The 144,179-nt window shown below is 36.5% G+C and overlaps 1 protein-coding gene across 1 annotated transcript; it reads right to left on the bottom strand.

Annotated features, from left to right (window-relative positions):
* Window positions 1-109,256: 109,256 nt before the first annotated feature.
* LOC131036599 (uncharacterized) lies at window positions 109,257-111,848 on the bottom strand. Its single transcript, XM_057968508.2, has 3 exons — window positions 111,050-111,848; window positions 110,582-110,923; window positions 109,257-110,202 (listed from the first exon to the last, which is right to left on the bottom strand). Exons 1-3 carry the CDS (start codon window positions 111,392-111,394, stop codon window positions 109,672-109,674), a joined length of 1,218 nt encoding a protein of 405 aa, XP_057824491.2. The 5' UTR covers window positions 111,395-111,848; the 3' UTR covers window positions 109,257-109,671.
* Window positions 111,849-144,179: the final 32,331 nt, after the last annotated feature.

Below are 144,179 nucleotides of genomic sequence, written 5' to 3'. Positions count from 1 at the left end.
AATATTTATTCAAATATGCAATTAACAATCTCCATGCACATCAATCCTCTTCACATTTAATGTCTCTCCCTAGCGTTTCAATTTTTTAGATAGTTATTGATTTGATCAAACACATGGAAATTGTATTTATGGTATATTTTCAAAAGCCTTTACGCTTTGATGGATATCATACCCTACTCTATGGCTCAACCTTGCATCTTTTCTATTCTTGTTTCTTGCATAACCTGTCTCTATATTGTGCCACACACCATCTCTGCAGCCTTTCAAAGTAGTGTTATGTTTGTTCATTGCCCCTTTTACTAAACTCTATAAATTGCAATCTTGTATTTATTTTTTATCGATGCTTTGCTACATTGTTTGATCTGCCATCTTGTTAGAAATCTCCTCTCTATTATGCTTTGATGGATGTCGCATCCTGTTACAAACCTCACATTTTGGCACTGGCATAAAGGATATTAGCAAAGGTTGTGGAATATGGCTTTTACATCTACCAATTGTCATTCCATCTTGTGCATATGGATTTTACATGTAGAAGAAATAAATTTGATAAATAGGCCATATGGTAGATGATAAGTGGAGGATGTAAGTACTAAAGGTGTGACACTAGTGGCTTTGGTACATGAAGGTGACTAGAGGTTGTGGAAGGAGAAATGGTGGAAGTTGGATCTATGGTAGAGGTGGGAGTAGATGTTATTTATGCATGAAAATGTTAAGCTAATACTCATAAAATAGCTAGGAATCCAACTTAAGGCCTTCTATTTGTTAATAAATTTCTCTACCATTGAGCTACTACCCCCTTTCTTACCATTCCATTGTTGGCTTGAGTGTAGATTATTTTCAACACCCATTATAAGACACATTATAAGTTCTTGGGGCTCCTAACCTAACCTAGCTTTAATAACATTTTGAGCTACTACTCATGGACTAGTTAGGTTACCAAGCTATGACCTTCTATTTGTTGTTAGAATGCGATCTATGACTAAGTAGTAGAGGATCTTACTAATTTGGGTATCATGCTTTTATGTGTCTCTGACATGACTCCTAGTAACTATATAAGGATCTTACTAGGCCTATATCTATGCCTTGTCTTTTTGATATGGTTCCTAGTGAGAATATAGAATCTTACTAGTTCTAAATGTCATAACTTTGTGTTTTGCATGCTCCATGTGTGTTACCAATGTTACTCATATTACTCACTTTGTACTTCCCTTTTATCTCAATATTGTAGATTGACAATATCATAAGTCTTGGGAGTTACCACCTTTCCAAACTTGTAGTCATCTTGACTCTTCAATATCTTGGTGAAATAATATTTGGTTTCTCCATATTTTCCCAAGAGTACATGAGCATAATTTCATACTCTTGCTAAGAGGGGGCTAAATATTGCATCATAAGTTGTATATCTTTATAAATATACACTAGGTTTGGACTCACTTTAGTGGTTGTGCCTTATTTATGTCTAATTATACTTAGGTTTGAGAATGTTTCCATAAATTTGGTTCATTCCCTTATTCATGATGTTCCTCATGGCTCAATTTTCTAGGACTAGGGTCTTGGGAACCCTTATTCATGGAAATTGGACCTAAAATGTGAAAGATGAATGTTGGATTCACAAATAGTAGGAATTTCCTCTCCAAATTTGGACTTCTCCAAAAGTTCAATTTGAAAAGGTGCAAGTTGCATATAGATACAAGTCTATTTCTCATTTCAAACCCCTATCTACTCCAACCCACATCTACCAATTTTTCAATCAAGCAATTCAAATCAATTGAGCATAGATCTATAATCAAGGAACAAGGCATTCAAAGATACAACTTTGTTACATCAGCTATGATCAACTACATTATGTTTTTCCATGATGAAAGCATACACTAACATGTTCTAGAAACATTAAGGCTTGTGTGGAACTTCATGTCAAGCATTTCAAAATTGAGGTATATTTGTCAATTTTTTATTTACATTTATGTTTAGCCTCTTTCCTACTAAGGTCATGCACTCTTTTTACTCATCATAGCCCCTTTCTTGCTAGTCCACACTATCAATCTATCAAATGAGATAAATACTAGTTTGGAAGAAGGGGGAGTCCTTCAAGGTAAGACACAATAGGGAACAAAGAAGCTAGACCCAAATGATAATGTGACAAGGTCCAAAGAAGGAAACATTAGGAAACACAAACAAAAGAACAAGTTAATACAAAAGTGACTCCTGAAGTGTGGATCGTGCCTCAAAAGACAAAAATAAAGTTGCATCTCACACTATTGTGGAGACAATCCCTAAGGCTCACACTAGAGATAAAAAAGTTTGGAACATATTAACACAAACTCTAATGTTATGAAGCTTCCTTTGCTAGCTACCTCCCTAGAACTGGTTCAAGATGACTCTCACACACATTTGTAAATGTGCAAGGAAACACAATAGACAAAAAAAATAGTAGAAAAGGAAGATGGTTTTCCAGCTGAAGTCCCCTCATGAAGAAAAAGGTACTGTTGAAGTCTTGCTTGACTTTAACAAACCTCCTAAATTTCCCCATACCTTTAGCTAAGAGATCAACTGGACAATGGTCAGAAGTAAAAATAGAAAGAAGATCAAAGGAAAGAAAGCTAACATAAGAAGAAATTTGAGGAAATGAAGACCTAATCATATTATAGATACTCAACAAAGGGAAGTGGAAAAGGATATAGCAATGGGAAACAAGGGACCTTAGATAACTTTCTAGGTGACAAGAGAACTATAAAATGAAGATCCTATCATAGAACAACAAAGGGATAAATAGCACTAACAAACAACATACATTGAGGTGTACTATTATTGACAGTAAAATCTATATACTTTTGTTGTAGGAATGCAAGATGATTGAATATGTTTTTGCTAAAGTTCCTGATAAAATTTGGCCTAATGCAAGTTACTATGTTAGGTAAGAAAATGGAGCCTCGAGAGGGAAAGTAACTATCTGGAACTACCTCACTGTTAGAGGGGGTGTGGTTGATAACTACAAAAATAGTTTGACAATGGCCTCTCCTACTCTATCTTCTAATGAGAACTAGAAAATCATAAATGCTACCTGCGAAAGGTTGATCCTTTAGCTGGTTAGCTCGTTCTTTGCTGTGTATATGTCCCAGTGCCATGGTAGGGGCAGGGTGGGAGAGAGAGAAAAGAGAAAGAGAGGTCGATTGCCCTCTGGGCCATATAGAATTCATGGTGGCAAAAGGGGAAGACTGAACATCGACAACCAAGGCATGGGGGCAACATTAAAAGACTTCCGATGATATTGAGCTAGGAACGACAAAGCACGGGTAGTTGTGAAATGCAGTGGATAGCTCAAGCCATTCCAACTCCTCAGCAATGGGTGGGATGCACTAGACCACCTATACGAGAGAGAAACTTTAAGTTACTCGACCCAAGCAATTCCTTATATATGCAAATCCGAGCAATGACATGCTACTACCATCAACAGGCAGGGGCCAGATAGCACAACCGATGAAAATTCATCAATGACATCAGTTCATTAAAAGGCAATTTCATCAGCTTGCTATTTTATTCAGGAGTGGAGGTATTGAAACTCGACCATAAGCCATTATAGTATTTGTAGATTCAAAGAAAGTTTTAGCAGGCAATATGCCATTACAAGTGGGTTGCAAAATAAGGTGAAGATTCTACTTCGAATGGTGAGTGTGCGAAAGTATCTCGATGGTGAGTGTCGTTTGATCTTGCCAGGGGTTGCTAGAGGTCCACGCGGAAGCCTGCGTGGGATTGATTGCGCAAATGACTTGCCCTCTTTTTTTTTTTAAGTAATGGTCATTGTTGTCGAAATTTCGACGAATGCGGGTACTTTAAAAAAACAAAAACAAATTTCATTGCTAATGCCTTCTCCATCGAAACCAAATGTAAAATTATCATCGGAATTCCGATGAATTCGAGCATTTTTTCAAAAAAAAATCAAATTTGGTCACAATATACCTTCTCTATCGGAAACCTCGATCGGAATTCTAGACCAAATGTATTAGTGTTAGTCATAAAAGTGCACTAGCTTTGCGAGGAGCAACTTAAGTCATTTGAGCACCATTTTTTGTTGGCTCAACCAACATGAAACTCTGCCCAACTATTGATAAAGTGGCAAAGAATCTACAAAACTCCATTCAAGAGAAAGAGTTTGAAGACCTAAAGTGACTGGCTCATAATATGAGATGTCAAGGTAGTTTAAAACCTCGCCAAAGATGCCAAACTCAATAAGAAATCATGCTAAGTTTTGATTATGTAGTTTTGGTGATCTTTCGAGGTGGTGAAATCAAAGGAAAATTGTGCCAAATATGGCAATGACTAGTGCAACGTTACAACTTAAAACAAATTGTGCCAAATATGGCAATGACTAGTGCAACGTTACAACTTAAAACAAGAAGAAAATTGTACTTTTTTAGTGGTGAAGGCAACCCAAAACCATGACTTAACCTTGGCATGAACATCAGTGAATGGTGAAAGTCAGAAATAGTGCAAAGACATGGAGGGTGTTGCACTTTTTGAGTGATGGTGCCACCTTAAAACTTTGAAAGCAACTAGCATTTTTCCAATGCCAATGTTAAAGAATTAAATAGAAAAAATGGTCTGAAAGCATGTAATTCAACTCCTATAAAGGAAAGTTGTTTGGTCTTTGTTCGTTACATCTAAAGCAAGGTTTTCTTTCCGCTATTGGAGCAAATTTTGGAGGGGTTTTTAGTGCCTTTGTGATAACAACTGAGTGATATACTGTCTGAACTGGACAATTGGCAACATTAAAGTGCTGATTTGGTACTAATTTCTACTAGGTTTTTTATATTGATAGGGATTCAAGTCTCCTATAGCAGCAAACATAAGTTTTACAATAAATTATATTAAATAACATGTGAGCAATAAAAGATAACATATGCAACTTCGTAATATCCCTCTTGGGTCAACCAAAAGCTAGAGTTTTTCATCTTTGAAACATTGAATTCTTCAATCAACAAAAGGAGATAAACAAAGTGAGCATTCAAAATAGTTCGGGTTTGCTGATATGCAAGTTTCTAAGCCTTTGAAGTTGTCATTCAAATAGTGATGTTGGTTGTATGTCAGCAAGTATAGTTTAGAAGAAACCAAAAGGTATCATTGTGGTTTCACAAGTTCCATTCATCTGCTAGGATTTCATGTGTGAAACAGATCTATGGGTGAAATACTATGGTTTCATGATAACTTGCTGAAGTTATTTGAGAATCTTTCATTGCTGATTTTTGTGAAAGCTTCCAAATCCTTGTTTCTAGCCTTGAGGCTTTCCAAAACCCTCGTTTCAACTAGATGGTGTAGTGAAACTTTTAGCTAATTGATCTATTCAATTTCAAAGCATCTAGATTGGCACAAGAGTGTTCATCAAGTTAGAAGTTTTTGATAAGCTTCAGTGGTTTGAGGGAAAGGTTTGCCAAGTTTAGAGGATTTAGTTGAGTTTGCAAGGCAAAATCATTTTTATTTTGAAAATGTGGCCAAAGTTGCTTCTTTTTAGAGAGATAGAGATGAGCCATTTTTTAAGCTTTTGTATTTAATTAATTGTTTTAGGTATAGATTTATTTAAATATTGTTTTATTTCCTTTTCTCTACTAGACAGGTATAGGGTTTCTTTAAATATTGTGCACCTGAGTTGGACTATGTTGGAGAAATTGCACTCTTGAAAGAGAGGTCACAAGTTCAAATCCTATAGAGGGTAAAGCATGTACACCTTGTATATAGCACAGTTAGGTGCTTTCTGCATGGAGTATGGGATAGTCCCATTACTATAAGCCATTTGTGGACCTAAAAATAGACTGCTTGGTTTCATGGACTATAAAAGTATCCATTTCTATCTATTTCCATTTCAATTAAAGGGAGTATTATATTATTATTTTGAAGTTACCTTTTGAGAGCTTATAAATAAGTGATTTGAGCATATAATTTGTAATATTAGTTGATGCTATGCTTATGCTGTATCACCACTGTAGCGTCCTAAAATTGCGATACTTGCAATTTTGACTGCATTTGGGTCTTCACGATGGCAGCGCAACACGGAACCTGAATGGAGACCCCGAAACCTATTTATGACACCAAAAATTGCATTTTTCAAGCACCCTGGCCTGATCCTCCTTGCACCCCGCTGTCCCTGGAGGTGGGACCATGGTGCCCAGCGCCCTGGTCCTTCAGGACTAGGGCGCCCAGTGCCCTGGTCCCCCAGGACCATGGCGCCCAGCGCCTTGGTCCTTCAGGACTAGGGCGCCCAGCGCCCTGGTCCCTGGCCCTATTTTGGGCTCGGTCTCCTATGGGGCTTCGGGTCTTTATGTTTGCAATTTGGAAAATAGTACTTCCTGGTCGGCCCAAGGTCGAAAAAATCAGTCTTTTAACCCTAATTGACAAGTATATAAACTACATTTCCTCTCCCATTTTGGGGAGGAAGGACAAATGTGTACAAGACGCAGAAACGATATTCAAGCATTCAAGCATTTCCTTCAAGCAATTGAGCATTCTAAGTCTCCATTCAAGGCTAAGTGTTGCATTCAAGACAAGGATTCAACCATTGAAGAGGAGATCACATACAATATACAACATACTACATACATTACACCTTCGCATGTAAGAATACAAACATTCTTACAACAAGGTATCAGTACTTGTTTACATTACAAACATTTACATTTACAACATTCTCATTTCTTGGTTAATTCCAAAACCGGGGTTTGACCTAAAGGCAAACCCCTCATCCCTAACCCCCCAATCCTCCTCTCTTTTCTGTGTGTAGGTTGCAGGTACGCTGCTGTAATTGAAGATCTGGAATCCTTGTGCAGAGACGAACAGATCCCCCTTCATTTCGCGGATTTTTCGGAGGACCGTGTGCACGCCGGGCGCCATCGTCCCGTCAACTTTCACTCAAATTTGCAGAACAACACCGTCTCGACATTTTATTGCTAATTCCAGGTCCGCAGCTTCATCCCATATCCCTATCTCTGTTTATAAGTGAATCTTTCTTGCTTCTACATGCATTCCTAGTTCAATCTTTCTATCTACATTCTTTACAAAAGAGGGTATCCTTGATGTCACAACCCTTGAAACTCATATAGAATCCAATCTTGCATTGCGTGGGATTGGATCTTGTGGGTTTCAACCCCTATTTTGAATGTAAAGTCTCTCCTAAGTGAAAACCATCAACCCTAGTGACTCTCCCTTCTCTCTCCTTGGAGTTGGGGAGGGGAGAACAACTAGGGTTTGATTTTTCCGCTTTACATTTTGGTGAACCCAACGTGAACATCCTCATTCTGATTATTCATGGTTAGATCTGAAAATTTTGCTTTCCTAAATTTCCATGTTTGATCTTTTGCAAATTTTAGAGGTTGATTGCATAAAAACCCTAAAATTTTCTTTTTAGTAATTAAACTTGTGGAATGTTTAATTGTTAATGCTTGTTTCAGATCTACCCTTCTATTGCAAATTGTCTATTCATATTTGTGCTTTAATTCTGAAAATTAAGTGGTTAAGCGTCAAAACCCTAATTTTTAAGACCTTCTTGATTCAACCTTTGACTGATAAATTCACTAATCAAAACACCTCCAAATCGGCTGTAACTTTGGATTCCGCAAAAAAATCACAATATCTTTCATCCTTGAAAATTTGGAAAAAAGTTGCGAGGACCGTGTGCACCCCGAGCGCCATCGTCCCTGACATTTTTTCCGAAATTTCGGGAGCTAGATCTTACTGTATTTTTCTGCTAAAATCCAGAATTTTGGCTGATTTTATCAATTTTAACACCTTCAAAATTAAAGTCGAAGTTGGTCTAGCGATTGCTTGGATTGAGGCTTCTAATCATTCAAAAATTGTTGAAATTGAAATTTGTATCAAAATTGTGTTCCTTACTATCCTAAATCTGAAAAGTGTGTTAGCATTCATTCGAAATTTCAGTGTTTTATTCAAATTTTTACAATTTATGACTTTTGAAATTAAGTGTTTAATTGCAACAACCTTGATTTCCACTTTCAAATTTAAATTTTGCATGAAATCGAGTCAACTTTTAAATTTCGAATCTTGCATTGCTTTCAACATTCCCTCTAAAATCATAAAATTCAAAATTTCAGTTTCCCTCTCTTTTTCAAAATTCAAATTTTACATTTTTCAACAATCTTGGTAGGGTTCAACTTTGAGATTGCAACTTTAATTTGGCCTATCTACAGATCGTAAAATCACTCAATTTTTTCAGATTAGCTTTAAAATCATCATAACTTTCATCCTTGAAAATTTTGAAAAAAGTTGCGAGGACCGTGTGCACTCCGTTCGCCACGGTCCCGGACATTTTTTCCGAAATTTCGGGAGATTGTCCTGATTGCATTTAACAACTTAAATCTAGGAGATTGGCTGATTTTATTGAAATTTGCTACCTCTAAAATTCAAAATCTTCTCTCTTTCTTTAGTGCATGAGTTTTACAACAATAAGCCCTACTTATACTATTCTCGTTAGACGAAGCCTTAGAATTAAGTCTTTCCAAGGTGTAATTACCGAGGAGATGGAACCTAATTTGAATGGCCTTTTTAATGAGGACATGGGTAATTCCTCTAATCCTCTTAATGATGAAGAAGCTCTCCATGAGGTTTCTGTAGAACAACTTTCAAAATTGGATAACCAATTTGATGATTTTCGACAATGGATGTCTCAAGAATACCCCGATAGTCAAGCTCTTTCATTAATTGAGGGTCTAAAACGTATGGTTCAAAGTGATAAGAATGGAATTGATATTTTGCGTGGTATTGCACACATTGTGGATTCGAATGTGATGCCTATGGAAAGTTGTGCCGAAACCTTAGGTTATACACAACCTCCTACTCAAGTTAATCATTCTATTCCTTTGACGACTTCTATTGCTAGTATACCTACTTTTACATCAAACATGATGACTACTTCAACACAAGACATTCCTCCTATGATCACCAATCATGGGGGCAATCCCTCTTCTCCAATCAACCCTCTTCCTTCATTCAATCTGACTTCTTCATTCATTCCTTCAATGAGTGTTCCTCTTATATCTCCACAAATGAACATGACGCAAGGGGGCAATTCATTTAACCATTCCATTCCTCCTTGTAGTGTTCCTCCTTTCCAATCATCTCGTATGACTAACTATCATAGTGTCCCACCACCTTACTCTCTACCTTCTTTCAATAACATAACACATCCATCACAATCTAACACGTCTAATATGAACTCTTCAACTGAAGCGACCATTAACAATCTTGCACAAACTGTCTCTTCTTTACAACAACAAATTGCCTCTATGAATCAATCTAAGTTTAGTGTGCCCACATTTGATGTTGCGAGCCCACTTTCTCTTGACATTGTTCGAGCTATTCCCCCTAAACATGTTGAAATTCCACATTTGGAGCTTTATAATGGTAAGGGTGATCCTCTAACACATGTTAAGACCTTTCAAACAATATGTACTGATTTTGCTTATGACCAAAGGTTGCTTGCAAAACTGTTTACTAGAACATTAAGAGATAAAGCCCTACAATGGTATTGCTCGTTGCCTTCTTATTCTATTTCTTCTTTCGAACAACTTGCAAATGCTTTCATTCAACAATTTCAAAACAATATAAGTCCTAAAGTTACTTTGATTGATTTAATGCATTGTAAACAAGGTGTTAGAGAAAAAGTGACTGATTTCATTGGTAGATATAAGCATTTGTATGCTCAAATTTCTTTTCCAGTGCCTGACAATGATATTCAAAGAATCTTTATTTCTAATTTACAAAAAGATATTAGAGAAAAACTCCTGTTTTCTGAGTTTACTTCTTTCCAATAGTTGTGCACAACTCTTCACCATTATCAACTGACTGTGAGTCAAATGGAACAAGCAAATCCTATGGCTCCGAGTGATAAGGGTGATAGTAGTCAACAACCATTTGGGAAGTTTAAACCGAACAGAGAGTCTATTAAATTCAATGAAAACATTATCAACAACAATGTGAATGCAGCATCAGGTGTGCCTCCTATTTCTAAGTTTTTCAAGAAAGAAAGAAAGTTTACTCCTTTGAATGAATCATTGCATAGTATTATGAATAAGTTATTGGAACAAAATGTGCTTACTCTTCCTCCTATAAGGCAAATAGATCCTGCAAAGATTAATTCACCCTATTTTGATAACAAATCTTTTTGTCAATTTCATCGTCATCCTGGGCATGATACTGAAAAATGTTTTTCTTTAAAGGGTAAAATTCAAGATTTGATTGATAATAATACTATCTCTGTTTCTGGTGTGAATGATAAAGGCAACACATCTGTAGCTCCTCCTAACCAAAATCTTCAGATTTTTACTGATCCATTACCTTCTCATACCTCTAATGCGATTGATACTACTGATTCCTCTGTCTCACCTGATGATCTTGTGTCTATGACTCCAAATGTGATTAACTTTGTGGAGCAGCAGAAAATCCCTAAAGAACCTTCCATCACCTTTGATTCCAGTGAAACTATCAAGGCACCTGATGGTCCTTTATATATAGTTGCAAAAGTCAAGAATACACCTTGCCGTGGAGTGCTTATTGATCCTTCTTGTATGGTTAATATCATTACTGAAGAATTTCTTTTTACTTTGCAATTGAATCAAGTGATCTATGATGAAACAAATGTGGTTGTGAAACTATTTGATGCATTTTCTTCTCCTGCAATTGGTTCTATTACATTACGTATTGAGGTCCATAACAAATCTCTTGATGTGGACTTTGCTATTATTCCATCATCCGAACAATTTCGTGTGAAGCTAGGCTATCCTTGGCTATCTTCCATGAAAGCTATTGCTTCTCCTATTCACAAGTGTTTGAAATTTCCCCATAATGGTGAAGTTGTTACTGTCAATCATAGTCTCTTTAAACCAGCTGAAAGAACCTCTAGCATTCCTATTGATTACTTTTGGCCTAAACAATTCCAATCCCTTCCTCCGCGAAGTGATCATCTTTTCAAATCTTATCAAAAGTGGAAAAAAGACATGATCCTATCTCTAAGTGAACCTAGAACACCCAAACTTGACATCCCTATCATTCTTGAGAAGGAAGTTCTTCCTTTGAAAGATAAAACTAATGTCTTTCCTCAAGAAGATTCCCAACCCATTCCTATGGATGTGACTATGCCTATATCTAATAAACTTCCTAAAAGTAGACCTATCCCTCCTCGTCATGATGGACTTGGTCTCCTTCCTAAACCAAATATTCCTCCCTTATATGGAGCAGTTCCTCCTCCTTCCTCTTATGGAGAGAAGAGACCTTCCTCCTCCTATTTTTCAACCTAAGAGACCACAACCTAAACACCCAAGTGATAAGGATGAGAACATTCCTCCTCCTCAATCTTCTCAACTTCCTACTAAGACTAGACGAAATCGTTCTGCACGTGAACGCCGACGAAAGTGTCGTCTTAGAGCTCAAACTTTGCAATCCCCAAAAACACCTTCAGCCAATATTATTCCATTTTCTCCTCAGCTGACGATTGAGCCGAAATCTCCTAAACATAAGATGCATGATGGTCTTGATCCTGTGCGAGTTAAAGATCCTATTTTTATAAATCTTGATGATGATATAGATGAAAATGTTATTCATGATGAAAATGTTACTTCTCTTTCTTCTGATAGTGAATATGAATATGTTGATGTTGATAACCATTTATCTAACGAATTTTCTAAAGCACTTATCCTAGCTCCTAGACAAGAACAACGTGGCTCGGAACATGAACATAGCCCTTGTTTGGATCTTGTGATAGCTCCATCTGCTGTGTTGGATGTTCCTCCTCTAGCGTGTTCCCTGCCTTCCCGAAATATTTATCAACAAGATCGGGGGGTGGATGACGTGCTAGACTAGTTTCATTAGCATAGCAGACTCTCTCCTCCTCTCTTTTGTTACTTCTTCTATGTGTTATTCTCATTCTTCTATTTGTTGTCCTTAGTGTTGTCTACTTGGGGACGATGCAAAAGCATTGAGATCTCTTGGTTTCTCTCATGTTGACTCAAAAGACACATGTGTTCCCTTCTTCTAGGTGACCTTCCTTGATTGGGGAATGAAGAACAATTATGCATGCATACATATGATATACATGAATTATCATACAGCATACTGACCCCGAGGAAAGCGAAGTCACCTTGTGCTTTGTGTTTTGTGTCTATTATCCTTGGGCTTATCTCATACTTGGGGGCTAAATCCTTGTGATAACGTGCTCCTTTCTCATTTCTTATATGTATCACTACCTTAAAGCAATCACCCCCGGTGAGGCGTGTGCGATCACTTTAACGTAGGGGGGCATACATCCCGTTCATATCTTTTCAAGATACTTGAAAATTTCTTGACAAATTTAGCTTTGCCTTGAAAATTTTTGATATCTTTCTTGCATGACTCATAGTGAGGGAACCTTACTACTGACAGTCATGGTTCTCCCTCATGATCTTCCCTTTTACTTTGTCAATCGAAGTCGTAAGATCCTTAGTCCACTGGGGGCTTAGTGTATCTTGCCTCCTTGACGTGGTGAAAGTTTTTCAATGTTGATTCCTTGTACTTTACCGGAAGTATGAGCGTACGCTTATACTCCCGCTAAAGTGGGGGCTAAATGTAGCGTCCTAAAATTGCGACACTTGCAATTTTGACTGCATTTGGGTCTTCACGATGGCGGCGCAACACGGAACCTGAATGGAGACCCCAAAACCTGTTTATGACACCAAAAACTACATTTTTCAAGCACCCTGGCCTGATCCTCCTTGCACCCCGCTGTCCCTGGAGGTGGGACCATGGCGCCTAGCGCCCCTGTCCTTCAGGACTAGGGCGCCCAGCGCCCTGGTCCCCCAGGACCATGGCGCCCAGCGCCCTGGTCCCTGGCCCTATTTTGGGCCTGGTCTCCTATGGGGCTTCGGGTCTTTATGTTTGCAATTTGGAAAATAGTACTTCCTGGTTGGCCCAAGGTCGGAAAAATCAATCTTTTAACCCTAATTGACAAGTATATAAACTACATTTCCTCTCCCATTTTGGGGAGGAAGGACAGATGTGTACAAGACGCAGAAACAATATTCAAGCATTCAAGCATTTCCTTCAAGCAATTGAGCATTCTAAGTCTCCATTCAAGGCTAAGTGTTGCATTCAAGACAAGGATTCAACCATTGAAGAGGAGATCACATACAATATACAACATACTACATACATTACACCTTCGCATGTAAGAATACAAACATTCTTACAACAAGGTATCAGTACTTGTTTACATTACAAACATTTACATTTACAACATTCTCATTTCTTGGTTAATTCCAAAACTGGGGTTTGACCTAAAGGCAAACCCCTCATCCCTAACCCCCCAATCGTCCTCTCTTTTCTGTGTGTAGGTTGCAGGTACGCTGCTGTAATTGAAGATTTGAAATCCTTGTGCAGAGACGAACAGATCCCCCTTCATTTCGCGGATTTTTCGGAGGACCGTGTGCACGCCGAGTGCCATCGTCCCGTCAACTTTCGCTCAAATTTGCAGAACAACACCGTCTCGACATTTTACTGCTAATTCCAGGTCCGCAGCTTCATCCCATATCCCTATCTCTGTTTATAAGTGAATCTTTTTTGCTTCTACATGCATTCCTAGTTCAATCTTTCTATCTACATTCTTTACAAAAGAGGGTATCCTTGATGTCACAACTCTTGAAACTCATATAGAATCCAATCTTGCATTGTGTGGGATTGGATCTTGTGGGTTTCAACCCCTCTTTTGAATGTAAAGTCTCTCCTAAGTGAAAACCATCAACCCTAGTGACTCTCCCTTCTCTCTCCTTGGAGTTGGGGAGGGGAGAACAACTAGGGTTCGATTTTTCCGCTTTACAACCACCAATTGCTCAACACAAAATATTATTTTCTAAATTTCATGCTTTGACAAAGTTAATTAAATTGAGTGTTAAAATTTAAATTGATGTTTGTTATTCACTAAGTAGTGGCTTTTTTATTGTAGTTGTGTAAAATTCATATACGTAATCATTTCTTGCTAATCCTAATTTTTTGGTCTTTGGTTTAGCCAACAATCAACATTATCTATCTTAGTCAGTCAACCTTTGTTTACAACTAAATGTTGGAAATTGCTTTAGCTATCTTGAATGCCTTAATTAGTTGTCTCATTTTACCCATCTTGATCTTTTCACTAGAATACCTTATTTAGTTTTTTAACACTTTTGGGTGGTTACCCATTCTAGTATTCACATTCTTTTATTTATTTATTTGTTTTTGTTTCTTCTTATTTTGTTTTTCTACAATTACTTGTTCTTTTGCAAGTTTCCTGCACTCGACTTTTCATCAGCTAAGTGTTCAATATCAAAGTCTTTTTCTACTTTAATCTTTTTAAACTCTCACGTTTCTTCAATATGTTGTTTATCTATTTCTAGAGGATAAAGGTCAAGTGTTTTTGATTTATTTAGTCTTAATAAGATTTGGGAACTAGAATTGGAATTTGTAATACGAATTATGTTTAGTTGTTGAGTAAAAGATTCTTTAGATTTTATAGAGTAATCAAAATTGAACTACTAAAATTCCTTCTTCATTCTTTTAAAATTGGCAATAGTTTTATGGTTTGGTTTGAGTAGAGATTGTATAGTGATCTTGTGATTATCCTTTTATATGATTAGATAACTTTATGGTAAGATAATATTTGTGACATTTGATCATTTTTGAGTTGTCCTAGAAAGAGATTATTTTTCTTCCCCCAACAATGCAAATTTTCCCATCCCAATTGATTATTAATGTTAGAATATTTAATCTTTACCTGGCTTAGGTTTATTTGTATTTAGTTTGAGATATTCCTTTGGAATCCGTATATGTAATTTGTCCTCTAGTACATGTGTGAGGACAATTTATTTCTTTTATTTTCCTTTATTAAGAAATATTAGTTTATCCTCCTTAAGAGGATGTTGACACATTACTTGGCTTAGGTTTATTTGTATTAGTTTTGGTTTTGGAAGGCTTGCCGCCAAACCCATTTTGTCTAACTCGTTTTGGAAGACTTACGGCCAAGACATCCTTTGTTTTACTTATAGATTCTAACTTTCCATTTTTTGTAGGTTTTTGATAAAAAGTCATTTCATTTTTTTTAATTCATTTAACCTCCGTGTTTACATCTTTGTGTTCTAACTCCTTTTGTTTGCATTTACGTTTCATTTAAACTAATATTATTGCCGATAATACATTGTCAGCATACATTCAACTTTATATGAATGAATTAATTGTTTCAATCATCCTTATTTCTGCATATTATCACTAGCCTGTGGGGGTTTCTGGACTACGTATTCTCCTTTGTCAGTTTGTTTTTTGGTGTTAGCATAAATGACCATTATCATCTTCCGTAATGCCTCTGCATATTTCACTTGCATGTAATGTCTCTCTATTTTCTTAATTCCCTGTGCTCTCCTGCGCACTCTTCAACCTGGTTTATATCTGAAACGCCTCTACTCATTCTTTATTTAGCCTCTATAAAATTTGTTGCATGATGAAGTCTTAAGTTTTATTTCAACGTTTGAATAGGTCGAAGCTTCTCTACTTTTCAAAGTTTTATAATTTTTAAGTTCTATTTTTTAAGACCCTTCTTTATTCATTCTCATGTATAAAAGTGAAGTAATCTTCCGTTAAAGTTAAGTCTAATTTCTTTCACATAGCATAAGTTTAGTTTTTTATAATATAAAGTCTAATTTCTTTTACATTAAGTAAACTTTGTTTAAAAGTTTAGTTTAGTTTATTTGTTCCAAAAAGTTTACAATAAATAAAGTTTTTAATATAAAATTGTTTTATTTTATTATTAAGATTAAAAGTTTTTAAAATAAAGTTTGTTTAAATAGAATTAAAATTATTTATAAAAAATAGTTGAAATTTATTATTAAGGATTTAAAAATAATATTTTTTTACAAATCAAATTTGGTTAATTTTAATCAAGGAAGTAATTTCATTTTTAATCAAATAGGGTAATTTTTTTTTACTAACCATTATTTATTCACAATTATTTTTGTTATCATGTCTACTTTAATTCCGGAAATTAAATTAAATAGTTCTAATTATCATTCATGGAAAACACATATTTCTTTTATTTTTTCGTTTCAAGCACCTTTTGGATGTTGCTATTGATAAAAGTTTAGAGCCTGCTACAACTGCTCCTCAAGCTGACCAAGATAGATGGAAGGCTCAAAATGAGGAAGCACTCAAGTGGTTTAATTGGTATTTTGTTGGTTCTTGAATTGTATGTTCTTATTGGAAATTGTACAAAAGCATATGAAGCATGGGAAATTTAAAAAACAACTTATGATAGCTCAAATGAATCCCAAAAAAATCAGCTTCAAGATCAACTCGAAGACGTTAGGTATACATATTTTAAATCCATGGGTGAATTCTTATTAAAGTTTGATTCTATTAATAGTCAATTATCTGGTTTGGGAGTTACACTAGCTGATATACGTTTAATTCATTTTATTCTTAAAAAATGTCTTCCTTGACAATTTCAACAATTTATTACTAATATTCATGCTCAGCTTGCTATTCCGAGTTTAGCTACTCAATTAACTTATGATATTTTTATTAATTTATTGCGTCAAGAGGAAGCTAAATTAATTCAATTTGGTACTCTTAAAAGTAGTGAACATGCTTTATGTCTAAAAATCAAAATCATACTAATCATTTTAAATCCAATAATAATAATCATAATAATCATTATTGTAATAATAAATTTTATTCTAAATCCTATAATAATCATTTTAAATCCAATAATAATAATCATAATAATCATTATTGTAATAATAAATTTTATTCTAAATCCTATAATAACAATTTTGATAGTAATCAAAAGAATAATTATTCTAAGAGGCCCCATTGTACGTATTGTGGTAAGGAAGGTCATGTGACTAATAATTGTTTTAAGAAACAAAATGGTAAAAAGCCCATAAACCAAAATAATCAACAACCTATATCTCATTATAAGAAAGGTATTAATAATGGTAATTCATCTCATCATGCATTTACTTGTAGTTACAATGTTTCAAAGCCTCTTGAATTGATTATTGATTCTGGTGCATCTCAACATGTTACTTCTCATAAAGAAATTTTTGATTCTATGCATCTTGTTACTTCAAATATTCCTGTTCAACTTGCTAACAATTATACTTGTAAAGTAGAAGCTATTGGTGATGTCAATGTTCCTAATGGTAAATTACATGATGTTCTTTATGTTCCTGAATTAAAATCAAATTTGCTTTCTGATGCTAAGCTTTGCAAATATTATAAGATTGAATTCTATAAGGATATGTGTTATATCATTGATCCAAAGCATAACCAAGTTATTTCTAATGCTAAAATAGACAATGATAACTTATTCAAATTTTATGAGTTTGCTCGTTCAAAGTATTCTTTGCTTACTACCATTGATTTTAATGTTTGGCATGAAAGACTTGGCCACATAAATTCTAATAATACTACCTTGATGCTAAAAGAAAATATGGTAGATGGATTGCCTAACATTGTTCCTTCTAAGATTGTATGTATAGGTTGCATGAGTGGTAAGATGCATAGGGAGCCCTTTCCTCATGGTCAATCATGGAGGGCAAATCATAAATTGCACCTCGTTCATAGTGACCTTTTGGGACCCATGGAGAATACCTCCATCCAAAGATCAAGGTATGCACTTACATTTGTTGATGGTTTTTCTAGGAGAACTTGGATCTATTTCCTTCATAGCAAGGATCAAGTTCTTGATGTTTTTACTGAATTTCATATGTTTGTTGAAAGACAATTTGGTTTTAAGATTAAAATCCTTAGAACTGATAATGGTAAGGAATATGTTAATAATGCATATAATGGTTATTTGAAATCTTTTGGTATTAAACATGAGCTTACTATTCCCTATACACCTCAACAAAATGGTGTAGCGGAAAGGAAGCATGGAACCATTGTTGAAATGACTAGATGTTTATTGCATGCTAAGAATATGCATTATAAATTTTGGGCTGAAGATATGTCTTGTGCTACTTATCTCATTAATAGAACACCTACCAAAGCCTCAAAGGATATAACCCTTGAAGAAACTTGGTCTGGTAGAAAGCCCAATTTAAAGCATGTAAGGATTTTTGGTTCCATTGCTTATGTTCATAAACCTAAACAAAAAAGGCAAAAATTAGATTCTAAATATTCTCCATATATATTTGGTGGTTATGATGAACATTCTTAAGCATATAGAGTTTACAATCCCATCACTAACAAAGTTAAAGTTGCTAGAGATGTTTGTATTGCTGAAAATGGTATTCATGATTGTTCTAATGTGCATGATAATGAATTTGTTGAAAGTAAGGTTGTGGTTGTGGAGGACACACCTCCTTATCTAAACCCTACTCCTAATGCATCTATTTCTAAAAGTGATAGTGATGATGATCATGATAATTCCACTCCTAATGATTCTTCTTCTAGTGATGATTCTATTACTTCTAAAAGGAAGCCTAAACAGTTTAAGACATTGATTCAAGAAAATGATGATTATTTAGCTAGAATGGATAAACTTAAGGCTAGAAGAATAAATTATTGCAATTATGCTTTGATGTCTACTATTATGAATTTAAATGATCCTAATTCTTTTGAGCAAGCTAAAAATCAACCTCATTGGCAAAAAGCTATGCAAGAAGAATATGATACTTTGCTTGCTAATCAAACTTGGGATTTAATTCCTTTACCTCAAGGTAAAAATCTTGTTTCTTGTAAGTGGTTATATAAAACTAAATTGAATGCAAATAATGAAGTTACTAAGTTTAAAGGTAGATTAGTTGCTAGAGGTTTTTCTCAAATTGAAGGCCTAGATTATAATGAAACTTTTGCTCCTGTTGCTAAAATTCCCACTATTAAACTTGTTTTTGCTTTAGCTTCTAATATGAATTGGCCTATTCATCAAATGGATGTTAAAATTCCTTTTTCTAAATGGTGATTTACATGAGGAAATTTATATATCTCAACCTCCAGGTTTTGTTAAGGAAGGTAATGAACATTTAGTTTGTAGGTTAAAGAAATCAATTTATGGTTTAAAACAATCTCCTAGGGAATGGTATTCAAAGATTAATGCATTCTTTCTTTCTCAAGGTTTTATTAGAAGTAAAAATGATCTAAATTTATATATTAAACATAGTGAAGATGACATTGTGATTATTATTTTATATGTAGATGATTTAATTCAACTTCATGTTCCAATAATTTGATTTCTGAAATTAAGTTTCAACTCAATCAAAAATTTCAAATGACCGATTTAGGACTTTTACATTATTTTTTGGGAATGCAAATTTGGCAAACAAGCAATAGTATTTTTATATCTCAAAGTAAATATGCTCAAAATCTTTTAGACAAGTTTAAAATGAATGATGCTAATCATGTTTCCACTCCATGTGAATTAGGAACAAAGTTAAGGTTTGATATGAATACTCCTTTAGTTGATGCTACTTTATATAGACAATTAGTTGGAAATTTAAATTATTTAACCCTTACTAGACCAGATATTGCTTATAGTGTGGGTTTAGTTTATAGATTTATGTCTAAACCTCAACAAACTCACTTTAAACTTGCAAAAAGAATTTTGAGATATATGAAAGGAACTCTTAATGTTGGTTTATTTTATGCTACAAATTGTGATTTAACTTTAAAATGATTTATTGATTCAGATCTAGGGGGAGATCCCAATGATGGGAAATCTACTTGTGGATATTGTTTCTTTGTTGGTTCAGGTGCCATTTCTTGGAATAGTAAGAAACAATAGTCTACTTCACTTGGTTTCACCGAAGCTGAATATAAATGATGCACTAACGCCTCTAAAGAAGCTTTGTGGCTTAGAAGATTGCTTGAAGATATGGGGCTGCCTTAGCAAGATCCAACACCTTTGTATTGTGACAATCAAAGTGTCATTGCCTTAGCTAAGAATCCTATCTTCCATGCAAGGACCAAACATATTGCTCTCCAACATCACTTTATTAGAAAACAAATTGAAGACAAGCAAGTTTCACTTCTATATTGCAAGGGTGAAGATCAAGTTGCAGATATTCAAAATATCCACTTTGTAAAAAGAAGTTCCAATTTCATTGTAAAAATATTGGTTTGCAACCCATTGAAGGGTTTGATGTAAACTCCCCAAGTAAAGATTAAGGGGGGGTGTTAGAATATTTAATCTTTACTTGGCTTATGTTTATTTGTATTTAGTTTGGGATATTCCTTTGGATTCCCTATATGTAATTTGTCCTCTAGTACATGTCTAAGGACAAGTCATTTCTTTTATTTTTCTTTATTGAGGAATATTAGTTTACCCTCCTTAAGAGGATGTTGACACATTGCACACACATATTATAAATGGTGGCATTCATAGATTTGGGAGAACTTACTTTGTATCTCCTCTTCTCATCTATATTTAAGAGATGCTTTTCCTTTCATTCTTCACTTTGGATATCATTGTAATGAGCTTCTCTCTCTCTCTCTCTCTCTCTCTCTCTCTCTCTCTCTCTAGGCTTTGCCTTCATTCATAATACATAAGGGGTTTTTCTTTGCTTTTCCCCTTTCAAAAGCTCTCGTGTCTCCTCTTTAAGTTTTGGGTGATTGCTCTCAAGTTGCTCTCTACTTTGGTAACATTACTTCAATCATCATACTTACTTGGATTTCTTTTCATTTTCTTGCTCTTGTATTTCCTTTCAATTAATTACTTTTTCTGTGGTGCTACTTATATCCAACACACCATTTTAACCATGTATCCAATCTTAACCCTCAAACCTTGAGGCCCTCTATATTTTGGCGTTGGTCTTTGCTTTAGTCAATAAGAAGTTGAGTTATCATTTGCGCTTGATAGTTTATCCTTCTTAAAAAATTTCTAGCAATACTTTACCATTGACAATCTAGTTCTTGCATCTGGGACAAAAACATAGTCAGTTAAAGATATCTATATTTAGATAAAACTACTATAAAATATTGTATAATATGTGCACTTGTAAATTCAATTAGTTTTATGTTTAGTTAGATCTTAGGGAGCTTCTTATAATTTGGAAAATGGTCCATGAAATCTTGTACAATGTGCATGCTTGTAATTGTTGTTAGGTTTAGGTTTAGTTAGATCTTAGGGAAATTTTTCTTATAATTTGGTTAATGGTTTAATTGTATGTGTTATTTGGCAAAGAATAGATTAAAATTCTTAGTGTATGGCCACTCTATTGAAGAAGTAGATACAAGAAGTTGAGTTTTTAACATAAAATTTTATTGCATCTGATCAAAATATTTTCATCTTAGGGGAAAGGAGCCAGTAGTCGTTATAGGACCAATAACCATCATCTTTTTGTCAACCTCACCCCCATTAGTAGACATAGTAGGAGCCAACAAAAATGGTAATGGAAGGTCCATTAATAAATATCACATGCACCAATAGTGGTGCATTTTTTAGTTTTTTGACCATAATTAGCTCATTACTGGGACATTTGTGCACCACTGCTGGGGTATTTGTCCACTACTCCTAGGGCATTTGTCCACTACTACTAGCTATTTTGAGTTATCTACTATTGGCGCAAAGGTGATCATGTATTGGACCATACTTTGAAATGTGTATTTTTTGACCTTTGTGCACATAAAAAATTCCACAACATGCATCGTTACTACCCACAAGCCAAAACAATAGCTTTAAGCAACTAGGTCACATATAGAGAGAACAAAAAAAATCGTCGAAATCGGATGAGCTGTTTAAGAGCTTAAGATGCACGAATTTAGCTATGGCGACTATTGGCTCCTTTCCCCTAGTTGATAATGTACTTTGGCACTAGATTTTCATGGCTTCCCATAATGGTCAAAGAATTATTTTCCAATTCCATGGTGACGAGACCATCGCTAGATGAACAAAATCTCAACATTCACTACAACTTGCAACATTCTTGGGAATTCACATGTAGATATAGTTAGACATTTTATTGAAAGTTTGGTTGGAGCAACAACAAAATGGTTTCACCATTGCACTACAATTTGCTCCACCAATTGGGATACCATGCACTTGGAATTTCTATCATACCTCAAACTGATTGAAGATGGTAATGTCCTATTTTCCCAACTTTCAAATGCCAAAAAAACATATAATGAACCTACAAGGGAGCTTGTCATAAAATTCAACCAATTGGTGGAAGAATCAATAATTTTTAAAGGCTTTCTCCATAATTGATTTTAGACTATTTTATAAATGCTCTCCCATCATAAACTGCTTTCTTAATGAAATCCATGGGAATTGATGCACTTGAACACTTTAGGAGTAGGCAATCAAGTTAAAAGACGACATGATCAACATTAACAAAATCAAGAAAGATTCCCTTAGGCCAATGGTCTCAATTTTTTAGCTCCTCTCTAACAAGTAGTGACTAATATGACAAATATGAAGAGGAAATATCCACAAAATGGTCCAACACAACAATATGAAGAACATTTTCAATGAAATAACACAAGTGACAAACTTGGATATTTTTGTGCACCTGGAAGGCTTGCCTTGGAAATCCCTTCTAATGATAACATAAACACAATGTTGTCCAAAGATGGTTATCTTGTTGTACCTTTTGATGGTCATATTATCAAAAAGTTTTGGATAACATTCAACATCTTTGAGTTGATCCTAATAAGGACTCCATGACATGGATATAATCAATATGGACCAACTCGTGTAAAAAGGATAAATACATTCAATGAGTTTGCACCACCCAAAGAATCTAACATTTGTGAAAGAGAAGATTTGAAGAGAGGAAAGTAAATGAAACATTAGGGGAGGAAATAATCACTAGTTTCTTGCTTCCAAAAGTTTAATTTTGTTCTACATAAATATATTAGGAGTATGTGTTAAATTTTTTTGTCTACCTCTCAAATCATTCCTATTTTTTATGGGGAGAAGAACAAGATTTTGCATTGGAATGAATTGCATATTATTTGCCTGTTGAAAGCGATAAAATATTCCAATCATCTATAGAACAAAATTGTGAGAGTTGAGAAATACAACATCACAAGAGCCCAAATGATCTCTGCAAGCTGAAATAAACCTGTTACAAGGAGAAGCAAGGAAGCAACAAAGAAAAAAAATACACAGAAGAATGCTAAAAAAGATGAGAGCTCAATATTCACCAATAATGTGTAATGTGATAATCGAATAATACAATGAAAAGAATCCAACCTCTAATAGGTCAAGAAACCCTAAAAGGGAAAACCCTAGGCTTGCACATAATAATTAATAAAAGAATTAATTATTATGCACCTAATGTTAGCTTAAGTGTAAAAGAGATAAAGGGAACTTAATTGATTAAACAAATGTTTTTTAATTAATCAAGTAAAGACCCAATTACTCTAACACTCCCCCTTAACCTAGACTTAGGGAGAAGCTAAAACCTAGAACAACTACTGAAAGAAAGAAAGAAGGGTCCCAACAACAAGGCCTGATTAGGTACCCAAGTACAACCAAATCTCTATGAATCGGAGAAATAGAGAAAACCACGTGGAAAAAAAACTCTACTCCAAACAGAGATGGAAAAGAAAGAAGAACACCATTGAAGCAGGAAATAGTTGCAAACACTATCGAAGAGTAATTGTTGATCTGAAGAACATCCAATGAAATAGATCATGACCAAGTAGAGAAGATTGTAATCTGCATGAGTTCCCTCAAATGACACTACTCGAATCAGATGGCAAACAAAGGCAAACAATTGAACTCAAAGATACAGATGGCATGAGAAACCAAAGCCTTAAGAGCTGATCAATCGAACCAAGGAAGCATTAGAACACACATGACAAACCTCCCCATAATGCTGAAAAGGGAGAGGGACAGATACATTGAAAAGAACGACCAACAAGAATTGCATGACGAAGAACCAGGAACATCGAAGGTGCAGAGAAAGTACATAGTGTCGTGGTAGGAACACTCACTTGACACACATCACGAGGCTAATGTCGTGGAAGGAACACTCACTGGACAAAGGTAGATGGCAAACAAAAGGCAAACATCAACCCCCCCATGGCACTTTATAAGTAGTGCATGTACAATAAGGCACAAGATGTGGAAGATCCCAAGTAACAATGCAGAATGGCACTTTATCTCAGTGCGTTTGCATAAATAAAATGCTACAATGATAAAAATATTGGAAACTAAAAGAACAGTCAAAACCGAGACATCCTACTCAGAGAAAGAGATCCCAGGACCTGAAACAACCAAGAGATTTACCAGAGTGCTGAAAAACAAAAAACTGAATAAAATATTCCTGGAGAAGAATTTGGAAAGAAAATTCATATTACTGGAAAGTTCACAGAACAAGCTTTCCAACAATATAAAGTTTTCAAAAAACGGAGTCCGGATGCTCATTCTACGTCCCCGGAAGTGCAGAAAAGAGACCCCATTGTGACTGGAAAAAAGGATAGTCAAACATAAAAATTGGTAAAAAATTTCAACACCACGTGGTCCGTCTCGGAACCAGCTTTTCGACGCTGTTCGTTTTCAAAAAAAACGACCCCGTTTGCCCAAGTTATGAGGAAAAAACCAACCCATATGTGTAAGAGGGCACACGGAGGCTGCCTGGTGGCAGGACTGGGTGGAGGTGGCCCATGGGTGGTGCTCCGGTGGTGGAGCGGCAACTGGGCGGTGTAGAGATGGTCGGGCGGTGGTTTTCGGTCAGCGGGCGTGAGTGGCGGAATCTGGTGGGTGTGGAAGGAGCAGAGGTGGCCGGGCAGGCGGAGGCGGCCGCGGGGCAGAGCAGCGGCGACCAACGGGGAAGGGCCAGGGGACAAAGGGACCCCAGGGCAGAGCAACGATGACCAGTGGGGAAGGGCCAGGGGATAAAGGGACCCCAGGGCCTGCTATCGCAGGTACCTTGTAATAAATGCCCCCCCTTTTAAAACAAATCCGTCCACTTTTAATACAACACCACTCATGCAGATTACAAGAATGAAGGTCCATATCTTTTTGTTTAAAAGAAGGCATTGCCTATATAATTGAGGAAGAAGCATCGCATAAATTTATCTCTACTTTCGAGGGACTAATTGAAGATTACATATAATAATAAATTAAATAACTGAGATGGATCACAATATAGTAGTTAATGAGCTAATGTTGGATTTAGATATGCTTAAAAAAGGTTGATTGATGAAGATAACATTGAAATTAATGATAATGAGTAATTATTTCATCCTGTTCAAGGACATAATCTTTGGATCTAATTGTATTTAAAAAGCTAAAGAAACTCAACTTGTCAAATGCTTGCCATCATGGAATGATGGATGACGAAGCTTGTCACTTGAAGGCAATGTTCTTCTTTAACATTTACGCTTTGATAAATATCTAATACTTGAACATTTAGCCTCAGATGGCTTGTTAGGTGAATATTCAATTGAAGAAAATGTTAAAGAAGGGTTGAAAGCCCAAGATGTATAGATGAATCATGATACCATTTATGGATCCAAAAAATCAGAACTAGATTATTGTTAGCCTTTTTAATAGGATAATACTTGGACTAAATTCAAGGATGAGTATGTTGAAGTAAGGGGCAAAGAGGAACACATCAAATATGTAAAGGTGACTATTTCTACAAATGTGTTGTAGGTATAAGATCCTAATAATTACCTTGAAAATGAGACACTATCTTTACTTGCTTAAAAATGTTTTTCCTTAATGAAGAAGACCATCTAGAACCAATTCTTTAAATTAGTTTGTGCAAAATTTTCTTTTGCATAATTTATTTGTTATGAAATAACTTGCACAAAAGAGGAAGATAATATGAAATATGCTGCAAATAACATATAATATCTTAGAATAGCAAGCTACTTCGGTGGGGGACCTCAAAATATCTCCAATGATAACAAAATCGATAATTAAATGATCAAATGAGATTAGCTACCTCCTATATAGCCTACTTATGCCAATGATATTATCTAGGTCGACTTAGATAACTAAATAACAATATAATAACAACAATACAATTTTATTAAGAGTTAAGGTAGCCACAAGCTAACTAAACATAACCCTACATATACTCTAAGATTAAAGGCATACTATGCCCCCCTTCTTTAGAGTTGTATTGTCATCAATACTAATCAAGTGTGGATTCTTTTGAATAAACTCCTCATCTTCCCATGTGGCATCTTCACTAGTATTTCTTCCACTTGATGGATACTCAACGAGTGTTCTAGTCCCCAACTTCTTTATTCATGTTTGAAGAATGAAATTGGTTCCAATATGTTTTTTCCTCCTCCATCAAGCTCTAGTAGTATTGTTTGTGTAGGGATATTACGCACAATTACTTTTTTCAAATATAAAAAAGTTTGCTAAAAGCTAAAATATCTGCATTTGCGAGACAAAAAGCATAATTGATTTATAATCAATTTGTAGACCCTCAAGATCTTAAAATATTGAAAGGCGAATGAGCCCCGTGACCCATGTTTTGCAAAGCATTATGTTTAGTTGACATTAGAGTAAAAAGAAGATACACTATTCCCAAATTAACCACAGGCATATTCATACAAGACGACAAAGAGGTAAGAAGGCATCACATCAGAGATTGACCTTGAAGCAGATGCTAACTTTAGGTCCAGATGTTATAAAATTTGATTTTCTACCTTAAATAATTGAGGATGATGTGGAAGTATTGCACCCTAATTATATAAAAGGGTGAATTGAATATTACTCTATCATAGAACCATATCGAACAGTCTACCATAGGCATATTCCCTAGAGGTAGTAAATGAACCTATTCTAAGGGCCAGTTAGAGGTGGATAAGAAGACTTAAGAAAAAAGGGGCATAAGGTCACAATCTCGAAGAAAAGGAAGAGAAAAGAAAAGGAGGATGATGGCTATGATGATTTTTAATACATAAAGGAGTATAAATACGACCAAAATTATTGACACAAAATCTATGGCACATGACCTTGAAACCTTCATGGCAGGCATTGAAGTCATGGCAACTGATTAGGATATAAATCAATTGGCTAGAAGTAAAATGACGGAACCCCAAGATCAGATGAGCAGAAATGTAGAAGCCTCTAATTCTGGACAATCGAGGGACCCACCTGCAATAACCCAATCTACCTAAGTGCTTAGAACCATATCGATAGCAACATCACAAACTACAACTCATTTATTTGCTTCTCCACCCTCTGTAAGTAATGTGATGAGTGAAATAATGGGAGCGGTCCCGCAAAGTAAATATGATAGTGACCCTACTAGGATACAAATGTATTAGGAGATGCACCAGGTGTTCTCAAGATACTTAGCTCTTGAGAAAATACAGGAAATGAAGTTGAAATTAGATAAAGGAAAAGCTTCGCAACTCTTTGACCAAAGAGAAAAATCCGTGCCTCCGAAGGAGCAAGCAACAAGAATCATAATAAGTGACATCATAGATGTCAAGTAGGGAGGATTCATAGACACTGAAGACAGAGAATCCATAGGATCAAAGGAAACAAAGATATTAACCGATACAGAGATCACAAAACTATTAACTGGGACTGAAGAGCAAGTAGGATGCGCAAGACAAGTCTTTGCAGAGGAAACACAAAAATGTAAATACAAGGAAAAAGACTGATATGGTAATGGAACATTAGGAGGAAGAGCACTAGAATCCAGAAGTAAGTGAAGTTGAGATGGTGATGCATTAAGACAATGTTCTGCAGGGAATAATAAGGAATATGGAAGACGAAAAAATGAGAGAAACTTCAAATCAGGAAATGGAAATGAGAGTTGTAGCCCAGTCCCTTGCAAAAGAGAAGGAGATCGAGAAAATAGGGAATGTAAATCCTAATCCAGAAGTAAAGGCTACTGGTGAGGGAGAAATTGGACAAGAAAAGCGAGGAGAAGGAAAGGAAAATGATACTTCGCAAAAGAACAAACAAGCAATGGAGTCCAACTCGAGCCAAGTGCCTGAATGGTTGCAGCAACAAATGCAACCAAAGGATAAAATTGAGTTGATACCTTTGAATTTCCATAGTTTGCTAAAGGATACTCCCACTGTCAAGAAAGGGAAGAAACCTAAGATTAAGTATGCCACAAGACTTGATGCAGAAGGAAATCAAGAATTCCATATTGCGGAGCCCATTTGAGATAAAGATCTGTAGGACTTCATTGCAGAGAATTATAGGGTTACTACTATCAATTCCCAGGAAAACCTTCCAGATTTGATTGTGTCAGAATTACTAAAGAAGGTGTAGCATTGATGGAGGATAGGCTCCGTAGAGATCAGAAGAAGTTAAAGAAATAGAAAGGACATATTGAGTAGTTAACTCAACTTATCAAAGGAGGAGTATAACCTGGGCCAACTTTGCAAGAGATACCTCCACACCTAGTTGTAATGTCAAAGGAGGAAAAAAATGCTATGACCATTTTAAAGCGTAAGGCGGGAGTAATGGATGAATGGGTTCAAGACGTGCTAACTTAGGTGAAAGGAACACTGCAAAAGGTAGTAACTCGATACTTGAAGCTTACACAACTGCTAGATGAGATGACTAAACTATAACAGAGATGCAGGAAAATGTTAGAAAAGGTAGAAGTGGAATTGGTGAGAAAAGATGAAATGGAAAAAATAGCCACAAGTATGTTGATAGATAAGGGAATATTGGCAGAAAAGAAAATAAGTGAGATGGAATCTTGGAGGATACAAGAAGAATGGCAATGAAATAGGCTAAACAAATGCAAGAGAAAAGTAAAAGGAATGATGGAAACTATGAGTGAATCTCAAGAGCAGTACAAAGAAATTACAGAGATCAAATACTCATACAAAGCCCAGTGGGCATTAAATTGTTCCCTAGTGGAGGGATTCATTAAAGATGAAATAACAAAGGCCATAGCAACCGTTGAAGAATATATGCTGCGAGAACAAAGATATGTGGGTCTTCAATGACCAAAGTGAAAGGAAGGGCGAAGTGTTTAAAGTGGTTAAAATCTTAGGCGATATTTTGTCTTTTGCTTGCCAACTGGCATAATTTGTCTTATTCATGTTCCTTAAGAGTCATCGTTAGAACTCCTATGAGCTCATAAAAGCTACACTTTCTGAAGTTCAATCTCTTAGTTTCATTTCAAAATCAAATTTCCAATTTGTATTTCCTCTGCAAATTGTTAAATTAAGGAGGTTATAGGTCTTTTAAATAGATAAATCAAACACCGTGTTACTGTTAGCATATGAATGCATAACACTGTGTAGGCAGTATTTTTGGTGTGTTGTGCATGTTCATTTGTTTATAGTAATTTACTTTGAAAGCTCGCATGATTTTGCAAGTAATTGTGAATTTGTTCTGATTATTTGCAATTATCTCTTTGATTCGGTCTTTCAAGAACAACATAATTGTGAAACTGGAATATAGAGTTAGCTTTATTCTCTTACTTTAAGTCTTTTGAAAATTCTTGTAAGATTAAAACAAAATTGGTATATATATCTTCACTAGCATATAATGGGACTTACCCCTAAAATTTATGATGATTGCTGTGATTTACATGAATAAAACAAATCAGAGCCCCTTGTGAAAATATTAAATATAATAAACCTTGAGCAACATAGTAAGTCAAGAACTAGCATTTTTGAGCCTTAGAATTGATCAAATATTGATCTTTCAAGAAAGATAGACCTGATTTCTAGGAATTCTATCTCGTTTATGTGTGAGGAACTTCCACGTCAAGACATATTAAGTGAGGCAGTGCACCATTTCCATGATGAAGTCCATGTAGACCTCTTCCCAATGTTGGCTAGGAATAACCAAGGGCTACAAGAGAATAAATGTCTTGATTGTCCCTCTTTATTTCTTTGATAGACTAAATATTTAGCGACAAGTTTTTGTACATTACCTTTTAGCCCTTTTCGAAGAGAACTCTTGCTTGACTCAATGATATGCCTTTAAAAACCTTGAATGATCACCATCTAGAGACTCGTGAAGCTTAATGGGAATCTTTTGTTTGAGGGTGAAATTCTTGCATAGGTACAATTGCTCTTTATACCATCAGGCATTTCCATTCCAAAAAAAAAATTAAACTATTGAAATCACTTTATAACTGTTAAATGAGATTACTTGTAGCAACATCATTTTGCCACTTTCTTTTATCTTTTGCTGTCCAATTTGCTTGTAATATTGAGACAACACAAAATAAAGCTTCACCTTTCTCATCCTTCCTAGATAGTGCATCTGCCACAACATTTCTCTACCCCTTCTTATATACAATCTCACAGTCATATCCCAACATCTTAATGACCCATTTTCGTTTCTCTTCAGAAGATAATCTTTATTCCAAAAAATATTTTAGGCTATCATGATTTTTCTTAACTTTGAAGTGTCTACCCATTAGATAATGCCTCCATTCTTTTACTTCATGAAGAATAGATAACAATTATTTCTCAAAGATAACTTTGAGTTGATTCTTGTACCCTTTAGTTGATGACTCTCAAAAGTAATGATGACAATTTCTCTAATAGCATTTCTTGAGGCATCACATTCCATAATAATTTTTTTGGTGAAGTCTGGAGTGACAAGAATTGTACAACTTAACCTCCTTCAATCTCTCAAATGCTGCATTAGCTAGCTTGCTCCACTAAAAAGAATCATCCTTCAATAAAACCATGAGGGGTGATGTTATATGACCATGATTCTTTACAAATGTTCAATAATAACAGGTTTTAATCCCAGGAACCCCCTCAATTTCTTAATAGTTTTGGGAACATGACATTCCATTATAGCCTTAGTTTTGTTAGGATCTACCTTTACTCCATGTGAAACTATGTGTCTAAGTAATCCATCTCTTTGAGACTAAAAGAACACTTGGAAAGCTTAGCATAGAGTTGGTAATCTTTAAGAACTTGCAATGCTTGATCTACATGATGCAAATGTTCTTCCAATGTCTTGCTATAAATTAATATATCATCAAAGAACACTAATACAAAGTTAAAACATTTCTTAAAGATGGAGTCTACCAGCCTTTGAAATGTAGATGGTGCATTAGTAAGACCAAATGACATCACCAAAAACTCATAGTGACCCTCATGATTCCTAAATGTTGTCTTGGGAATAATTTTTTCCTTAATTTGAATTTGGTGATAACTTGATCCAATATCCAACATTGTAAAAAATATAGCTCCATTCAATTCATCTAGTAAGTCATCAATGAATAGAATAATAAACTTTTCTTTGATGGTGCCATGTTGAGCACTTTGTAGTTTGGGCACAATCCTTCTTATGCACCATCACCATGGGCAAGGAGTAAGCACTTTGACTATGCTTGATAATTACCACCTAGATAGTGTCTTGAAAAATATCTTCAACCTTACTTTTTTGTATAAATGGGTATCTATTAGGATTGATGTTGGGTGGTTGGCTCCCTAGCGCTAGTTGTGTGGCATTATCATTATCATTTTTAGGGAAAAGTCCTTTAGGCATATTGTCAAAAATCACTGAGTGACAATCTATAATTGCTTGTAAATTTGGATGAGTAGGAGCATTTGATTGATAGGCTTCTAATGAAAATAGCTGGGCCACAAATCCATTAGCTCCTTAAGAAAATTTTGCATTTGATGAGAGATTACCACATGTGGAGACTGTATTGTAGGGAAAGAGGGACTCACTAGTCTAAGCATGCAAACTAGGAATCAAACCCAATCCCATCAATTTTATTAGAAAACAACCAATTAGGTATCAACTTCAAACCTATTGGTGAGAGTTGGGCATTTGCGATTTGAATTTTCTCTTATTGATTTTATTTGAATTGAATTATGTGAGATGGATGTAAAGAACTAGGGATAGAAGTGTAAAATTGATAATGAACAATATAAACAAGCAAATGCAAAATTTATAATCACAAAACAAACCCATATCTTGAAAGGGGATGCAAAGAGGAACTTATCACATAAATTTGAGCAAAAATTGGGTGGAAACTATTGCTAGGTGTCCTTGTCCAAATTAATGAATTACTGAGCATGAATATCATATTTGGGACCTTGAGACTCTGCACTGTCAACTTGCTAAATTCTAACATTAACATGGAGGACTATGGCACTAAGTGACATAGTCCCCGTGTTTTTTGCTACTATTTTCTAGGAACCACTGTCTTTATGTCCTGAGTACTCTTGTGCCTTTAATTCAAGTTTAAAACCTATTTCTAAGGGCCTAGATCTGTAAACAAGAGGATAAAAATGGTGTTTGGGCATATATAGGCGTTTACCTTAGTCAAGCCCTGGGTTGGGACTCAACCCTACAACAATGATGAATATGAAATAGAAATCTAAATTGAATTGCATGATTGAAATGATTATACCTTCAATTGATGATGCAATGTTATTAGGATAATTCTGCCATGTGTTGATGCAATAACATGATAAATCATCATAATCTCATCATGAAAACATAATTAAAAATTTAGTGTTGTAGCTTGCTTCTTCTTGAACTTAGATCTACTCTTGGAAAACAATAATTGGTTTTGAATTCAAATGATAGTATAATGATGAAATGAGATGATGAAATCAATTAGAAGTGATGTCTTATATAGGGATCTCAAAGTAAAATCGCCTTTTGACCAACTTAACAATAATCATTTTTTGCAGTGGGGATAGTTTTGGAAATGGCAAAACCGACTCTTTATCCTTTTGAAATTTTAGCCAAAAAGCATCAGACATTGTTTGTTGATTACTAGTGTCTTGAGAAAATAGGCCCAATTTTTTAGAATCTCAAGACAATAGGGCCATAGTACCAAAAATATAATTTATACAAAATGTTATAATATTTAAGTGTAGGAAAAGGTGCTTTGAACTTTAAAATGAGATAGGACCCATACAAGCTTAAAACGATACAAAATAAAGGGCACACTTAAAATAAGGACTCAAATAGGAAAGTGTTGATGTACTAATGTGAAAGAGGACTCATAATATTGCATTAAATATCAATTTAATGAAATAGAAGGTCCTATAATGCATAGAGGAATGAGAAATACTAAAATGAGTGCTAGGAGAGTGTGGAAGTGGACTCCTTAATTAAAGGAGTACAATTTATGACACTACATTTATCCCTCATTTACAAGAGAATGACATACACTCATACTCATGATAAAATAGGACTGAAGAGATAGAGAATCTGAGAGAAACACAAGCCACATATAGGACAACACTAAGTTTGAGGGATGTACAAGCCCCTAGGCATAGGATCCTATAACTCCATGCAAATAACCTTCAAATATATAAAAAACAAAGAACGATAGTGCTAAAACAAAAGTTCCAAGTCAACTAACTAAAGAGACCTTGACGTCAAAATGTCTCAACCACTAATATCATTATCGAAATATTATTGTAGAGCACAAGTGGATTTATAGAAAGAGCAAGAATGGACACCAATTGAGGATACAAGAAGACATGATCCAACACTAGCAGAGTGTGTTATACTCTGGGTTCATGAGGGAGAGAGAGAGCAAGGAACATGGATTCCACTTGCTAGCAAGTTGTGTTATGATAGGTGATCCATGGAGGTGTTTGGTTTTAGGAATGAAGCATCTTATCTAAGACAACTGTTTGGTTTTGATAATGCAATAACTTGTATAAGAAACAATATTTGATAAAGATTGCTAATTTTGATTAGGCAATCCAAAAATTGAACAAGGATAACTAAAAATGCAACTAAGAGGCTGCATATTCCCCCCCCTTAAGATGTCAACATAGTCTTATGTTGATATCTTAACATAGATATAATTCAAGGATAAACACCTTCAAAAACAAGTAGATACCCTTTTAAGAAAAAATGCATGCATTCCAAGATAGGAAGAAAGATCCTTATATTGGATGTGTTTCTGTAAGAAAGGAAGAGATAATTGTACAGATGGATATCTACCTCCGAAAAGAGAGGATATATTTAATAAAGATGACATCTTTGAACATAAGAGAGGGGAAGGGAAATAAGAATACACACCTTCCCAATTGTTAGGAAAAGTGGATTCTTAGTGAAGGATTATTCATAAAAAGACATACTATTTCAAGCAAGTAAGAGGTCCTAACCAAGGAAGACACATCCAAGCAAAGCGATTATTCACATGATGGACAAACAATTATATGTAAGAAAGGGCATCAAGTTATAAAAGATGCAACTCAACAAAGGAAACGTGGATCCTTTGAAAGGAGAAATGATTGAAAACTATTCTTACCCCCCAATCTTAGAGACAAGAATAAATATTCTATAATGTTTCTCACCGAGTATGATTGCACCTGAAATTGTACCACCATGAATGACAATGAGCCCCCAACAGGTAGGCTAGCAATGTCACATAGTGAGGATAAACATAATAGGAGCTTAAATGTTATGTAGAAGGAATGATATGAGATAACAACTCATTGTCATCTATTATTTGAATGCTACTAGTTACAATTTGAATTTTAGTCTCTAGGTCATGACATTCACTAGTGGAATGGAATTGATGTTGATTTGATGATACTTGCAAAAATAAGGATTGTGTTGATATTTTTAACTATTCTTTCTTTTATTTTTCAAAGGGAGAGTAACCAAATTGGATTTAAGAAGCTCATACAAAATACTCTACTGTTGTCATGAAATATTGTAAGAAGAAGACACAGATGCCCTAGACAATAAGCGAGGAGATGTCAACAAAAGGTGAGGTTGGAAATTGAAACCTTCAATGGAAAAATATGATATAGATTTCTCATGAGTGTCAAAAATTTGTTGCACAAATCCTAAATCATGTCCATTGCATCCATATTTAGAATCAAATGTAGGTGTTGAAATGTCTAGAGAGGGTTCATTAGATCAAGACGTGTTGGGAGAAAATGTTGGCAGTGGGTTGGAATAAAACTAGAAGAATCTTAAATAAATGACACACAAGACTCCTTCAAGGCTTCATACTTGGATTGAGGGACCTTATATCCATTAAAGGAATATGTAAAGTCTAATGGGCCCCAATTATTTTCTAATGAAGCATCGTTGAAAGGAGACTGTGTTGTTGAAGGAATCATAGTATTAAATGGGGATATGCATCCTTCTTCATCTTGAACAACATCATAATGGGTAGGATCAGTATTAATTATGTGGAGCTCATTGTCATGTATGAATTTGATTGTGCATTGAATAGTATAAGGGACTGTTTTATAGCATGAATCCATAGTCTACCTAGAAGAAGGTTATAATTGAGATCATTAGGTATGACATGGATAGGAGTCAGTAAAGTCATGGGTCCTACTTTGATAGGTAATATGAATGCACCAAGTGACTCTCTACCAATATTATCAAATCCACAAACACGTAGAGAATCCGATTGAATATGAGAATAACCCCAATTCATCTTATCTAATAAGTCAATGTAAAAAATATTAAGGGTTGAACCATTATCAATTAAGGTACATCTTATCTTATGCTCATGAATGCAAGGTGTGCTCTTGAGAGGATCATTTCAATTTTCAACCTAAAGAAGGCAATTCATCTTGTGAGAATATAATATCCTTTGGTTTAGCAGAAGGAGGAGAAACTACCTTTTGAAAGGCTTATTGGATCAATCAATGGTGTAAAGGTGAAGTTTGAATCAAGTTCCAAAGGGAGATCTTAGCTAAGGTTCAATGAATTTGTTCAACAAAAAAATAGTTTCCCTATCAACATGTTGCTTAAGATGGGGGGAGAGGATGATAAGTGAGAAAAACATTGCAATCATGCTTGTTGATTCTAGTGTTATATGTGTCAGCTATGTTAAGATCAAATTTTTATGCTATTTTTTTTTCCATATGGAACCTCTTTGACATATGTCTTTTTGGGTTAGGCTTCTCATGTTTATTTGTATGATTGGAAACATGGATTAATTGACATGAGGTGAATTGGGTCCTTTTTTTCCAAAGATTCATCTTTAGAAGGGAGATATGTTGGCAACTGTTGTCATTGATGTCAACTAGGTCAACCAGGTCAAGCAGTTGCAGATTGCAGAAGAATCACATAACATGAAGGTTATTGACTAGATTGCAGAAGAATTGCATAACATGATGGTTATGCAGATTATCACTTTAGGGTGTACATAACACGAAGGTTATGTGTTATGCTGCCCCCGTAGTTCCGCGGTATGAACTTGGCAGAAGCATGTGTGCTCGCGGGCGCGCAGAATAAGTGGTGGCCCCTGCCATCCCACATTAGTAATCAATGAGGCTAAAGTTATCCTACGAGTGTGTTGAATAAGAGTATTGAGTGCCTCCTGCCATCCCGTGGCTGGAATTGCTGAAGGAAATGTAACCTTGTGAGCGCACGAGATAAGGGAATGGTGGGCACCCGTCATTCTACAGCTGGAACCCATGAGGAAAGGGTGACCTCGCGGGTGCGTGGGAGAGGACATTTTGCTACCTGCTATTTCATGACAACAACAAGTGGATCAAAAGGCTTCTAGTGGGTGCACGGGGAAATAAGTTAGATCCCTCGCGCTATTTCATGACTTGTAGAGGTATTCAAAATGGCATTCAACAGGCGTGCAGAAAAGGCACTTTGGCATCTTGCCATTCTGCAACATGCAAAGAGGGAAGAAAATAGACTCAACAGGTGCGTAAGGTAATAGTGAGATGTGCTAATTGAAGTAGATCGATTGTCCACATGGGCATTGATCAAGTTTGACCCAACAACGTGGCATGTACGGAGTGAATCAGAGGCCACTTGTTGATCAGATGAATCGTTAGCGTGCCAACCAATTTGGAGATTTTTACCAAGTTTGCAGCCACATTGCCTGCCAATAAGGAAGATGACTTATGTGGTGGTTGACCATATTTGACAGACCAACTTGGACACCGAAAATGAAGACAGGTGGATTCTAGATGGTCGAAGAATGAATCATGTATGTTGAAGTCGGTGACTACACAGGTAGAGAATTTAAAAGGAGGATGTTGTCGATCCTTTCAGAGTAGAAGATGGAAAATGCATTAATGGAAAATCTGTTGCAGATGATTGATGCGCCCGAGGTGATCGACAGAAGAAAAATCAAATCTGTCAGACAGATTGAGCTAGCTAAAAATAGGAAACCAGTACATAGAATGTTAAAAAAAATAGAGAAGTGTCATTTAATGTAGATAGTCGATCCAAGAAATAAAATAAAATCTGCTACAAAACAGATCTTAAAGGGACAAAATAATTTAAGTTTAAATGCAGATTTGGAGGGAATATATTCTCCGAGGCAGATCTGATTGTGCAAGGTAGCTAATGTGATTTGACCGAGGTAGTTGGTGAAGACAAAGATGTTGGCATAACCGATGGAGATGATTATGTATCGGTATAGGATGATGTTAATATGAGGAGATTGATGGACTGTTGATGTTGATATATTGATGGACTGTTGGTGATGAAAAAATTATGATATGATACTTTATGATCATTTATTTGTGTTGTCATTGATGGCAACCATGTTTGTAACTAGTAATAGATTGATTTGGACATCAAACTACTAAGTTGCAGTCAATTGGTAAGCACGAACAGAGAAGGAGATCGTTGCACTAGAGATCCATGTTGAGGTAAGGTGTTGTGGTTTAGAATGTATGCTTATGACATTATAATGAGTCTATGATAGGAACTGCATCATGTTTGGAGAACCAGAAGTCATGCTTGTAATTGACTGTTGTATATTCAGTGTAGAGTTTGAGAACCAGTGACAAGATCTTTAATTGGTGATGTTTTATGGTTTGGCGGTGAATCTTTTCATGATCTTATCTTAGTGGTGACGTGTCAGAATCCATGTGAATAGATACGATGCTTCTTGAGAATGATCAAAGAGTGAATTCTTGGTAAACAACGAAGTGCTTAGCAAAATGTGGTAAGGGTTTGATAGCTTATCAGATTGATGTGTGGTGATGTGTTATGATCATTCAATGACTGTAATTGTCTTGTAATTTGTTGTATGATCTGTATGATGAACTGTAATGATTTGTAATGATCTGATATGATCTATGATGTAAATTCATTGTAAGTTAGGGTTATGTAACCGACTAAGTTGAAAAATGTATTTAGGTCAAGTTTGAGATGTTTTATTGTGTTGATGATAAGAGAAGGAGAGTGTGTCGAACTAGATTGAGATGTCTGCATGTGTGAAGTAGATTGGAGCTGAAAAGGATCTATACTAGCAACCAGAGAGTGCTATGATCGGGTCATTTACCTGTTGTTCCCTAATAGTTACAACAATATTAAAATCCCTTAACCGGGTAGGTCCTAACAGGCCTGATATTGTAAATCCCTTCATCGGGTGGCTCATTAACTCGAGTTTAAATCCTTTAGCAAGGTTACTCCTAACAAGGTAGAGCTCCTAACAGGGTTGAGTTTAAAATCCCTTCACCGGGTGACTCCTAACAAGGTCTGCTCTTAATCGGGCATTATTGTAAATCTCCTAACCGGGCTAAGCCTTTAACAGGGTGCATTCCGAAAGAGTGCAAATTTTGTGGGTACCAATTCCCATTGTGGTTTTTCCCATTTGGGTTTCCATGTGAAAAATCTTAGTGTTCATATGGTGGTTGATTTGTTTATGTGTGGATTTGATATCATTACATTGCTTGCATGTTGATGAACACATGAATGAGTAGTTTGGTAAATCTGCTTTAAGTGATTGATTGAGTAGTTACCGGTACTGGTTATGAACTATTTTTGAGAAGTATTTTCAGATTGATAAAAGATTTCAATTTATTATTATTACCGTTGGTGTAAATAATTATTCATCATGGATATTATTACACTTTACTTAGGAAATGCATTTCATAGTAGTTTGGGTATGAGACACTTGGGTGTTTGTGCCACATTGGGATAGTGTGTAGGAGAATTTCCACCTTTTATGGTGTGATCTTGTTGTTACACTCCACATTCAGTGGGTGATCCACCTCATGTGGACTATTATATTGTTTCTCCTACCTACCCACACCTATTTCCTACCTACCCTTGTTTCTTATTGAGCCACATGTCATGTTTGTGTTCTCACATATCCATATAGCCTTGCCTATATAAGCAGGCTCATATTTATTGTATGTAATTGAACGCTTAATGATCCAGTTGATCAGTATTTTCATCTTGATAGAATATAATTTATTTCTATCATCTATTTTGTTCTCTCTTATTTGTGTTTTCCATTGCCTCTTGATCTTGACAAAATCTCACATGGTATCAGAGCCATTAGAGTGTCATTGGTTTGCCAATTGAGAGAAATTGGATGTTATTTGGGGTTTGCATTTTGGAGCTTTCTATTGCAGGTTATTATTGAAGCTTGATGGGTCAAATCTGAGGTCACCATTGGATTGAGGAGGTCCAAGAAAGTTATTTTTTCCTTTTGTTTCATCCAAATTGGACTTCAGAGGCCAAATCTAGAGGCATTTGAGGTTTGAAGCCGTGGCGGTAATTTTCCAGAAATTATAATTTTGCAGGCAATTTTCAAATAGCGATATCTCACTCATCTGGACTCCTTTTTTCGAACAATTTTTTTTATTTTGGGGTAGAATTTTGTGATTTGTACAATGGTGTAGGATTTTTCAGATTTTTGGATATAGGTTTTTCAGAAGTCATGAAATCCCAATTTTTACAACTTTGGAGGCTTCATTTGGGCTTAGATGGACTCCTTTTTAGGTGCCGTTTTTTTTAAAGTGCATAATTTTTCATCTACTTTCATAATCTGCTATCATTTTTTGGCAATTTTGGGTAGAAATTATACTTTCATCATATGGTATTATTTGGCCAATTTGGCATTTGTATTGCATAGATCTATCTTTCTGATCTTTTTCTTTGTAGTTCTTAGCTTATTGGGGTAGTTGTAAAACAAAATCAGAAGTCCACCTTGCCATTTTTTGCAAGTGGCCTGTTGTACACGCACTACATATAAAGTGCCAAAATCATCATTTTTTTGGGGGGGGTACTTTGATTGAGTGAATTTGGGGGATGTCTCTTGTTCTTTTGTGCTCTTGTGTTCCTTCCTTTTTGTTGCTATGGGTTCTTCTAAGTTTCCTCTATTAACTCCTCATAATTATGCTACTTGGAAAATTGATGCATGGAGTAAACTTATGGAAAAAGGACTAACTCATTATATTGATGGAACTATTGTTGCTCCCACTGATCCTAAGCTTGATCCAGTTGGTCACTTGGATTGGATCACTAAAAATATCATGGCAATTGGTACCTTAAGAAAGTATGTATCAAAGGATCTCATTTTTAATATTGAGATGTGTACTCTAATCAAGGATGCTTGGCAAAAGTTTCAAGACTTGTATGGTCAAGTTGATGAGATTAGGGGATATCAAATTGATAATGATCTCACCATGTTAGATCCCAAGAACTTTGATACTATACAAGATTATGTCACTAAAGAAAATGAGTTGAGGGCACAACTCAAGGATTATGGCATTGATAAGAAGGATACTCAATTGATGTTCAACTTGATGGGCAAGCTTCCACAAGAATATGCAACAGTTGTTTCTAGTTTCTAAACCCATAGGATGATAATGGGTTCAAGCTACACAATGCCTACATTTGATGCTTTCACTGAAATGTTGATGATGGAACAAACTAAGTTGATAAGCATGGGCATTCTTAAGGCTTCTAAGTCTCAAGCATTAGTGGAAAATCAAGGGAACAAAGGAAATCAAGGAAAGAACAACTCAAACAAGAAGAAATGGCAATCAAAGCCTAAGGACAAAGAATCATCCTCTCCACAACAAGGAGATTCATTCTCTTCCAAGAGGGATAACTCACCAAAGAGGGAGAGACCTACTTGTGCCTATTGTAAAAATTTTGGTCATGAGGAGCATCATTTCCATTCTAAGAAGATTGATGAGATCACACATAGCCTCAAAAAGCATAACATTGATTTGCCTAATGTCTACAAGAAGGAGGATTCATCAACTTCCACTTCCTCACATTCAAAAGGAAAAGGGCAAGCATTCATGGCTTCTACAAGTGCGAAGACTCAATCTTTTGGGACAAGAAAAGGAAAAGATTTTTGTGCTACAACAAGTCATGATTTAGAGAGATGGCTTCTAGATTCAGGGGCCTCTCATCATATGGCATCTTCATAGTCTATGTTCTCTACATTGAAGCCTTGCACCATGCCACAAATTTTGATGGGCAATCATACATACATGGATGTGATTGGGAAAGGATCTATTGACATTGGGGATAACTCCTTCAATGATATGTTGTGTGTACCCCACTTGAAAAACAATCTCCTTTCCATCTATCAAATCACACATGGCGCAACTAAGAGAGTTGGGGAGTTCACACCTGAGTCAGTTTTCATTAGAGACTTGGAGACTAGAGCTATCATTGCGACTAGGGTGGTTGATCATGCATCTCGGTTATACTCCTTTTCGGATTTTGTTGATGATGATGATTTCACATTTGATGATTCTACACATGATGATCACACTTCTTGTGATGGTTCAGATTTTGAGGAGAACTTTGGGCACTTGAACATGGGGATTCTCACATGTGACCCCGTTCTTGAGCCTTGTATTTCATCTCCTCATATTGATATCACATCACCTATTGTACCTGATGATGCAGATAGTGCGACAATTTTGCCTTCATGTGATTTAGTGCTACACGATATTCATTGTCTTCTAGCTTTAGATGCATGGGATGATTACTTGACAGACATTGCAGGTTTGTTTGTGGAATCCTACATTGCAGATTTGGGAGACATCATTGATGGCATTCATCTTCTCTTTGATGAAGATGATCCTTCTTCAATTATTGTGAGGGCACACTATGACCCTCTTGTTCATTCTCTACATGATCATTCTTTTGAGGTTGACATGATTGTGGATACTTATGTACAATAGTTGGAGGAGGTCTCTTTATCTTTTGAGGAGATATGTGAGTCTTTGGGACATGTTCTACATCCATCTCCACTAGATCTTGGAGTGCCCTTTTCAACAGTGTGGCACAGTTTACCACCTTTGAAGCGGGTATCTTTCAGCATCGACATGGGGACACTTGAGCAATTTTCAGAGATTCCATTCATCATGAGTTTTTCTCATACATCTTCCCTTTATTATTGGGGAGACTTCATGGATACACCTTTGGTTTTGTTTCTTTTCCTAAGGGGAGGAATGTTGTTCAATGTTCGTGGAGCAGTTTCTTCATACATCATCGAGCTTCTATAATTGGTGCAGATTCCACATTGAGGGGGGGCTTCCTAGTCTCTCTTCTTCTTCTTCTTCTTCTTTCATATGGGGGGGACTTTTTCCTCACATGGGGTTTTGTCCTTCACATACTTCTATGAGAGTTCTTTGTATCTAGTTTTCATCTCTCTTTTGGGGGAGGGTTTTTTCCCATTGGGTTTTTCTCTCTTTCCCCTCTTTGTGAGAGATTTCATTGCATTGGTTTGCATGCATTTGCATTTGTAGATGGGTACCTAACATGGCCTAGTAGTCAGGACCCATCTTGCATTTCTTAGTTGCATTGTAGACTTAAGTGCATTCCACTAAGTTGCACTTAAGGGGGGGTGTTGGTGTAAATAATTATTCATCATGGATATTATTACACTTTACTTAAGTTTACTTAGGAATTGCATTTCATAGTAGTTTGGGTATGATACACGTGGGTGTTTGTGCCACATTGGGATAGTGTGTGTAGGAGAATTTCCACCTTTTATGGTGTGATCTTGTTGTTACACTCCACATTCAGTGGGTGATCCACCTCATGTGGACTATTATATTGTTTCTCCTACCTACCCACAACTATTTCCTACCCACCCTTGTTTCTTATTGAGCCACATGTCATGTTTGTGTTCTCACATATCCATATAGCCTTGCCTATATAAGCAGGCTCATATTCATTGTATGTAATTGAACGCTTGATGATCCAGTTGATTAGTATTTTCATCTTGATAGAATACAGTTTATTTCTATCATGTATTTTGTTCTCTCTTATTTGTGATTTCCATTTCCTCTTGATCTTGGCAAAATCTCACAATTACTAATTCACCCCCCCCTCTCAGTAATAACTGGATCCTCACAACAACAACTGGTATCAGAGCCCTAGGTCCTCTTTGTGTAGAAGCTTAACCGCTTGAGGTAAAGATCCTTAAGGCTAAAATGGGGGAAGGTTCAATGAGTAAGTGAGAGATTCCAAATAGGCTTGTAGAATCTGAAGAATCCTATGTTGAACTAAAAGTCAAGTACAAAGCTTCATTGGCTAAGAGAAGAGACCTGGCTGAGCAGTTGATGGAACTTAGTGAAAACAGTTCATCTGAGGAAGCAAACATTGATGCCTTGGTTAATGAGGTGGAAAAGTTGAATGATGATAAGACAAATCTAAGGAGAGAACTGGAAGCCCTTACCATCAGGATGAGTCAAGAGTTGGAAGCCAGAAGGACAATTGAGGACACAATAAGAGATAAGGATCATGAGATCTTAAAGCTGAACCAGGAAATTAATACCTTGCATGCACAACTTCATGAGGAAAAAGAGGATATACAAACTGATCTAGCCATGGCTATGTTTCTTAGAGAAAGTCTTACAAAGAAGAATGAGGAACTTACCAAGCAGTTGGCCGATGCAAATGAGTTACTAGCTAAATTCAACAAGAGCACTTCTATGCTTGATGAGAAGATTTAGTCACAAAAGAAGAATGGAGATACACATGGCTTGGGATTCACAACCTTTGAACAAGGAGAGCCATCTAGTACCAAGGACACCGTGCATGAAGCCAAATATGCACCAAAGACCAAAAAGAAGAACACTGGTAAGAGAACCTACAAACTGGTATGTTTTATATCATAAGGTAGGTCATACTACTAATGTTTATAGAAGTAGATCCAATACTTTTGATGGATATAGATTTAATGCATATGAAGGATATAAGCCTAGAACTTTTAGTGGATATTGCTTCAATTCCAACAAGTATGGGCATAGATTTGTTGAGTGCAGGTCAAGAGTGATCAATCAGAGATCATACATGAATCTGAGGTCTAATGGAGAATGGCAAAGATCTTACAATGACCGGAGGAATCCTACTTGGCAAAGACCTTATGTGAACCGATCTAGTCCATATGAAATGGAGAATAGATGGAATGTGACATGTTCAATTTGTCACAACTATGGTCATGTAGCTATGAATTGTTGAAGAAGAACTGGTAGAGGCAATGCTAGACCCTGGAGCACATTTTGAATGGCATGTTTCCATTGTCACAAATCGGGACACCTTGCAAAGTTTAGCAGAGATAGAATGAACAAACCAGTTAATCAATCTGTTGACCAAAAAGGAAAGAAGATGGTAGATGTGGAAAAAATAAAAAATGAGATGAATAAGATATGGAAGAAGAAAAGTGAGGAGATACCATCAAAGGAATCCAATTCTTCACCTAGTGTGGATAATCCTTCATCGGTAAACTAAGCTATGATGAAGCTTAGGGGAACACATTGTCAGATCCATTTTTGGACCCCCCTAATAGTGTGTGGTAAGTCAAATCTGCATATTTTGATGTTATATGATGTCATGGAGTGATTTTGAATCGGTTACATCTCAATTTTTTGTAAATTGGATGTGATATGTGTGTCGATATCAAGTTTAAGAGTTGAATGGTGATTAGGGTATGTTCAACCGGTATGACAAAAGGGAAATAAAAAGGTGTTTGATAGTCTCATTTTTCACTTAGCATTTTTGAGAGCACATTTGGAGAGCAACAGGAACACATAAGAACTTTTGACTGCTACATTGGCGAAGTTGATAGCTGATTGTGAAGATTGTGGAAGAGCATTCAGACCGAAAACCCTAGTTGCGAGGAAATGTGATGTTACCAGCAAGTCTGATGTAGTAGATGAAAATAAGAATGATTATTGAGTCAGAGATTCAAATGATGCAGAGTAGAACAGTGTGGAGGATACTGCTCAACCAGTAGATGAAGAAGATGAAGATGATGAACAAGAAGAGACTTCTATACTAGAATCAGTTATACCTAGATATGTAAAGTTGAATCACTCAGTAGATCAAATAATTGGTGATAAGAATGCTAGAGTACACAGAAGAAGAAAGATCAGAGAAAGTGCTTGTATGATTTCCACAGTTGAACTGAAGATAGTAAGAGAAGCTCTTAAGGATGATGATTGGATAAAGGCAATGAATGAAGAGCTCAATCAGATTGAGAAAAACAACACTTGGTCACTTGTCCCTAGACCAGCTGATAAAAATGTGATTGGAACTAAGTGGGTGTTTAGAAACAAACTGAATGAAGATCATGAAGTGGTTAGGAACAAGGCTAGACTTGTATGCAAAGGATATGCACAAGAAGAAGGTGACGATTATGGAGAAACCTTTGCACTAGTTGCTAGACTTGAAGAAGTTAGAATGCTACTTGCATTTGCAGCTTTTAAAGGTTTTAAAGTTTACCAAATGGATGTAAAGTTAGCATTTCTGAATAGTATTCTTGAAGAAGAGGTGTATATTGAACAACCGAATGGGTTTGCATTGTTAGAAGATAAGGATATGGTATGCAAACTAAATAAATCATTATATGGATTAAAGCAAGCACCAAGGGCATGGTATGAAAGACTTCATGCACATCTGATAAAGATAGGATTTTAGAGAATCAATGAGGACAACAATATTTATTTCAAGGCTGAAGGAGACAAGATGTTGATTGCAGAAGTATTTGTTGGTGACATCATATTTGGAGGAAATGATGATATGTGTATGACTTTTGGACATGATATGAAGGAAGAGTTTGAGATGTCTCTGATAGGTGAGATAAAGAATTTCATTAGTTTGCAGGCCCAACAACTGGAAGGTGGAATTTTTATCAGTCAGTCCAAGTATGTGAAGGAAGTATTGAAAACATTTGGAATGGAAGATTGTAAACTAGTTGGAACACCTATGGTTACAGGTTGCAGATTGTCAAAAGAAGATGATTCACCCTCAGTGGGTGAGAAGGGATACATATATATGATTAGGAAACTTCATTATGTTGTTCATAGTAGACCAGATATTGCCCATGAAGTTGGTTTAGTAGCAAGATTTTAGAAGAGCCCTAAGGAGTCACATATGACCTCAGTGAAGAGAATATTTAGATATCTTAGAGGGACAATTGACTATGGATTATGGTATCCATAAAGAGGAAATTTTTCTTTGCAGGTATTCACTGATGCTGATTGGGCAAGTAATGTGGATGACCAAAAAAACACAATAGGTGGAGCATTATTTCTAGGTGGTAGACTGGTATCTTGGACCAGTAAGAAGCAAAGTTGTATATCTTAGTCTACAATAGAAGCATAGTATGTGGCTGCGTCCATGAATTGTACACAAGCTATATGGATGAGACATGTCTTGGAAGGATTCAAGGAGTATATGACAGAACTGGTAGTCATACATTGTGATAACACTAGTGCTATAAACATTTCAAAGAACCTGATAATGCATGCTAGGAATAAACATATTGAATTGAAGTATCATTTTCTGAGAGAAAGAGTGTAGGAAAAGAAAGTGAGATTGGAGCATGTGTCAAGTAAGGAGCATTTGGCAGATATATTCACTAAGCCATTACCTAAGGCAACCTTTGAATATCTCAGAGGCAAGCTAGGGGTTATACCCCTACACAAGATCAACTAGGATGCCAGTGATGCATCAATCCGGTGGACTTCTTGAATATCTTTCACTATGAATTGATGAGAAGTGGGTTACTCCTCAGGGGGAGCAGCAGAGATGAAGTAGCAAAAAAGAAGACAAAAGATGTCTTTGCACCTTTAGCATTGCTGTCAAAGGGGAGAAGAACAATGACAGGGAGAAGTAATGCAAAGGAGGAGAAGATCAAGTGAAGCACATATCAGTACAGCATGACATGATGAGTTCCTAGTATTTGTCATCAGTTGATTATTTTGGTGTTGCATTCTTTTAGTGTTTCCATCAATGCCAAAGGGGAGAATGTTGGCATGTTGGCATAACTAATGAAGATTACGATGTATCAGTAAAGGATGAAGTTAATATGAGGAGATTGATGGACTATTGATGATGATATATTAATGGACTGTTGGTGATGATATAATCGTGATATGATACTTTAAGATCAGTTATTTGTGTTGACATTGATGGCAACCATGTTTATAACTGGTAATGGATTGAGTTGGACAACAAAACTCCTAAGTTGTAGTCAACCGGTAAGCAGGAACAGAGAAGGAGATGGTTATGGTAGAGATTTGTGTTGAGTTAGGTGTTGCAGTTTGGAATCTATGCTTATGACATTATAATGAGTCTATGAAAGGAACCACATCATGTTTGGAGAACTGAAAGTCATGCTTGTAATTGACTGTTGTATATTTAGTGTAGAGTTTGAGAACCGGTGACAAGATCTTTAACTGGTGATGTTTTATGGTTTGGCGGTGAATCTTTTCATGATCTTATCTTAGTGGTGGTGTGTTAGAATCCATGTGAATGGATAAGATATTGCTTTAGCATGATCAAGGAGTGAATTTCTTGGGAAACAATGAAGTACTTAGCAGAATGTGATAAGGATTTGATAGCTTATCAGATCGATGTGCGGTGATGTGTTATGATCATTCAAAGGCTGTAATTATCTTGTAATTTGCTGTACGATATGTATGATGAACTGTAATGATTTGTAATGATCTGATATGATCTATGATGTAAATTCATTGTAAGTTCAGGTTATGTAACCATCTGAGTTGAAAAATATATTTAGGTCAAGTTTGAGAAGGTTTATTGTGTCGGTGATCAGAGAAGGAGAGTGTGCCGAACCACATTGAGATGTCTGCATGTGTGAAGCAGATTGGAGCTAAAAAGGATCTATACTAGCAAGAAAAGAGTGTTGTGATAAGGTCATTTACCTGTTGTTCCCTAATAGTTACAAAAATATTAAATCCCTTAACTGGGTAGGTCCTAACAAGCCTGATATTGTAAATCCCTTCATCGGGTGGCTCAAAAACTTGAGTTTAAATCCTTTAGCAAGGTTACTCCTAACAAGGTAAAGCTCCTAACAGGGCTGAGGTTAAAATCCCTTTACCGGGAGACTCCTAACATGGTCTTCTCTTAACCGGGCATTATTGTAAAGCTCCTAACCGGACTAGGCCTTTAACAGGGCACATTCTGAAAGAGTGCAAATTTTGTGGGTATCAATTCCCACTGTGGTTTTTCCCATTTGGGTTTCCATGTGAAAAATATCAGTGTTCATATGGTGGGTGATTTGTTTATGTGTGGATTTGATATCATTACATTTCTTACATGTTGATGAACACATGAATGAGTAGTTTGGTAAATCTTCTTTAAGTGATTGATTGAGTAGTTACCGATACTGGTTATGAACTATTTTTGAGAAGTATTTTTAGATTGATAAAAGATTTTAGTTTATTATTATTACTAATTCACCCCCCCCCCCCTCACCCCCACCCCTCTTAGTAATAAATGGATCCTCTCACAATAACAAGAGATAAAGGTGGAAAAAAAAAATTGAACTAAATTTTGAAGTAGAGTTGATGAAAAGAGAGCGAGATGCCACCAAGAGTAGTGAACAAAAGGAAGTTGTAGAAGTAGATAGTGAGATAACATAAAGATGAGATCATTCAACAAGGTGAAGAAGAGATTAGAGAGCCGAGAGAAGAGAATGGAACAAATAAAAAGTTGTAGAGCAGCAGCCGAATGGTGAAGTGTGCAGTAGAGAGGAAAGGTCTAGAACATGGTAGATAAGTTTTTTTGAGAAGCAGAAATAACAAGGTAGTCACTCAGAGAAGAGAAAAGAAAGAGAACTGAACCAAGAAGGTATAGTAGAATGCAGCCGCGAAGAGAAGAGATCAACAACCAGATAGAGTGCAGAGTCAAGGAAAATTACACAATGAGTTATTTACACTGTGGGAGGTAGATAAAGAAGATTGATTGAGATGCAACCAGAGATTAGTGTGCAAAGAGGAGTAGAAAACAATAGGTTGATAAAAAGTTGACAAAAAAAGACATATTGAAGAGATCAAATAACATGAGCAAAGATAAACAAAGAGAAGATAATAGAGATTGAAGTAAAAAGATTGGAGTGCCAAAAGGAGTCAATCAATCTCAAGTGTAGGAAATATTGTGAGTTACAAAACTTCCTTTGTAACAAGGTGCTTGAACTGTATTTCCATACTTGTTCATTGTATTCATCTGAGGGGGTGCTCAGATCAGGGGTAGGTGCTCCTTGGAGTAGGTACTCCAACAATATTTCTAACCGAGATTTTTCCCCACCGTGGGTTTTCCTCATATATCTTGTGTTATGAGTGTTGGCAATTGACACTCATCCGATGACTCTCGATGCCTAATTTATGGTCTAGGGTTGTCATTGATGGAAACTCTTCTTAGTTATTTGATCCAAAGGTTATGATTCATCTTACCCAGAAGTTAGAGTTAATCGGTAGGCAGTTAATCAACAAAACAAGGTATTTCTACAATGTTTTGATCCGGAATGATTTACGACGATTGCAGTGTTTTTGGTGATTGTTTTGGTGATCTCGGTGATTGGAAAGACCCTTAGGAAGCGTGTGATTATAATCTTGTGGTCCGATGCTATGTTTTGTTTGAGATTGAAGCCAACTTGAAGGAGATTGCTTTTATGTTAAGACCAAATTTATAGGATCGATTTGGCGATTGATTTTCGGTGAGTTAGTGGTGTGGTGATCTATTTTGGTGCGATTGAGTGTAGTTTCACGTGCGCACTTTGCTTTCAGACCAACCAGTAGCTGATTGAGACAGAAACTGAGTATTCAGTAGAGAAAAGACAGTCAGGGATTCAGTTCTTAACTGAAACTCATTCTTGCATATTCAGATGCTAATTGAGAGTTCATTTCATTGTATTTTCTCATTGTAATCAAATTGTAAGTCAGTGAGACTTCCTTGAAGGTTGTAGCCTTCTGGGAAATTATATCTGAGCAGTGAGCTCTAGGAAATGACCCTGAATGCAATTGTATTCCTCATCTATGTAATATTTATTTACTTCTGGACATAGTATATGAATATTGTGGGTTCCGGCCCCACTGTGGTTTTTCCCTTTCTAGGTTTCCATGTAAAATTTTCAGTGTTGTGGATTTGGGTATTTTTGTTGCATGTTTATTTATTTTCTGTTATGTATTGCTAACCGGTGGATACATAATAATTTTAAGGATTTAATTTTCGATAGATAAATGATTCACCCCCCCCTCAATGATCTCTGATTCTAACAATAAGCTTGTCTTGTGTGTGTTTAAATGTGTTTGATATCTCTACTCAAAGTTAAATGATTTATGTAATTAGAGCTTAAATCATTTGGATAAGTTAATTTTTTTTTATTACCACTCATTCAAGCCCCCTCTCAGTGGTCCATTGTGTTCCTTCAATTGGTATCAGAGCCTTAGGTTCCCTTTTAAATAAGCTTTCTCCAGCTTGGGTAGATTCTGGTGTTTGAACACAATGGCTAGGAATGTGTATTCCTCTGTTGGTGTACTAATGTTTGATAGCATAAACTATTTCATTTGGAGCTCTAGAATGGAAGTCTATTTCTCCTCCCTAGGTTATGATGTCTCGATGTCTGTCAAGAATGGTTACACATCTTCTGCCACTCCTCCTACTAAACCTGAAGCTAAAAGAGAATATGAATGCAATGATGAAGCCAAGAAGATTATTCTTAGTGGGCTGTTTGATATAGTGTCTTTGTGATAACACAATGATGAACAGATAGTACCAAACTAGTACTAAGAGGGGGGGGGGGTGAATTAGCATAGACAAAAACACAATCTTAAACCGGTTTGTCAGCAGACACTATGCATTGACAAACAAACAGTAACACCGATCCTTAATCAGAGTACAACTAACAAAACCCAGAATAACTGAGACAAGCATAAACCGGTTAACACTTGTCTTCTCATACAATCTAACACTTCATTTCCATTACACCCTAATGCATGAACAGGTAATCTACCATCAAAGATATACATATAAGCAACTAGATCAACATGATTCACCGCTTGACAAAAAACAACATAGCATCACATGAAGAATACATCACACATGACACACATATTTTTCATGTGGAAACCCAACTGGGAAAAACCACGGTGGGGATGAATACCCACAAGCTTGTTTTTGAACTCTTTAGAAGTCTGCTCTATTAGGAGCCTTGTCCGGTTAAAGACTGATACAATAGGTTCTGTTACAAACTGATCTTGTTAGGGATCACCTGGTCAAGGGATGGCTAGAATACCCGGTTAAGGGATAAACCCTGTTAAAGGTTACCTTGTTAAAGGATTTCAAGAACTCAATGGTTTTGAGTCACCCTGTTAAAGGATTTACAACAAGGCGGTTAAGGCTACCCTGTTAAGGGATTTTCCAACTGTTGAGGTGGTTAGAGATCAACAGGTATTACAATGATCTGGTAACAACACTCAATGCCAATGCAGATCCGCTTAAGCTCCTCTTCACCTTCTGCACTTACACTCTACAGGTATCACTTCTCTCCTCTGGTCTGACAAGAATCACGTATCTCTTCTCTTGGATACACACACACAACTTTTTCCAACAACCTTAGAAAGAAACATAACATTGACCTTATAGGAAAATAGATAGGTCGGTAGCATAAACCCTAAACCCTAAACTTGTTAGGTTAAGGAATTCAAATGGTTCAATCCTGACCATTGAGAATATTGCATTAAATGAAACAGTCTTGATCCAATCTCAAGACATTCTCCATCATTCGTTTTCCACCGATTTCATGGTGGCTGATAACCCATCACACGTTATCACCGTTTACAAACTACACACATTCCTGAGGTAGATAGGAACAATCTCCTTCATGCAAGATCCTTCACACACACAAGGCTTACATGGCAACATGATCTGTTCCTTTGTTACCATGCTAACTCATCACACAAAGTCACTAGTTGAGCCACACAGGCTTGAAGCACTTCAACCAGAAACCTTGAAGTTAAGACTACCAACCGGTAGTCATACAACGCTTCCATGTGTCGGTTCCCATAACCATATGCTGGTTCACCTTGAACAAACACACCGCTTCACTTTGGCACAAATGTTGGTTCACAATGTTATACCGGTTCTCTTCTCTTCATCATATTGACATCAATGAAAATACATAATGTCATTATCTCCTCATACCGGTTCACATAATGCCAACAATCTCCCCCTTTGGCATTGATGGCAATATACAAAGATATCTCTCCACTTCACATCTTCTCCCCATTTTCTACAGATATCTTCTCCGCTTCACATCTTCTCCCCCTTTGACAACAATGCCAAAGTGGAGGCACAAGCTTCCCTGTTCCATTATGTTGCTCCCCCTGAGGAGTAGCATCCTTCAACACATCAATCCTGAAAAAAAATTGACTATGCAATACCTGACTGATGTGGAGCATATGATTTTAGTTTACCTCCTGAAGGGGAAACACCCCTAATTCACCTCTTAAGTACATAAATGTAGCCTTCGGGAGAGGCTTGGTGAATATGTCTGCTAACTGCTCCTTACTGGAAACATGTTCCAGTGCAATCTATTTGTTCTGAACCTTTTCCCTCAAGAAATGATACTTAAGCCCAAAGTGCTTGGTTCTAGAATGTAAAACCGGATTCTTGGAGATATTAATTGCACTAGTATTGTCATAAAATATACTTACCGGTTCAGATACAGGAACTTTGAAGCCATTTAATACATGTTTCATCCAAATTGTCTGAGTGCAGTTCATGAAAGCTGCAACATACTCTGCTTCCGCTGTAGACTGAGAGATACAACTCTGCTTCTTACTCATCCATGATACCAGTTTCCCACCAAGAAAGAATGCACCACCGATTATGCTTTTCCGGTCATCTACATTACATGCCCAATCAGCATCTGTGTATACTTTCAAGTTGAAATCCTTGCTATATGGATACCACAATCCATAATCAACAGTTCCCTTCAGATACCTAAGAATCCGCTTGACTACAACCAAGTGGGATTCTCTTGGGCTTTTCTAGAACCTTGTAGTAATGCCAACTGCATGTGCAATATCTGGTCTGCTATGCACTACATAATGTAACTTACCAATCATTGATCGGTATTCCTTCTCATCAACCAATGCCGAGTCATCTTCTTTGGATAGTTTACAACTGGTCACCATTGGAGTACCAATTAGTTTGCTATCTTCCATGCCAAAGGTCTTCAACACCTCTTTGACATACTTGGACTGAGTGATAAAGATTCCATCTTTCATCTGCTAGATTTGCAGTCCAATGAAGAACTTAATCTCCCCTATGAGTGACATCTCAAATTCTTTCTTCATCTCATCTGCAAACTCATGACTCATCTTGTCATCTCCACTGAAGATAATGTCATCAACAAATACCTCATAGATTAGGATCTAATCTCCTTTAGACTTCAAGTAGATATTGCTATCTTCACTTGTTCTCTCAAATCCAATCTTCACAAGATGGGACTGCAGATGTTCATACCAAGCTCTAGGTGCCTGCTTTAGACCATATAAGGTTTTATGTAGCCTACATACCATGTCACTATCTTCAGATAGGGAAAACCCATCTGGTTGCTCTATATACACCTCCTCTTCAAGTACACCATTTAGGAATGCAGATTTTACATCCATTTGATATACTTTGAAACCTTTAAAAGCTGCATATGCAAGAAGCATACAAACTCCTTCCAATCTGGCTACAGGAGCAAAGGTTTCTCCATAGTCTTCTCCTTCTTCTTGGGCATATCCTTTGCACACTAGTTTGGCTTTGTTCCTAATCACTGTGCCATCCTCATTCAGCTTATTTCTGAAAACCCATTTGGTACCAATGACATTTTTATGCTCCGGTCTGGGTACCAAAGACCATGTACCATTTTTCTCTATTTGGTCAAGTTCCTCTTCCATTGCCTTGATCCAATCTTCATCTTTATGTGCCTCTTTGAATGATTTGGGCTCAAATTCAGAGATCATACATGAGTTTTCTCTGACCTTTCTTCTTGTAAGGATTCCTGCATCCTTATCTCCTATGATCTGCTTAGGATCATGATTCAGCTTGACATACTGAGGAATGGTCTTGATAGATTCCTCTTGCTTTTCTTCTTCATCCTCATCTCCATCAGTATCAACATCTACATCTGCCAGTGTAGGAACACTGTTGTTGCTACTCGGTTGACTGACAACCGGTTCCCAGAAGGTTACAATCGATTCATTTACTGCTTGCTCACTGCCAGTTTCCTTAGTTTTCTCAGAGGTTTCATCAACTCTTACATTGATGCTTTCCATGATTCTCTGAGTCCTATTATTGAAAAACTTGAGAGCTTTGCTCTTGGTGGAATACCCTAAGAATATTCCCTTATCACATTTCACATCAAATTTGCTTTGGTGCTCACTCCTCTTGATGTAACATTTGCTACCAAACACTCTAAAATAGCTAACCATAGGTGTCTTACTGGTCCAATACTCATAAGGAGTTTTATCCTTACCTTTCTTGATGAGTACCTGGTTCATTGTGTAGATTGCAGTGCTCACCACTTCTCTCCAAAAGGTGTGGGTTACCTTTCCTTGAATCAACATAGTTCTAGTTGCTTCAACCACAGTCTGGTTATTCCTCTCTGCTAGGCCATTTTGTTGTGGAGTCCGGGGGGCAAACAGTTGCCTCTTGATGCCATGTTCTTCACAGTACTTATTGAATTCACCAGAAGTGAATTCCCCTCCTTGATCAGTTCTCAGGAACTTGATCCTTTTACTGCTTTCCTTCTCCACTAGTGCTCTGAAAGCTTTGAAGTTTACAAAAGCTTCAGACTCATCTTTCAAGAATGTGACTTACATCATTCTTGAGTAGTCATCAGTGAGAATCATGAAGTACCTATCACCCTGCACACTCCTAGTTTTCATAGGACCACACAAATCAGTATGCACAAGATCAAGTAGATTGTCAGTAGTGAAAGATTTACCTTTAAAGGTTGAGGAAGACATTTTCCCTAATTGACACTCTTTGCACAAGGTATTATCCGGTTTGCTTAGCACCGACAACCCTCTAACTGCCTTGATCTTACTAGCCTTCACAATGTTATCAAAGTTTACATGGCAGAGTCTCCTATGCCATATCCAACTATCATCAAGTTTAGCCATAAGACATGTACTTATATTTGCATTCAGCTGAAATAGGTTACCTTTGGTCTGCATGTCAGTGGCCACCAATTCACCATTCTTGAATTCCAAAGTGAGACCACTGTCGTTCAGCTGGGCAACACTCAGAAGGTTGTGTCTGAGACCATCAACCCAGTACACATTGTTAGCACTACTCTTTCCATTTAGAGAGATGAACCCTCTGCCTTTGACCATGCATGGTGCATCATTACCAGAGCAAACTACACCACCATCATACTCTTCCAAGGATATAAACTTTCTCTAGTCACCAGTCATATGGTGAGAACAACCAGTGTCAATAATCTACTCATTGGAATTATCAAACCGAGAGACAAGAGCCTTCTTGTCTAACACATCTTCCTTGCTAGTAACAAACACAATGTCTTCATTTTCTTCATCTTCTGATTCTTCATCTGTGACACCTTCATCAACTGCCACAAAACCATTTCTCTGGTTTCCTCCTTTGAATTTCTTGAACCTTTCCGGTTTATCCTTGTTATCACCATTAGGACAGTTTACAACAATATGTCATATCTAGTTACAAGAAGAGCATTTCAAAGGAAGCTTACCTCTGTATTTGCCGGTTCCTTTTGGAAGTTTCCTGGCAAGGAGAGATTCAAATGCCATCAGAATCTCCTCATCATCCATTTCTTTGCTCTGTCTTGGTTCACCACTGGTGCTAGTTTCTTTTCCTTTTCTAGATGGTACAATAGAAGCTTTAAAAGTTGATTTAGTCTTTTGAACACTGCCATCAAAACTATTCAGCTCATAGGCTATCAACTTTGCAATGATGGAGTCTAGGGATACCTTAGTCTTGTCTATTGATCTCAGCTCCTGAATAGCAGCAACCCTTATTGCATAGACCGGTAATAAGGATCTCAGAACTTTGCTTACCACATTGGAATCTTCCATTTTACCACCTGCACTCTTGATATCTCCAACAATGATTTTGATTCTTATTCCATATTGTTGAATGGTCTCACCTTCAACCATCTGCATGTCTTCACAGTTCCCTGTAAGGCTTTCTTCCTTAGCTTGTTTTACATGCTCATCACTGCCATAGATATTTTCAAGAGTATCCCATACCTCTTTGGGATTTACCTTATCTTGGACATCAATAAACTCAATTTCAGATAAACTACTAATCAGGGCTTCCATGACTTGCCTATTCTCCTACATTTCTCTCTTTTGATCATCGGTGAGAGTACTGGTAGGGGCAACATAGGCATTCTCAACATAGCTCCAGTGTTGAGCACCCATGCTTCTGATGTATATCTTCATTCTATCTTTCCATATACTAAAATTTTCTCTATTAAAATTTGGACCTTCCCTCTTCATCATTAGACTGGGATCTTTACTTTAAGCAGTTAAGCTTATAACATAGAGGACCTGAAGGATGCTCTGATACCAATTGATAACACAATGATGAATGGATAGTACCAAACTGGTACTAAGAGGGGGGGGTGAATCAGTACAAAAAAAAACACAATCTTAAACCGGTTTGTCAGCAGACACTGTGCATTTACAGACAAACAGTAACACCGATCCTTAATCATAGTACAATCGGCAAAACCCAAAATAACTGAGACAAGCATAAATTGGTTAACACTTATCTTCTCATACAATCTAACACTTCATTTCCATTTTACCCTAATGCATGAATTGGTAATCTACCATCAAAGATATACATATAAGCAACTTGATCAACATGATTCACCCCTTGACATAAAACAACATAGTATCACATGAAGAAGACATCACACATGACACACATATTTTTCACGTGGAAACCCAACTGGGAAAAACCACGGTGGGGATGAATACCCACAAGCTTGTTTTTGAACTCTTTAGAAGTCCGCTCTATTAGGAGCCTTGTCTGGTTAAAGACTGATACAATAGGTTCTGTTAGGAACCGATCCTGTTAGGGATCACCTGGTTAAGGGATGGCTAGAATACCTGGTTAAGGGTTAAACCCTGTTAAAGGTTACCTTGTTAGAGGATTTCAAGAACTTAATGGTTTTGAGTCACCCTGTTAAAGGATTTACAACAAGGCGGTTAAGGCTACCCTGTTAAGGGATTTTCCAACTGTTGAGGTGGTTAGAGATCAACAGGTATTACAATGATCTGGGAACAACACTCAATGCCAATGCAGATCCGCTTAAGCTCCTCTTCACCTTCTGTACTTACACTCTATAGGTATCACTTCTCTCCTCTCATCTAGCAAGAATCACGTATCTCTTCTCTTGGATACACACACACAACTTTTTCCAACAACCTTAGAAAGAAACATAGCATCGACCTTATAGGAAAACAGATAGGTCGGTAGCATAAACCCTAAACCCTAAACCTGTTAGGTTAAGGAATTCAAACGGTTCAATCCTGACCGTTGAGCACATTGCATTAAATGTAACAGTCTTGATCCAATCTCAAGACATTCTCCATCATCCATTTTCCACCGATTTCATGGCGGTTGATAACCCATCACACGTTATCACCGTTTACAGACTACACACATTCCCGAGGTAGATAGGAATAATCTCCTTCATGCAAGATCCTTCATGTGCACAAGGCTTACATGGCAACATGATCTGTTCTTTGTTACCATGCTAACTCATCACACAAAATCATCGGTTGAGCCACACAGGCTTGAAGCACTTCAACCGAAAACCCTAAAGTTGAGACTACCAACCGATAGTCATACAACGCTTCCATGTGCTGGTTCCCATAACCATATGCCGGTTCACCTTGAACAAACACACCGCTTCACTTTGGCACAAATGTTGGTTCACAGTGTTATACTGGTTCTCTTCTCTTCATCATATTGACATCAATGACAACACATAATGTCATTATGTCCTCATACTGGTTCACATAATTCCAACACTTTGAAGGTCAAGAAGTGTAAATTTGCAAAGAGCATGTGGGATATACTAAAGAAAATCTATAGAAAAGAGCCTACCACTTCTAGATCAGTGTGTGGAATGGAATAAAATAAAAGTGTAGACAAACATGTAGATGATAAAAGGATCAGATTGTAGCTGGAGTGAAGATGAAAAGGAAACTCATCTATTCATGGCACAAGAGACCCAAAGTGAGAAGGAAACCTCAAAGAGTGATAGTGAATCTTATTCTAGTAAGCAGGACTTCTTTGACAGTGATGAAGAAGAGGATGTAGAAGTTGAAGCTGAAGTAGATCTTGGAGGTGAACTTGTGAGTGCACTTGAAGAAATCAGAAAGGTGGAGAAAGACTACAAAAAGATTAAGTATGTTGTTGTTGAAGGACATGGAAAATTGAGTAAATGTCTTGAGGAGTCTGAGCAAAACATTTCAAATTTGAGAACACAATTGGATGAAGCTAAGAGAATGTATAAGGTAGCTAAATCAGATTTAGAGAGTAAGGAAAAGGAGTATCAAAAGATGGAGGAAGAAATTGTGAATCTCTAAAAGGAACTTGAAAAGTGCAAAGATGAACTCAAGGTGAGAATCAAGTATGAGGGAAACACTGATGCATTGGATAATATGTTGAATTAACAAAAACACTCCAAATACACCAAGGGTGTTGGATTTGATGCTGGTCAATGCTCCAAGGGAGAGGACTCATCCAATAAAGAAATACACTTCACCTCTCCAAGTGAGAATGGAAACAAACAAAATTTTATCATCAACAAACCCACTAAGAAGAAGACATATGTTGCTACTACAAGGAAAAAACATGTTTATCCTAAAGGAAAAACCAAGATGGATGATGGAGAGTTCACAAGAGTCAAGGATACAAGGAAGAGCTCAAGAAGATCGAGTTATGCTGCTCCAAGGAGACTAATGAGAAACAACTTCAACAATTATTGGTATGTACCTCAGTTTCATGGCTACTGTTATAAATGTAATACTTATGCTCATAGAATTGCAGAATGTACACTTATGCGTAGGTCCCCTCCTAGTTATGAAAGTACAAATCCTTTTGCTACTCTTAGAGATGTAAACTCCATTTGTTATCATTGCAATGGTGTTTGCCATAGGAGTCATAAATGTAGGAGAAATGTATCTCAATCCTACAATAGATTTTCAAATTCATCATTCAATGCAAATGTAAAATGCTACCATTGTCAAACTTGGGCCACATTGCAAAACATCGTAAGCTTAGGATTGCTAATCAAAAGAAGGCGGTGTCAGATTTGGAATAAAAAACAAAATCATATCAGAATGAGATAGCAGAAAAGAAGGAAGAGACAAAACAAGTTTGGATAGAAAAAGGAAAGGACAAAAATGAGTCAAGTTTGATTGTCCAAACTTCCCTACATACGAAAAGGAAAAATTTATGGGTAGTAGACAACAGCTGCTCCAATCACATGATTGGAGATAAGAAGAAATTCATTAAGGTTGAAGATTAGAATGGTGGTTATGTGAGGTTTGGAGACAACTCATCAATCAAAATAAAAGGAAAGGGTAATCTCATCATAGATGGAAAACTAAAAGCTCATGATGTATACTATGTTGAAGGTCTGAAACACAACCTACTGAGTATAAGTCAAATGTGTGATAAAGGATACAAGTTTACATTTGACTCAAAAGGATGTGAAATAAAAAGGAGAGCAATGGCAAATTGGTTGTAGAAGGCAAGATAATTGATGGTAATGTATACAATTTTAAAGAATGCTTTGAATCTTAGTGCATGATGGGTCAAGTTGATGAAAGTTGGTTGTGGCATAGAAGGCTAGAACACATTAATTTTGACAATTTGGTCAAAGTGAGCAAGAAAGGATATGTAAGACATGTACCTCAGATTATCAAACCTGCAAATACTTTGTGTGGTAAATGCCAAAGAGGAAAGCAAACTAAGGTGAGCTTCAAGACTAAAGAATACTCAACTACAAGACCACCAGAACTAGTGCATACTGACCTGTGTGGGCCAACCAAGATGAACACTCAATGGAGAAAAATATTTTATGTTGCTTGTAGATGATTTTTCAAGGATGACATGGGTCACCTTTCTTCAAGACAAGTCACAAGCATTTGAAAGATACAAATTTTTTAGAAGATTGGTTGAAAAAGAGAGTGGTTGCAAGCTGAAATGTCTGAGATTAGACTGTAGAGGTGAGTTCACATCAAATGAGTTTGAGGATTATTTTGAAAGACATGGAATTAGAAGATAGTATTCAGCCCCTAGGACACCACAACAAAATGGTGTTGTGGAAAGGAAAAACGAAACATCGATCAAGGAAATGGCAAGAACAATGTTAAATGAAGCAAATCTGCTTGATGTTTATTGAAAAGAAGCAATCTAGACAACTGTATACACCTTAAATAGAGTACAACTAAGAGTGAACAACAAAATGATACCTTATGAGTTATGGTATGTGATGCAGGAGGACTGGTCTAGCTCTTACCGGTTGAGCAGTTTTTAGTGGAATTGCTTTAGATCAAGGCATTTCTTTGTGTTAAAGTGTTTTGTGTTGTGGTTTTAGGTTTATTCCCTTGAGTTCGTTGTCTTTGTCATGTTTGAGTTTCATGGCATTTGGATTTAACCTCACTGAGTTATCGATTCTGGTATTGACCCAGTTGATATGTTCTTACCGGTTAGTCTGGTAGTGTGTTGAGCGAAGTTGGATCAGGTTGCGGTTGACCTTCGTGACTTGTAGATCATTGGTGATGTTGCTATGGGCCTTGGCCGGTATTCTCGGAAGTCTGCACATCATTTTATGTTTTTGTGTTTATTCTTAGTGATTTGAGCCAACATGTTACCGTTGCACGTTTCATGAACCGGTTGGTCTTTGGGCTAACTTGATTGAGTTGTAATTATTTATGGATGGTTTATATGGAGGTCTGTGAATCATTTTAGAAGATAGAAATCAAAAGATAGAAAGACAAAGTTTTGAGATCGAGTGAAGATGTAGATTCGACAAGATTCTGATCTAGTTGGACTAAGGTCGGAAGGCTGAGGTTCGGATTAGGGTAGAACCGACAAACTGTTCTTGGAAGCCGATTTGATATGAGGATGATCTATGGATCTTGTAATTGTGTTGTAAGAATTATTTGTATCCTGGACTACAATCCAACATGTGGCATGTGTAATCCTTCAGACTGTAATAAGATTTATGCATACTGTTTACCGGTTATGTGTTCTAGTATGTTACCGGTTGTTCTTTATGTTGTTTTTGGCATCTTGTTATCGGTTACCGGTATGTTTTGCATGGTTTATGTGTTAAGCTGCAAGGTTGGGTTGTCCTTCATTGGATCTCCCTGCCTTGACTGCGTTAGTATGATAGGAAACCCTCAGTCAAGTACTTCAAGGTGTTTGGTAGAAAATGATTTATCATAAGAGATGAAGATGGATTAGATAGCTTTGAAACAAGATGTGATGAAGGTATATTCTTAGGCTACTCTACTCATAGCAAGGCCTACAAGTGTTTTAACAAAAGGCTGAAGAAGGTGGTTGAAAGTGTACAAGTGAGAGTTGATGAGGATTTACATAAAGGAAAACAAAACCATAGTAAATTAGATTAAAGAACCATATGTTGGAGATGAAGAACAATTTGAAAGTGAACAAGAAGGGGTACCTAGCAAAGATCCAAATAGGTATGTTCAAAAGAACCACCTTGAAGATTAGATAATTGGCAACAAGAATGAAGACGTGCAAACAAGAATAAGGCATGGAAGAAATAATGAGCAACTAAACTTCTGCCTCATGAATGAGATGGAACCCAAGACATATGATAAGGCCAACAAGAGTGAAAAGTGGATGAAGGTCATGGAAGATGAGCTGCAACAGATTGAGAAGAAAAAAACATGGGAACTAGTTCCTAGACCTGCTAATAAGAATGCCATTGAGACTAAATGGGTCTATAGGAACAAGATGAATGAAGAAGGAAAAGTGATAAGGAATAAAGCAAGGCTTGTATGCAAGGGATATGCTCAAGTTGAAGATTTTGAAGATATTTTTGCACCAGTTGTAAGACTTGAAGCAATTATAATATTTTTGGCATTTTCAGCATATAAGGGATAAAAAGTATATGAAATGGATGTCAAATCTCTCTTCTTGAATGAAAATCTAGAAGAAGAGGTATATATAGAGCAACCTGAAGGATTCCAACTTCATAAAGATGAGAAATTTGTCTGCAGATGAAGAAGGCACTATATGGATTAGAATAGGCCCCTAGAGCATGGTATTCAAGATTGGATAAGTATCTCCATCAACAAGGTTTCAAGAAGGGAAATGCTGACAACAATTTATATATTAAGGTAGAAGGTGAACACATGATCTTAGTTGTGGTGTATGTAGATGACATCATCTTTAGAGGGAACAAGGATACCTTATGTAGAGAATTTGCTGACCAAATGCAGCCTATGTTTGAGATGTCCATGCTTGGAGAGTTTGATATACTTATAAAGCACTGAGAGGGGGGGGTGAATAAGTGAAAACAAAAACAATACCACTTGAAACACAGACTAGTAGAGATACTTAACAAGTTTACTTAATACTACGCATGCAATCCAAAATGATATTAAAGCATCCACAACAAGTAAAACATCCACTATAATACAAGTGATTGTACATAGAAAACCCAAATGGGAAAAACCACGGTGAGATGGGACTCACAAGTTAACTATCTGCAGTAATAGGTAACTGACTGGTTAAGGTCTACAAAAGTGCTATGATAGGAGCAAATCCTGTTAAAGATCGCAAAGCTTTGTTAGGAGCTATACCCTGTTAAAGGTAGTACCCTATTAGGAGTAACCTCAGTAGAGGATTTTAAAATATAAACTAATGGATCACCTTGTTAAAGGATTTGTACAATAAATTTTGTTAGAGCTTACCCTTTTAGGGAATTTGATTGTTATAGTGATTAGAAAACAACAAGTGGTGTGATCTAGAAGTAGCACAACTTTCTTGAATAGATCCTCTTCTTCTCACTCAAAAATGCGTCACCAACATATTCCACAACGCCTTCAACAAATCAACACCTCTATTTTTGCATACATAAAAATAGTTCATCATAATGTCATTATATAGACATTAGATTTCATGTCGGCTCATGAATCATATCACAATTTCCTAGGTGCAGTGTATCTGGACAATCTAACATAACTCATCACAAATTGCCGCCAAATCTATCGGTTCGGGATAACTCATCATGACTGGTGATAACTCATCACACAATCAATGAACACCGGTTGGAACACTGATACCGGTTAAGAGTTAACCACATTCAACACATAAACCAATTGTCCTTGATTTTCATCTTTGATGGTCTCCGATGAATCTCTAAGCTAGTGTCAAGCCATTCCTGCATATATCGATTGTCTACATATACCAGTTAGACACCCTCTAAACCATCTAAAACTAAACATCCAATACCAGTTGCAATATAAAGACATTTAGGAGTAATACCGGTTTGTCTTAACTAAGATGACTAAGACAATGTGATCATATGTGTGTGTATACATGTGCCATCAATGACAACACATGAAGTCATCTATTACAATCATCATCAAGCCAACAATCTCCCCCTTTGGCATTGATGGCAACACTTAAATTTTTTACAACTTTACAACTAAGTGTGCACAAAATTTTTACAAACATATTTCTACTCCCCCTTAATAATACATATAAAATTTTCACAACACATACATATTTCTACTCCCCCTTTGACAACAATTCCAAATTGAAAAGTAAAATACATACATACATACATACATACATACATACATACATACATACATACATACATATATATATATATATATATATATATATATATATATATATATAGCAAAATTTGCATCAAAAGTTTACATATACAAAAATGTAAGAGTCTTTATCAAGGAGTGTTCACTACTATTTTCAAGAAAATGTCATTGGAAGTGATCTTCATCTGAGAAAAATCATTTTCCCATGTTTCCAATAAGGTTTCAATGATCTCTATGGTTGTCATAACCTGTGCAATGAATTCTTCCATCACATCTACTATGCTCATCTCTGGAGTAGCCAAAACCCCTTTTGCATCCCTATATGCCCATTGTAAGATGTCCATTTTGGGTCTCAACTAGTTCTTTAGTTCCTTTAGAGATTGAAGTCTCTTAGCCTGTTCAAAATCATACATATCTAACCGATTTTGCAAATCATCAACTGATTTTCCAGAAGCTAAGGCTGAATCCTGTAAAGGTATGTATGTAGTACATATCTTTTCCAATTCTTATTTTGTCTCTTCTCGCCTCTTAATTAGATCAATATAGAAAAATGAAACATTAAATGTATAGGCTAATACCCTTCCTCCTGTTTCAATATCAGTTCTCAAAAGATCTTTATTCAGGGATAAAGCAATCTTCCCCATATCAATATCTTCCATTATTTCTCTTCTCTTTTCTTTCTATAATTCTTCTCAGCTAAGGTCTGAGTAGCTTCTTCAAGGGACTTCAGTTGGTCAGAAGCATCAACAACCAACTAGCCGAGCTTGCCAATAGGAGTTGACAAGTTTCCAATGTCAGTCTCCGGTAGAAGACTGAACAAAATTTTAACGACAATTTGAATTGTTTCTGCTTCCTTCCTCTGCTCTTTCAATCTTTTCTTCTGAGCTCTGGATTGCATTACTGTTGCAATCTCCATAAGTTAAGATGCACTCATATTTTCTACATCTATATTCCCTTTGATGCCTAATGAGTCATCTTCATCATCAATTTGCTGCTTAACTATTGCTTTTTCCTTTTCAGCTGGTATCTTTTCCTCAATTTTCTTTTTCTCTTCCTCCTTTTTCTGTTCAGATGCCTTTACTTCAACCTCTTTCTCAGGTTTCTCTTTCTCTTTTTCTACCTCTGTTTGTTTCTCCTGAGTGACCATAGTAACCAGTGGCAATTGAGTTTCCACTTGAGGATCTTTTTCTAGTGGAGGTGGAATATCCACACTAGGTTGAAATATCGGTGCTTCAACTGCTTTTACTTGTGTAACAACAATAACTGGTGGTTGTAATGGCTATGTAATAGGTTCAATCATATTGCTAGATAAATCAACCGTGTCCTGAATATTATCAACAAAGATAATAGGTAGAGGAGTAGTGTCATCCTTATGCTTAATAAGATAGACAATATCTGGTGGAATAATCTCTTCTTCATCTAGCTCTGATCGTTCTCCAGTCTCTGTTTGATGATCATTATGAGACTCCATCTTCTCATGAATCCTTTTAATATTTAAAGCTATATGAGGAGTTTCAACTTCAACATATTGAGCTTACCCATTCAATAACTTCAATCTTCTTGCCTTAGAAATAAACCGTCCTTTGAAATTATCAAGCAATGCAACTAATTCATCTTTAGAGAATTCAAGAAAATGTTGAATGAAAACACTATCAATAATTTATTGATCTTGGTCAACAACCATTTGCCACTTATTTTCAAGAATAGAATACAAAGAATCAAAAATGTCCTTTTCAATATCCTGAGGTAATCGATTGTATTGACATTAGTAGTTGATTACTTGTTGAACAATTTGTTCCTTCTGGTCTTCATCAAATGAATCAAATTTTTTTTTCACATTATCAAACCTATTCCTCCCTAATGTTTTCAATGTCTTCTCAAAATCAGTCATAGGCTTGTAAGATAAAATATTAATAAGAACACTTTCCTTTGACACTTCTTCTACTAGTTTAGCTTTCTTACCAGTTGCTTTCATTTTCTTGGGCTCCTCTTCAGTATCAGTATCTTCAGATTCTGCTTGAAGAATAAGCTGCCCACCTCTCTTCTTTGTTGTAGTCTGCTTCATATCATTCACTTTGGGTGCCTGTTCCTTTTTTACTTGGACACTTCTTGTCACCCTTATATTAGTTGGTATTGAAGGTGCTTGCTCAACCTTCTTCTTTCCTTTAGCACTACTGGGTTGAGCACTACTGGTTTGAGCTACTGTAGTCTGATCCATGAATGTTCCCAACCTTTTCTTATTCTTATCCACTAGAGATGCCAATAGATTATTAGCATAACCGATTAACAAGTCATAATTGACTTCATAACTCATATCTTCCATTTCATCCTCCCTGGGTTCAATGGCTTCCATGAGACAAAAGTTTGTGGTGACTGTGAAACGGATATCTTTTGCAAAGTTTTTCACCACATCTTCAGGTAGCCTCACCCTCATATTCATCTTCTTTTGGAATTCATTGAAATATCTATTCATTGTAGGAGAGAATGTTTTCTTTACAACCTTAATGTTGTTCTTGATTTGAGTAGTTACCGGTAGGTCCTTTGACCATTGAATGTCACCAATTCCCGATAGGAAAGTCTGAAAGTAAAAGAACAGACCAATCAATAGTTGACCAAATTCAAACTTTTGATTGTTGTCTTTCTTTATTGATTGTAAGTTCAACATCAATTGACTCCTTATAGCCTCACATATGTCATAATCTGCATCCTCAACAATCATTGTATAAGTTGTAATAGCTACAGATGGCACAGTGTTCATTCTACTAGAATAAAATATCTTGTAACCAATAACCATAGTAGCAAATCTAACCGCTAGATCCTTAATTTTGTTAACTGAAAATGCATGTCCATCAGAGGTGGTCTGAGTTAATGCAGCCACACTCTCTTTTGAAATTCTCCTTAGTTTTGGAACTTCACCGGTTTGCCAAAAACCAGTCACAACATGGTTTGCTTCCTTAGTGATTGTATGTGACCTTTCAAGATACATATTTTCACCATGCACACGACTAAGAATTATCCTAACATGTTCCTCTTCAAAGTCTTCAAGAGAATACGTCGCATTGTGAAAACCTTTTTCATAAACCCTAATGTGCTTGGGTTTGATCTTGCTGTTTTCATCACACAAGGATTTCAATTGAGAATAAATTGATAATGATCCTAAATCCTCAATTTTGTAGTCAATGTAACTGGATAAATCTCCTTTTATAATAACACCATCAGGAACTTGAGACAAAGCATTGTAAGATACTATTTGATGAGATTCCATAGTCTCCATAGGTTCAGAAGTGATCATAAGTCTCTCTACTTGCTTAGACGATGATACCATTCTGGATAAACTCGATTTGAAAGACTATTGACAAAAGAATACCTTAATTACTCCACGCCAACAAGGTTTCTGGTTGATCTCTTGAATGTACACCAGTTCTGCCTTCACTAATCTTTGAATCAACTTCAATCTGTCAATTCGCAGCACAAATCCGTCTACAACCAGCTAGAAATTCTATTTTTGCTCTGCAAGTGCTCAATAATTCTCTTTCAAAAGCAATTAGGGTAAAAATAACATAGCAAAACTCGCTTTTATAAACTTTACCTACTGCATTAATTGCACGAACGATAGGGTTACAAACCCTAATATACCACTTAACACTACTGACAGGTATATAACTGGAAAAACCGATAGAGAAAGATATTAAGATTTCTCACAAAACAGCTCAAAATACAAACTTTCTTACCATGCATTTTTCAAGGGGTTTGGAAGTAGATTTACTGCTATTCTCCCCTTAGGCTTGTTGAAAGGCTTAATTCACTGGGGTAGGATTCTCCACATTGGGTGAAGGATTAGGTTCTTCTGCAGGCTTATCATCACTCTTCTTTTTCTAGATTTGGTTCATCTCCTCTCTGGTTTCCTCAACATTTACTTTATGCTTTCCCTTTTGATCTACAGAATGGTTAACTAGTTTTTTCTTTCTGGTTCTACAGAACTTCGCCATGTGTCCCAGTTTGTGACAATGATAGCAAGCCATTCCAGATGATTTCCAAGGTCTTGCATTACCTCTTCCAGTTCTCCTTCTATAGTTCATAGCCACATGACCATAATTATTACAAATGGTGCAAACAACATTAGTTACCTTTTCTATTTCAAATGGACTAAACTAGTTGACATAGGGTTTCTACCAGTTTATGTTTCCCTGATTATCATAGGTTCTCCTCCAGTCACCATTAGGTCTTGGATTCATGTGCGGTGTCAGATTGTTTTCTCCATATCTACATTCAACTTATCTATGTTAATACATCCTGCATGTAAAACAATGACCTTCAAATCTCCTAGATACATACCTAGCAATTGCATTATAGCATGTATTCTCATTAGGTCTGCTTCTACACATATTTACAGTATGTCCAGTTTTATGACAGACAAAGCAAACAGGTTTAAAAACTTTCTTACAAGTAGGCTTGTTAGCCTTAGAAGTTTTACCTTTGTGTATGTTGCTCTTTGTACTAGAAGATTCTCCTTTCTCAGATGTATTAAAACCTAGTCCAGATGTGTCACCTTTCATCCTCTAAGATTGGATCTGCTCATCCAGCATAGAAGAACTCTTATTGAACTTTTCCAGCTTTCCATTAGCCTTAGTGAGCTCTCTGATAAGATCTTCATTATGTTTTGTCAGGGTCTCTCTTAGAGATGTTGCTAGTTCAAGATCTAGCTACAAAACCTCCTTCTCTTCTTTTTCTTCATGCCAATGCTCATGCAAAGTTGCATTCTCTTGTCTGATCTTAGCAATCTCATGATCTCTTTCTTTGATTAGGTCTTCAACTGCCCTCCTCGCTTCAAGCTCCTAACTCATGCGAATAGTTAGGGCTTCTAACTCTCTTCTCAGATTTATCTTTTCACCATTCAGTTTATCAACTTCTTCAGCCAATGCATAAATGTTAGCTTCATCTGAAGAACTATTATCAGATATCTCCAATATTTGTTCAGTCAACTCTCTCCTTTTGACTTGTCAACCTTTAAATCCGACCCTTAGGGTTTCAAGCTCGTCCTTGGTAGCTTCAAGCACTCTAGCCATCTCAAAGTAGCTCATATCCCCCATGGTGGCTTTAGAGTTTCCTTCCAAGCAATTAAGCCTTAAGGAAGTTTGGATCTGATACCAATTGATAGACTTATAAATCACTGAGAGCGGGGAGTGAATCAGTGACAACAAAAACAATACCACTTGAAACACAGACCGATAGAGATACTTAACAAGTTTACTTAATACTATGTGTATGCGGGAAAAGTGGGCGAATAAAACTTAATATGTGAAAATATTACTAATACTAGTCCACACACACACAGGACTTCTTGATGCAAGCTATGGAGTAACGTAGTGTTACTCAGCTTCCCAAGGAGGGTCCCATGGTTCTCTATCTCACAATGTCCCTCAAACCAATGTTTTTGCTCTCAGATCACTGAGCAAAATGGTTTAGGGATGGCAAATATGAGAACGAGAGATGCTTTTGATTGATTTTAGTATGAGATGTGTTGTAAGCTATGTATGATGCTAAAATGCAATAAACTAAATGATAAGATGACAAGATTAGTATGAATACTATCCTAACATGATATATTTAATCTATGATCGAGCTAAATGATAAAGAAGGTAATCTAAACATGCATATTTGATCTAAAAGAGGCTAAATGAAGAGCATAAAGATGAAAAGCTTGAAAGTATTTGAGCATAAGTATAATGCTTCAAATTTGAAAGAGGATTTTTTTAAGAATGGAGGAATGAGAGCTCTATTTATAGCATAAACAGGGCAATGGATGGTCAAGATTGAAAGGTTTAATCAAGGGCCAGGTTTGAAAGTTGGGGATCCATGTGCACAATTGGCACCAATGAAATGGTGACAAGTGCCAACATAAGATTGGGTTGAAAGAAGGGGTTGGAGGCATTGAATGCCTGAGAAGACCTCATGGTTATCTAAAGGCTAAGGGTCAAGTCTAAGTTAGGTTTACCCACTGGATTAAGAGTTAATCCAAGGATAAACCTTTGTGCAAATGATTAAGAGATAATCATGGTTAAAGCATTAATGGCCTGATGAGACCCTTGGGTTGGATAGAGGTTGAGTCAAAACAAATGTTTTAACCATGTGGGAGGGTTTGAATTAACCATTAATGGTTATTGGAGACTTTGGGGATTAAGTGGTTGAAGGTTGGAAGCCTTCAATGGTTTTCAAAGACTTTAAGGGTTTTAGTGGTTGAAGGTTGAAAACCTTCAATGGTTATCAAAGACTTTAAGGTTATTTTGAGAAGTGACTTCCCTTTGCTTAGGGATGTGACAAAATTTAGAGGGGGGTTATGTTAATTAGAAGTGATTAGAAGATTCTAGAAGGGATTAGGAAGGGGTTTGGGATTTTGCAAGTGGATGGGGGGGATAATAGGATTTAATTGAATTAAATGATTTTCATTCAATTTGGTTACAATTTAGAGAAATTAAATAAATTAGATTTATTCAATTTGGGATAACTTATTTAATTAAATTTGAATTTAATTAAAAGTGGATAGGGGGGATTTAATTGAATAAAATGATTTATTCATTAAATGGATATAGTGAATTTTATTTAAATAAATTGAGTAATTTATTTAATAAAATAGAAGAATGTGGATAATTTAATTAAATTGGATTTAATCAAATAGAAAAATGAACATAAAATATTCATTTAGGAATGTGGTCCTTTTTATACGTCTACATTTTGCCCCTCTTTGAAGTGACGTGTGTGCACATGTTATTTCAAAGAAAATGATGCTTTATCATGATTTATGATCAAATGCAATTTTTGTTGTGTCGCTCTTTTATTTGCAAGTCATGCCCCAGATTCGATATTTGATGTGTGATGCCCCAGATTTGATATTTGATGTGTGATGCCCCAGATTCGATATTTGTATCATGTTGTCCCAGATTCGATATTTGTATCGTGCTGTCATGATTTTATGTAGTTGTCCAATATGAGTGTCGGTATAACTTGTTTTGATGTGAGATATTTCAAGTTATGTAGATATCAATGTGTTGTTTTGATCAAAATATGATTTATTTGCATGTTCTATTTCAAGTTTGATGTGGGAAGCCTGATGTGTATTACAAGCCGATATGGGTTGGAAACTTGAGTTGTGTTACAAGCTGATATGGGTGGGAAACTTGAGTTGTTTTACAAGTTTATGTGATTTTGGTACTTGAGTTGTTTTACAAGTTTTGATATGGTTTTTGAAGAACTTGAGTTGTGTTACAAGTTGATATGAAATGATAGGTTTTTGAACTTGATGTAGATGAGCAAATTTGTTTCCTGTTGTTGATGTAAGTTTGATTTTGATATCTTTGTTTTGATGTGGAAACTGATATTGGATTTGTTTTGAGATTTGATATGATAATGCCCCCTCGGGAGATCGTTCGTGCACACAAAGCATGAATGATCTCTCGAAAGAAGAAGAATGTTGTTTGAAAGATGGAAGAGTAGATAGTGATGGCATGCATGGGTTTGATAAGATTGATTAGATTGATTGGAATGAGAGCAAGTCTTGTTTCATGTATGACACCTCCTATATAAGACATGGATGACCGAGTGTCTGGTTTCAAGAATGATACCACCTGTATAAGATATGGATGATCAAGCATCTGGTTTCAGGAATGATACTGCATGTATAAGACATGGATGATCGAGTGTCTGGTTTCAGGAACGATATATCCTATATAAGACCGATCAAAACGCCTGGTTTAAGGAACAATATATCCTGTATAAGAGCTGATCAAAACATCTGGTTTCAGGAACGATATATCCTGTATAAGAGCTGATAGAAGATAGTTTGGAAGAATGATGAAGATAGTTTAGAAGAATGATAGAAGATAGGTTGGAAGAATGATAGAAGATAGTTTTGAAGAATGATGAAGATAGTTTAGAAGAATGATAGAAGATAGGTTGGAAGAATGATAGAAGATAGTTTAGAAGAATGATGAAGATAGTTTAGAAGAATGATAGAAGATAGGTTGGAAGAATGATAGAAGATATGAAAGTGAAGAAAGATTCCATGATGATGTGATAGATATGCATGCGAGGGATGCAATGATGAATGATGAATGATATTTTGAAAATGAGATGTATGATATAATATGCAACTAATTGTAAAATGATATGCAACTAATTGTAAAATGATATGCAACTATTTTTTTTATTTTTATTTTTTTTGGTAGCATCCTCATTCTGTATTTGCCATCCGATATAGCCATTTGTTTGCTTTCTTTGTAGATATCATCATTGAGCATTGATTTGTTTAGGATATGTTGAAAATTTATACAAGCATAATGGTATAATTGAACCATAATGACCTGAGAAAAATTTACATGATATTTGATTTTGCAAGATAGCACAAGCGTCAAGGTATAATTGAACCAGGATGACCTGAGTGCGTATTGCGTAAACATACAAGAGTTAACCTTTGTCCCATACAAATCCGAAATGTCCTCAGCGATATGCCACTTGATTTCTTCATTGGACAAATTTGCATGGTAAAAGACTTCACTCACAGATAGAAGACAAATAAAACATCACATTCCTTCCTTGCTTCTCTAGTCGTAAGACATCCTGGAGGTGCTCAAGAGATATGATAAGCAAAAATTAACAACCATAAGTAATCATGCATGCTATTGGAAATGTATTCTTGTCAATTAAAACATCTTGCAAAATAGATCTTTGTTCAGTTGAAATCAGTTCAAGTTCGTGATGTTTAGCCTTCTTGCATTGTCATTTGTCATTTGTTGGTTGTTTTGATCCTTGTTGTCTTGCTACGTTTTTGGTCTGATGTTGAAAACCCTGAAGGCGAAATGCCCCTAGCGAGGTCAGGATTTTGCCCCTTGCTATTGATACTACTTTGATATGGATATGTATACTGATCACCAAGCCATGGTGGGATATTATTTGGATAATTGTTTCAGATAAACCAAGGACAGTGACTACACTAAGTATGTCCAAGATTGATAAGCATTTGTGAATTTCTGGTGATGTCTCAGATGGGTGGATATGATATGTACAATATGATTTGTGAACCTTGTATTTCCATCAATTGATAAAGATAAGGCTAACTAGAACAAAACCCAGCAGTCAGATTGATTGATGTCATTGTTATGATGTGGTTGATGATTGATGTATAAAAATTTATTTCTCTTGATGAATTTGGAAAAACTAGGTTGTTGTTTCTTCAACGTGATGTTACGATAGAGGTTCTTTCTTCTCAGAATAAGGAGATTAGTCATGCATGAGTGATAAATGGATTCCTTTGATTGGTTTGGATTTAGTTGATTCTTGTTTTTGAAAATTTCAAATCTTACTTTATCAGAGTGAAGGTTTAGCTGTCCCTTCACGACAAAGTGTGTCAAATGATATGGATAAAAGCTTCCCGATCTGGAAACTGGATTTGACAATTTGAAAGTTTTAAACAAGTGTTTTTGAGATAAAAATCCGTAAGATGGTAAAGGATTCTGTTGATACTGATGATGAGATTTTCCGGATTATGATAGGATAGACGTCCTTTATCGTGCAATTCGTTTAGGATTCTGACAACTTTTATTTTGGCACAAATTTAGCTTGAGAAATAGTTTTTATGGTTTGTTTGTCACTCTGCTTTGATGAAAAATGATGTTGATGGATGGATTGATTATCAAGACTTGATGATTGATAGGAATGTCTGGATTCAAAGAGTGAGTACCCCATATAAGACCGATCTGTCTGGTTTCGAGTGTACCTATCCCTGTATAAGACATGTTTGATGTTGATGTTGATTTCAAGTAATGAGTTGATTAACAAGACATGTGATAAGTTTGATTGTAGACTTTGAGAGTTTTCCAGTTGTTGATCTGATTTGATGATGGTCCATGTGTTCATGCTTTGATTTTTTTTGTTTTGATTTTTTTGATTTTTGTTGATTTTTAGTTTTTGGATATTTTGATTTTTTTGAGTTTTGGGATATTTTGATTTTTTTTTGAGTTTTGGGATATTTTGATTTTTTTGAGTTTTTGGATTAGAAGAAAGATGTATTTGGTTGCCCCAATGTATATCAAGACAAGGAATGGATGAATGGATGACTGAACCATTGAGGTGGAAATAGATTTGTTGTCCATAGTTTTGATCAAGATCAAGGATGAAAAAGGGGATATGGATAGAGATAGGATATAGATAGCACTGGATGATGGAAGCAATGAATAGATAAGATAGATAGATATGGATTAGAGTGAAGCAAGATTATAGAAAGAATTGGAGGATAGAAGAAATGAATATATAGGATAAGGGATATGGATTAGAGGATTTGGGAGATATGGTAGGAAGAATAGAGTAGATGAACTTTGCCCCCAAGCATAGAGGTTTCCATTTGCAAAAAGGTGATATGTAAGATTGTCATAGTATTTAGCACCATCTAAATAAGTGTTTTTGAACTTTTCAAAGATAGAGACCCAACCCACACTTAGAACCTCTGGAAAATTCAACTGAACATTTCTAGCAACTAGGAAGCAGACTCAAAAGGGAATAAGAATCCCAAACTGGATCAAGGTACTTAGTTCTTTGATTGTTGGTGAACAATGTAACTTGCCGGTGAACCAAATACCAGTGATTGTGCATAAGTCATTGACATGCCGGTGAACATAACCAAAGATCTCCAAGTGCTGATAAGTGTTGACAGATGTTGACAAGTGTTGATATCAATGACAAACCCTATCAATATATCCAAAATACCAACAATCTCCCCCTTTGGCATTGATGGAAACACAAGATGGAAAAACCATCAAAGTGCCAAAACAGAAATGCCAAAAACCAAAAATCTCCCAAAGAGATCATCAAAATACAGATATAGAGAGTAACAATCTCTCCCCCAATGAGTAATCTCTCCCAAAAGGATAAAGTTTTTTTCCATAGATATCTCCCCCCCTTTGACATCAAATGCCAAAGCAATACAAAAACCCAATTCTCTTACAAAGTACTAACTGATTACAAAATACCAACTTATCAATTTATCCAACTACTCCCCCTGAGAAGTAGCTCTCCTCATCAAAAGTGGAAAAATGATTTCTCTGTTAATTCTGCCGATTGATGACAATCATCAACCGTCTAAGTCTCTACCGGTGGGGGTATAACCCAAATCTTCTCTCTGAGATATTCAAAAGTTTCCTTAGGAAAGGGCTTAGCAAAAATATTTGCAATCTACTCTTTAGTATTCACATAAACCAACTTCACTTCTTTTGCTTCGACATTCTCTTTAAGAAAATTGAATTTGATAGAAACATGTTTAGTCTTTGAGTGAAATACCAGGTTCTTAGATATATCAATTGCTTCCATATTATCACAGTAAATAGCTATAGGTTCCTTGCATTTTATCTTTATATCCTTCAACATTTGCTTAATCCATAATACTTGTGTGCAATTAGTTGCTACTGCAACATATTATGATTCTGCTGTTGATAAAGATGTGCAACTTTGTTTCTTGCTCAACCAAGAAATTAATCTGCTTCCAAGAAAAAATGCTCCGTCGGTGGTGCTTTTTCTGTCATCTACATCTCCTGCCCAATTTGCATTTGTGTATGCACATAAATCAAAGTTTTCATCTCTAGGATACCATAATCCAAGGTTTGTAGTGCCTTGTAGGTACCAGAAAATCCTTTTCATTGCCGATTCATGATTTTCTTTAGGATTACTTTGAAATATTGAAACAATACATACTGCATTCATAATAATAGGTCTTGTTTGTGTTAAATACAATAAACCTCCTATCATAGACTTGTATCTAGTCAGATTAGCAGGTGCTGATTCATCCTTCAATGATAGTTTGTCAGTACATAGTCATAGGTGTGCTTACCGGTTTAGAGTTTTCCATGCAAAATTTCTTTAGTAATTCCTTCAAGTATTTAGATTGACATAAGAATATACCTTTATCAATCTATGAAATCTGCAATCCTAAGAAGAATTTTATCTCCCCATTCATAGACATTTCAAATTCTTCTTGCATCTTAATAGAAAAGTCTTTACATAAGCCATCTTCTCCTCCAAAGATTATATCATAAAAAAAAACTTCAATAACCAAGATGTCATCATTAGTCACTTTGTAATATAGATTGTTGTCAGCATTACATTTAGTGAAACCAATCTTCAAAAGATATTTATCCAATCTAGCATACCAAGCTCTAGGAGCTTGCTTTAGTCCATACAAAGCTTTCCTTAACCTATAGACCATATCTTTGTCATCTGTTAATGAAAATCCATCAGGTTGTTCAATATAAACTTCTTCTTCAAGATCACCATTCAGAAATGCACATTTAACATCCATTTGATATACTTTGTAGTTCTTGTCTGTTGCAAAAGCTAAGAATAATCTGACTACCTCAATTCTAGCTATCGGTGCAAAGGTTTCATTAAAATCAATTCCTTCTTTTTGTGAATATCCCTTACACACTAATCTTGCTTTATTTTTTATTACCTTACCATCTTTATTAAGTTTATTTTTGAATACCCATTTAGTTCCAATTACATTTTTGTCTTTAGGCCAGGGAACTAATGTCCATGTGTTATTCTTTTCAATTTGTTCCAATTCATCTTCCATAGCTTCAAATCCAGTGTTTATCTTCACATGCCTCATTAATTGATGCTGGTTCAATTTGAGAAATAAGACATACCTCTTCATTTGCCAGTCTTCCTCTAGTCATAACTCCTTGATACTTGTTCCCAATTATTTGATCTTCAGAGTGGTTCAATCTTACATACCGGGGTATTTTTACTTCTTGTTGTTCCTCAGTCACTGTGGAATTCTCAGATGATGCCAGTGTGTCTGGATCAACATTCTGTACCAGTGTACTCATTGTAGGTTCATTTGTGATTATCTCTATTTCCGGTTTAGAGTCTATGGACCTTCTAAACTGTTCATCAATCTTTACATTTGCACTCTCGACAATTTTCCGCAATCTCTTATTAAAACATCTATATGCCTTGCTCTTAGATGAATAACCAAGAAATATTCCTTCATCACTTCTAGGATCAAATTTTCCAATATACTCATCTCTTCTAATGTAACATTTACTTCCAAATATTTTGAAATATTTAAGAGTAGGAGTATTACCAAACCATAGTTCATGAGGGGTCTTACCGGTTTCACCTTTGATGTGAACTCTGTTGAATGTATAGACTGCTGTATTCACTGCTTCTCTCCAATATACATGAGGTAGGTTTGCTTCTGATATCATTCTTCTAGCTACATCCAAGATAGTTCTGTTCTTTCTTTCTACAACTCCATTCTGCTAGGGTGCCTGGGGTGCTGATAATTGTCTTCTGATCCCATTTACTTCACAAAATGTATTAAATTCCTTAGATGTGAAATCACCTCCTTGATCTGATCTCAAGCATTTGATTTTCTTACCGGTTTCATTCTCTACCATTACCTTGAATAATTTGAATTTCCCAAAAGCTTCTAATTTCTCCCTAAGAAAAGTAACCCAACACATTCTAGAATAGTCATCAATGATTAGTATAAAATATCTATCTCCTTGTAAGCTTCTAGTTCTTGCTGGACCACATAAATAAATATGAATTAAGTCAAGAGCATTACTAGATTTATCTGGTATACTCTTAAAAGATGCTCTAACTTTCTTTCCAATTTGACATTCCTTACATACCGGATTGTGAGGTTTAACAATTCTAGGTAAATCCCTTACTGCCTTAGTTGTACTGATTTTCACAATTTAATCAAAATTTACATAACAAAGTCTCTTATGCCATAACCAACTTTCATCAATATGTGCAATCAAGCATGTTTTCTCATAGTTATTCAAATGAAAGATATTACCTCTAGTCTGATTATCGGTTGCAATTTCCAAACCAGTTTTGTTCATGATCTTGCATTTACCATTCTTGAATTGTAACTGAAAACCTTTTTCAACTAATTGACCAACACTCAAAAGATTATGCTTCAAACCTTCAACATAGTAAACATTATCAGTATTATGCTTACCATCAAAAGATATACTCCCTATTCCTTTGATCAAACAAGCTTTATCATCTCCAAATCTCACTAGACCTCCATTGTATTCTTGAAAGGTTAAGAATTTACTTTTATCACCAGTCATATGATGTGAACATCCTGAATCAATGATCCATTCATCCTTATCTTCAATTTTAGCTACCAAGGCCTGCTCTACTAGTTGAACAGTAGGTGTTGGTTGCTCTTCTGTTATACCAACAAAAGCCAATCCGTTGTCTGTCGGTTCCTCATCAAAATCATCATCATAGTAACAAGATTTGTCTCTATTCTTCTTAAATCTGTATCTCTGATATTCAGGGTTAGGCTTATATGTTCTTTTAGCTTCTTCTTTCAATCTTGCATGTCTATTAGGACACCTAGATGCCATATGACCAATCTTATTGCAGTTAAAACATTTAAAGGGTGCTTTACCTTCATACTTACTTCCAATTGGGCCTTTAGGCATTTTTCTTGCAAATAGTGCTTCAAGTTCTTCCAATTCTTCATTCTCCTTCCTCCTTTCTTCAACTTCTCTTGCATAAAAGGATTTCCCATCAAATTTATCAAATTATGACGATGGTGATGATGCAGATGATGTTGATGCCTTAAAAGCTAAATTTGTGTTTATAATAGCAACAAGACCAAATTCCTCAAGTTCAAAAGCTGAAAGTTTTCCAACCAAAGTGTCTCGAGATACTGATGTATTAGGCATTGTTCTCAATTCATTAATAGCAGTTACTTTCATTTTGTATGCCGGTGGCAAAGCTCTTAAAACTTTAGAAACAATTTCATCTTCACTTAAGGTTCCTCCACAACATTGTATACCCAAAACAATTTCATTTACTCTTTCCATAAAAGCAGAAATCCTTTCATCTTCTTCCATTTTTAGATTTTCATACCTGATGCGGAAGCATTCAAGTTTTGCAATTTTGACTATGGAATCTCCTTCATTCAATGTTTCTAGTTTGTCCCAAATATCTTTAGCAGTAGATCTATCTGATAATCCCATGATTTGCTGATCTGATAATGTGCTCAAAAGTGCTTCTCTTTCTTTGCAATCATTTTCCTCATCTTTACCTAAGGTTGGTGGATTAGTTTGACCTTGAGTAGAAGAAACATAACCATTCTTTGTAACTTCCCATATGTCCTTTCCAATGCAATTCAAATGTGTCTCCATCTTGATCTTCCATATGCCATAGTTAGTTCCATCAAGTTTAGGATTGTCCTTCCTGAAATAGTTAAAAGACATTGGATCTCCTCAAGCTGTTAAACTTCTGCAAAAAGAGGACTAGGTTCTGATACCAATTGTTAGGTCCCTGAGGCAACTGAGAGGGGGGGAGGGGATAATCAGTTGTCCAATAAATATAAACCAAAACAAAATTAACCAAACTTAATGCTTAATACCGGTAAACTAAACTTTATGTGGATAGACAGATTTATCAGTTAATTATAGTACTGGTAAAGATTAATGCATGAAACAAAAAGACAATAACATCCACAATACATAACACCAATATTTGTACGTGGAAACCCTGTAAGGGGAAAAACCACGATGGGAAACCTTACCCACAATTAGATGATGCTACTACAGATAGTATGTGTGTACAATATGGTGTCTGTACATGCAAAAAGGCTAGCTGCCTAGAGCTCACTGCTCAATCACAAAATGGGAGTCACGTTGACTACAATTGGATGGTTAAATCCAATGATTATGTACTGCTCATAATAATATCTTTGTATGCTGGATTCAATACCAGTTAAGCTCTGATATTCCTTCTTCAAACCTTCCTTCAATCTTTAATGATTTCTGCGTGTAATGCTCTACTTATATTCACATATACCTTATTATAATCCTTTTTCACACTTCCACACAATCTCATAAATGAGATCTTACATTTATACCATAACCTAAGACCAAATGAGTAGGTCATCTCACTAAGATATTACAATAAAATCAATTACAAATGGATCAATATCGGATGCATCATTTCGGCTTAATGCATTTACAATAAGAACAAATCATCTTCATGATGTGCCATGCTGATCTAGAATAGATATGCTTGTTGGTGCATAACCTGGACCTATTTGTCGGTAACAACAAATATGCAAACCCGATCAAACCAATAAACAAATCACCAAATCCAAGTGTCCAAATGATGTCTTCGACATAAACAAGTAATCTCCAAGTCATTCCAAGTGCCGCTGAACAATGTAACCTATTGGTGAACCAAATACCGGTGACTGTACATAAGTCACTGACATGTCGGTGAACATAACCAAAGATCTCCAAGTGCTGATAAGTGTTGACAGATGTTGGCAAGTGTTGACATCAATGACAAAACCATATCAACATATCCAAAATACCAACACTATGCATGCAATCCAAAATGATATTAAAGCATCCACAACAAGTAAAAAATCCACCATAACACAAATGATTGTACATGGAAAACCCAAATGGGAAAAACCACGGTGAGATGGGACTCACAAGTTAACTATTTGCAATAATAGGTAACTGACCAGTTAAGGTCTACAAAAGTGCTCTACTAGGAGTGAATCCTGTTAAAGATCCCAAATCTCTGTTAGGAGCTATACCTTGTTAAAGGTAGTACCCTATTAGGAGTAACCTCGGTAGAGGATTTCAGAATCAAAACTAATGGATCACCTTGTTAAAGGATTTGTAGAATAAAGATTGTTAGAGCTTACCCGGTTAGGGGATTTGACTGTTGTAGTGATTAGAAAACAAATGGTGGTGTGATCTAGAAGTAGCACAACTTGCTTGAATAGATCCTCTTCTGCTCACTCAAAACTGCATCACCAACATATTCCACAACACCTTCAACAACTCAACACTTCTATTTTCGTATACATAAAAATAGCTCATCATAATGTCATTATATAGATATTAGATTTCATGTCAGCTCAGGAATCATATCACAATTTCCTAGGTGTACTGTATTTGGACAATCTAACATAACTCATCATAGATTGCCACCAAATCTGTTAGTTAGGGATAACTCATCATGACTGGTGATAACTCATCACACAATCAATGAATACTAGTTAGACCACCGATATCGGTTAAGAGTTGACCACATTCAACACATAAACCAATTGTCCTTCATTTGCTTCTTTGATGGTCTCTACTAAATCTCCAAGATGGTGTCAAGCCATTCCTGCATATACTAGTTGTCTACATATACCGGTTAGACACCCTCTAAAACATCTAAAACCAAACATCCAATACCTGTTGCAATACAAAGACTTTTAGGAGTAATAACGGTTTGTCTTAACTAAGATGATTAAGACAATGTGATCATATGTGTTTGTATACATGTGCCATCAATGACAACACATGAAGTCGTCTATTACAATCATCATCAAGCCAATAGAGTTATCACATTTTCTTGGTTTGCAAATATCACAACAGAATAAGGGCATATTCATCTCTCAAACCAAGTATGCTAAGGACATGCTAAAGAAATTTCAAATGGAAGACAACAAACTAGTTAGTACCCCCATTATGACATGTTGCAAATTAAGTAAGGATGATGATTCACCTAGTGTAGATCAGACCATTTATAGATCCATGATTGGAAGTCTATTGTATCTCACAGCCTCAAGGCTTGATATAGTTCAAGTTGTGTGTATGGTGGCAAGATTTCAAGTAACTCCTAAGAAATCACATGTCAATGCAGTTAGGAGGATATTCAAGTATTTGTAGGGGACTCTTACTTATGGCTTATGGTATCCAAAGAAAGGAGATTTCTATTTGCAAGCCTATACTGATGTTGATTAGGCAAGATGCGTAGATGATAGGAAAAGCACTAGTGGTGGAGCTTTCTTCCTTGGAGATAGGTTGGTGTCATGGCATAGCAAGAAACAAGAGTCCATTTCATTATCAATTGCTGAAGCAAAGTATATTGCAACTACCACATGTTGTTCTCAAGTCATGTGGATGAAGCAGGCACTTAAGGACATTCAGGTAGAGTTTTCAGATCTTATTCTGAAGCAGTCACCGATGAGGAGGGACCTCAAAGAGATCAATCCAAACTAGTCAACAAGAGTAAACACAACGTAAACACAAAGATATGATGGAGGCAATGTAGAACAAATTTTTTTATTGTATGAAAATTGATTACAACCAACCAGTAACAACCGGGTTACAACATACCGGCTCACAGGCCTAGTAGAACATACAGAATAGGTCACAACTGGGACCTTGACTCTTGAGATCTATCTTCTGTGCAGAATCTAACTACATTATCTAATTGATTGATTCTAATGTGCAATTATAATTAAATATATCGATCCAAAGGATCCACTTGGCCCAAAAGGGATCAAAACCCGAAGAACAAGACCTAACGTACAAAATAAACAAGGTCGGCCTCCACCAAGAGATTCCTTCAAAAAATCAAAAGGATGAAACGTAGATTGTGGGAAAAGGTTGGCCACACGCCAAGGAACATAGGAATCAAAACCCAAGGCTCCACAAGCTTCAGAAAAGGTTTTGGTAGATCACCAAAATAGGTCCAGGCAACCGTAACAAAGGACTGTCAATCGGTAACAGGAAACTATCATGGAAATCGATAGCGATATCATGCAAGAAAATGATCCAAATACGATGCAGTCTGGAAGCAAGAAAGATGATCAAGTCTTTAAGTAGAATCCAACTCCACGGGATCTGGTGAGCCAAAACCGAGACACATAGAAAGGAAAACTGAAACTGCAAACAAAAAGCAAAACAGAAAGGAAAATGTTTTTTTTGGTTGATGCAAGATTGCTATGAACCGGAGATGCTCCTGCATCAGACATCTAGGGTTATTAAAAAAGTGAGCCTCTCACTTGCTGGGGTTAGAGGGAAACCAAGGCAGTCTACCTCTACTTGATAAATCCAAGATGAACCTTCAACTGGTCTATCCTTCCACTTCACAAGATATTCCTTATACTGACTGCTCCGGGTACTACGCCCAATACTACTGTTCAAAATCTCTTCAATCTGATCAGGTTCCTTCTAGGGCAACTGTTTCTCCAAGTTTGCAAAACTATTCTCACTAAATTTTGGTTCATGGTACTCATGAAAATATGCAATGTTAAACACAAGTGAAATTCTTAGACTATCTGGTAAATCCACTTCATATGCATTTCCAGAACTAAACTTCCTCAAAATCCCGCAAGGTCCAAACTTCTTTATTTGCAACTTGTTATAAGTTCCAACAGGGAATATCTCTTTTCTCAGATATACCATCACTTCATCGCCAACTTCAAATTCCTTATGTCTCTTCTTCTCATCTTCTTTCTCCTTAAACTTGTTGTTCATGCCTTCCAAATGTTGCTTAACCAAAATATGTAATGTTGCCATGTGATCTGCAAAGTCTTCTACTTCTGAACTTCTCTGGTCTTCACTGCCAATGTCTCTCAATTTTGATATACCTCTAGGATGCACTCTGGTAAAAATCTCAAAAGTTGTTTTTTTGGTACTTCTATTCACTGAATTGTGGTAGTTTGTGCAAGGATTAAATCCCAACTTCTGGTTTTATCTCCCACTAAACATCTCAACAAGTCCCAAACTCTGGTTAACAACTTCTATCTGTTCATCAGTCTGTGGATGAAAACTAGATCTGAAGTTCAAATCTATCTTCATCTTCTTCCAAAGTGTTCTAAAAAAATAGCCAACAAACTTAGTATCTTTGTCTGAAACTATTCTCCTAGGTAATCCATGCAACCTTACCACTTCCTTGAAAAATGGGTCTACTACATGCAATGCATCTGATGTCCTCTTACAAAGTATGAAATGAGGCATCTTCGAGAATCTATCCACTACCGTAAATATAGAATCATTCCCTCTCAGTGTCTTAGGCAATCCAAGTACAAAATCCATGCTTATATCCTCCCAAAGTCTTACCGGCATTGTCAAAGGTTTATTGAATCTCACATTTTGACTACCACCCTTTGCAAATTGACAAACTCTACAACTCTGCACATATTTATTAACATCCATATGAATCTGGGGCCAAAAGTACTGCTCACTCACCAATGCTATTGTTTTGTCAATGCCAAAATGTCCATCTAGTCCTCCACTGTGTTTCTTTTTTATCAGATTCTCCCTCATAGAACTCTTAGGTATGCACAACTGAACTCCTCTGAATAACATCCCATCTTGAATGAATTAATCCAACTACTTGCTTCTATCTATGATAACCGGTTCTCTACATGCTTTTCAAGGTTCTGCAAAATCCGGGTCATCATCATACAAGGCATTCAAATCTTCAAATCCTAATACTATCACTCTCATCTCTATCAACAAATTCCTTCTCCGACTCAATGCATCAACAACTTTGTTAGATTTCCCACTTCTATGCTTCAACGCAAAGGTGTAATTCTGCAAGAATTCTACCCATCTCATATGTCTCTGATTCAACTTTGACTATTCAAATACTGCAAAGATTGATGATCTGTATACAACACAAACTCCTTAGGAAACAAGTAATGTCTCCACTTCGTGAAGGCTTGAACTATGGCATAAAACTCCTGATCATATACTAAATATCTCTTCCAGGTATCATTCAATTTCTCACTAAAATAAGCTACTGTTCTCCCTTCCTGACTCAAGACTTCTCCTATTGCTATTCCACTTGCATCACAATCCACTTGAAATACTTTATTGAAATCCAGTAAAGCTAACACAGGCAGTTCAGTCACTTTCTGCTTCAACAACTCAAAAATTTTGTTTGCTCCGATGGTCCACTTGAATTCCTTCTTGTCTCCTCTCATGGTCTCAGTCATAGGGTTACAAACTGAACTAAAATTTTTGATACACTTTCGGTAAAAACTAGCCAATCCCCGAAATGATCTTACCTCTACAATGCTTTCCAGTGTAAGCCATTCAATAGTTGCTTTCACTTTCTTAGGGTCCATCTTCAAACCATCCTCAGATATCACAAATCCCGAATAGACTAACTCATCCTTCATGAAAGTATACTTCTTGATATTGATCAACAACTTCTCTTCTCTCAACCTCTGCAAAACTTGTCTTAACTGCAACAAATGCTCCTCTTTTGTCCTACTGAAAATCATAATGTCATCCAAATACACAATAACAAACTTACCCAAGAATTTCTTCAATACCTCATTCATCAGCTTCATGAAAGTACTCGGTGCATTAGTCAATCTAAAAGGCATCACCAACCATTCATGTTGTCCTTAATTTGTCTTAAATGTTGTCTTCCACTCATCACCTTCTCTGCTCTTGATCTAATGATATCCGCTCTTCAAATCTATCTTTGGGAAGTATTTTTCCCCACTCAAATAGTCCATTACATGTCATCCATCCTAGGCAAAGGAAACCAATATTTCACTATAATCTTATTTATTGCTCTAGAATCCGTACACATTCTACACTCTCCATTCTTCATAGATGCTAATATTGTTGGTACTGCACAAGGGCTCAAACTCTCCCTAATCAAACCTTTCTTCAATAGCTCTTGCACTTGTCTATTCAGTTCTGTATTCTCTACCGGTGTGCAACTTTGTTAGGCCAACTATCTTTGAGAACCAAGTCCATGCAATGACTAATACTTCTTACAGGTTGCAATCCATTAGGTACATTATTTTAAATGATGTCCTCATATTCTGTCAGAAAATATTTTATCTCTTCTGGGTGTTCTCCTTCCGGTTCCGGTTTCTCAGTCTTCTTAGTTATTAAGGAAAAACACACATTCTCATGTCTCAATCCATCCAGGAATTTTCTTCCATCTACCAAACAGATTCTAGTATTCGTACAAACTTCATTCTTCAAAGGTTCCTCCAAGGGTAACAAGATTTTCTTCATCCCATTGGCCACAATAATGTATGTATTCTTCCTCCCATCATGTACTCCTTGTCTATCAAACTGCCAAGGTCTACCCAGCAAAAGATGAAAAATATCCATAGGCATAATATCACACAAGACTTCATCATGATAATTCCCAATTTTCAATTTCACCGAACATTGTTCACTTACTAACAACTTATGTTCATCCTGAATCCATGCTATCTGATAAGGCTTAGGGTGTTTCAATCTCTCCAATTTCAACTTATTCACCATCTCTTCCAAAACAAGATTATCTAAACTACCACTATCAATAGCAACTTTACAACACTTACCAGATACCTTACATCTGGTCTTGAACAAATTCTTCCTCTGCAAGGGCTCTTCATCTCCTTTGGTATGACACAAAGCTCTCCTCACCACCAATAGTTCTTCATCTTTTCTTTTATTTTCTGATCCAGTGGGGGTTTCTTCCACCACTGCTGCTCTTCCAAAAGTTCTATCTTCTTACACTTGAATGCATAATGTCCTTCTCCTCCATACTTAAAGTAGGTTCCTTTGAATGTCATCTTGTCTTGTCTTCGAAAATTCTCATTCCGATAACCATCCGGTTCTCTCCTTCGGTAGAAATTTATATCATCCTTCTGATATGAATTACCTTCTTTTCTCACTTCCTCATCCTTGCTTTGATCTATATTGGTTCCTTTTCCTCTGGTATATCCTCTTCCTCCTTGAAATCTTCCTCCGGTAAACCTTCCACCTCTACCTCTCTGTCTCTGCTCATGTCTTTTGTTTAACTTCTCTTTTGCCTTTAGGGCATACTAGTAAGCCTCTTCAACACTCTCCAATTTGATCAAACAAAGTTCATCTTGTATAGACATCTGTAATAAATTCAAATATCTTGCAACTTGTTCAAATTTATCATTAATATGTCCAGATCTGATATTCAACTTGTAAAATGATTTGGTGTACTAGTCCCTCACACTAGATTCCTTTTGTCTAAAACTTTGCAATTTCCAAAACAAATCCACTTGATAATTCGTCGGCACAAACTTTTACTTCAACTTAGCAATCATCCAATCCCATGTCTTAATCTTCTCTTTACCTCTTCTTTGTCTATCAGCTTGCAAATTCTCCCACCAAAGAGATGCAGGACCTTTAAACCGGGTACAGGCATATTTCACCTTCCTCTCTTCTACAGTGTTTTCAAAATCAAAATACTTCTCTATCTCCAAGATCCAATCCATAAATTCATCTGAATCTAACTTCCCATCGTATTCCAGTGGGGTAAAATGAGGTTTAGTATTCGCCCTACTCAAAACCCTCAAAAACCTTTCCTCATCTAGATCAACCACCGATAGGTTTGCTTGTTATGTTGGGGCTTCTTATCCTTCATCTTAACTTACATCTTCAATATGTCAGCCTCTTCTCTAGGATTTCTCCACGGCTTTCAACTGAGTTGCTATACCTTGCAACATCTCCATCACAGTAGGGTCTGCATTCCCACACACTCCACCATTCCTATCTCATTTTCGTGCCATCGTTCATGCTAGTCCTCTATAGCTGCAGGTCAGATCCGCAATCTGCCACCCTACAACAAAATTTTAGGACACACAACCTCCAGAATGAACCTTCGCTCTCATACCACTTGAAGCTATCACTAGTGAGGAGGGACCTCAAAGAGATCAATCTGGACCGGTCAACAAGAGTAAACACAATAGAAACACAAAGGTATGATTGAGGCAATGCAAAACAAATTTTTTTATTGCATGAAAATTGATTACAAACAACCGATAACAACCTGGTTACAACATACTGGCCCACAAGCCTAGTAGAACATACAGAATAGGTCACAACCGAGACCTTGAATCTTGAGATCTATCTTCTATGCATAGTCTAACTACTTGATTCTCTGATTGATTGATTCTAATGTGCAATTATAATTATATATCGGTCCAAAGGATCCAGTGAGCCCAAAAGGGATCAAAACCTAATGAACTAGACCTAACGTGCAAAATATACAAGGTCGGCCTCCACTAAGAGATTCTTCCAAAAAATCCAAAGGATGAAACATAGATCATGGGAAAAGGTCAGCCACATGCCAAGGAACATTAGAATCAACACCCAAGGCTCCACAAGATTCAGAAGGGCTTACAGTAGATCACCAAAATAGGTCCAAGCAACCGGTAACAAAGGACTGTCAACCGATAACAGAAAATTGTCATGAAAACTGGTAGCAATATCATTCCGAAAAATGATCCAAATGTGATGCAGTCTAGAAGCAAGAAAGATGATCAAGTATTCAAGTAGAATCCAACTCCATAGGATCTGGTGAGCCAAAACCGGGACACACAGAAATGAAAATTGAAACTACAAACAGAAAGAAAAACAGAAAGGAAAATGTTTTTTTGGTTGATGCAAGATTGCTATGAACTAGGGATGCTCCTGTATCACATTCCCATCATGTATGATAACTCAAGTGCTATACATATATCAAAGAATCCAATCATGCAATCAAGGACCAAGCATATAGCCATCAAATATCACTTCTTGAGGGAAAAGGTTGTAGAAAAAGAGGTGAAAGTTGAATATGTGTGCATTGGTGAACAAGTAGCTGACATCTTCACTAAGCCACTGCCAAAAGACAATTTTAAATATCTGAGAGAAAAATTGGGGGTTATCCCACCTTCCTACAACACTTAAGTGTTTTATGTGCTCTATGGTTCAAGAGGAGCATACTGTCTTACACTTTTTATCCTTGAATCTCATGTTTGTCAGAGGGAGAGAAGAATATGTTTGAGTGTCAAAGGGGGATATCAATATTTTTGGTGTCAAAGGGGGAGAAGAATATGTTTGAGTGTGCTGTCTATCAGGCCCTTTGCCATTGTTGTCAAAGGGGGATAAATATTTGGCATTTTGACATCAATGCCAAAGGGGGAGATTGTTGGGAAATGTTGTCATTGATGTCAACTAGGTCAACTAGGTCAAGTAGTTGCAAATAGTAGAAGAACACATAACACAAAGGTTATCAACTGGATTGCAGAAGAATTGCATAACATGATGGTTATGTAGGTTATTGCTTTAGGGTGTGTATAACACAAAGGTTATGTATTATGCGGCCCATGTAGTTCCGCGTTATGAACTTGGTAGAAGCATGTGTGCCTGCAAGCATATGGTATAAGTGGCAGACCCTGCCATCCCGCAACAGTAATAGATGATGCTAAAGTTATCCCGTGGGTGCGTAAGATAAGAGTGTTGAGGGCCTCTCGCTATCTTGCAGTTGGATTTGCTGAAGGAAATGTAACCTTGTAGGTGCATAAGGGAATGGTGGGCCCCTGCCATTCTGTTGTTGGAACCCATGAGGAAAGGATGATCTCATGGGAACGTGGGAGAGGACATTTGGTTGCCCACTAATCTATAGTAGTAACAAGTAGATCAAAAGGCTTCCAGCTGGAACACAAGGAAATAAGTTTGATGCCTCTCGCTATTTTGCGACTTGCAGAGGTATTCAAAATGGCATTTAGCGAGTGTGCGTAAAAGGCATTTTGGTGTCCCGCCATTCTGCAACATGCAAAGAGGGAAGAAAAGAGACTCAACAGGTGCACGGGGTAATTGTGAGATATGCTAACCAAAGTAGACTGATTGTCCACATGGGCATTGACCAAGTTTGACCCACCAACGTGGCATGTACGGAGCAAAACAGAGGCCACTTTTTGATTAGATGAATCGTTAGTTTGCAAACCAATTTGGAGATTTTGACCAAGTTTGCAACCATATTTGCATGTCGATAAGGAAGATGACTTATGTGGCGGTTGGCCAGACTTGACCGAGCGACTTGGACATCGAAAATGAAGATATGTGGATTCCAGATGGGCAAAGAATGAAGCATGTATGCTAAAGTCGGTGACTATAGAGGCAAAGCATTTAAAAGGAGGATGTTGTTGATCCTTTCAGAGTAGAAGATGGAAAATGCATTAATGGCAAATTTTTTGTAGATGATTGGTGATTGACAAAAGCAAAATCAAATCTGTTAGACAAATTGAGCTGGCTAAAAATAACAACCAAGTACATAGAAGATTTAGAAATACAAAGAAGTGTCATTTAATGTAGATAGTCGATCCAAGAAAGAAAATGAAATCTTCTACAAAATAGGTCTAAAAGGGACAAAATAATTTAATTTTGAATGCATATTTGGAGGGAAAACATTCTTCGAGGAAGAGCTGATGTGCAGGGTAGCTAATGTGATTTGATCAAGGTAGTTGGTGAAGACAAAGATAGAGGTGGAAACAAAAGTACTGAACTAGATTTTGAAGTAGAGTTGATGAAAAGAGAGTGACCTGCTGCCAAGGGTAGTGAACAAAAAGGAAATTGTTGAAGTAGATAGTGAGATAATAGAAAGAAGAGATCATTCAGCAAGGTGAAGAAGAGATTAGAGTTCTGAGATAAGAGAAAGGAATAGAGAAAAATTTGTAGAGCAACAACCAAATAGTGAAGTGTGCAACAGAGAGGAAAGGTCCATAATAGGGCAGAAAATAGTTGTTGAGAAGCAAAAATAGCAAGGTAGTCACTCAGAGTAGAGTAGAGAAAGAGGATTAAACCAAACAGGGATAGTAGAATGCAATCGTGAAGAGAAGAGACCAACAACCAAACAGATTGCAGAGTTGAGGCAAATTACACAGTGAGTTATTTACACTGTGGGAGGCAGAGAAAGAAGATTGATTGAGCTGCAACCATAGAGCAATGTGCAGAGAGGAGTAGAGAACAAAAGGTTGATAAATGGGGTTGATAGTAGAAGAAAGAGTGCAGAGATCAGAGAACATAAGAAGAGATTGTTGTCAATTGACACTCATTGGATTCATTTTGTTATCATTGATGGCAACAAGATATGATGGAAGTCATAAACCAGCACTAGGAAGCATATACCGATAGATACTGACTTTGGAGCATTTAGGGCTACACCGACACCAACACCGACACTGGCATCAATAATTCTTTGGAAGCCAACATCAAGGAGGATTTACTTAAATTGTTTTGTAATTATTATTGTCAAGGCTGACATTTTTGTAAATGTATTGTAAGCTGACATAAGGCATATCATTTGTAATAGGTATATAGGTCAGTTTGATAGGTTATTTTTGAAAGAAAGCAAGATATATGATATGTGTGGATATAGGAGAATATAGCAGAATTGTTTGATGCAAAATATATGTATGGAGATCATTTTTGTATGCAAATTCTATATCATGCAATGATCTATAGATAGCTTGGAAATAATTCTTGGAGGAGAAGAGATACTAATAGCAGTTCAGAGTTTATGAATCATTACAGAGTAGAACCAAAATCATAACTCTATTTGGCATAGCAAATGCATTCTTGAGTTCATTTTTCAATAATTTAATTTGGTAGAAAGCTTGTAGTCAGTGAGGCTCTTTAGTGATGAGCAGTATGCTCTAGGCAGTGTGCCTTCCTGCAAGTGCAGGCCCCTATTATATGTAATATTTTTTCATATGACCAGTGAACTGATATTGTGGGTCACAAATCCCACCATGGTTTTTTCTCATTGAGGTTTTCCACATATAAATTCTGTGTGTTATGGTGTTCATTTATGTGGATGGTTTATTTGCTTCTTGTTACATGTTTATTTGTTTACCGGTATATATATGCATGGTCTAGAAAGTTAAAAACTGTTCATTCCAACAGAACAATGATTCACCCCCCCCCCCCCCCCTTAGTGTTCTTGGATCCCAACAATTGGTATCAGAGCTTGGTACCTCGAAAGAAGTTTAATAGCTTGAGGAAGATCTTGAAACCGAAATCTTTGAACATGGCTATGGAGAAGCAAATTGAGATGGCTCTTGAGGATTATGATGTTGAAAGGATGAAGAACTTGAAACTACAAGAAGAATTGAATTCTGCAAATGAATTCATTCTTATCCTGCAAGAAAGGTTATCATCTGCTCAAGCCAAGAGAAAAGAAATTTTGCAACAACCGGATGATGAGGAGAAAAATGCTCTTAAGGAACAATGTCAGAAACTAAGTCAAGCAAACCTTCTCATGAAGAATGAAATGCAAGATCTGACTATGAGGTTATCAAAAGATATCGAGGATAGAAAGAAGAAGGAAGATAATCTTGTTATATCTCTAAAGAACAAATTTGATGAATGTGGCAGACTGACTCATGAGAATAATCTGTTGAGAACTGATTTGGCACACTCCCAGAACAATGAACAAGAACTTGAAAGATAAGTAACCACTCTGAGAGATGATCTGACTACTGCAAGTGAGTATAAAGAAAAGTTTAGAATCAGTGCTTCATAGTTGGATGACTTATTGAAAAGACAAAGACAGATTGATGATTCTAGAGGACTTGGATTTGTACAAGGTGAATGCTCCAATACTGCAAATGAAGATCATACAACCGGTATGCAGAACTCATCAGAACAGAGGAAACCGGTAAGGCAATCTAATGCTTATAAATTCAATGGTAGATATTTAGTTTGCAATAAATCTGGGCATATGGCTAAACAATGTAGAAATAAGGCAAATCAAAACTACAATTTTGTTCCCGGTCAATGCACAACTGCAAGAAATATGGTCATAGATCAGAAGATTACAGAATGAATGTTAAATGTCATGCATGTGGAAAGTTTGGATATTTTTCTAATCATTGTAGGTCAAGAAATGATACCAGATATGTCAAATAATCTTAAAAGAACAATGTTACATGTTATGCATGCAACAAAATAGGTCATATTGCTAAGTATTGCAGAAGCAAGACTCAACCGGTTAATAATGATAAAGATAATGAGAAAGGAAAGAAGAAGGTAGATGAAATACAACAAGATCACACCAAGAGATGGGTTAGAAAATATGAAGAATCAAGTGGAGATGGATCTATACCGGTAACTCCACTGGTAGAACAGAGTATTCCTCCACCGACAGGAAATTCCACCGGTATTTGAGGCATAAGCCTTAGGGGTTGACAAATTCATTGCTAAATTTTTCATATTACCTCGAAAGAGACTTAAGGAGATCTGGATAATTGTGTTCATCATCGATGAAGGTTCACTCAACACATAACTACAAAACTGACATCCGTAGGGTTGTTGGTAAAGCATTTATTACAAAAAATTAGGATTTTATTCGATGATAAAAGAGGGTTAGTGAATTCATTTTCACTCATTGAGCATTCAAGCATTCAGAGTGAATTTAAGGCGAGTCAAGAGCGAGCAGAAGCATTGTGAAAAGATTTCGAGCAATTATCAATCTTTCACCGATATTTACTTTCAGGTATTTTTTGACATGGTATCTGGATCTTCAGCTCCTACTTTTATTGCAAATCCCACCATTGTCAAAATCAAGGATAGGTTAAGGCCAGTCTTTAAGGAGGTTCCAGAAATTGCTAAAAAGGAAGACTCCACAGGAGCATTTTCTAGAGTTCTTGACGACGTAATGTATGTTGAAGATGCGAGGGCATACATTCACTGCACCCTTGAGGACTTGGGCACTAAAGACATCAAAAGAATGTATCAATCCGTGATACTAGGTGACTTTGGAACCATCAAACTAGAAGTCAAAGCAATTGAGGATCTAGGGTTAACTGGTATTCTGTACATACTGGAATTCAAAGATGAAGTGACCAGATACATTATGAGCAAGGTTCATAATGAATTTATTTGGTAGATAGGCCTTCCATGATCATGAATGAGGCAATTCAAGCTATCACTGGTCTTGGTACCGATAGAGATGAGAAAATTTGGGGGTATTTTAAGACTTTTCAAGAAAACATGAGGAAAAGGGAGAGAATTTCAAAGAATATTATGGAGAAGTATTCCACTGATATCTGTTTCATGGTAAAAACTGATGAAACTCTTATGGAAGCAGTTGAACCTAGGAAAATATGGGTTACTAAGCTTGGATATGAGGTGGATGGTAGTATTTTTGAACTCTATGCAAAGATGCTATTAGATGCCCCATTAGATGATAAGACATAACATTTTGGTACAGCGGGAGAGAAGGCTCTTGAAGTGAAAACCAATTTTAACAGGAAGAGAAGAGAAAAGGAAATAGAAAAGATATTTGCATATGTACAAGATGTGCTTATAAGATAGACACTCATTTGGGCTCTAAATCAAAATAGGCTACTAAACCAACAAAAGTTGGTACTGCAGAAGTGAATAAGCCACAAGTTCACATTTCCCCTATCACTTCTCACTCCGATCCTGAGGATAATGAACCACTGGTAGAATAGAAGAAGGCAAATCCTAGGAGGAGACTTGTTAGAAAGGCAACTAAGCCTACTGCACCTCCACCACCGGCAAGGAAGCCTATGCAGAAGAGGAAACGAATCACACTGACAACCACAAGCAAAAAGCAAAAGGGTGATGCTACTGGAACCGGTAAGACCACAATGACTTGTGCTGAGCTTATTGATGAAATTACAAAAGATGGAATATTGAAAAATATATCTAAATATTACGTAGATTTAGAAGAGAATGAGCAAAGTGAATTAGAAGAGGCTATTTTGTTGTATATAGACATCTATAAGAAAGCCTTAATTAAAATTTTGAAGGAGACACCTTTATCCTTGTATAATAAACTTGAGGCTAGGAGACTTGACACTGTCAAGAGAGATAGGGAGATCAAAGAAGTTGCACCTTTGGAATTGTGTGGTACTATAAATAATGAGGAAATGAAAAGATGTATAAACACTGCAAATAGGACAATCTTCAATAGTAAATCCCGATAGATAAGCCTTATGATGGGGAAAGTAAATGAGGTGGTAAATGAGACAAGTAAGGGATGGACCAAACTCTTTTAAAAAAACCTAGACTTTCTCACATCTCAAGAAGAATTTGCAAGGGAAACATCTTCCACCAATCCTAACAAATCAAAAGGGAAAGGTATTTTGGGCAATTCAACTTTAGTTTTGACACAACCGAAAGTAACTATAGATACTCAAACACAACCGGCAACTAAGGAGAGTGTACAGTTTGTACTGACACAGACCATTTTTGAGCAAGGAAATGTACAGGATACTGGAAATTCTATGGATATTACTCCACCGACAGTAACCAACACTGCATCAAGTGGTGAAGCCACTGGTGCAATAGAGGTTGAGATGGACAAGGTAAAAGCCACTAAGTTCATATCAACAGGTAAAATTAATTCCCCGGCAAAGGTTTTGGCAATTGACACTTCTCAGGTTGAGAAGAAATTAGTCTCTGAGTTGAGTCCAACTGAATTAATGATGATGGCTACTCAAAAATTACTGAAGGAAGGTACTGTCGATAAAGGATTAATTGATCAATCAATCTTTGTATTACATAGATTATTACCTGACTATTAGATTGAAGATGGAGTAAGCCCCTTCGGTAAGCTCAAGACTCTAACATAGCACATATCCAACAATTTTCAATCTCTGAGGTAGATAGCAGACCGACAGGCTTTGGACAATTTCATAGCAAAAAAAAGAACAACTTTTGATCAGCTTATAGAAACATGGAAGAAGAAAATTAAGGAAAAACTTATCCCTATTGAGGTTTGTTTAAAACAATGTACAAATATCTACAAAGTGTGTTGTAACATAGAAAGTCTTACAACTAATGTAGATAGCAGATTGAAGGAGTTATATGATAAGATAACTAAACTTTCTAACTCTTTTGATGGATTGACTACACTAACCACATCTGTTGATGGACAAATTTTGTCCTTGGAGAACCAAATTTTTTCTTTTGAGAAGGAGAGAGATAAAATCATGAGAAGAGCAAGAAATCTAAGAGGATTGGTAAGTCCTAGACTAGATTCATTGGGTGTTCACAAGATAGAGTGCATGGATATGATATCTAAACCCACACTGATAGATATCCAAGAGAAAGAAACACTTTCCCACTTACTAAGTGGACTTGCATCTATTTCTGATACATTCAAATCCAGTTGGGATACATATCTTCAGTTATTGCAAAAGGCATACCCGAAAATCCTGAAGATGACTAAGCTCAAGTGAAACTAATAGTATTCTTTTACTCTTTCACCGGTCTTTGGCATTAATATCAAAGGGGGAGTATGTTCATATGTGAAAAATATCAGGGAAACACATTTTAGATGGAGTGTATTGCTCAGGGGGAGCATATCGACAGGGAATCCATTTTTCACATGAGTGTTGCCATCAATGCCAAAGGGGGAGATTGTTGGCAATTTACACTCATTGGAGTCATTTTGTTGTCATTGATGGCAACAAGATATGATGGAAGTCATAAACCAGCACTAGGAAGCATATACCGGCAGATACCGGCTTTGGAGCATTCAGGGCTACACTGACACCGACATCAATACTTCTTTGGAAGACGACATCAAGGAGGATTTACTTAAATCATTTTGTAATTATTATTGTCAAGGCCGACATTTTTGTAAATGTATTGTAAGCCAACATAAGGCATATCATTTGTAATAGGTATATAGGTCAGTCTGCTAGGTTAATTTTGAAAGAAAGCAAGATATATGATATGTGTGGATATAGGAGAATATAGCAGAATTATATGATGCAAAATATATGTATGGAGACCATTTTGTATGCAAATTCTATATCATGCAATGGTCTATAGATAGCTTGGAAAGCATTCCTAGAGGAGAAGAGATACCGGTAGCAATTCAGAGTTTATGAACCGGTACAAAGAAGAACTAGAACCAGAACTCTATTTGGCATAGCAAATGCATCTTGAGTTCATTTTCAGTAATTTACTTTGGCAAAAATATTGTAGTCAGTGAGGCTCTTTAGTGATGAGCAGTATGCTCTAGGCAGCGTGCCTTCCTGCAAGTGTAGGCCCCTATTATATATAATATCTTTTCATATGGCCAGTGAACTGATATTGTGGGTCACAAATACCACAGTGGTTTTTCCTCATTGAGATTTTCCACGTATAAATAATGTGTGTTATGGTGTTCATTTATGTGGATGGTTTATTTGCTTCTTGTTATATGTTTATTTATTTACCAATATATATATATTCATGGTCTAGAAAGTTAAAAATTGTTCATTCCGGCAAAACACTGATTCACCCCCCCCCCCCCCCTCTCAATGTTCTTGGATCCAAACAAAGATAAATAGAGAGCAGACAACAAAGATTGAATCTTAAGATCAGAGTGCAAAAAGGAGTCAAGTCAATCTCAAGTGTAGGAAATATTGTGAGTTACAAAATTTCTTTTGTAACAAGGTGCCTGAACTGTATTTCAATATTTGTTCATTGTATTCATCTGAGTAGGTGCTTTGATCAGGGGTTGGTGGTCCTTGGGGTTGGTGCCCACAAAGAAAGGGGTAGGTTCTCCTTTGAGTAGGTGCTCATAAAGATAGGGGTTGGTGCTCCTTTGGGTTGGTGCCCATAAACTTTAGGGGTTGGTGCTCCTTGGGTTGGTGACCTAAACATTGTAATCAGTTTTATTTCTGAGTTTGTATCAGAGTAGTAGACTCCATCAACATTTCTCACCGAGGTTTTTCCCCACCATGAGTTTTCCTCATATATCTTGTGTTATGAGCTTGTCTTGTGTGTGTGTTTTTAAATGTGTTTGATATCTCTACTCAAAGTTAAAAGATTTATGTCATTAGAGCTTAAATCATTTGGATAAGTTAATTTTTTTTTATTACCACTGATTCACCTCCCCTCTTAGTGGTCCATTGTGTTCCTTCACGAGAATCAAGGAAAGTGCTAATGGTTCCATCCTCTTTCTCTAAGATACTCATGGGAGGGAAATATATTAGGAGAGAGATCAACATCATGCTTAAAAAAATCATCCTTAGGAGGGATATTTAAAAGAAGTGTTAATAATCTCTTCTTGCACCAAAGTGTCCTCAAGGGTAGGAGGACCCTTTGGAGAGGGACAAAGTGACATACGGGAGGCTAAGCCACTATCACATCTATGAAATACATGCATCATGAAACTAATTAAATGAAAACATAATAAAAACAATTTTCTTTTTCAAATGATAACATATGTTAAATGTATTTTCCATGTTGTCTACAAATTCCTTTTTCTCTACACTCCTTTTAAATTTTGTATTGATGTTTGAGTTTCACTACTCCCCTAGGATACAGTCCACTCATAATTTTGACTGCTGTCCTACCTACACTTTTATTTACTGAATTATCATATGCAAAATCTGCTTGCAATAGAATCATGTCCCAATTTATCACCTTATCTCCTACTAGACATCTCATAGGTTTCTCAAACTCTTATTATCCACCTCAGTTTGTCCATTAGTTTGTGGATGAAATCTCAAACTAAAGTTCATGTCTAGCTTCATCTTCTTCTATAATATCCAAAAATATCATGTGAACTTGGTATCCCTATCTTAATGATACTCTTTGGTAAACCATACAATATGAAAATCTCTCTAAATAATAGGTTTGCAACATGTACATCTTCATGTGTCTTCAGAAGGAATGAAATGCACCATCTTCAAAAATTGATCACTACTACAAATATGGAATCATGTCCTCTCTATTTATTTGGTAGTCCTAATACAATAATCCTCCCAAGATGTTTCCAATACTATTAAAGGTTGGTACAATCCAATATGTTGATTGCTCCCTTGCTCTAGTACCACTTAATGTAGTCATGATAAGAGGGTCTAGTGATTGAACTTTCCAATAGCGTAGCCTAGAGTAACACCATGAAAATATCATGAACATAAAAAAGATTCTTATAGATTCAAAATAATAATTATAAAATAATTATTTTCCTACCACATGCAGATTACAAATTGGCTCATTAGCGGCCATAGGATTATTACAATCTCATATGAAAATACCAAAAACTATTAATAAGACTCCAACTCTTAACTCTAATTTCTGACCTTCTAAATTTCAAAAATTGATTTTCAATGAGGGGATCACCTATTAGTGTAATGGTGAGATGGTTGCATTGTTTGTGGTGCAACCTAGGTTCAAGTCCCTATTTGGACCAAAACAGTATGTTAATATACTGGTTTGATCCCACCTTGGTAGGAGAAATTGATGGCAGCTCATCTTGGAGGATGTACAGGTGATCTTGGTGGATGTGTGGACTGATTGACCATGCTTGATCCTTGCTGGGCTGGTGTGCTTGCAGACCTTGTACCTTGTAGGCGTGTGCTACTCACATATCCATTTTCTCATTGGAGTGTGCTGCTCGTGGAATTTTGTCAGACCCACACGGGTCTTTCATGCCTTACAGTTTTGTATCGGGCCCTCACGGGTCTTTTACCTCTACTGGTTTGTGGTCCCTATTGAGCTACCATGCTCATGGTTCTGCATGGTTGGTCTTGGAGATATAAGGTCGAGGAAGGCACCAAGGAGAGATAAGGGTGTAAGAATGCCGTAAAAATTGAGGATGAGGCCCCTCAACAATGTGGTCTCACTGGTTCATAGCTCTAGTCAAAAGCTATTACTGAGCAAAAAAAAACTGATTTTCAATGAATGCGAGGGATCCTTATGTTAGGATAATCGATGAACAACTGAGAGGGGGGGTGAATCAGTTGTTAACAAATTATGAAACTTTAAGCATACAAAATATTTTACTGGAATGCATAAACCAAATAACGAAATAGCAGATATATCAATTAAGCACAAACATAAATCATAAACCAAATACCATGCATCCACAACACATAACACCAAGATTTGTATGTGGAAAACCTCATAAAGGGAAAAAACATGGTGGGAATCCTACCCACAGTCAGATGATACTTCTGTAGTAAGTATGTGATTACAATAAGGGGCCTGCACATGTAGGAAGGCCAAAAGCCTAGAGTGCACTGCTCATCACGAAAGGAGCTTCACTGACTACAAAAGATATCCAGACTACAATTCGGAAATAAGAATGAATTGCAAGAATAACATCTCCTATGCCTGAGTATAGTTTCGGCTAAGCTCAATGCCAAAGGTGTTAAACCTCTTACACAAACCCAATTCGATCACCTATGATTGACCAAACCTTCTGCATATGATTATAACTTTATTTGCACACAGATAATCCCATAACCACAACCAATCAATGATCTACAAAGAGATCTTACATCATATTTATACCAACCTGAGACCTAAAAAATTAGGTCGGCCACCTAAAAGATAATACAATAAATCCATTACATAAACCCGCAAACTAATGATAATCCAAGTCGGCCTAAGACCGAAACAACATTAACCAAACAATAAATCCAACTGGTAACGCATTGGGAGCATCCACCAACACGCTACATAAACTGGTCCATAACCTAGCAGAATAAGACTAGACCTAAAATAGGTCACCATAAGCCAAATGAAATACCACCAATCAACTAGAACATGAGCATGATAACCATCAATATCCTGAAAAACCTTCTAGAAGTCGCACCAACACCACTTATCGAATCCATCAAAAGATCTTCAATAAAGCTATGTAGGTAGAACCCTTACCGATAACCATAAGGCTTACTAGAACATATGATAGCTTTCAGATCACCAAAACCCAAACCAATTGAATGTGACACACATCTAAACAACATGAATGACCGAACCAAACCAATTCCACCAATCAGAACATATTGGAGACAAATCTTCTGGTCATCATCAAAGTCCAACCACTCTACCAGAACCCGATAGACAACCAAAGAAGCTAGTGTTGACATCAATGCAACACATAATTAATTCCTCCAAATTGCCAACAATCTCCCCCTTTGGCATTGATGGCAATACTAGATGTGAAAAACATCCAAGTGCCAAGAAGTGCAAAACAAGTCTCCCCAAATGGAAGACATCCAACAAATGATATAATGAAGTTCTGAACCAAATAACCAAACCATAGACCAAACTCCCCCTATAACTAATATCTCTGTTAAGCTCTATTTTTCACATGTATATCTCTCCCCCTTTGACATCAATGCCAGAAATATGACATAAACATCAAAGAAAAATCATAAAACCTCTGAACCACATAGTTGACTACTCCCCCTGAGTAGTAGCACCAACTCATCAATCCAGAATGAATGATAGTTCTAATAATGCATACCAAACTGATACCAATCCCCATCACTCAAGTCTCAACCAGAGGGGAAGAGACCCTCAACCTGTCTCTAAAATACTCAAATGATTCCTTGGGAAAAAGGTTTAGTGAAGATATCTGCAATTTTCTCTTTAGTGTTCACATAAACCAATCTAACTTCATTTGCTTCCACCTTTTCCTTCAAAAAGTTATACTTGATTGATATGTGCTTTGTCTTAGAATGAAATACCAGATTCTTTGATATGTCAATATCAGCAGAGTTATCACAATGAATAAATACCAGTTCATTACAATCTACCCTTATATCCTTCAACATTTGCTTCATCCATAGAACTTGTGTACAACTAGTAGCAGCAACAACATACTCAGCTTCAATAGTAGATAAAGAAGTACATGAATGTTTCTTGTTGATCCATGAAACAAGTTTCTTTCCAAGAAAGAAAGCTCCAACGGATGTGCTTTTCCGGTCATCTATATCTCCAACCCAATCTGCATCTTTATTGAAACCAAGATTCAAAAGATATTTGTCCAATCTAGCATACCAAGCTCTAGGTCCTTGCTTCAATCCATATAAAGCTTTCCTTAATCTGCAAACCATGTTATTGTCATCTGAAAGTAAAAATCCATCAGGTTGTTCAATGTAGACATCCTCTTCAAGATCTCCATTTAGAAATGCACACTTAACATCCATCTGATAAACCATGTATTTCTTATGGGCAACATCAGCAAGAAATATTCTCACAACTTCAATCCTAGATATCGGAGCAAAAGTTTCATCATAATCAATTCATTCCTTCTGAGAATATCCTTTACATACCAATCTAGCCTTGTTACTCACAACTTGTCCATCTTCATTCAATTTATTCCTAAAAACCCATTTAGTGTCAATAACATTCTTATTTTTAGGTCAGGGAACTAAAGTCCATGTGTTGTTCTTTTCTATCTGATCCAATTCCTCTTTCATAGATTTCATCCAGCATTCATCCTTACATGCTTCATCTACTGATGCCAGTTCAATTTGAGAAATTAAACATACCTCTTCCGCTGCCAACCTTCTCCTTGTCATCACTCCTTTGCTTTTGTCTCCAATGATCTGATTTTCTGAATGATTCAACCTTACATACCTAGGAGTCTTCTGACTTTTTGTTTCTCTGCTCTAATCTTAAGTTACTATTGAATTTTCTGATACTGCTGGAGTAACTGGTTCAACATTTTGTTCTGGTATAGGTGTTAGCGGTTTAGTTATGATCATTTCCACATTCGATTCTCTCTCATAAGTTCTGATTTGACCTTTGTACTACTCATCCACCTTGACATTAGCGCTTTCCATAATTCTCTAGAATCTTTTGTTATAACATCTATATGCTTTGCGTACATTTGAATAACCAAGAAATATTCCTTAATCACATCTAGGATCAAACTTTCCAATGGAATCATCTCTTTTGATATAACATTTACTACCAAAGATTCTAAAATACTTAATTGTAGGTGTATGACCAAACCATAACTCATAAGGTGTCTTACTAGTGTCTCCTTTGATATGAACTCTGTTGAATGTGTACACCGCCGTGATCACAACTTCTCTCCAATAGATATGTGGCAAATTAGCTTCCATCATCATAGATCTAGCTGCATCCAAGATAGTTATGTTCTTTCTTTCCACAACACCATTCTGCTGAGGTGTCTGGGGTGCAGACAACTGTCTCCTTATCCCATGTTTCTCACAATAACTGTTAAATTCACCGGATGTGAATTCACCACCCTGATTAGATCTTAAGCATTTGATCTTCAATCCTATCTCTATCTCAACCATAGCCTTAAAGTTCTTGAATTTTTCAAAGGCTTCAAATTTATCCCTTAGAAAAGTAACCCACATAATTCTAGAGTAGTCATCAATGATTAGCATGAAATATCTATCACCCTGAAAACTTCTTATTCTAGCAGGACCACATAAATCAGTATGAACAAGATCAAGACCATCATTAGATTTGTCTCGTATACTCTTAAAAGAAGTTCTGACTTGCTTTCCCATTTGAAATTCCTTACATACCAGATTATGAGGCTTCACAATCTTAGGTATATCTATATCTGCCTTAGTTGAACTGATCTTTACAATGCAATCAAAATTCACATGACACAATCTCTTATGCCATAGCCAACTCTCATCAATATGTGAAATCAAACATGTCTTCTCACCAGAGTTCAAATGAAAGATGTTACCTCTAGTCTGAGTACCGGTTGCAATCTCCAATCCAGATCTGTTGATGATTTTGCATTTTCCATCCTTGAGCTGTAATTGAAATCCCTTATCCACCAACTGACCTACAGTCAAAAGATTATGCCTTAAAATTTCAACACAGTAAACATTATCAATGTTATGCTTACCATCCAATGATATAGTTCCTCTTCCTCTGATCATGCATTCTTTGTCATCTCCAAATCTGACCAAACCACCATCAAATTCTTGCAAAGATAAAAACTTCCTTTTATCTCCAGTCAAATGATGTGAACATCCATTGTCTATTACCCATTCATCTTTGTCTTCAACTTTAGCAGCAAGGGCCTTCTCTTCATTTTGAATGACAGGTTCCAAAGCATCTTCCTTGATAGCCAAGAATACCCATTGTTAGGATAACCGGTGAACAACTGAGAGGGGGGGGGGTGAATCAGTTGTTAATAGATTATGAAACTTTAAGAACACAAAACCTTTTACCGGAATGCATAAACCAAATACCGAAATAACAGATATATCAATTAAGCACAAACATAAATCATAAACCAAATACCATGCATCCACAACACATAACACCAAGATTTGTACGTGGAAAACCCGGTAAAGGGAAAAACCACGGTGGGAAGCCTACCCACAGTCAGATGATACTTCTCTAGTAAGTATGTGATTAAAATAAGGGGCCTACACATGGAGAAAGGGCAACAACCTAGAGCACACTACTCATCACAAAAGGAGCCTCATTGACTACAAAAGATATCCATACTACAATCCCGAAATAAGAATGAACTGCAATAATAGCATCTCCTATGCCTGAGTACAATTTCGGTTAAGGTCAATGTTGAAGGTCTTAAACCTCTTACACAACCCAATTCGATCACCTATGATTGACCAAACCTTCTACATATGATTACAACCATATTCGCACATAGATAATCCCATAACCACAACTGATCGATGATCTACTAAGAGATCTTACATCATATTTATACCAACCCGGGACCTAAATAATTGGGTTGGCCACCTAAAAGATAATACAATAAATCCATTACATAAACCCACAAACCAATAATAATCCAAGTTGGCCTAAGACCGAAACAACATTAACCAAACATCAAATCCAACTGGTAATGCATCGAGAGCATCCACCAACACGTTACATAAATTGGTCCATAACCTAGCAAAATAAGACTAGACCTAAAATAGGTCGCCATAAGCCAAATGAAATACCACCAATCAACTAGAACATGAACACGATAACCTTCAGCATCTTGAAAACCTTCTAGAAGCCGCACCAATACCACTTATCGAATCCATCAAAATATGTTCAATAAAGCTTTGTTAGTAGAACCCTTACCGGTAACCAAAAGGAATACTAGAACATATGATAGCTTCCGGATCACCAAATCCCAAACCAACTAAATGTGACACACAACTGAATAACATGAATGACCTCACCAAACCAATTCCACCAATCGGAACATAACAGAGACAAATCTCTTGATCATCATCAAAGTCCAACCACTCTACCAAAACCCGGTAGACAACCAAAGAATCTAGTGTTGACATTAATGACAAACATCAATGAAACACATAATCAATTCCTACAAATTGCCAACACCTTATATATTTGCTTTAAGCTTCAGAAATGATTTGTGTTAGTCACAAGGTGACCCAATGTTTGATGATCGATAAAAGATGTAGGATGGATTAAGCCCAACAATGAAGCTCCAATATATGACAAAATTGACTTCAATCCCAATAAAAGGTTTCTTTGGTCCCAATCTCCCCTATGGTGGGTCAAAATTGATGTTACAAGGTACAAAATAGTTTCACATGTACCACAGGTAATGAATTATATGGTCTAATTTACAGTACTAAAATCTATAGCTAGCAATATCTTCTAAAAATTTGATCCAAATATTTTGAAATATGAATATATTGTGCATGTGTTGCTATGGGTATCACATTCTGTGAGCTAAATTTGTGTAATGTTGTAAGGTTTCTTGGGATGCTCCTGCATAAAATTAATTTCCCATTTAATATTATATTTAAATGTGTATATAGGTAAAATACCTCCTTTTATAATAATCATATCTCCTATATGGTGTAGAAACATATTCATTATTTCACTTGCTTAGGACTAAACAAGTATGAATGTAATCCCTACATAATTAGCATAGCTATTTCATCTTTGTGGCCTCATGAAAGATAAGAGTAAAGATAGATAAACTTAAATTTGTAGCATCATAAATTGTATCCTTGTATAATTTACACCACCTTTTTGTGCCCCTACTTTAGCATGTCCCATCCTAGTTCTCTGCTAGGTCCATTTGGTCCTTTTTACCTCAAATTCAATGTCACCTAGTTGTACAATTGGGTGGACCCCATCCTAGGACTATGCCCTCCTAATTTCCTACTTGTCTGCCTTGTTTTGGGAGGACAAAGGTTCTTTGAGCGCCCTTGACTGGATTGGGGCGCTTGAGGTGCATGGTCCTCCTTAAACAGACCCTCATTCAAATGGATTAGTGCACTTTCCCTCCTCGATGGTTTTTGGTCTCCATGCCTCAATTTGACTATTGGAGATCAACCTAATCGATAAACTACTAAGGGAAACCTATATAGAGGCATCCTATCAATTCATTTACATAACATATACTGACCATAGCATTTGTGCATCCACATCAAGAATTCTTAAGCATTCAAGGTAGCATTTCATCCCACCATATATTATTCAAGCATCATAAATAAAATCACATCAATTTTTATGCAAGCATAACTTGTTCGTGTTTGAGTTTTGTATGTGAATTGCTATGTTATTGCATCAACAGTTGTGATCACATCTAAAGGGAATTGCATCATCATCATGCATCAATCACTTTAGACCTAAGGTATATCATCCAACATTTACTTTGAAATTTCTAATTTATATTTCAATTCAATTCAAGGTTAATTCTTAGATCAGGGTTTGACTTAGGAAACCCCCCATCAACAAACCCTCTTTCCTTCTTTCTGTGTGCAAGAAATTGCCTCAGGAGCCACGATTAGAGAATTCAACAAAAGAAAAGATGAGAATAAGATTCAACTTTTGAACACGGTCGCTCCACACCTCCTGGTCTCAAGAATTTTCATCAAATCTTTGAGAGGAGATTCTGTGTGTCATTCTGATCCAGAAAAGATTTAGTTTGTATGCATCTGACATTTGGAGGATCAGGTTGCTCAAAACCTCCCGATCATGACAATTCAACCCAAACTTTTTGATAGATGTTCCGATTTGTTTCCCATCCTTAGATTCAATTTTACAGCTCTGCATGACATTTGGAACTTACTACTACTGCTATTTTATATGAAATTCACATTATTTGTCTTGGATCTTCCATTACAATTCAAACCTAATTCAAATACAATTTCAACTTAAACAAGGAGGATTAATCTGATTTGTATCCAGTCCTTTTAGGTTTGGATCAATCATATTCAATATATCCTACTTAATGTGAGATGGACTCATGAAATTAGTGGCTTTATTAACCTAGTTGGTGAAGTCCTAATTTCACCAGCTCACAAAATTAATAATTTTATATCCAACTTCCTATCCTTTATCGACAAAACCCCCAACCCCTTCCACTCTCTTATTGCTAATACGTAAGAAAAAATAATATTACCTCTAAGACAGATACCTGGTTGTATATGTGTCTATTTTCTCAATATTAAATAACCAATTGTGAATTCATGTGATATGACATTACATATCTAGTGATGCTACTGGAGTATTAAAACACAAGCGTAACAAGTTAAATTAGATTGTAGATGTGTTTAAGAGTAGAATTTTTTTGTCGAAGATGACTTTGAACTAATGGGCATGGACATATGAAGGATTTTTATGTGTCAATTTTTAATTTTGAAGATGCTCGGAAATCATGTATGGAGCCATAATGATTTATCCCACAAAGTCCAATAGTGGAGAAAATTATTAGAGAGTTACATGGGGAGGTTACCTTAGAGTTGAGAAGACACGAGACATACTAAAGGAGAGTTATTAAGTTAGCCTAAATTGTGCATAGATGTGAATAAGTTTTTGGAGAGATACCCAATGTGATAGATTGTTAAGGGGGTGGATTAGAATACAGGTTGTATAAACAATTTCCTATGCTAGCACAAACCATGTGAGAACTTGTCCATGGACTTTGTTCTTTAATTGTCATGGAAGCATAGATAAAGAGTCCCCAATTTTTGTGATTGTTGATATGTTTTCAAAGATATCACCTTTAATTTTTTTTGTGAGAAAACTAATGATCCATTAAATGTGATGAATATATTCATCAATTAGGTAATGAATTATTGCATGGGTTGTCTTAGAGTATTATCTTAAATAGAGGCATAAATTTTCTCAATCATTTTCATTGAACATTATGGAAGAAGTTGGGCACACAATTTAGCTACAATTCAACACATCTATATATAGATGCAAAGTAGATTATTTTATCAATTGGATTCTTGGAAACATACTAAGATGTTTAGTGGGAGATAAGCCCATGAAATTGGAGTCCATATTGGCACATTGTGAAGGGGTTTCACAAACCTATTAAAGGTGTAAGGTGTTATAACATAGACATTGAATATTTCATGCAACATATGTAGGAGGGGATTGCATGGAGAATTCAAAAGATAGTTGAAGCCAAATATAATGCATACACATATGTGTGTTAGAGGGAGGAGACTTAAAGATAACTTATTCGTGGATTGATGAAATAACATAGATCCTTGATGAGTGGATTGATAAGAAGACCTAACAACATCAGTGTGCATGGAATATTTTTTTTTTGAGATGGACAAGGGGCTAGAAGAAAATTCATAGATCATTAAAGTTGTAGTAAGTCATCTTAGAAGGGTGAATATCACATTTGTACAATATTTTATGTGAGCATTGAGACACCTTTTTTTTTTTTTTTTTCATTTGTGGTGTTTAATGCAAGAGCATCTTAGGGGTTGGACAATCTTGCATCACCCAAAATAGTTTGAAGTTTGTGTTGTAATATTTTGTGTGTAGTTTTGTTTATGTAAGTTTAGGAGACTAATTAATGTACTTTGCTAGCACAAAGACCATTAGTTGTAAAAGTAATACAACATGGAGAATGCAAGATGAAGAGGACTCTTGCCTTTATAAAGGTATAGTTAACCTTGTAGAAATATGATCAATATGTCAAGTCTCTAAGGTTAGGAAAGTCATGTACTTTGATTGAGTCCACATGCATTAGAGTTTAAATTTGTTGAGGAGCCATTCTTTAGCCAACTAGTGAAAAATGGCAAAGATAATTTTTAGGTCATGTATAGGAATCTCTAGAGTGGTGAGAAGTGTTTTATGTGGCAATTAAAGGCAATTGTTAGCCAATTGTTCATTTGATCTGCTTACATTTTGTGTTAATAACACATTCAATGTGATCTTATCTCTTCTTAAATTTATAAAACATAAAGATGAATTAAATGTAATGAATAGTGTTCACAAGTTAACAAGAGGATCTTAGAAACTAAAAACCCAGATTAAGATAACAAATTGTATAATATTGTTATGTGACTAGGATTGCTATATAATTTTAATATATTCACAACATAATTAAAATTGTTTTACTTATATATTCATGCTTTTAGATTCTTGGCTTACTACATAAAAGGTTTCATGTTTATTGGCCAACCTCTCAATTCCTTTAAGTATGAAATTCAATTAATCTCCACAAGTAATTATGGAATTAGTTGGAAACACCACAAAGTCTTTGCAAGTAGGCTACATATTCATTAGTTAATTAGCATAGGTTAGTTGGGTTCCATCAAGTTTAGAGCGAACAGTAAGCTATATGTGGAAATCTTCTACAATTAATATAAATTGTTTGTTTTCACATTTCTTTATATTCTTCCTTGTTCTTGTTTCTTGTTTCTTTATTATATAATTCTAGGCATTTGTTAGCCAAATGTTCATTTAACCTACTTACATTTTGTGCTAATAACATATTCACCTTGATGTTATCTCTTCTTAAATATATAAAATACAAAGATGAATTAAATGTGGTGAATATTGTTCACAAGTTAACAAGAGGGTGTTAGGAACTAAATAACAAAGTAAGATAATAAATTGTATGATATTGTTATATGATAGGATTGCTATATAAATTTTATATGTTCACTAGATAATTGAAATCGTTTCACTTATATATACAAAAATACTGATTTCACATACAATAAATATACTAATGATAAATAAAATATTATTATTCCATTTTATTTAACATATCAAAATATTTATATATTTAATTTAATATTTTTAAACAATTTTTAAAAATTGTATTGATTTAGAAAAAATAAAAAGTTCAAACATAGAAATTCTTTCTTTCAAAGGACAAAAAAAAAATGCTCTGATTTGCGAATGCGTTACCTGTCACGTGCACTCATGTTTCATTCTAATTTTTAATGCACAACGTTATGGTAACCGGAAAAGGCTATTGCCTACCCGCAGCCAGAGGATACCCTGAAATTTTTACAAATGCTTAAAATTTTCCATACAAACAAGCTCTGCAATTATATAAACTACCTTGCAGCTGGTAAGCCATCACTGCCTCCAAATGGGCTTCCAATTTAAGCTTCGAAATCGTAAACTTGCATCCTAAGCAAAAACTACTGCAAGTAGTCAGATTAATGTTTAAAAAAATGCTCAAAAAGAACTTCACATTCCAAAAGCTCCAGATGTCAATTGTAGGCAGGCCTTAGCCTCAAACTTGTTATAATTATCAGAGAACACTCAAATTTCTTGCAGGTAGTATACTGTGAGCTTCAGCATTACCGATGAAGCAGGCGTTGGGAAAAAATGGTTAGCGTCCAAGAAATAGTGAGGTTTGATGGAGGATGTTACAGGAATCTGAAGCGTTGATGACATCTGCAGGAGGAATGAAGCCGTCCATGGAAAGCCCAGGCACATTGAACACAATGTCTTCTATAATCCATGTTTCTTCCATTCGAGTTTTTGTGTGGGCGGTGCTCACATCTCCAAATCTGAAGAGAGTGACAACTGACCTGCCCGAATGAGCAATCATCACCCCATCCACCGCTCTGTAATCTCCTATGCTGCTGGCTATGCTCGTTTCCCAGTACACTGCACCTGCCCCTACTGCTTGAATTCTTGTCAGGTGGGAATCCTCTATCAATACCAGAAGCCCTGTTCTCTGGCTGAAATAACCCAGCAGTACATGCTTTATCACCTCTGCAGCGCCGTCATTTCTCTCTGCTAAACTCGATGCAGTGGCTGCCAGCTTCAATATGAAGCACTCTTCTTCTCCAATTCTCCGTTCCCCTATGCATCGCCCATCTGCAAACAGCCTCGCAATTGAAATTGGATCCAACCCCTGATTCAAAATACAGATTTTTCAGATATAAAGCAAAAAAAATGAATTCTTTACCAACGCAGAAGCCAGATGTAATGTCTTTCAGGTTTAAAACGTTATGACTGGGAAGGGTATCATTAGTTGTTATAGCTTATTTTGTGTATCTATTTCATCTTGTATGCAAGGATCACAAAGTATTCATCTTAATTGAAATTTAATATATATATTCTATTATCTTTTAAGGGTCATATAATTTGTACAATTGATCCAGAATTTATGTACAAATTATACACTATTAATACCAATAAAGTTGTACAATTGACTTAACTTTCACTATTGACCTTAATTTAAAGAAACATTACAATCCTATGGCTGTAAAAGGGAAGTGAAAAGTTTGGACCTGGAGAGCGCGACGCAGGGGACGAACAGGGCCTTTGGCGAGGTGGGAGCCGAGCCAGGAGGTGTGCCGCCACACAATCTTACCGTTGCTGGCGGCGTGCACCTTACTTCCGCCCACCACCATCTCGACCGACCACATGTCGGGCATCATCTGCCAAAGCACGAAACACCCCGTCTGTGTGCCTTTCGATGAGTTTTTCATTATTTTGCTCTCACTTTCGCACTCCGTCGCCAACATTTTCACCCTCCCCATCGTGTACGAGCTTTTGATCGCATTCTGAAGCTTGGCGCACCCAGTTGCAGCAATGTACTGATGTACAATGTACTGCGCAGAGGACGCTTCCTGCCCAAGCCAAAACCATCATCAATAAAACTCATCATCACATATAAATCCATGGAGACATACACAACTGAAATTTGAAGAAAAAAAGAGGAAAAGAAAACTTTAAATCCATGGAGACATACATACTATGCACATGTCTTTGGTGGAGAGCTGGGGAAGAGGAGCATTAGAGAGGGGAACGGGAGCCAGAGGACAGCCCAGAACACCCAACAAGAGCCTGAGATCAGAACGCTTGTAGCCCAGCAATGGCTGCAATGTGCATCTTTCAAGCTGTTCTCTCATCCACGCTCTCACTAAATTCCAGGACTTTTCTTTCTTATGCTGGGTTTCTTCATCGTATGCATATTCGCTCAGACCCTCCATTAATGGAGCCAAGGTCTCTGACATAACAGGCCTCATGTACCACGCTCTCATCCCCATGGGTGCTACCTGTTTCTGCTTCTGCTGCCACTGCCTCCTCTTCATACTCATTCTCTTTCTGATTTATAAACACATCAAGTGCAACTTTCGCTTCTTAATAGACAGCCATGGCTTTCATTCTCAAGTCTGAATAACTCAAAGAAAATGAGCGCGAAGATTTCGTCCAAAGTTCTGCCGTCTCAATGAATGAATTGCAGTGACGGCGCCAGTAACAAGGAGAGTCGATTGCTGCAGGTTTCCAGTCGACAAATAGAAATTGAATACAAGAAGACAAATTAAATGAAAACAAAAAACGCTTGCGGGCAATGGAAGACGAGGAGGGGCCGGCATCACCAAACCAGGCCAAACTCGGGCTTATAAGATACTACCAAACCCTACTTCCCTACCAAGAATTCAACGGAAAAAGAAACACCAACTCCATCCCCTAAAACTTATCGCTTAACTTCCACTTGCTAATAAACAATTCGTCAACGCCTCACGTAACCAGCTAAGAAATTTGGAATGTGGTTCAACTAAAATAAGACTTCCCCATGTTTAGAAATCCAGGCTATGAAAAACATGCAAAAAGTGAAAATAAATCTTCATCAAATTTGATTTAGCGTTCTCTAAATTGGCCCCATATATACAACCATCAACTTCGATGGTACCGTAGGCGTTATAAAGAATGATTTCAGTTCACATGAGACCATACTAAAACCGACAGTTTTCCTAACCGACAAATGACGTGGTTACGGCGCGCAGTCGTATTCCGCCATTACAACCGCCTGCAACGAGGAGACTCCTTCTCTGTAACGCTCCGGACGGCAAAGCAACGACGTGTCTGTGCGGGCCACCCATTTTTAGTTCGATTCCAACGATATTTAACTCCCACAGTCCTATACTCTTTACCGCGCCAATTAAAATGGATGTCATTTTGTACAATTTTGTTTCAAATTTCACTTTCGCGGAATAAATTTGCCGGCAGGGACAAGGCACCCAAGCTTCTTCCTAACTGCACATCGAGTACATTAGGAGTAAAACCACGACATTCTTAATAATATAATGGTATGGCTCAACAGATGTTGTAATCATACGCATGTTTTGGAGTTATTAATAGAAGATGGTGAGTTCCCATCTTCATTGATAACAGATACGGCCCATTTCTCATTGCTTAAATATGAAATATTCTTCCATTATTTTAACTAGTCAGTCACAAGTTTTGTATCTGCATGGTCTTGCATTGTCATTTTCCTCTTGTCACCATTCATCTCTTGAAACAAAGTTTGCCATTTTCTTAATGTCTTTGTGCGATCGTCTGTGATAAACTAAGATTATGAAACTTGGCATATACTAGGAGTTGCTCTTGGGTTGTCAGAATTCTAATATTACTTAGAGTTGAGCTTATGCTAGAGTAACGATGCTGACTTGTATTGGAAAAGCTTTGCTTCTAAGGTATTGCTTTACCTTTTAATATGCTGTGGATTAACTTATCTTAGGCAGTATGTCACTATTGTTGCTTACCCACACTATTCTGCAAGATGTTAATATACCAACCGCTCCATATTGCTCTAGAAAGGTTTTGCTTTCTCTTGACATAACGTCCCCTAGGGAGGAACCTATAACCAAGGATGAGAGAGAGTCTTCTTATCAAGACTTTCAAAACATATTTATAGCTGGGGTAGTTGGGAGACATGTACCCATGCCTTTGGATGTGAGTCGAACGTGAAGTCAACCTGTTCTTGGATTAGAAAATGTTCTAATAGGTACAATCTTATAGTGTATAGAATCATAGATGATTTGTAATCGTTGAGATTAAAAGTTTAGTAATATTTTAATGGTTTTAATGGATTTATTAGGGTGAACAGTGGCATAATGATGATAAAAGTGTGTCGATAAAAATGTTGAGTGGTTTAATTTTATTTCTTTATTGTCTGTTAGGATGGGAATGATCTTTGTTGGACAATAGTGCAAGAGTGGTCTTCGTTGGATGGTATTGGAAGAGTATGAGATTTGTGAAGGTAATAGATGGTAGTGGATCGACATGTTGCATGCAATGCTAAAGAAAGGTGTGACTTTGAGGTCTTTGGCAGATTATCTATATTTGTAGGTGAAGGAACATTGTCTTGTTGAGTTATTATCATTGATGTCGAAGCATGGCTGACTTTTATAACAAATTAGTATTTGTTGTTGATAAATGATAATATGTTTGTACTGTTGACCAACGTCCCTAATTCTTTGTGCCTAAAAGAAAGAAACATGAAGTTTAGATGTCAAATAAATAATTTATTTGGGGGATTGACCTCTCTTATTCTTGGCACCCACCTTGGAAGATTTTTAAATCAAACAAAAATTATGTTTTGTGTGAGGCCGACCCTCCTTCATGTTGTCACCTCATTTTGGGATTTAAAATTGTAATTGAAATCATCACCATGCTTTGGGTGACCTCATGGAGATGAATGTCTACTTTCGGAGGCAAATAAAATTAAATAATTTTTTTTTTGCCTTGGCCAATTTACACGAAGATAACTGTTGGATGAAAGGGTGCATGAGCATGCATATAAGACAAATCATTTGGAGTTTATTTAAGAAAAAAATTCATCAAATATTATTCCAATTTCATAGTAGACCTAGAACAAACCTTTGAGCAGATATAAAAGTACATTTATGAGAAGGCGACCAAACAATAATTCATTGAATATCTTTCTAATTTGCATCAACTCTTTGATGCATTGAAGAGTAGAAATCTTAAGAATATTCTTAAAGACATTGGAACTGTCATTATTGCAGATTCATAGCAAACTTAGTGCTTGACTTGAAGCAGATTTTGGATCATAAATTGCATCAATTTTGGAGCAGTCATTATGTTCAATTTGGAGTAGACAATATAGCAGTTTTGGAGCAGATATTGGAGAGGTTGGTCTCTTTCGATTTAGAAAAAATTGGTGTCTCTTGTCGAGTTGGTGTGCAATCAGATGGATTGATGTTTCTAATGAATTGATACCTACAAATCATTCAAGAGAAGATTGATGTCTCCTATGACTTGATACATACAAAATTTATTAAAAATTTTTTATAAAACAATATTTTACCATAATTTTCTCTCATAAAAAATTCCAAATATCTTTCATGTATTCCTCTCGTATTACATAATTACTAGATCTTGTACGATTGCTATTATTATAATTGTTTAAAATTGAAAATTGTGCGTATTTCTTCATGTCTAATGCTGGAATAAGTGGCCAAGCTTTTATCTCACCATTGCTACAAATTTGGAGGACCTCACACGAATGTTGCATGTAGTGGAAATGCAAACCGCTACCTATGCACAAAATTTCTTATAAAAGTATGGGCTATCATCACACTCAGTCAATTACAATGTTCTGCTATCTTTTCTGGTCTCTAGGTCTATTTCCCTGTCCTCACCTGGCACAGGAGTAAAGCATGCACCATGTTGGGATAATAATCATTACGACAATTTAGTAATACAATCGTTACAACAAATTAGTAATACTACCATTCAATGCCTGGTCGTCGTCCAGAACTATAGCCGGCAAGGTGATATACGTTAATTGTGGAGGCAAACAAAATTACAAAATGCTTGTGAAGATGGTGTGAATGTAAGCGGGGCTATTATTATTTCCAGATATAGATGGGGGCTATTGTGAGAACTACTACTAAATTAGGTGCAATTACAGCTATCATGTACAGTGATTTTGAGCAATTCGGTGGAAATGGTTGCCTTGAAATTTAAAGGGACAGGTAAGGTTTATCTATACGTGTCCATCATGCAGGAAACCATCCACAGATTTGTTTTCCAGGAATAGAGTTTCATAAAATTGGTGAGACAAAATCTTAACAAGATGAGTTAGATTGAGAAGATTCACATAAATACAAAGCTTTGTTACACTCTAAGAAAACAGGAATTAAATATATATATATATATATATATATATATATATATATATATTTCTCTTTCTATATATATACACGCTCTACTCTAATGAACATTTAACATTGGAACTTTCAAAAATTGAGCTCAATGAAATGAATTGCGATATAGATGAATATTGATCAAGTAAATCCTGAACAATTTGAGACCACATATCAATTAGTTGAGAAATATAAATTAAAAATTATTTATTGAAATTGTGTGTTGATGTTTTAATTAGGATCAATCTTTTGTTTTATGAAAAAAGAACTTGCTAAAAATAGGCTATAGTTTAGTTATACTTTAATAGTTTTGATGATTTATTAATATTCAATAGTATAAAATATTTTAGATTCATAGAAACAATTAATTAAAAGATATGGTATAGGGCCAATGCTTGTCATAGTCAAAAAAAGGAAAAATAGAAGAGATATGGTATATAATATACAAGCACATATAATATTAAATGTTTGTTGGAGAAAATTTAATTAGGTGAACATTCTAGAAAGGGTTTGTTGCTAACATCTTGTCATTAAATCCAATGTTAGTATATAGAGGTTACAACAACAAAATAGTTGTTTGATGCTATTTTAGAAATTTACAGATTGTGACTTGGTGGCATGAGACCGCACAGATCGGTATGCACCAGCTGCAAAGGTTGGTGGGCACGATGCTCACTTGAATAGAATGGTGTCTTATGTTGTTATCCAACAATACAACTAGAACAAATTCCATTGGATTTTTCAAGTGATGGAAGCCCTTTGGCCATGTTATTTTTACAAAGTTTGAGCAAATAAGTAGTGCTCAAGTGACCAAATCTACGATGCCAAAGCATTGAAATATCATTGTCTTTAGTCACTAAGGCTTGATTATGAACAATTCTATCAAGCCTAAGAATTCTGCCAACCTCAGTAGCACTAGCAACAACCTTATCATTTTTAGACTTATCTATGATAAGACAAACCTTTTTATCCTTTGTTGAATCAAATTCAATCCTAAGGTTATGATCAAGAAACTGAGTAACAGAAAGAATATTTTTATTAACTCTTGGCACATACAAAACATTAGTAACCTTGCACTTATGTATGCCAAATTGTAAAGATATGTCACCAATACCTTTGATTTCATGGGTAATATCATCTCCAAGAGTTACTGTACCATGATGAGGTCTCAATGTGAGAAACCACTTCTTATGTCCTATCATGTGCTTTGTAGCACCTGAATCCACATACCATAAAGAGGTGGATTGTGAACCATCTTCTGAAGTGTGGGTTGACAACATGTATTCCTCGTCTGGAGAATCATTTGCTTCAACAACATAACTTTGTTGCTTTTGTTTGTTCTTCTTCCCCTGTTGCAGTTTGCCACTTTGAAAGGGCTTGTTTGGATGTGATTTGATGGAAGATCCTTTGTTGAAGGAGTTGTACCAGCAATTATTCACATCATGTCCAACTCTATCACAAATGGGACACTTCTTTTGAGGTCTGGATGAATTACTAGATTTGGATGGTCCACCAGATTGCTTCATAGGCTTATTGCCTTTATGATGAGTAGTCATGGCATGATCCTCCTCCTCATGTTCGTGCCTTAGAGATTCTTCTTTTTGAAGTAGATTCACCAACTTCTCAAAAGTGGGTGTTGTCTCAATGACATTCAAAGTTGTCACAAAGACTTTATATTTGGGATGCAGTCCCTGTAGAACAATAGGCACCAAAAATGCATCTTCAGGCTTTTCTCCCAATGCTTGCAAGGAAGCTCTCAACTTGGCAATACTTTTGAGAAAGGATTCTGACTATTCTCCATTCTTCATTTTCAAGCTGTGGAGCTGACTCTACAAATTCAGGATCTGGTTCTGATTCTTTGCCTCATACACCGTGTTCAGTTTGACTCATGCATCTTTGGCTGTGGACAAATCACGGGTAAAGGGTTGAACATCATCAAACACATTGAATAGAATGATCAATTTGGCCTTTCTATCGGCTTGATCGATTTTTTTCTGTTCATCAACATCTATCTTATGGCATGATGTGGCACCACTAACCACATCCCAAACTTCTTCAAACTCAAGTTGAGTTTTGAGTTTGGTTTCCCACGCGGAATAGTTATTCCCATGCAGTAGCTGAGAGTTTGGAGGAAGAAATTTGACTACTAGCGATTTTGTCAGAGAAAGAAGAAAAATAACACCCCCCCTTGAAAAATTATACCATTTTGTTTAAAACATGGCTTACATTTTTTTTTTCTTTGTTCAAACTTTTCTGGCATTAAATAATATTCTTGACTATTCAAATGATTATGCAGCCTAGAACACTAGAAAAGTACATATTTGTATTTATCATAAGTGAGATCACTTATTATAAGTTACGACTTGCAAAAAAGGAAAATTATTTGTCACCTCAGAGTATTTTATAAGGGTATGTGCAAGATCATGGGGGGCCAAAAAGTGGCAATGGAAAAAAAAGCATTTTAAACCTTTCCAAACACGCCAAAATCTGCTTTGACTTTTTGTTTGGGTCGGCCAAAATTTGAATTTGGTTTGGTAATACCAAACCAAATTGGATACCCGTTAATATCGGATATCTGATTTTTGATGTCACTATTGTGATCTAACCATTTTGATGTCATACTTTTTTCAAATTGGATATCCGTTTTTCTCAACATAAAAAACATAGTTTAGTAAAATGGGCATAACGTTTGCAATTCTTATCGAAATTTTGATTTTTTACAGGCGTTGGAAAGGTAATTCAAAGACCTATAAAATGGATGAGGTAGTTTGATGATATTATAGAAAAAAATTAATTATAATCATTTGAATTTAGTCCTTCAATTTTAAAACTTTAAATACTCACAAATTTTGCATAGAAAGTCTCATTTTTTTTTTCCTATCACCTGCTTTATCTATCATTTGTCTATCTATACTTATATAATATATTTTATCTATCTCTTTCTTCTCTACTTATGTCACTTATTTTCTCATCCCATCTAGATAAAAAAATTCTGAAGTTACATGCATCTCTACATATATCTCCATCTTTCTATTCCTATCTCTCCCTCTCTCACTCCATCGTTGTCACTCCTTATTTTCATATTTCTCTCTAATAATATCTCTTCTCTCTATTTATCTCCCTCCTCTACCTTATCCTACCTATACTTATATATTACTTATCTCTATCACCTCCTTTCTCTCCCTATCTTGTCCCCTCTATCTCTATATCCCTATAGATCTGTCTTCATGTATATTTATATCTCATTATCTCTAAATCTCACTTATTCATTCCATCTCTCCCTCCATTTGTCTTACTCTCTCTATCAATTTCTATCCATATCTATCTCTATCTCCATCTTTTTCCCTATCAATCTCTCTTTTTATATGTTCCTCTATCTTTATATATCTTCCTCTATACATTATTAATCTACTTCTCTGTCTCTTCCTCTATCGCCCTCTTGAAGTATCTTTCCCTTTCTCTACCTTTATCTCTTTATTTGCTCCATATTTATATATCTCTGGCTCTCTCCCCACATCCTTCTCTATAGTGCCTTTATATATCTCTATATCTTCCTCTTTCTCTCTCTCCCTCTCTATCTATCCCTATCTATAATCTTTATCTCTCTTTCTCACTCTCTTGCACTATCTATATCTCTCTATCTATCGATATCTCTCTTCCTTTATATCTCTCCATCTCTTCCTTTTTTTACCTCTCTCTTACCCCTCTCTATCCTTTTTTCTCCATCTCTTCATATATTTATCTTTGTCTTTACCTCTCTCTTTCTCTATATCTATTCATCTCCCTCTCCCTTTATCTTCATTTTTTATCTCTATCGTCTTCTCTCCTTTTTAATAGCTAGATATGTCTACCTCTTTCTATCCATCCTTGTCCTTTAGTTTTTCTCCCTCACACTTCATACTGCTTAATATCTATATCTCTATTTATGTCCTTGTCCTTTAGTTCTTTTTCCTCTCTTTAGTTCTTCATCTCTCTTCACCCTTATATCTCTCCTTATTTGAAACTTAGTATATATGGTCTCCTAATGGGTTATATCATGTCCTAAGGGGTCATAGAACATCATATGACCCCTTAGGACATAATATGACCCCTAACGATGCCATATTGTCTCCTAAGGGATCATTGTTGGCATTATGTGAACTGGCATGAAGACATAATGATACTGTATGTTGTTATTGATGTCAATATGAGACATAGTGTGAACCGACACATGTGATAAGTGAAGAAAGAGGAACCTGCATATGTGTGAACTGGTATATGCCAAAGTGAAGTGGCACATTTGTTCAAGGTGAACCGGCATGTAGTTATGGGAACCGGCACATGGAAGCACTGTATGACTACCGGTTGGTAGGTAGCTTCCACTTCGGGGTTTCCAGTTGGAGTACCTCAAGTCTATGTGACTCATTCGGTGATCTTTGTGTGATAAGCTAGCAGTATGATGGAGGATAGATCGTGTTGCCACGTAAGCTCTGTGTGTGTGAAGGATCTTGCATAAAGATGACTATTCCTATCTACCTCATGATAATGCGTGATGGGTTATCAGCCGCCATGAAAACGGTGGATAATGGATGATGGAGAATGTCTTGAGATTGATTCAAGACTGGTGCATTTAATGCAGTATGATTCAACGGTTAGGATCGAACCGTTTGAATTGCTCAACCTAACAGGTTTAGGGTTTAGGGTTTTTGCTACCGACCTGTATGATTCCTATAAGGTCGATGTTGGGTTTCTGTCTGAGGTTGTTGGCAAAGTTGTGAGTGTGTATCCAAGGAAAGTGATACGTGATTCTTGCTAGACCAAAGGAGAGAAGAGATACCTGCAAAGTGAATGTGCAGAAGGAAAAGAGAAGCCTAAACAGATTTGCATTAGCATTAAGTGTTGTTAACAGATCATTGTAATTCCTGTTGATCTCTAACCACTTCAACAGTAATAAAATCCCCTAATAGGGTAGCCTTAACTGGCTTGATTCAAAATCCCTTAAATTGGGTGGTCTTAACCGACTTGTTTCAAATCCCTTAACTGGGTAACTCGAGGCTAATGAGTTCTGAGAAGCTAGAGAAGCTTAGGAGATCCTTTCAGCTATTGAGTTCTTAAAATCCTCTAACAAGGTGACCCTACCAGGTTTAACCCTTAACCGGGTATCCCTTAACAGGGTGATCCTTAACAGGATCGGTTCCTACCAAAACCTATTGTAATGTTCTTAACCGGACAAGGCTCCTAACAGAGCGGACTTCTAAAGAGTTCAAAAAGAAGCTTGTGGGTACTCATCCTCACCGTGGTTTTTCCCAGTTGGGTTTCCACGTGAAAAATATGTGTGTCATGTGTAATGCTCTTGTCTTGTGATGCTCTGTTTTATCTATTAAGCACATGAAAGTTCTATGTTTTATCCCTGTCTATAAAACATATTGAACTCACTGTTGTGAAGATTTGATGGTTAAGTCTACTAGTTCATGCATGTGAATATTATGATAATGTGGTATTAAGCTAAGAGAAAAGCTTATTGAGTGACCGGTTCATGACTGATTGAGCTATACTGGATGTTACCGGTTGCACTCTGTTTTACTGGTATCTTTGTTTATCAGTCATTTGGAGTATTTGCTATCAAATCGGTTTTGGACTGTATTTGTGTTTGTACTGATTCACCCCCCCCTCTTAGTACCGGTTCAGTACTAGTGGTTCATCATTGAGTTATCAATTGGTATCAGAGCACTCCAGGTCCTCTATGTTGTAAGCTTAACCGCTTGAGGAAAAGATCCTAGCCAAATGATGAAGAGGGAAGGTCCAAAGTTCAATTGGGAAAATAGAGTTGCATCTCTTAGTCTATAGCAGAAGCGGAGTATGTTGCAGCTTTCATGAACTGCACTCAAACAATCTATATGAAGCATGTACTGGAAGGCTTCAAGATCCCTGTATCTGAATTGGTAAGTATATTCTGTGATAACACAAGTGCTATCAATATATCAAAGAATCTGGTTTTACATTCTAGAACCAAGCATTTTGAGCTTAAGTATCATTTCTTGAGGGAAAAGGTTCAGAATAAAGAGATTGCACTAGAGCATGTGTCCAATAAGGAGCAGTTAGCAGACATATTCACCAAGCCTCTCCCAAAGACAACATTTGTGCATTTGATAGAGGTGAATTAGGGTTCTTGCCCCTTCAGGAGGTGAACTAAAAGTGAGTGTTCCACATCAGTCAGGTACTGAAAAGACAAATCTTTGGCTGATTGGTGTGTTTATGGATGCTACTCCTCAAGGGGAGCAGCATGATGAGACAGTGATGATTGTACCTCCACTTTGGCATTGTTGTCAAAGGGGGAGAAGATGTGAAGCAAAGAAGATATCTTTTGTATATTGCCATCAATGCCAAAGGGGGAGATTGTTGGTATTATGTGAACCAGCATGAAGACATAATGATATTGTATGTTGTCATTGATGTCAATATGAGACATAGTGTGAACCGGCACATGTGATGAGTGAAGAAAGAGGAACTGGCATATGTGTGAACCGGTATATGCCAAAGTGAAGCGACACATTTGTTCAAGGTGAACCAGCATGTAGTTATGGGAATCAACACATGGAAGCACTGTATGACTACCGGTTGGTAGGCAGCTTCCACTTCAGGGTTTCCAGTTGGAGTACCTCAAGTCTGTGTAACTCATTCGGTGATCTTTGTGTGATAAGCTAGCAGTATGATGGAGGAAAGATCATGTTACCACGTAAGCTCTATGTGCGTGAAGGATCTTGCATAAAGATGACTATTCCTATCTACCTCATGATAACATGTGGTGGATAATGGATACCTAAGGGGTCATATAGTGTCCTAAGGGGTTATATGATATCCTAGGAACCTTTAGGACACAATATGACCCCTTAGCACACCATACAAGCCCTAACGACACCATATGGTGTCCTAAGGGGTCGTAAGACACCATATGACCTGTTAGGACACAATATGACCCCTAACAACACCTAAGGGGTCATATTGTGTTGTAAGGGGTCATAGGACATCATATGACCCCTAACGACACTATATGGTGTCTTAAGGGATCATGTTGTGTCCTAAGGGGTCATAGGATACCATATGACCCCTAACAACACAAAATGACACTTAACGATACCTAAGGGGTCATAGGACACCATTTGACCCTTAGCACACCATATGACCCCTAATGATACCATATGGTGTCCTAAGGGGTCATAGAACACCAAATGACCCCTTAGGACACCATGAGATGCATAATGACACTATATGGTGTCCTGAGGGGTCATAGGACACCATATGGCCCCTTAGAGGGCCATACAACCCATAACAACATAATATAGTGTCTTAGAGGGTCATAGAACACCATATGACCCCTTAGAACACCATACGACCCATAACAACACCATGTGGTGTCTTAAGGGGTCATAAGACACAATATTACCCCTTAAGACATAATATGACCCCTAACAACATCATATAGTGTCCTAAGGGGTCATAGGACACCATATGACCCCTTAGGACACCATACAACCCATAACACCATATAGTATCCCAAGGGGTCATATGGTGTCCTAAGGGGTCATAGAACACCATATGACCCATTAGGACACAATACGACCCATGATGACACCTAAGGGGTCATAGGACACCACATGACCCTTAGAACACCATACGACCCCTTACGACACCATATGGTGTCCTAAGGGGTCATATCGTATCCTAAGGGGTCATATAACACCATATGACCCCTTATAACACAAGAAGACCCATAACGACATGATATGGTGTCCTAAGGGGTAATATGGTGTCAAGAGACACCATATGGCCCCTTAGGACACAATCTGACCCCTAACAATACCTAAGGGGTCATATGGTGTCCTAAGGGGTTATATGATGTCCTAGGAACCTTTAGGACACAATATGACCCCTTAGCACATGATATGGTGTCCTAAGGGGTCATAGGACACCATATGACCCCTTAGCACTCCATACGACCCCTAATGACACCATATGGTGTCCTAAGGGATCATATGGTGTCCTAAGGGGTCATATAACACCATATGACCCCTTAGGACACCATACGATGCATAATGACACCATATGGTGTCCTAAGGGGTCATAGGACACTATATGACCCCTTAGGAGACCATACGACCCATTAAAACATATTATGATGTCCTAGGGGTCATAGAACACCATATGACACCTTAGAACACCATACAACCCCTTAGAACACCATACGACCCACAATGACACCATGTGGTGTCCTAAGGGGTCATAAGACACAATATGACCCCTTAAGACATAATATGACCCTTGACGATGTCATATAGTGTCCTAAGGGGTCATACAAAACCATATGACCCCATAGAACACCATATGACCCATTAGAACACCATACGACTCTTTACGACACCATATGGTGTCCTAAGGGGTCATATGGTATCCTAAGGGGTCATATAAAACCATATGACCATACAACCCATAACAACATAAAAATGATGTCCTAAGGGGTCATAGAATACCATATGACCCCTTAGAACACCATAAGACCCATAACGACACCATGTGGTGTCCTAAGGGGTCATAAGACATAATATGCCCCCTTAGGACATAATATGACCCCTAACAATGTCATATAGTGTCCTAAGGGGTCATAGGACACCATACGATACATAACAACACCAAATGGTATCCTAAGGTGTCATAGGACACCATACGACCCATTGCACCATATAGTCTCCCAAGCATATGGTGTGCTAAGGGGTCATACGACACCATATGACCCATTAGGACACAATAAGACCCCTGATGACACCTAATGGGTCACATAGTGTCCTAAGGGTTCATAGGACACCATATGACCCCTTAGGACACCATACGACTCCTTATGACACCATATGGTATCCCAAGGTATCGTATGGTATCCTAAGGGGTCATATAATGTCCTAAGGGGTCATATGGTGTCTTAAGGGGTTATAGAACACCATATAACTCCTTAGGACACCATAAGACCCATAACAACACCATATGATGTCCTAAGGGGTCATATGGTGTCCTAAAGGGTCATGGGACACCATATGACCTCTTAGGACATAGTATGAGCCCTAACAAAACCTAATGGATCATATGGTGTCTAAGGGGTCATACGATGTCTTGTGACCCCTTAAGACACAATATGACCCCTTATCACACCATACAACCCCCAATGACACCATATGACCCATTCAGACACAATATGACCCCTAACAATACCTAAGGGGTCATATGGTATCCTAAGGGGTCATAGGATACCATATGACCCCTTAACACACCATACGACCCCTAATGACACCATATGGTGTCCTAAAGGCTCATAGAACACCATATGACCCCTTAGGACACCATAAGACTTATAACAACATTATATGGTGTCCTAGGGTGTCATATGGTGTCTTAAAGGTTCATGAGACACCATATGACCCTTTAGGACAACATATTCTCTCTCACATTATTTCTTTACCTCAATTACCCTCGATCACCTCTCTCCTCCTATGGGTTTATAGATACTTCCCTCTCCCCCTCTCCCCAGCCCCTAATTACTCTCTATGTCTCTCTTCACCTCTGTCCCCATCTCTCTTCTCTCTTTGTTGATACTTTCCCCTCTCCCCCTCTCCTCCTACCCCCTAATAATCTCAAACTCTCCCTCTCATTCTCTCTTCACCCCAATCACCCCCTCCCTCTCTCTCTTCACCTTCCACCTAATTACCTGTAGCTCTCTCTCTCTCACACTCTCTCTTCCCCCCAATTAATCTCTCCTTCTCACCTCTCTCCCCCTCTCCTTTTTTTGATACTTCCCTACGCCTCTCCTTGTCCCCTCTGAATTTTGTTGCTAGAGATGAGAAGGAAATGCAGAGAGACTAGTCTAGATCTTAGGGAAGAGAGAGTGACATAGAGGAGGAAATTATGAAGAGGTAGAAATATAAGCACCTTGTAGAGCTTGAGAGATTTAAAGAGTTATTCATTGATAGTTAGAGATATAGGTCTAGAGAGAGATGTATAATTATGGACAAAAGAGAGGGAGGAAGAAACAAATAGGTGGAGTGATAGGTTTAGGAGAGAGAGGTGGAGAAAGGAACAAACATAGATAACATGGTTTATCAAAATTTATTGAACTCAATAAAATTCATAAATTTTCTATTATTAATTAATTACTTATTTAGTTTATTTTGAGATGATTGTTACAAAAATTCATGCAATAGGGAAATCATATGAAAAAGTAATGAAGTTTTTATGTTTTAAAAATGAAGGATGAATTTAAATGAATTATAATTATTTTTTAAAACAAATAATTGAAAACATACCTTTTCCATATCATAGAGCTCTTAATTACCTTTCCAAAGCCTGTAAAAAATCAAAATTTTGATATAAAATGTAAAAATTATGCCCAATTTACTAAAATATATTTTTTATTTTTTCAAAAATCGGATATCCGATTTTAAAGCATAATTTTTTCCCTCCATATTTTGGTTCGGGTTTGCTTTGGGATTTGGCTTGGAAGTGACAAGCTTGGAAAGTCAACTAAAAAAACGTGTTTTTCAGTATTCCTTGATTTTCTAGACTTTACACTGGTGGCTGACAACTTTTTTTATAGCCAAAATTGATAAAACGAAAAGGGTTTTTTAAGGACGTTCTCAACTTTCCAACAATATAAGGCTTGTCTTATTTCGACTTTAATAAATAATTATTATTTATTTTCTAATTGAATTCATAAATTTCAAACCGCATAACATTTTTTGAATTTGAAATATGCGTCACATCCTATGCTTCGTCTACTACAGGTAAAAATTAAAAAAAAATTAATTTCATAAGGTTTTGACCAAGTTAAGGTGGTCATACGTAGGAGTTTCTGAATTTTTGAAAAGCTGTAGTAAAAAAATCATAAATAATTATTTACAATATAAAAAATTATTAAAAAATATTTGTCACATTCGGACATGAGTCTAATAATTATATTATAAATCTTATAAAAAAATATTATGATTTGATTGTGATTAGGGTGGTCAGACATACACCTACTTCTTATCTTTTTCCTGAAATTTTTGTACTGCTGCATTGAAATTTGAAATTTTCATCAAATAGGAATTTTTTTTTCAAAAAACAACTAGTATCTTAGAAACTGCATTCAATTTTCTATATATTCTCTTCTTGCATATTTTAAAAATAATTTTTATAACTTATTCAATTTTTCATGTCAAGTTGCATAACTCTGATTTTTTGAAATTTCATTGCCACTTAAGGGTCTGTTTTGGCACACCATGATCCTGCACATACCCATAAACAAAATAATATTGGCGACCATATTTGATTACTTATATGTTAATACATGTGCACCTATCAAAATGGAGTCCTGTGGTGAATACACCACTGATATAGCTAACAGTTGTGCATTTCTCACTTCTCTCTGAGCCACTTAACTATGGAGCTAGAGGAAAGTTATACACCTGCCTTGTTTGTGCATTCAACAACTGCAACAATCGTCTCGGCTATGCAACTCGGGCTTCCAAAGGATGAGTTGAATACATTAGCACTAGTTGATAGTTTGCAAGAATGCAAGATTGACCTCCTCTGCATTAGAATGATTGAAGGCACATATCAATGGAAGTCATTAAAAAAAACCAGTGCAAATAGTTTATCAGAGATCACACAAACTCATCAACTTGAGCACAATTGTAATAGAGGATATTACCTGATCTGCCAAGACATAGACCACATCACAATGGCTTTGAAGACTTTATGGTCACCAAAAGTGCATCATCGCACAGATTGCATAGGATTGAATTTATATTAAAAAATAGATCACACAGCCACCAAAAACAATATATCATGTATCTAGTCAAACCATGATTCGGCCTCTGCCCATGTCTAGACGTCTCTGAAAATAATTGTCGCTAGAACAAAAATTAGTCACAACTAAAAAACCTTGTCCAGCATATGAGGCCCGATCTGATTTGGTGAACTATCACGAGCTGATCAATGCTTGGGAACTATACAAACGTTCTTCTTTTAATGGTAGCGAAAAATATCAGAGGTGGAAAATAAATAGTTGATGATGTCGATCTAATTGAAATGGGCTAGATCAATTGACAGCCCAAACGCCAAGGTAAACATACAAGCTTGATGCATTCTCAAAACTGTATAGAAAACTATGAACACCATACATAAAAACCACGCAGCAATATATGAGAAAAACAACAAAAAAACTCATGCCACCAGTGATGTAAACTACAGTCTAAGCTACCTACACAGTCATGTCGAATGACATGACAACCATTATCTTTCTGATTACAATCGCTACATAGTAGGCACAAAATCTATCCACTCTAATACCATATTAGAACTTGCACAACAATTGAATGCACTACTTGTATTATGGAAGATAATTTATACATGAATATGATTGCAACCGTGTTCTTTAGCTGGCACTCACAGGCTCAACAAATTGCAAACAAACTAACCAAAATACTAAGTTTACATACAAATAGCAACAAACACAAACAAACATTAAACAACCTATCTACGTGGAAGAAATGATGGAGTAACCAACACCTCTATATTTCTATCTTATGTTATGATAAAGACTTGGTTGGGTTTTAAGTATAATCCTAGATTTGGTAGAAGGTACTAATATTAATTGATGGGTTGCATAAAATGTTTTGGGTTAAAATTTTCAAATAACCTTAGGCAGGCTTTTGTTTTAATTTTTAGTTGACGTCGGTTCAATTCTCGCCAGGATTACCACAAGCCGTAAATTTTTTTTTTTGTGCCTTGGCTAAAACACTGGATAATATGTATTTTGACTTTATATATTAATAAAATCTATATATTACCGACCAAAAAAATAATTAATTGATAGACACAGTGGCAACTTGTCCATTATTTTTGCAACTTGTCCATTACTGACGTGGAGGATACTTAATCTATTTTGGCAAGCTGGAGAATATCGGGAAGTTGATTCGTAGGATTGATGTCATGATGATTGGTACCCTAGAGAGGTGGAGTTAATACCAAATTGTGTGGACAGTGTGGGAAAGAAAATCGGACAATGTACATTGTGCAGAGAATTAATGTAAGAGTGTTAGATGACGGCGGAGGAGGTCAAACTTGGAATATTGATGAGTAGCATTTTAATTGCATTGAATGTTTTATTGTTAAATGTGTAGGTATGTTCTCTTTCTCATTTGTTCATAAAAAAATCATTAACAGAGAGCAGAGAAGGAATTCTTAGAGGTGGGGTTTTTTAGTTAGAGACCGATGGAAGCAAATTTTACATTTCAGATGGAGAAAAATCTTGTGCCCTTCGTGGGAAAGGTATCAAATAGGCAGTTGCAAGGCTTATTTAAGTATAAGGATGACAGATTGAGAGACACAATTAAACTCATGTGCTGGGGGAGGAAATTATGTTTATAATTCACAGGTACAAAACAAATATGAAAATATATTCATTAATTATAGCTTGGGGATTGGAGTTTGAAACTTCTACGAACAAGGTGAAGCAAACTTTGAGGGAGTTAATTGATGAGGAGTTTTTGGGGCACATGGAGTCTATTTTTGAATGTGCAGTTCTGGGCATGGGAATTGATATCACAAAGGGGATGGCGAAACCTGCGAGCTTTCTACCATTTGTTCGTGGACAAGAAGATGAGCATAAAGTAGGGTGTTGGCATGGCGAGGATGGGAGGGGTTTAAAACCTTTGCAAACTTGATGCGCATAGATGTAGTGTTGAATGCGGCACATGAAGTAGCTCGCGTGGAGTTGGGTAGAGAGCTGAGACCTCGAGCTCATACAGAGGAAGCAATGAATATCCTAGCCAGGTTCAAAGAAGAGAATGAGGATAGTTAGGTGGTAGTTCTAGGATTGTTGTGACAGTCGTATGCATAGATTTGTATATATGTTTAATGGTCATAGCCCTATTTTTTGCTCTTGTTTTATGGGTTGTTTATTATCAAACTGTTACTTTGAGCTGATATGTTTGTTGTTAGTGTCAACATTTTTGGGGGTGATTTAGTTGTTTTAGACATTATGGATACCGTGACATGTTTTGATGGAGCTTTTTGCTTTTATATATTAATAAAATCTTATATTACCGACAAAAAAAATGATATATTTTGTTTAGTTTATAAATAATTAAATTACATGCATTTGGTTAATGATATATTTTGTTTAGTTTATCATTTATTTTATTTTAATATAAGTTTTTTAATTTTCTATTTTAGATCATATTAAGAATTTTAGACGTATAAAAATGACCACTTTCCTAAAATAAATATTTAATGTTCATTTTATTCCCATTCTTCTATTCAATTAAATCTAATTTAATTAAATCATCCACATTCATCTATTTGATTAAATAAGTTATTCAATTTATTTAATTAAATTCACCTAGGCCTTTCATATCATTTAATTGAATAAATCACTTTATTTAATTAAATCCCCCTTCTACTCTTTTTAATTAAATTTACATTTAATTAAATTGTTCACTTCAAATAAATAAATCTAATTTATTTAAATCCCCCACTTGCATAGATATTTTGTTGAAATAAAGCAATTCATTTTAATTAAAATTACCCTCCATCCACTTGCATTATCCTACATCTCCCATTTGCCTCTCTAAACCCCTTCTAAATTCTTCTAATCCCTTCTAAATTAGCCTAACCCATCTACTAAATATTGTCACAATCCTAAGCAAAGGGAAGTCGCTTCTCAAACCCTTAAAGTCTTCAATAACCATTAAAGGCTTTATGTCCTCAACAACCTAACCATTTACGTCTCTTACATAACCATTAATGGTTAACTCAACCTTCTTACATGGTTGGAGACTTTTTGCCTAACTCAACCCTAATCTAACCCTAGGGTCTCATCAAGCATTCATTGCTTTGACCATGGTTATTTCTTTAACTCTTGCACAAGAGGTTATCCTTTGGGTAAAAGCTTTATACAATGGGTAATCTTAACCTAACCTTAACCCTTACCTTCTAAAGTAACCATGAGGTCTTCTCAAGCATTTGATGCTTCTTGCATCTCCTCTCAAGCAGTCTTATGTTGACAATTGTCACCATTTCATTGGTGAGAATTGTAAACATGGATTGATAACTTTCAATCCCGACCCTTGATAGGATCATCCAATATTGACCCTTCATTGCCCTATTTTTCTTATAAATAGAGCTCTCTTTCCTCCATTTATCATCGAAGTCTTTAGCATCAAACTTATAGACATTTACTAAGGATCTAATCTAAATTATTTTAATCAAGCATTTAGCCTCTCTTTGATAATCTTCATAACATCTTAAAATAGGCATTTGTATTACCACATAATAATCATCTCAAACTAGTATAGCATGCTAGGATAGTTTTGTTACCAATCCTTTCATCTTATCATCATATGCATGCTAGTTCAGTTCATCTTTTGTTAATATCATGCACATTAGGATTGCATTCATGTTAGATTGATCAAACATCCATCATTCTCATGATTGTCATCCCTAAGTCACTTTGGTCAGTGATCTGAGAGCGAAGGCATTGGCTTAAGGGGTCTTGTGAGATAGAGAACAATGGAACATCCCTTGGGAAGTTGAGCTATTCCATACAGCTCCATAACTTGCACCAAGAGTCCCATTGGTGTGTGGACTAGTCCCGAATTCATAATATTTGTTTCATTGAACCACTTTTCCCGCATACATTTCTGGCACCCACCGTGGGGCATAACCCCATTTATCAAATCATTTTTGATACAGGGCTAACTTTGTAGGTATGCGAAAAACTTGAATCAGTGCATGGATACCATTCTGTAGCGCATCCGATCTTTACTTTGGCACATCTAGTTGGTTGTTTAGCATGTTGATACCATACCTTAGCGCATCCAGACTTAACTTTAGCGCATATCATTTTTGTTATTTCATGTAGGTCTTGGTGCTTTAAAACATCAGTGTAGCACATTTAGACAACAACGTAGTGCATCTGGACTCTTTGCTAGCACATAAGTTCCATCCTGTAGCGCATTTGGTTTGTAGATTAGCACGTGACATACATAGAAAGAAAAACAAAATTATAATAGAAATGGAAAAATTAGACTTGTAAAAGTCCACCTTAAAATTGTTGTTTTCTAAATGGCTTTTTGTTGCAGGTAACTAATGTTTGTTTGCAGGACCGGGAGATTTTCCTTTTACTAAGTTAGGCTTGTGATTAAATTTTTCTATTTCTAACTTGGTTAAGTTAGTTATTTAAAAGTTTTCTTCATTTCCTCATTAGTAAAATTGAACTCATTCTCTTTTGGAGTACTTAAAAAGAACAACAAAAAAAACCTTACTTTGCTTTCATAGGAAGAGAAAACACTTCGTTTTTGGGTTTTAAAAAGAACAAAACAACTTTTATTTGTGCAAAGTTTAAAAATGAACCTCACCATCCTTTGGTGTTTAAAAGGATCCATTTCATTTCTTGCATAAAGTTAAAGAACCTCATTTTCAAGTTCTAGATAAAGCAAAAGAGGGAAATCTTTCCCCTATTGAAGTCATTTTGTTGACCATCTCAAAAATTTGCTTTGTTGACCTGGATTTCATTACTTAGCTTAAAAAATCATTGATTTGAGTTAAAAAGAACACCATGCCTTTTTGGAGCAACATCTCCCACTAGAATTAACAAATAACTAAATTGTGGGATTAAAACGCATTATTTTGTGTCTTGTCTCGAAAGTGGAAGGTATATGCTCTCCCCTTAACTGGGTGACCAAAAAGCCAAACCACTCTTACGCTTTCAGTATTTCAAGCATTTACAACCTTTAGCAGGTCTGCCCTCCCGAGTTGCTCTTAGAGCACCATATAAATGGTTGGTGAGAGGGGAACGACCTAAGTGGGAAATGACTTTATCACCAAGTGTTCCAACCCACAATAATCAAAAGTGGAGGGTGGCGAAAGTCCCTTTCAACAGTTTCGTGCAATGATTATCCTTCCCCCAGTATCTTTATGATACGTAAAGCCTTTGTTTTAAAGGTTGGGAAGCCTCCCAAGAGAGTTTATCACTAACGACCGAACGGAACCTTGAGCTGAGTCAATATCTAGACATCTTCAATATCATAGTGCAAGGGTGGGGAAGAATTCGCCCTCAAGATTACTCACCATATATCTCCCAAGATAGCTACTCAATTGTGAAGCAATTCACTTTGGGTTAATTTCTGGCAAAAGGCAAAAAAATGAGTGCCCCCTAGGGGGTGACACGGTTGTTTGAGCTGGCGGAGTATCGAGAATAGTGGGCTATGATATTGTTCATGACCCTTGAATAAAGAGTATTCTTGAATTGTATTATTTGTATCCAAACCTGTGAAAACATCGGGGATTCGAACACATCCTCGTAGAACATACACTCTTTGTTTAGAATAAGCAAAAATGGTTGTCTTTTTCGTGTTGTGTTTGCATTTTATACTTCAAAAAATCATCTATCAAAGTTGAGAAAGTGTTAAAATCTCCAGAGAAACCTACATGCAAAACAAAACAAGACAATTTAGCGTGTAGGAACAACATCCTAGTGCATCTGGACCAAACTTTAACACATAGAAGCTGAAACTTAGCGCATTCATTCTCAAAAACAATGCATAACAGTCTGAACATTTGGCAACTAAACATTAGCACTTCTTAAGGACATATTAGCGCATTGGGGGCAAATTTTAGCACTTTGAGTTTAAACTTTAGCGCACAATCAAGATAGATTCATGCATAACCATTCCTGAAATAGTAGAAGTCAAAACATTGGTTTAGCGTGTAACACAGGTAGCTTAGCGCATTGGTGGTTTTAAACAACACATCTGAGTCAAACTTTAGCACATCCAGTCTTTGTCTTAGCGCATAGATAAAACTATGAAAATAGAGAGAAAAACTGAACCTTCTTGAAAAAGTTTAAACATTAGTTTCAAACACCCTTTTGGATCTTCAATTGACTTCATCAGGTAAAACTTGAGTCAGAACATCAGAACTATTCCAAACAATCAAACAAGTCATTCTTAGAACAAAGGTTGTCAAAAATACAAAACTAGCTAAGGATAACACTTTCTCCTATCAAAATCAAGTAACCTCATCACACTGATCAAAAGGTCCGCCAATTAAAACAAATTCCATCATCAAAACATACCTAGTTTAAACCTAAGTTGTCAAATTGAGTTTCCATATCGGGAAGGCTCTTATTCCATATCATTTGATGCACTTTGTCGTGAGGGGGCATCTAAACCTTCATTTGATAAAAGTAGGCTTAAGTTTTCAAACAAAGTATCATAATCCAAACAAATCAAAGTAAACCATTGATCACCTATGTATGACCACTCCTCATATTTTGAAAAGAAAAAGTCTTCATCACAACAGTAAGTTGAAGAAACGACAACCTAGTTCCCATAAACTTGATAAATGGAATAGATTTATCTACATCAATCACCAACTCTTCAAATCTCATCGCACATTTCTCTGTCATATGCGGTTATATCTTCAAGAAAAGTCAAACAAATTTGATGAAGAGCCATTGAGAAGTAGAGCTTTTTGCCAAAAATCAGCATTCAGCCAACGCTTAAATCATGGAGGAAAGATCAATCCAGCTTTCTTCCCAGAAGTTTGCATCACATATAACATACCTTGATTTGAACCACCAACTCCTAAACAACACACAAAAGAAGAATTCATCCCCCTTGTCACTGAAAGTTTCTACTAGATGCCCATTGTCACTCGCTCTTAATGAAATAAGCAAAGCGAACCACAACCAGAGTCTAGTATGGGTCAAAGATTATCAAATCCTTTCAAGTATCCAAATCTAGAAGATAAAGATTTCTAAAGAGCTCCTTTAAGAGTGTCAAGAAAGCGCTTCATTTCAAAAACTTGTGAAAAAACTTATAGAGGCCGACAAAGAAAAATACTTGCTCATGCTAACAAGCAAAGGAGTTAGGATCCTTGAAGACTTTGATACTGACATCTTTAGAACAAGGTCTCAAAATTATACTTATCAAGAACAACAAAGAGAAGAGGAAGCATGTGACCTTGAGAAAAACATACCTAAGCCAAACATACCAGAACACACACATACCTGAACTAGGGATAACGAAATGGAAGAACTCTTCCCTCAACAAAAAAATTCACCCTTGGTTGCTCTCACACAACAAATACAAATGTTGCAAAGACAAATGTAGGACATGCAACAGGGGACAACAGTACAGTATTCCTTAAATGAAATTTGTCCTTACCCTTTCGATAGAAGGTTAAACATGATACCTTTTCCCCCAAATTCAGATATTCCCAAATTTGACAAATATGATGGTAAGAGCGATCCTCATGATCATGTTTGGGAGTTTTGTACCATGAGCCTTGAATTTTCCCATGATGACACCTATTTGATGAGGCTATTACCAAGAAGCTTGGGAGGGCAAACAATGGAGTGGTTCTCCAAACTCACACCTCCTGTCAGATCCTTTGATGAGTTAGTCAACAAATTTATCACTCAATACTCCTACAATATTCAACATACAATAACCATGCTAGATGTCTGCAATACCAAATAGAAAAACAATGAAACATTCATGGTGTTTCTTCAATGTTGGAGACAGATGGTTTTGAGATATCCTCGAGATGTGCCTAAAAAGGAAAAGATGGAAATTTTCATTGACAATCTGAATAGTGAGATGAGTTACATACTCAACTCCAATGCATACCATCTTTTGCCAAATTGATCGAAAATGGAATCCAAGTAGTGGAAGTATGTATCAAGAAAGGAACATTAAAGTTATTTAAAGAAGGAACTAATTCATCCAACTCTCATTTCAATAACCAGAACAACAACAACAACTTAGATAAATCCAGGTTCTAGACCAGAAACAAAAATACTAGAAATGAAGGAGGAAACGATGCTAATGATGTAAAGTCCAAACAACCCGTATTGGCTTTATTAGGTAATCCTCAGGCTACCAAGAATCAAAAGGGTGCTAACCAAGGCACTAACACTTATGCACCGAATACCAATCCAGAACCTTCAAATACGAATAATACCCAAAACAACAACACAAATCGAGGACCTAATCCAAATTCAAGGGGTAACACCAACAACTTTCCAAATCAACGCATTTACATACCATTGAGGAAATCATTAGAATCAGCATTTAGAGAACTCCTGGCAAACAAGATTATCACATTACTAGCTATAAACAACTTTCAACCCCAGGTCAAACCACCTTGGTGGAATGAGACACACTTCTATGATTTTCATCGAAACAAAGGACATCAAATAAATGATTGCATGAGGCTTAAAAACATTGTTCAAGACATGATTGATAGAGGTGATTTAACGGTCGATGGTCTCAAGACAAATTGTGATCATGGCACCTTTAAAAATCCTCTTCCAAATTACAACAAAGATGGAGCTTCATCATCAAACGATACACAAGGAGCTCACATCAATCACATATACAATAACACCATCAATCATATATTGACAGATGACAATCAAGTAAATATCATTAAAATCAAGGACAAACGCGAACATGAATTGATCAATGTAACCCCTAGAGCTCAAAAATATGTCTTGAAAGGGCATACATCAACAACAACCACTATGCCCAAGACTCAATATTATTTGGTAAGTCAATTGCACAGAACTCCTGCTCAAATATCCATACTTGAGTTATTAAAACTTTCACCAAAACATAAAGACATCTTGGAACAAGCACTATTGGAAACAAATATACCTCAAGATCTGGATATTGACAAATTTCAAGCCATGGTAGCTCACATGACAGGACCTCATAATCTCACCTTTTCTGAGCATGATAATATCTCATTGAGCCATCCACATAATACTTCCCTTCACATTGAAGTCTTGGTCTACAAACATCAAATTAAAAGAGTATTAATAGATGGAGGAGCTGGGCTCAATATCTGTACCTTAAAACTTATCCGTGGATTAGGCTTCTCTGAGAAGTCTATTGATCCACACAAAAAGATCACCATCAAAGCATATGATGATGAAGAAAGATCATCCAAGGGAACAGTAATATTACCTATTCAGGTAGGACTGATACAAAGCGACACTATGTGCCAAGTCTTAGACATAGACCTCACATATAATATTTTATTGGGTCGTCCTTGGATACATGAAATGCAAGTGGTACCCTCAACTTACCACAGTGTGTTAAATTCCCTTATAATGGGCAAGAGATTTCTATATCAGCAGATAATAACCCCTTTCAACATTGCAATGCTATGGGGGTAGCCCAAGACAGCTTGGTTCCACATAACAGGGAAAAACCAACTTCCTCAGTGCCAGATCATCATCAAGAAAAGCTCAAATATTTATCCATGGATTTCAAACAAAAGATGAAAATCAAAGAGAAAGGCATGGGAGAATACTCTTTTGAACCCACGTGTCTAACCAACTTACCAACATCACCAAAATCTCATGGGAAACCTTCTGCATCAACACATCAAGCAACACAACCCATCACCAAGTTTGATGGCAAATTTATCCAATTGGGCACACTAGCACATGAATCAGAAGAAAAGGACATCCTTAGTTGTCTATACAAGGATGAAGAAGAAGTCAGAGTTGCTACTATGGAAGTAGCTATACCAACACAATAGTATGGTAAGGGATACCCGATCATGCAACGAATGGGATACAATGGCAAAGGACCTATCGGCAAGCATCAAGAAGGCATCACAGAGCCATTGGATCCTCCTTCACATTTTTATAGAGATAAAATAGGATTGGGCTATGGACACACTCAACCCCCAAAGAAGAAACCAAATAAATATCAAAAACCTTAGTGGAAAGCAAAGAAGAAATACAAGGAGGACTCATGGAAGGAGGAACTACATGAATCAGTAGAAACAATAAGGAAGGAATGGGAACACTAGGAAAAAGAGAAACAACAAGAGGAGTTGGCCATTCAAAGAGAAGAAGCATCTTATGCAGAAGTACATCACATTTAGGAACCTATTCCAAACAAGGCAGAATCACCCCCTGAGGAAATCACTACTCCCCAAGGAGAGACAGTATATGAACAAATGCAAAGAGTACAAGCGGGATCTGATATAGAATCAGAGAAAACTATCAGACTGGTATCAATCATCAGGGACCTCTTTTCACCCTACAACATACTTGTCAACAACACTGAAAGACTCTGGGACAACACTTCTGAGACTGATTCTAATGACTATGAATGGGGCAGCTATTCAAATGTTACTAAAGATATTCCCGAGAGTACTAATCATACACCCCTTTCTGAAGAAGGACAAGGCACAGAGTCTAGACTACTTGAATTTGGTCCACAAAATATCTATGAAGCTAAAGCGAACGAGCAGCAGCATTACGAGCAAGTCTACATGGAAGATGATACCATCAAAGACCTCAACAATATCGTTAACTTATTCAATATACCAACCAACCTTAACGATACCTCTATCATGACACTTACGGTAGCCGAACTCGACCCACCCAATGACTCTTTACCGCTCGCCTTTCCTGATCTCATAGACTGGGATGAACTTGAAAACCATGACATACCTATTTTCCTAGATGATGTCTCCATTATCCATTACCTATGTAATGTCAACCTGAAAATAGACTCTAATAGCGAACAAAGTAATGACATCTGCAATCAGGAGAGTGCCAAGTATCTTAGTCGCAAAAATGAAAGAAATAAAGGATCTACTGCTGAAAACCAGTCAATGGCAGTACTAGATCACAAAAAAGTAAAAATAAAGGACGCATTTGAGGGTGAAAACATTTTTAAGGCACCTAAGGATGGGAGACTTGACACTCTTCCTGAACACTATCAGGAGTGATCACCCATATTAATTGATCCCACTCAATCAATCAACATTGGTACAAAGAAGTAGCCAAAAATATACACCTAGCAGAATCTCTGACAGATGAAGAAAAACCAGAGTTTATCGAATTCTTCAAAGAAAAGAAAATCAATTTTTCTTGGTCCTATGCAAATATGCCCAGGATTGATCCACACTTAATCATGCATCACTTATCTATTGCTCCAAGAGATAAGCCAATCAAGAAAAAATTGAGAAAGATGAATTTTCATGTAGCACTAATGGTCAAAGATGAACTAAATAAACTATTAGATGTTGGATTTATTTGACCTATAGACTATGCTGAATGGATTTCAAACATTGTGCCAGTTTCAAAACTAGATGGCAGCATCAGGATATGCACAGATTTTAGGGATGTTAACAAAGCCTATCCAAAGGATGACTTTCTTTTTCCCAATATTGACATAATTATAGACCTCATAGTAGGCCATGCAATGCTATCATTAATGGATGGTTTTTCTAGGTATAATCAAATCAAGATAGCTCCAGAGAATCAAGATAAAACAACATTCACTTGTGCTTGGGGAATGTATTGTTGGAATGTCATGCCTTTTGGCTTAAAGGATGCTGGGGCAACTTATCAAAGAGAAATGACGATGATATTTCATTATATGATGCATACCTTCATGGAGGGCTATGTGGATGATTTACTAGCTAAGTCATTTACCTGGGCAGAACATCTGGGCATATTAGAGAAAATATTTGAAAGATTGTATAAATTCCAAGTCAGGCTCAACCCTAAGAAGTGTGTCTTTGGGGTAACATAGGGAAAATTATTAGGCTACATCGTGTCAGCAAAAGGCATTGAAGTAGATCCAGCAAAGGTACAGGCCATCATGGAGATGCCTCCTCCTAAGAACATTAGCAAACTCAAATCTCTACAAGGATGGCTCCAGTGAATTAGGTGATTCATCGCCCAATTAGTAGATAAAATTCTACCATTCAATCATTTGCTACATAAGAATGTACCATTCAGATGGGAAGCCAAATGCGCAGAATCGTTCTATCAAATCAAGAAATATCTAATGAACCCACCAGTTCTGGTACCACCAATGACAAGAAAGTCACTTATTCTCTACATATCAACAACAGACATATCATTGGGGGTACTATTAGCACAAGAAGTCAAGGAACGAGCTATCTATTACATCAGCAGAACTTTAAATGGATATGAGCTGAATTATACATTCATTAAGAAGGCTTGTTTAGTGGTGGTATTCGCCTCTCAAAAGTTTTGACATTACATGCTAGCTCACACAATCAAGCTAGTAGAAAAAATTGATCCTCTCAAGTATTTACTCAGCAAAGCGGCTCTCACAGGAAGACTAGCTAAATGGGTCATGATTCTCAGGGAATTTGATATCCACTACACAGAGCGTCGAGCTATCAAAGGATAGGTAATTGCAGATCAATTAGCTAAAGCACCACTACCAGATAAACAACCAATGGAGGTCAAATTTCCAGATAGGGATGTCCTTACTGTTACCCCCAAGAAATGGACCCTGTACTTTGATGGTTCCTACACTCAACATGGCTTAGGTGTCGGCATCTTGTTCGTCACTTCTGAAGGACACACCATACCAAGATCATATAGACTCATGTTTCCATGCACAAATAAAATTGCTGAGTATGAGGCACTGGTCACAGGAATCAAAATGGCCATGGAATGGAGAATCACAGAACTGAAAGTCTATGGGGATTCCCAACTAGTCATAAATCAGATCAACAATGACTATCTAACAAAAGATGACAAGTTGCTGCCGTACAAACGAATGGTGAATGAATTTAAACAATATTTTGTACACATCACCTGCAAGAAAATACCAAGGTTGGACAATAGAGAAGCTGATGCAATGGCTACTATAGCTTCACTACTAAAAATTCTAGAGCAATAGAGTCATTATGAGTTTCTGGTAGAGCAACTATTTTCCCTAGCCTATGACAATTCTGCATCCCATGTTATCTATGCTTTAACCGGTTCAGACTCTCCTTTATATGGAACAATATATGAGTATCTTAAAACCAATATCCTACCCATTGACCTATCTCAAAACCAAAAATGCAACTTTATCTGGCAAGCCGCCCATTATACCCTAACTCCTGATACTCTTTACCATCGAGGTCTAGATGGTACTCTTCTTCGTTGCCTTGATCGTAATGAATCTGACTCTGCTTTACACGAGCTTCATGAAGGTATCTATAGCACACATTAAAGTGGTCCTACTCTTGCTAAAAATATTCTAAGAATGGAATATTATTGGTCGACGATGGAAAAAGACTCTTATCAATTTGCAAAGAAATGTCCTAAGTGCCAAATCCATGGCAATCTTATACATGCACCAGCATAGGAATTGCAGCCATTTACAACATCTTGGCCTTTCTATCAGTGGGGACTTGACTCAGTAGGAAAAATACACCCTTCATCTTCAAATGGACACAAGTTCATTATCACTGCAACAAAGTATTTTACAAAATGGATTGAAGCAGTCCCAATGACCACAGTAACTGGAAAACAAATTACCTCTTTTATTCTCAATTATCCGATCTGCAGATACGACATTCCCAGTTCTATCATCACAGATAATGGATGTCCCTTCAAAAACCATGATGTGTGAGAACTATGTGAACGATTCAAAATCCAGTATCCTTTCTCTACACCTTACTACCCACAGGGGAATGGTCAAGCAAAGGCATCAAATAAAACAATATTGAAAATCCTAAAGAAAACAATAAATGATGCAGGAAAGGATTGGCATGTGCAACTTAATCTAACACTTTGGGCATACAGGACTAGCATCCGGACACCTATAGAAGCTACACCATATTCATTGGTGAATGGATCAGAAGAAATTTTACCTCTTGAGGTAGAAATTCCATCACTTGAATGTCTTTGAAAGGCCTCATTCCAGATGAGGAGTATCGCATAAACATATTACAAGAACTAGAGCTTCTAGATGAAAAATGACAACATGCCTATAATCACCTCAAAGCATACTAGCAGCGCATGTGCAGAAGCTACAACCACAGAGGTTCGGTGATCTCATACTCAAAGAAAATCCTAGAAATCAACAGGATCGAGAAAAGAAGGGGAAGTTTGAACCTAATTGGATGGGCCCCTATGTCATCATCTTAGCTTATAGATCAAATGCCTATCAGCTAACAACTTCATAAGGTGATGTGATCGATGAACCAACCAACAACATCCATCTGAAGAAATACTATACTTGAGTGGTCTAATGCACAGAAAAAGTGAAAAATACAAAAAATCAGAAAAATACAAAAAAATCAAAACAACAAAAAGGTGCAATAAAAATAAATGGTGAAAACCTGGCAACAGGTGCTACTTATGAAGGAACAACTCCTTTATCTATCTTTTCTCATATATTTTTTATCCTAACTCAAAAACCACTGGGCATTGCCCAACACTTTATCAAAATAGCATTATCTAGGCCATACTTAGCGTAGTCACTGTCCTTGCTTATTTGAATATCAGTTCGTCATATCCCACCATGGATTGGTAATCACTATACATATCCACATTAATCAATATCTATAACCAGGGGCAACATTCTTCTGACTTCACAGAAATTTCAACAAAACAAAACATTGAACCACTTAACAACTTCAAAAACACATGATGGAATATTTTCTGAAGTATAATTTGTTTACATCTTGCATGAAGTTTTGACTTTTTTTTCACTTGAACTTTTTTTGAACTACTGGATCCCCTAAATTTTCTCAACGATGCATCGAGCTAGAGAAAGTGGTTGCAGACTCCAATATTTTTTTAGTTTTTTGTCTGTGAGGTGATCACTTGTACTATGCAAAGACTTGTCTTGAGAAGTGATTCAAAACATATCACTGAAGACATTGCTCCACTTTGCGCATACAAATGATTTAATCCTGTCTGTTTATACGCAAGAAACACTTAGGTCATTTTGGTTCAATTATACCTCGATGCTTGTGCCATCTTGCAATATCAAAATTCATGTAAATTTTTGTCAGGTCATTATGCTTGAATTATACCATTATGCTTGTATAAATTTTCAACACATAAACTGCTCAATGATGATCAACCCAAAGAAAGAAAAAACATGTAACTATACAGGAATGACAAATGACAGAATGAGGATGATCAATTAGTTGCATATCATTTTACAATTTTTTTGCATATCATATAAATTTACATTTAGTCACAGCATATCATTATCATACATCTCATTTTCAAGATACATCTCACAGCATATCATTATCATACATCTCATTTTCAAGATACATCTCACATCATATCATTATCATACATCTCATTTTCAAGATACATCTCACAACATATCATTATCATACATCTCATTTTCAAGATACATCTCATAACATATCATTATCATACGTCTCATTTTACAGATACATCTCACAGCATATCATTATCATACATCTCATTTTCAAGATACATCTCACAAATCACATCATTGCATCATGAATCATACAATCATATCAATCAACATCAAATCAAATACATTTATCTAAGCATTGCATCATCATCATAGAACCATCACATCAATGCATAAATCATCATCCATAAAAACACATCACATGTGGATCAAAAAATTGGTGTCGTATATATATCTCAAAAATGGTCAAATATACAAAAGATGTCATGTCTGTCAAAATACAACACAATGATCAAAATACAATGGAGACAAGTCTCTCAAGTATGACTATCTCCTGAGGCCGATGGTCTCGCAGCAGATGTCCCGGCACCTGGATCTCTGAGTGGATCATGTCGAGATGGCCTAGTCACACCTTTTCTCTCTGTCCTCAAATGAGCTCGCATGGATCGACTGGATCTCGCCACAGCATAGCTAGGAGCTCTGTGATCTCTAGGAACCATCTCCTTGTATAAACGCCTATAGTACTTAGCCTACTTGGCTGCGTACTGCATCTCTCTCAGTGTGTCTCTCACAAAACCACCAGCTGTCACCCTCTCCAGGCTATCCGCTCGATCCTCTGCTCGACCTAAGCGCTCTATCACTGTATCCCACTCTACGGTAATCTGCGTAATTTGATGTTGTTGAGCCAGTACCTATTCCTAAAGCTGCTGCACTAACAACTGTAGGGTACTAATCTGTGTGTCCTCTCGGTGGGTGGGTACCCGCATTTGAATAGGTACCTATGTCATGGTACCCCCTATCCCTATCCCTGTGCTAGGTGTCGATGGAGGTAATACATCTGATCTCCTCCTCTGAGTCAACTACCTAAACTCATCCATCCCACCCACAACTGCTATAACCTCGCCTACCCGACCAGGTCCACCAACTCTGATCACCAAATCTCCCCTCCCTCCCTCACCAACTACTCGCCTGACTACTCCAATCCTCCCTCCATCTCCACCTCCTCTCCTCTCTCAATCTCCTCCATCCCCTCCTCTATCTCCTCGTCTCCCTCTACCACCTCCCCTCCCATCTCCCTCGTCATCTCCTCCACCATCCCCATATCCCTCCTCAAGCTCCTCTCCCTCATCTCTCCATCTCCCTAGCCTCTCGGGCTACTCATCCTCCTCATCATCAAAAGCTGGAATCATCTCCATTGGATTTGATATTTGTGCTACAACATGGGTCATGAAGAGCGCTGCAAACTCCTTTGTCATCCCTGCATCTACCACCCCGAACCCGTAGTCCCATATCTGTCTGGCCAAATGCATGTACTCCTCCACCATTGTTGCACTATCAATAATCAGACCCCACTCTGGCACATCCTACCTTCGACGAGCATATAAGCATGCTCCTTGTGGTATACCCTATTGTCTACCATACTATTGCTAAACTCGACTGTGCAAGAACCTGTCAATGATAAAAGGCATCTGCCCTATCAAGTATCGTGACATATATACATAGGGCATCTCTATCCCATCCTTAGCCCACACCTCACACTCCATATACGGTCTCCAGATAACCGTATCAATGTCATCCAACACCCTCCTCCAATGCTCTAGATTTCCCAGCTTACGTTGGACAACTATCCTTGTGTATCCATATACATAAGCCCGACCAACTGGCCTATCCCT

The sequence above is a fragment of the Cryptomeria japonica genome, chromosome 1 (assembly GCF_030272615.1).
Source record: "Cryptomeria japonica chromosome 1, Sugi_1.0, whole genome shotgun sequence".
Classification (NCBI taxonomy): domain Eukaryota; kingdom Viridiplantae; phylum Streptophyta; class Pinopsida; order Cupressales; family Cupressaceae; genus Cryptomeria; species Cryptomeria japonica.
This window is presented reverse-complemented; position numbering and strand designations above follow the sequence as displayed.

Coding starts and splice junctions, on each gene's coding strand:
- LOC131036599 (XM_057968508.2), bottom strand. CDS start 111,394: ATGAGTATGAAGAGGAGGCAGTGGCAGCAGAAGCAGAAACAGGTAGCA. Junction 110,924..111,049: donor CCACCAAAGACATGTGCATA/GTATGTATGTCT, acceptor TGGCTTGGGCAG/GAAGCGTCCTCTGCGCAGTA. Junction 110,203..110,581: donor CCCTGCGTCGCGCTCTCCAG/GTCCAAACTTTT, acceptor ATTTTGAATCAG/GGGTTGGATCCAATTTCAAT.